Source organism: Nelumbo lutea, chromosome 7 (genome assembly GCF_056320005.1).
Source record: "Nelumbo lutea isolate HS-2025 chromosome 7, American lotus-T2T, whole genome shotgun sequence".
In the NCBI taxonomy this organism is placed as follows: Eukaryota; Viridiplantae; Streptophyta; class Magnoliopsida; order Proteales; family Nelumbonaceae; genus Nelumbo; species Nelumbo lutea.
In genome coordinates, this window is record NC_142690.1 from 5,073,574 (window position 1) to 5,195,469 (window position 121,896).

General features: G+C 36.1%; 4 protein-coding genes, 1 long non-coding RNA gene and 6 pseudogenes across 20 annotated transcripts; 6 read left to right on the forward strand and 5 right to left on the reverse strand.

Annotated features, from left to right (window-relative positions):
* Positions 1–34,882: 34,882 nt before the first annotated feature.
* Positions 34,883–45,649, reverse strand: LOC148844773 (E3 ubiquitin-protein ligase BIG BROTHER-like). 7 transcript variants are annotated; one of them, XM_088953657.1, is made up of 11 exons: positions 45,194–45,649; positions 44,966–45,049; positions 44,755–44,839; positions 44,412–44,511; positions 44,141–44,302; positions 43,606–43,840; positions 42,217–42,251; positions 42,047–42,091; positions 38,978–39,105; positions 35,320–35,428; positions 34,883–35,202 (listed from the first exon to the last, which is right to left on the reverse strand). In XM_088953657.1, the coding sequence occupies exons 5-11, from the start codon at positions 44,279–44,281 to the stop codon at positions 35,161–35,163; spliced, it is 735 nt and encodes a 244-aa protein (XP_088809783.1). In that variant the 5' UTR covers positions 44,282–44,302; positions 44,412–44,511; positions 44,755–44,839; positions 44,966–45,049; positions 45,194–45,649; the 3' UTR covers positions 34,883–35,160. The 7 variants fall into 7 exon arrangements, with proteins under 7 accessions (XP_088809783.1, XP_088809786.1, XP_088809787.1 ...); XM_088953660.1 differs by having other exon boundaries at positions 44,991–45,049; positions 45,194–45,632; XM_088953661.1 differs by having other exon boundaries at positions 44,755–44,831; positions 45,194–45,549.
* A 6,936-nt stretch (positions 45,650–52,585) lies between these two features.
* Positions 52,586–55,138, reverse strand: LOC148844774 (pentatricopeptide repeat-containing protein At2g22410, mitochondrial-like). The gene is made up of 2 exons (XM_088953448.1): positions 54,556–55,138; positions 52,586–54,414 (listed from the first exon to the last, which is right to left on the reverse strand). The coding sequence occupies exons 1-2, from the start codon at positions 54,992–54,994 to the stop codon at positions 52,877–52,879; spliced, it is 1,977 nt and encodes a 658-aa protein (XP_088809574.1). The 5' UTR covers positions 54,995–55,138; the 3' UTR covers positions 52,586–52,876.
* A 4,259-nt stretch (positions 55,139–59,397) lies between these two features.
* LOC148844775 (ADP/ATP translocase 1, mitochondrial) lies at positions 59,398–64,877 on the reverse strand. The gene is made up of 4 exons (XM_088955135.1): positions 64,249–64,877; positions 61,120–61,650; positions 60,660–61,031; positions 59,398–60,071 (listed from the first exon to the last, which is right to left on the reverse strand). The coding sequence occupies exons 2-4, from the start codon at positions 61,630–61,632 to the stop codon at positions 59,775–59,777; spliced, it is 1,182 nt and encodes a 393-aa protein (XP_088811261.1). The 5' UTR covers positions 61,633–61,650; positions 64,249–64,877; the 3' UTR covers positions 59,398–59,774.
* A 2,148-nt stretch (positions 64,878–67,025) lies between these two features.
* On the forward strand, positions 67,026–76,078 carry LOC148844776 (uncharacterized). 8 transcript variants are annotated; one of them, XR_016102582.1, is made up of 6 exons: positions 67,149–67,540; positions 67,958–68,052; positions 68,168–68,420; positions 68,522–68,749; positions 69,965–70,102; positions 75,425–76,078. XR_016102582.1 is itself a non-coding variant. In XM_088956194.1 (3 exons), the coding sequence occupies exons 1-3, from the start codon at positions 67,307–67,309 to the stop codon at positions 75,476–75,478; spliced, it is 426 nt and encodes a 141-aa protein (XP_088812320.1). In that variant the 5' UTR covers positions 67,026–67,306; the 3' UTR covers positions 75,479–76,078. The 8 variants fall into 8 exon arrangements, 3 of the variants coding, with proteins under 3 accessions (XP_088812320.1, XP_088812321.1, XP_088812319.1); XR_016102584.1 differs by having other exon boundaries at positions 67,162–67,540; positions 75,412–76,078; XR_016102586.1 differs by having other exon boundaries at positions 67,197–67,540; positions 68,133–68,420; positions 75,317–76,078.
* A 2,106-nt stretch (positions 76,079–78,184) lies between these two features.
* LOC148844777 (GDSL esterase/lipase At4g10955 pseudogene) lies at positions 78,185–79,947 on the forward strand (annotated as a pseudogene).
* A 10,856-nt stretch (positions 79,948–90,803) lies between these two features.
* Positions 90,804–96,027, reverse strand: LOC148844778 (copper-transporting ATPase HMA4-like; annotated as a pseudogene). The gene is made up of 7 exons (XR_016102126.1): positions 95,969–96,027; positions 95,078–95,367; positions 94,599–94,766; positions 93,171–93,424; positions 92,957–93,079; positions 92,364–92,847; positions 90,804–91,310 (listed from the first exon to the last, which is right to left on the reverse strand). The product of XR_016102126.1 is annotated as a copper-transporting ATPase HMA4-like (transcript).
* Positions 96,028–96,749: 722 nt separating this feature from the next.
* On the forward strand, positions 96,750–100,807 carry LOC148844779 (aspartic proteinase 36-like; annotated as a pseudogene).
* A 4,281-nt stretch (positions 100,808–105,088) lies between these two features.
* LOC148844780 (uncharacterized) lies at positions 105,089–107,297 on the forward strand. Of its 2 annotated transcripts, XR_016102511.1 has the most exons (3): positions 105,089–105,228; positions 106,467–106,672; positions 106,765–107,297. It is a non-coding gene; the product is annotated as an uncharacterized LOC148844780 (long non-coding RNA). The 2 variants fall into 2 exon arrangements; XR_016102510.1 differs by lacking the exon at positions 105,089–105,228 and having other exon boundaries at positions 105,536–106,672.
* Positions 107,298–107,562: 265 nt separating this feature from the next.
* On the forward strand, positions 107,563–108,424 carry LOC148844781 (GDSL esterase/lipase At4g10955 pseudogene; annotated as a pseudogene).
* Positions 108,425–110,574: 2,150 nt separating this feature from the next.
* On the reverse strand, positions 110,575–116,274 carry LOC148844782 (copper-transporting ATPase HMA4-like; annotated as a pseudogene).
* A 2,237-nt stretch (positions 116,275–118,511) lies between these two features.
* Positions 118,512–120,829, forward strand: LOC148844783 (aspartic proteinase 36-like; annotated as a pseudogene).
* The last annotated feature ends 1,067 nt before the right edge of the window (positions 120,830–121,896 follow it).

The window sequence follows — 121,896 nt, forward strand, 5'->3', positions numbered from 1 at the left end:
GAAGGATTATACGGGGAGAGTTCTAATAAGAAGAACTAGTAGAGATGAACTATATCAATTTCCTGGAGGGACCCAAGTCAATAATAAGGTAGTTGCCTTCGTTGGAGTACGCACAACCTTCTCAGGCTGGCATCAATGGCTGGGTCATGCTACATTCATAGTAGTGAGTCAAGTGATTTCACAATTTGGTTTACCTTGTCAGAGTCGTAGTAGTACTGTTATTTGTTAGTCATGTCAAATGGGTAAGAGTCATAGACAACACCTTCTAATTTCGTCATTTACTTCAACATATCCATTAGATCTTGTTTATTCAGATGTATTGGGACCAGCCCCAACTCTTTCTAATAAAGGCTTTAGATATTATGTTATTTTTGTGGATGACTTCTCGAAATTTACTTGGTTGTATCCTCTCACAAAAATCTGAAGTCATTGATGCCTTTCTGAGTTTTAAACGACATGTAGAATGCTTGTTGTCTACGAAAATAAAAAATTTCAATCTAACTATCTCTCGATACCTCGACTCTGAAGGTATTAATCATCATCTAGTGTGCCCACGCACTCATGAGCATAACGGTACAATTGAATGAAAACACCGACACATCTTTGAGTCCACATTATCTCTACTGGCTTCCGCCTCTCTCTCATTTTCCCTCTAGACTGATGCAACACAGATGACAGTATATCTGATCAATCATCTGCCCTCTCAGACTCTTCAAGAATGTTCTCCGTATGAGATATTATTTCAGCGAACCCTGGATTATATCTTTCTTAAAATATTTGGTTGTGCTTGCTATCCACTTTTGCGACCTTATAATGACCACAAATTTGAGTATAGATTACAACAATGTATTTTTCTAGGATATAGTTCTGGTCACAAAGGTTACAGATGTTTGCACCCTGCCAGTGGATGAAAATACATCAGTCAGCATGTCGTCTTTGACGAATCCCAGTTTCCTGGTACGCAAACTTTTTTTCCAATTGCCCAGTTGAGTACTGATAGTATCTCTTCTTCTTCGGGTATCACGTCAAGACCGGTTACGGGTCCACTGAACCTTTGTGCAGCAGCTCCACCATCAGTGGACATCTCCCCCCCATTAATCGACATCCGACAACCACTATTGGCCTCATTAGAATCTCAAGAGACCTCATATGCTTCAACAGTATTAGCTGATCATACTTCCTCTGATGACCCATCATCCGCTTTTGAGCCTCCTCGCCAAACTAGATCAGTTCAAGAGATTCTTGATAACACCCCTCCTGTGCCTCCTCCTCCACAACAAACTCATACCATGGTCACCAAATCGATGAGCTCTTTGACATCTTTTGCAAAATCCACTACCATGTATCCTATTCCATCAGCACTTCTTGCTGATGTCACACTGGAGCAGTGCGAACCAGCCACATATTCCAGTGCAGCCAAGAGTCCCCAACGACAACATGCTATGCAACAAGAATATTGTGCCTTCATCAACAACGATACTTGGCAGCTTGTTCTTTACCATCCAAGCATGAATGTAATCGACACCAAATGAACTTACAAAATCAAACATAAATCCGATGGCACTATTGAGTGTCACAAGGCTCACTTGGTAGCACAAGGTTTCAGTCAAGTACTAGGACTTGGTTTTTCTAACACTTTCAGCCCTGTGATTAGACTAGTCACAATCCGTACAATCATTGCATTAGCTCTCTCTTTTGGTTGGAATATCTGACAACTTGATATTAACAATGCATTCCTAAATAGGTTTGTCATTGAGGATATTTATGTATAGCAACCTAAGGGGTTCGAAGATCCTTCAAAGCCCACACATGTCTACAATTTGCACAAGGCTTTGTATGGACTATGGCAAGCTAAAAGAGCTTGGTTCTCTCGTCTAAGTACTACTATTCTTAGCCTTGATTTTCAATGCTCTTAGACTAACCCATCATTGTTCATCTATAAGCATGGTAAGGTCACCATATTCATTCTGGTTTATGTTGATGATTTCTTAATCACAGGGTCCTCCCCACATGTTGTATCTCGTTTCATCTCCTCCCTCTTAGAGACCTTTGCCTTAAAGGATTTGGGTAATCTGCACTTGTTCTTGGGGATAGAAGCTTACTCCACTTCTATAGGGTTGGTCCTGATGCAACGTCACTACATCCTTGACTTACTTTGGCAAAGTAAACTTGCTGATGCAAAACCCATTTTTTCGCCCATGGCTTCCTCCTACAAATTGTCATCTTTCCAAGGTGTAGGTCTACCGGATCCATCAGATTACAGAAGCATCATTGGTGCTCTCCAGTACATTACAATCACTAGTCCGGGTATAGCATATTTTGTCAATAAGGTTTGCAAGTTTCTCCATGCCCCCATAGATGCTCATTGGGTCGCCGTCAAATGGATTCTTTGTTATCTAAAGGGCACGTTGGATGTGGGTCTTCATTTCACTAAGTTGATCTCTCTTAGCTGCATGCGTTTAGTGATGCTGATTGGCCCGGATGCCTTGATTATCGTAAATCCACTAGGGGATATTGTGTGTACTTAGGAAACAATCCCATTGCATGGAGTGCAAGGAAACAAGCAACAGTGGCTCATTCCAGCACAAAAGCAGAATTTTGAGCACTTGCAAATTCGGTGACAAAATTAATGTGGATTCAGTCACTCCTCGTTGATCTGGGTTTCCCGTCCACAACTATTCTAGTTGCTTGGTGCGACAATGTGAGGGCCACACACTTAGCTGCTCACCCTGTGTTCCAAGCACGCACAAAACATGTGGAAGTTTATTTTCATTTTCTACGGGATCTAATTCTTAAACAAAAACTGTTGGACAAGTTCATCTCATCAGAAGATCAAATAGCTGACATCATGATCAGGGCTCTTCGAAACCGCAGTTTCTTCATCTTCAGTCCACGCTTCATGTCTTCTCGAAGTTGTTTCGCTTGCGGGGGCGTGTTAAGGGTAATGATGCACAACTTGATGCATCACACATCCAAGAAGATTAGAAGCTATCATCCTAGGATAATTCCTATCCTTTTAGGATAATTTCTATCCTGTTAGGATAATCTCATCACATTATCCCAATCCTGTTGTAACTGATATTATCTGTAGATTCTCATAACCTCTGTAGAACTCCTCTCATATGTAAACACCTCAATTATAAATACCAGTCGTCTGATGGTCTCAAATTACCATCAACATTATTATTCTCAAATTATTTCTTCTTTGCTTAGTTATTATTTTATTAACTCATGATATCCCACCTCCATGGCTCAGAGAGAACTTTTTGCTCTCAGCTAGAGAAGGTGACGACCAAAATATGTACATTTTAAAGTCATGAATGGCTTTATTCAAAAAAAAGGTAAAGTTTCTTGTGGAGATGTCTACCTATGTTTTCACACATTCAAACAGGGGCTTTTACATGTGAAAACAGGGACTCTGCCCCTATGTTTTCTCAACGTTTTTTTTTTTAATATATAATGGCATCCGTAGTTCTGTTTTCTTGTTTTAAAAGAGTGTTAAGAACTAAATCTCTATAGAACGATTGTTTAAAGTTTAAACACCTAAGCACCTGCTATGTTCAGCGACACTATAGATGGAAACGGGTGAAGGAGACAAGTTAAGTGGGTTGGATTATCCACCACACGATGCATTTAACTAAAGTGACGTGTTTGATGGATCGGGTATTGGTTTACAATTAACAGTTCTGACCCATTATGTAATTTTTAGGTAATTTTGGATAATTTATTTATTTTTTTGATAATTTTCTGTATTTTTAACTAAAAATTTAATTAAAAAGATAGGTATCTTTTGGTAATTTACTATTTTGGGTAATTTCTAACTACAAAATAATTAATGAAAACTTACCAATAATTATTTTGGGTACAAATTAACTGATATTTTAATTTTTACTAATAATATTTTAATTTTGACTAAAAATAATTTTTAGGTAAAAACTAAGAAATAATTTTTGGAATATACTGTTTTTAGGTAATTTTTAGTTAATTATTACCATATAATTTTCATGAATAGCTAAAAATACCAACATATATTATTTTTTAATAATTAATAATTTTCATTTTATTAATAAATAACTTATACCAAAATTAATTAATTAATTTCGAAATTAGTTAAAAAAGTCCCAAATTTCAATTAGAAATCTATTATTTATATTCACGATTAACTAAAAGTTACCAAAAGATATTACTGTTAAAATACCAAAATTAATGTTATTAATAGCTGTTAAAATTAGTGTTATTAATTGTGTACAAAAAATAATTAATTACTTTCATGACTAATTAGAAAATACCAAAAAACGTTAATAGTTTTATTAATCATTTCTATTATTAATATTACAAGAAATATTTCTGTTATTAATAGTTGTAATATACCAACATATATTACTTTCATGATTTTAACTGCTAATAAATTAATATACCAGAGAAATTATAAAAAGTACATTAAAATTATTAATAGTTGTAATAAATTAACAACTATAAATTAAAATTATTGGTGTTAATTATGTTAGTTGATGAATTCGTGCTTTTAGTGTTTGACTTTTGCTTCAATTAAACTTATGTTTTTGAAAATGTTATATATTTATTTTAAATTATTGTTATTTAAAAATTTTGTTGTTAGTTAAATTTAGGGAAAATTCCCGGTTAGTACCCTGTACTTTGTGCCTAGTGCCAATTTGGTCCATGAACTTTAAAATGCGACAATTCAGTACCTGAACTTTCAAAATGTGACAATGAAGTACCTGCCATTAATCAGTATTTAACCTGCCATTAAGTGACACTTGAAAAGGACACAAATGCCCTTTGAGTGTCATTTAATTTTCTTTATCAATCATCTAAACATTGACAAAAAATTAACAATCCCAAATCCTTGCCTCTTATATTCAAGAAAGTTGGAGTAACCAAAATGCCCACTCAATCATAACCCCAACTTTCTTGAATGGAAGAAGTAGGGGTGAGCATTCAGTTAAAAACCGAACTGAATAAACGAAACTTTAAAAACCAAACTAAAAAAATAAAAACCAAAACCGAAACCAAAATTTTTGGTTCAGTTTTTGATTATTTCGGTTAAAACCAAATTTTAATAATATATACTTTATTATATATATTATATATTATATATTATAAAATAAATCAAATTTTAGTATATTATATAATAATATATAAATATACATATTACATATTATATATTATATATAATAATAAAAAGTTTGGTTAATTCGGTTAACCAAAATTCTAATTCCAAATACTAAAAATAGTTGAACCAATTTAACCAAAAACCGCAAAAACCAAACCAAAAAAACCCTAACCAAAATTTTTGGTTCAGTTATTCGGTTTTAACCAAATTATGCTCACCCCTAGGAAGAAGCAAGGATTTGGGACTTTTGATTTTTTTGTCAATGTTTGGATAGTTGATAAAGAAAATTAGCTGACACTCGATGGGCATTTGTGTCATTTTAAAGTGTCACTTAACGGATGATTAATAAAAGTTTGGGGACCAAAGTAACACTAGATCCAAAGTATAGGGTACTAATCAGGAATTTTCCCTTAAATTTATCTATTAGTGACATAAATAGAGAACTTATTACAAATTAGAAAATAAATTACAACAATTTTAACTAAATAAATAAACAAAAATTACCTTAAATGTGTATAATTTAGCAAAAAATACTAGTAATTTTCAAGCATGTGTTAAATTTCCAAAATCTTCATAAATTACCACAAATGATGATAAATTACCATTAATTAGCAAAAATGACCATGAAGAATATAAATACCTATGAAATTGTAAAAAGATAGCACAAAATTATATTATTAGTAAATTCCACAAAATATGAAAATTACCATGTCCACGAAATAGTAAAAATCAACACAAAATTATTAGTAAACTAGCAGGGACCTATATTTTGCATGGGCTTTGTCAAAAGAATTTGAGGCCAAGGGAGGTAACTGTGTAACTTGGGTGGGCCTAACTTAAGTCTAACCCAACTTAACCAAAGCTTTTGCACAAGTTGGCCTTGAGTTTTCAAACTTGGAGTTGCACTATACCAAAAAATTTAAACTCATGTTAGTCTTGGATAGCCTAAGCTTGACCTAACGCAATTTGAGCTCACCTAACATTTTATGATATTCATATCTACATATTATCAACATATTTTGCTTGGAAACTAGGCTACAAAACTCAACACGCCCAATCCCAAGCCTAACCCAAGATGTTGGGTTAAGTTTGGGTTGGGCTTGAGTTGGAAAATTCGAATTTAAGCTTGGTCCGGTAACCTTGGGCCTTGGTTAGTAAATTATTTATATATTGTTATTCTATTATTGTTATTTATTAGTAAATTATCATTAATTATTGAAAAGTACCATTAATTTTCCTCTTACCAACTTGGGTCCAACATGAAATTAACCCAACATCTTGAGTTGGGCTTGAGTGTTTTTAGATTTGTATCCCAATTTTTAGGTGGATATATTAATAATATGTAGATATGTATATCATAAAATGTTGGGTAGGCTCAAATTGAGATGGGTTGGGTTGGGCTACTTGATACCTCAATCCAGATCCAACCTAGGTTTAGGTTAGGCTTGAGTTTTTTTGGCCCAAGCCATGTTTAAAGTTCAAAAACTCAAACCCAACTTGTGAAAAAAACTTTGATTGAGCCAGATCAAGCTCAAGTTGGGTCCACACAAGTTGCACCCCAATCTCCTTTTGCCTCAAATTCTTTTAACAAAGCCTGGGCATCGCATGGTTCCCCACTAGTATATATACTAAAATAGAATATACTATGTCATGGCCTGAGCTTTCTCCATTACCCCAACGGAGAACTCTTAGCCCCTCCCATTTTAGCCTTCGTTACTCCCTCATGAAGTCACCTCATACCTCCCTTCTCCCTCTTTCATAATGACACCTCATCATGCCTGGCCTACCCCTCTTTTCTCTATGTTTATCCCTTTGGATATCGCTTTCTAAAATCTCTCTCTAATAAAATCTAATATAATATATCCAAGTAGCACCATTATCCCCCACTTTCTCCTAAATTATCTATAATTCCTCTTTATCTCCTAAATTATCTATAATTCCTATTTATCCTCTTCCCCACTTTTCATCTATCTCTATCAAAAGAAAGTTTAAACTAAAAAATTTAAGAATTATTTAAATATTATAATGAAATTACGTAATAATTTAAAATATTTATTAAAAACACAAAAATTATCATAGAATTAATAATATACATATTACTAATAATTTTATACTTCTATGAAATTCATAATGAAATTATGTACTAATAATAATTTTATGAATTATTCAAATTAAATATTATTCAAATAATAAAAAAATAAAATAATTTTTTTTAATTTCGATAACTAAATATTATATAATAAATTTATAATAAATAAAATTTAAATAATGAAAATTTTTAAAAATTTTACATTTTATTTAAATAATTAAAAAACTAAATATTTAAATAATGAAATATTTAAGATAACTAAATTTTAAGTAGTTAAAATAATGAGATTATGTAATGAACTTAAAAAACTTTATTAAAAGTAGAAATTCGTTATAATAGATTTCATAATATTTGAATTAATAATAATTTTGTAATTTACAAAATTAATAACATAATTATGTAATAATAGTATAACTTATAATTTTATGGATTATGAAATTCAATAAGTAATATTGAAATAACTAGATCATGATATTATTTAAATAGATAAATAATATTGTAAATAATTAATTTTTAATACTTTAAATGTTAAAAGATTAATAACTAAATCATATTTGAAGTATTATTTAAAAATAAATAAAATAGATTAAATAAAGAATTTATGTAATAACCTTAAAATTGTATAAAAAACACAAAAAATAATTATAATAGATCTAATAATATTTGATAATAAGAATATAAAAAATTAATAATTTAAAATTTTTAAAATTTATTGAAATAATGAAAAATAGATTAAATAATTTAGAGGTATTTCAGCTTTCAAATAACAAAAATTGGTAATAACTTTCAAAAATGTTTTTAATACATATTAAAAAATATAGTAATAATTGAAATTATTAATGTACTAATAATAAAAACATTATTTCACTTGTACTAATTAATAGTTCTAGTAAATAATTTTTAGAAAATTGATATTTATTAATAATAAATTTAAAATCTTAATCTATATTTATTATATATTTATATATACTCAAAATTTATATTTATTGTATTTTTGTGATAAATATATTTTTAATAATTATGTATAAATCTATTTTTGTTTTTTATTTAGTAGAAAAATTTTAATAATTATTGGAGACTAAACTATTGTTATTTATTAGAGATTAAACTATTTGTTTAGCTACAATTAGGAGTGTTCACGGGTTAGTTATGTTCAATTGTAGGTTGTCTGGCCAACCAAATTGACCTAGCTGGGTTGGGGAGTTGGTCATCCGGAACCAACCAACCATTAGTGAAAACTAGCCAACTTGGGTTATTTTGGTTTTGGTCAAATTTCGGTTTCGTTGTTTGGTTCAAAAGATTTAAACTTAAAAATTAAGTTTAAAAATTGCAATGGTATAGTTAAAAAATGAATTACAATTTTTAAAATTATAATAGAAAATATTTTAGACTAAGGGAATTGAGAATTTTCTCAGCTTTCCATATTAAAAAGTATATATATATAGTTAGGCCGGTTTGGTTTTGGTCGATTTTCATCGGTTTGATGACCAACCTAGATGAAATTAATTATTGTTATTTTTTGTATTACAAGAAATGTTAAAAGTAGTATATAAAATATAACTAATTATTAATTACTTAAAATGTTAAAATATAAAACAATTGTTTACTCTTATGTGCTTCTATTTTTTAGCTTTCGCTTAACAAAACCTGTGAATTGCATGGGTCCTTACTAGGTGCAACTTGAGTGGGTTGGGTTGGCTTGAGGGTTAATCTAATCCTAAGTCTCAAACCTCAAGCTCAAGCTTGGTCCAATTTAAGGTTAAGTTTGACTTTACCAACCTAGGCCCAACTCAACCTTAACTAAGCATCTCAAGCTTAGGGATGGCAATTTCTACCCTACCTAGTAGGTATCCACCTGTGCCCACCTCAACGAGGTGGGTCTTTTTTTGTTTGAATAATGGGTTTTGGGATTCTACAACTTGTGTGTTACAGGTAGGGTACGGTATTTGGCTAAACCTAACTGGCCCCTCAACCTGCATATTATTGGAAAGTATATAAACTTTATGTACTAAGTGTTGAATTTAATAATATTTTGAATTAGATGTAAAGGATAATTGATAGTTTATGTATTCTTTTACATCTTAATCAAATAATTGGAAAATTTGTTGTTTATTTATGCTATTTAACTTATTTATTTCTTTTATATAACAAGAAATAATAGGAAATTAGATGGGGGTTAAACCCAACCCACCCCTACCCTTGAATACGGGGAGGGTTTTGCATTTTTATGTCCAATGAGAGTTTGGATTCTCAAAATCCAATCCGCTAGGCAGGTAGAGTCTGGAATTTACAAAACCCTCCCCAAACCCACTTTGTTGTCATCCCTACTCAGGTTAAAGCTTGGGCTTGGGCAAATATATATATATATATATATATATATATATATATATATATATATATATATATATATATATATATATATTCATAAAATGTTGGGCAAACTTCAAAAACTCAAACCCAACATATGTAAAAGCTTTGATTGAATTGGGTTAGCTTGAATTGGGCACACCCAACTTGCACCCGTAGCTCTATTGCCTGAAATTGTTTTAATAAAGCCTGTGCATCGCACAAGTCCCTGCTAGTATATAACAAAATTGGATGGTCCACGTTAGTAAGCCTCTCCTTTGAGAGAAGCTATTTATCTATTTTCTTTTTTTTTGTATTTTTTCTATTTTCTTTTGTTTAAAAAATACAAAAATGTAATCATTGCTTATCTTGTTTAGATTAATAAATTTATACAAAAATGTAATCATGTTATTATTACATTAAAAAAAGGTACTTAAGAGAGAGGGAGGGAAGGAACGGAGGGATAGTAATAATAATTACTATATTTTAAATTTTACAATATTAATAATAATCACAATACTTTTAATTATTAACAGTATTAACAATACTTTTAATAATTATAGTACTTTTAATAATTGTAAAATTATTAATTAACATTGTTTATTAAAATATTGTATTTATTAAAAACATAAATATTTATATTAATTAATTAATAGCTATTTAAAATTTTAATTAATGTAAGTTATAATTTAAATTTCATTTTAAATATTATTTAAATTATTTTTGAAATTGTAAGTAATATAATTAAATGTTAAACTATAATTATATTTAAATGAACAGAAATTAGCCAAGAAAATAATAAAAAATAAAGTACCAACAATTTTTTCATAATTACCAAAAATTATCAAAGAAATTACCACAAATGGATTAACATGATTTCTAATAAAATTGGACGGTCCATGTTAGTATGTCTCTACTTTGAGAGAAGTTATTTATCTATTTTCCCCATTTTTTTGCATCTTTCATATTTTCTTTTATTTTAAAATTATAAAAAACTAATCATTGGAAATTTTGACTAGATTAATAAAGTTGCACACTCTTAGAGAGTAGGGGTGACCACGAGCCGAGCTCTTCACGAGCTATTTCAGCTCAGCTCAGCTCGGTTTCAAGCCTAATTTATAGGCTCGTTTATTAATTGAGCCAAGCTTGAGCCTAACAAAGTTCGACTCGTGATTGCAAGAATTGACAAAAAATATTTTTGATGTACATGCTTTCTAATCACTTTGGCTTCATTATCCTAATAGTTAGCAAGCATTAGAGTTGCCCTAAAAAATGTTTGGTTACAAAACAGTTAATGTTTTGAACAATGCGATACAATCAGATTGAAACTAAGCTTTAAAATGACAACGAGAGTTGAGAGGTGGGCATGAGTGTTTATGCAGTTATTGTGGTTTTTAAAGAGTTCGAAATCTGAATGAGTTAGAAACAACATGCATTATCTGTGTGAAACTCTGGTATGCTTGTGGGTCGATTTAGATTAGGTAGGCACAATGTTGTAAGCACATTCAATGAGCACTTAGAAATTTTTTTGACACCTTCCCTTAAAATACCCCACTCTACCATTGAAAAAGATTAAAAACCACTTTTGATAGTTGTCAAAGTATTTATCAAGTGCTCATTGAAAGTGCTTACTATATTGTGTCACCTATTCTTCATCCTCATCTGTTTTCAAATGGTTTTTGGCAAGAAGGTTAACTTTTGTACATGTTTGATGCTTCTCACCAAGCTTTTTGACATATATTTGTTATGCAAATTGTGCTTTGAATGTTGATGACCCTCTTATGCATATGCAACAACTAATATCATATCTCTAATCAATTTATATCTATCAAATCCAAACATTTCAGGTAGAAATATAAAAATACCAAAAAACAACCTAAATCATGAGGATGGGCTGAGCAAGATTTTTTTTTTCAAATTTTGAGAGGTTCATGTTCTAACTTCCTAAAATCATTCATTGGCTTAGAGGAAATTTGGCAAAATTATATATATAATCTTGGGAAAATTCCTGATTAGTACACCATACTTTGGGCCTAGTGCACTTTGGCCCCGTACTTTAAAACGCGACAATTCAGTACCCAAACTTTCAAAACATGCTAATTTAATACCTGCCGTTAACCATCCGTTAAGTGGCATTTGAAAAGACACAAATGCCCTTCGAGTGTCATCTAATTTTCTTTATTAACCATCCAAACATTGATAAAAAATGAATAGTCCCTAATCCTTGCCTCTTCTTTCAAGAAAGTTGGGGTTACATCTCAGTGGACATTGTGGTGACCCAACTTTCTTCAATAGAAGAGGCAAGGATTTAGGACTGTTCATTTTTTGTCAACGTTTGGATGGTTGGTAAAGAGAATTAGATGAAACTCGAAAGGTATTTGTGTCTTTTCAAATGCCACTTAACAACTGGTTAATGGATTGGTTAATGACATGTACTAGATTGGCATATTTTGAAAGTTCGGGTATTGAATTGTTATGTTTTAAAGTTCGGGGACCAAAGTGGCAGTAGGCCCAAAGTACAAGGTACTATTTTGGAAATTTCCCTTTAATCTTCGAATATTGTATCTAAAATCGCAAATAACTATAGGGTGTTCATATCTACTTTGTGGAACAGGAAAGAATTGAAATCCAATCTGTAGCTAAGGTTGTGTTTGGTTGAAGTGCAATTTTATTTGTATTAATACAAATGAAAAATTGTAATTTTTTTGCTGAATTTTGTTTTAGGTTTTATTTTATTATGCTTCATGTCTTAATTTACTTTAGGCTGCGTTTGGTTGCAATGCAAACACAAATATGTACACTACATATTTACCTATTTTTTTGGTTCATGAATGCAAACATGGTTCACATTTTAAACTTTTTTTGCATTCACATTGTTTGCTTGAAATCAATGCAAAAGTGTGGGCCCATCATTAATGCTCCAACTATCTTATGCTCAAATGCTTTAACTTTGGTAAAAAAGTTAATTATCATCAAAAGAACATAAAATTGTATAAAAAAATAGGTACAATAATGCTCTCTTCTTAGAGTACAAAAGTGTCAAAATACATTTTTGCTATAATAATCATTACTTTTTTATGTTTCAAACAAACGCTCACAAACACAAACCAGAGTACATAAATACCTCACTTTGGCGTTTGTATCGCAAACAAACGAAGCCTTATTTGCACTGCAATCAAACAAAATAAGCTAAAATTTGAAAGAAAAATAGGTATAATTTACAATCAAATCATTTGCACTGCCATAGTTTTGCATCCGTGTAAATTTATTTACATATTGCAACCAAACACAACATAAGTGGTCTAAACACAACCCAATGGAGATATGCCAACTATTTTTTTTTTTTTTTTTTTGAAAAGAGGGGATATACCAACTTCACCAAAGATGGATTTGATTTGATGAATATGGCCTAAACCAAGATCCATAGAGTCCATTTGTGAAAAAAGTTCAACTACAATCCCATATCAAAATGCATTAATTGCTGCATATTGTGCGATTCATATTGTTTTTTCAAAGTCACTGATACGATATATGTTAAGATGATCTGAGAGATTTTAATCGTTTTAAATGGACTTCAGATCTCTTGCCCACAAGAACTCTGCCCACACCTACCCATAGTACACCACCCCCCATGAATTGGGAACATCTCCCCCTATATAATACAATGCAGAGGATGAGATGTTCCTCCATGTGTGGTGCGATAAACGTGAACATAGTTCTTGTGGGTAAGAGATCTAGACTCTTTTTAATGATGACATATGACACGACATTTCCACTTATATTTAGTAAGAACTAAAATAAAATAAAAATTTATCCAATCTTCCCTATGCAAAATTTGTGTATAAATTAATACTTCAATCCTAAGAATCAATTTAAGGGAAGAAAATATTTTAAGATAGGTGTTTGGTATGGTTTTGGTGTTGGTTAATTGTTATATAGGCATTTGTTCCAAAATGCTATTTAGTAATTCTGTTCATGTACAAGTCAATCGATGGAAATGACACTTAATTGTCAAATAATATTACAAAAACGTTCATCAAACATAGCATATAATAGAAAACAAAAAAGCAAAAACTCTGCACCAAGGGAGGAGCGGGATTTGTATTTCTTAATCCTGAGATCTAATAAGAATCTAAAAAGCTGCAATGTCCAATATCAAACCCAACAAGCTCTTCACTGTTTGTGATGCAAGTGCTCTTCACCGACAATATCCTTGCTGCAATGGGTGTTGTTCTCTCAGATGCCACAATACCGGTAGGTCTCAACCTCTCAGGCAAACTGGTTGAATTCAAGTATTCAATGCATGCGTGCAAAGGGTGATAAGAGAAGTTGGTCACGATGCCAAACTTTTGATGAGAGAAGACAACGAGACGAGAAGAGGAAGAGAAACTTTATGCGACTGTGGTTAATTCCTTACGCATTTCTGATTTAGGCCTAGTTCGCTTTTCAGCAAGGTTTTAAAAATTGACCTGAAAAGGGAATCGTTTTAGCTACTGGTTTTCGGGTTAGCGGTTCAATCATCCAGGTCGAATGGTTTGGATGATTCATATTAGGAAAGACCAAATAGTATATGAGTCATGAGAAACAGAAAAAGGAGGACTAGAAGAGTGGAGAAGAGTATTTTGTCAGCTAAGAAAGAAGAGAAGAAGGAAAAAAGGAAAGGAGAAAGGAAAAAAAAAGGAAAAGAAGAGAAAGAAAAGGAAGGAAGAAAAAGTGAAGGAGGGAAGAAGAAGAAAGAGGAGGAGAATGATTTGACGTTCACTGGCGACGACAACAATGGTAACACAGCGCAGATGGCATATCTCATACGAGTTCTCAGATCTTAGATCTAAGATTGATTTTTCATTTTTTCTGATATCTAGATCTGAGATCTACAACTTCTTCTTCTTCTTCTTCTTGGATATAAGATCTGAGTTCGTGTCTCAGATCTGTAATTTCTCAAACTGCAAGCTGCTGTCTGGGTCAAACGAATTGACGGTTCGATCGCCGAGGTCAGTGATTTTCTAACCAAGTCAACGGTTTTTGATCCAAGAGCGGGTCAGGGGTGAAATGAAATTGGTTGCTTGAACGGTTTTCGGGTCGAACGGTCTGACTGTTCGGGTCAACAATGGTTCAAAAACATTGCTTTTCGGTAAGTTATTTATCCAGGTAAATGTTCCTGGGTAAGTTTTTCTTGGAAAACACTTACCCATTTACCCATGTTCTTTTATTTATCAGGTAAATAAGGTAATGAAAAATAAACTTTCCTTGATCCCCATATTAATCTGAAAATTGAACATGGAATTCTTGGTCAATGGGAACCAAAATCCCATCAACCAACATTCCCTCCTCTCAAAATCCAAAAAAAGAATGCCCCTTAAAGTATTCTAATGAGAGGACAGAATTGGTTAGAATCTAGTCATGCTAGTTAATGGAGAAGAGAAGGAATAGAAAAAAAAAAAATAGAAAAAGGTAGGGTTTTGGGGATTTCCAAAAATCAAGTAGGGTTTTGGGGACAAATTAACTTAATGCCGTTTGTAAAATCTGCCTATCATTCATTAATATGTTGTGGCAAAATAAAAGATCTAGACCAATAGTTTCATTATTTAATTCAAAAGCGTTCTTAGTTTTATTTTGTTCAGACTGAGTTTTGAATTGGTATAAATCAAGAATGATGGGTTCAATTTTATCCCGGTTTAGAAAGAATGTATAATAATGATGGATGTATGTAAAACTTTATATTTATTGCATCATATTTTATAAAAATAAAACAATTACTTATACATTGATAACGTTTTACACTGATTCTAAAGGAGCAAAGAAAGCAGAAGCCATACCAAACATCAACTAAATTGAGGCAGTCAAGAGTGGCAACTGGCAAGTTGGAAAGTGATAAAGGTGAATTAAAGTTGAAAAGGAAAGGGACAATACAAAACTAAAAGCCCAAAAAAGAAATAAAAGACACGTTCAGGCTCAGCTGCATCCGGCTGTCATCCAAATTCCAAATTAAGCCCAAACCCTGCATGGATTACCTACTGAACTTTGTGTGTACCGTGTAGTATTAGTGGCGAGGCCCAGGCGGAGGCTGCCGGGGCTTGTAGGGAGGAGGTGGGGACTTGAACTTATGTGGAGGCGGAGGTGACGAGGGAGGAGAAGGGGGTGGAGGCGACTTGTAATAGTAGTGGTGGGGAGCCGGAGCTCGCAGCGGTGTGGGGGGCGGTGGAAGCCAACGCCTTTGGGGAAATAATACCGCCTTGGAAGCCAGCTGGGTGGAATGATACCGACTTGACGCTAGTAACGACGTTCCGTAGAACTTGTCGAGGGAGTAGAGCTGCTTCCGCTGCTGCTGTTGCTGCTTATGAGCAACGCCGCCGGTGGCTACCAATAAACAAAGTAGTGTAAGCACATGAACCAGGGAAAGCCAACGCCCCTCTCCATTTATCAGACTTATCGCCATGCCTAGCCACTGATCTGGACTCTGGAGTTGGACCTGCAACCTTCAAGGTATCCAAGAAGCTATGACTTCGTGACTTTTGAGGGAAGAAGCTGTGCGTCTTAATAAATAGCAGGTAGCCAAGGAGCCAAGGACGACTTTTATTTAATGACCGGACAGCCTGGCTTAAGGGTTAAGTCGGCCTCGGCTTGAGTTTTAAACACTTGCTACGTACAGCTGCTGTAATGTAGGACCCATAAAAAAGCTGGCCAACCCGTATAAGCCGAACTTTGTCTGTGGTGGTTCCTAACACCATATCATAATTCTTTTAAAGCATGGAAACTTTTGGTCTTTTATCGGTGATTTTATATTGGTGAGAAAACACCTTATAAAATTCTCTGGTCAGGCTTGGGCCCTGACCAGTAGACACAAAACTATAGCCCAAGCCATTTTTTTCAGGCTTCGGAATGACCGCTTCCTATTGAAATCAGTGGGTGATACTTTCTGGTGCATATAAATTATTTCATTACTTGTTAATAATATTTGAAATCATGGTTTTCAAAACCGGATCGGATGGTCAGACTGGAAATCAGAAACCGGTCAAGTGATCGATTCCGTTTACCCCATAATCGTTCCCCCCCCCCTCTCCCAAAAAAAAAACGTTGATTTGGTCAGTAAATCGCTGACCTGGGTGGTTGAATCATTCAAGGATTTGACTGATTTTAATTTTTTTGTTGAAATGACCCGAGAACCAGAACCCAGATCAGTTCGTTGTCTGAATCGATTTTAAAAACCTTGCTTGAAAGGAGTCCAATTAGAAGGTGCATTTTATATATTTACTGCACTTAAATCAAAATTTTAATCAATCACTTTAAAAATGTTTGGCAACAGTCTATTTAACTTCATTTATTTATATTATACAATGTGTGCCTTTACATTTCATAAAGAATAATTATTATTAAAGAATGTAACAATATTTATAACATATTGCTTTATCACTGATTCATTCACATTTGAGTTATGTTGCGACAATTTCCATAGAACACACCACCAGATTTTGTTTACTTAAAAAGACCCCATCAACAAATTCCTTGACAAATATTAGTTCGTAAGAAGAGATTTGGAATTATGATCTATGCTAATCATAAAAATAAACATTGATATTTGATGCTTGGTTAACACAATAGATCATTATGTTTTGCTTGAATTCCAATGTATCTGCATTATCTTCCAAAAATTCATATAAGCAACATAACAATTGCAACCATGGAATTAATAAAAGGGGTGAAGAGAAACAATAGAGGATATTTTTACATCTTTGATGGCTGGACAATAAGAGAACTTCATGGGTCTTTAATAAATTGCCCCATTTTGCAAACCAAGCCCTCTTGATGGGTGCTAGAACATGATAACAGAGATATTTATTTCTAAGGGAGTGTTCATTTTCTTTAGATTTTGAGAGGGGGAAAGTTGGTTAATGGGATTTTGGTTCCTATTGATCAAGAATCTCATGTTCTTTCTTTCAGATTTCTTAAGTTACAATTTATGGTTTCAGTTTGGTTTATTGGATTTTTTTTATAAATTGAACCAAACCATAAATCATAAATATATAATATAACATAATATAATATAATATAATATAATATAATATATAAATATATGATGTGCAAAATTATAAACATCTAAGTTGAATGTATAAAGTTATAAATATAACAAATTTGTTTATTTTATAATAAAATAATAAAAATAAAAGTTTTAAGTTTTAATTTTTAGGGGTGCTAGTTGGGCTTTCTATTTGAGTTAATCCCAATAGAATCATAGAATGGTCCAGAGTCTCCAAATCGTATTAGAAACTACACCCAACCATTTTGGTTTGGTTTGGTTTTCATGCCAAAACGGTTTTGATTAATTTGAGAATTTCCCAAACTGTAATTTATTGGTTTAGTCTGAGATCTTCTCCAAACCACACTGAACCAAACCATGCATAAATACTACTAGGTCAAATCGTTTGATCTATCACCCGATCGTATTTTTGGGTTTGGTTTTCCTAAAACCTAAACATTGACAAAAATCCACTAACCCAATTAAAAACCGTTCGATTTAGATGGCTGAACATTGACCCATTTGGTCCAGTCATTGGATCACATATTACACACTAAAATATATTGAAAACTTCTAGAGAACATAACTTTGCGTGTTTTTTCAAATATTGGTGATCATATTACATTTAATTTTTTAAGTTATATCTCTTATTTTTTGTCACTCTTGCATATTATATGAATGGAATGTCCTTTTTATAACGAACAAACTTTTCATGTCGTGGATTTGAAAGAATATGAAACGAAATCTTTACAAAAGTTTCCTCTCGCTGAAACTTGTGCCCTCTAGATCCTCTTTTTATATATTCATCTTTTATCCAACCATTGAAAATGGATATTCAGACATCCATCAACGGTCAACTGATTTTCATTATTGTTTGGGACAAATTCATCAAAAATTAAGTTGTATTTTTTGCTTTATTTTTCTTTTGCATTTGTAGTTTTGTAAAATTTAAAAATACACATTTTTATTTTGTTTAATTAATCATTTATTTATTTAGATTTTAGGCAATATATAGTTCTGAGAGATTCAGTTTCATTTTTAATAACAAGGAGAAATAATATAAATGGTTTATTTTGTTCATAACCAATAAAACATTGAACACAAAAATGGGATTTACACTAGATTTTGGACATAGTGGGCATGACATTAGAAATAAGAAAAAAATATTATAAAGAATTTTATGCACCATATTTAATTGGCATCGGAAATTGAAATCATACCTTTTTTTTTTTTTATAAATTTCCCACGAAATAAAATAAAATAAAAAATTTTAAGATAGTAAAATTGTACTGACTGTTTGTCTTTGTCAAGGAGGATGCTTTCCTATGAAAATTCAAAAATAAACAACAAAGACATTTAATATTTTCAATATAAATGTTTGTGCACACACACACACACGTACACGTAGGCTTGCTTCTCAAACACAATCTGAAGTCAGAACCAAATCAACTGTGACGTCTCAAATAAGATGAGATATGCTCACAACAAAATCTGTCCCAACATGGTGCCAACATGATCCATATCCATGCATCCCACTATGAGATTGGGATCCACCATGATACTGGGGCCCACTCTATATATGTTGTGTGGACACAGATCATGTTGGCACGTGTTGAATTTTTTTTTGGGTCATGCATTTATTAGAACACCTCTTATAGTTTTATAGATTTACTTAAATATATCATATAGTTTAGTAAAAGTGTGGGCTCATCGTTAAATGCTCCAACTATCCTATGCTCTAATGCATTAGCTTTGATAAAAAAGTTAATTATCATCAAAAGAACACAAAATTGTATAAAAAAAAGGTACAATAATGCTCTCTTCTTATAGTACAAAAGTGTAAGAAAATACATTTTTCCTCTAATAATCATTACTTTTTTACGTTTCAAACAAACGCTCGCAGACGCGAACCGGAGTACATAAATACCCCGCTTCGGTGTTTTTATCGCAAACAAACGAAGACTTATTTGCACCGCAATCAAACAAAATAAGCTAAAATTTGAAAGAAAAATAGGTCATAATTTACGATCAAATCAATTGCACTGCCATAGTTTTGCATCTGTGTAAATTTATTTACATATTGCAATCAAACACAACATAAGTGATCTAAACACAACCGAGATATGCCAACTTTTTTTTTTTTTGAAAAGAGGGGATATACCAACTTCACCAAAGATGAATTTGATTTGATGAATATGGCCTAAGCCAAGAAACGTAGACTCCATTTGTGCAAAAAGTTCAACTGCAATCCCATATCAAAATGCATTAATTGCTGCATATTGTGTGATTCATATCGTTTTTTCAAAATGCATATATTGTTTTAAATGGATTCCGGATCTCCTGCCTACAAGAACTCTGCCCACGCCTACCCACAATACACCACCTCCCATAAATTGGGAACATCTCCCCCTATATAATACTATGCAGAGGATGAGATATTCTCCATGTGTTGCTGCGATAAACGTGAAAAGAGTTCTCGTGGGTAGGAGATCTGAACTCTTTTAAATGATGACATATGACACGACATTTCCACATATATTTAGTCAGAACTAAAATAAAATAAAATTTTATCTAATCTTCCATATGCAAAATTTGTGTATAAATTAATACTTCAATCCTAAGAATCAATGTAAGGGAAGAAAAGATTTTAAGATGGTTTTTGGTATGGTTTTGGTGTTAGTTAATTGTTATACATGCATTTGTGATGGAAATGACACCTAATTGTCAAATAATATTACAAAAACATTCATCAACATATAATAGAAAACAAAAAAGCAAAAACTCTGCACCAAGGGAGGAACGGGGTTTGTATTTCTTAATCCCGAGATTTAATAAGAATCTAAAAAGCTGTTTTGTCCAATATCAAACCCAACAGTTCCGATTTTCCAGTTAATTAATTCATGATTAAAATTTGAATTCTAAGGTAATAAAGACACAAACTGACAATACCCTTGCTGCAATGGGTGTTGTTCTCTCAGACGCCACAATACCGACAGGTCTTAGCCTCTCAGGAAAACTTGTTGAATTCAAGTATTCGATGCATGCATGCAAAGGGTGATAAGAGAAGCTGGTCACGATGCCAAACTTTTGATGAGAGAAGACAACGAGACGAGAAGAGGAAGATAAACTTTATGCGACTGTGGTTAATTTGTTCACCCTCACGCATTTCTGATTTAGGCTAGTTCGCTTTTCGGCAAGGTTTTAAATATTGACTTGAAAACGGAATCGTTTTACAAAGAAAGAGGACTGAAAGAGTGTAGAAGAGTATTTTGTCGGCTGAGAAAGAAGAGAAAAAGGAAAGAAAGAAAGTTGAAAGGAAAAAAAAAGGAAAAGAAGAGAAGGAAAGAAAGGAAAGAAAGAGGGAAGGAGGGAAGAATAAGGAAGAGGAGAAGAATGATTCGACGCTCACCGGCGATGGCAACCACGGCAACACAGTGCAGATGGTAGATCTCATATGAGTTCTCAAATCTCAGATTTGAGATTGATTTTTCATTTTTTCTCATATCTAGATCGGAGATCTTCTTCTTCTTCTTCTTCTTCTGATATCTAGATCTGAGATCTGCAACTTCTTCTTCTTCTTCTTGGATATCAGGTCTGAGTTTGTGTCTCAGATATGCAATTCCTCAAACTACGAACCGTTGTCTGGGTCAAATGAATCGTCAGTTCGACTGCCAAGGTCAACGGTTTTCTGACCAAGTCAATGTTTTTGATCCAAGAGTGGGTTAGGGGTGAAATGGAACTGGTTGCTTGAACGATTTTCTGGTCGAACGGTCCAATTGTTCGAGTCAATGACGGTTCAAGGTAAGTTATTTATCCGGGTAAATGTACCTGGGTAAGTTTTTCTTGTGAAAGACTTACCATTTACCCATGTTCTTTTATTTATTAGGTAAATAAGGTAGTGACCATTTTAGTCATAAAAATCCATTATTAAAATATGCATTTTTGTCTCATTCAAGTGTTAGCAACTTTCCTCCTAGTGGGTAAGTGATACACAGGAAAATAAACTTTCCCTAGTCCCCACATTAATCTGAAAATTGAACATGGGATTCCCCCTCTTAAAATCCAAAAAAAGAATGCCCCCTTAAAGTATTCCAATGAGAGGACGGAATTGGTTAGAATCTAGTCATGCTAGTTAATGGAGAAGAGAAGGAATAGAAAAAAAATTAGAAAAAGGTAGGGTTTTGGGGATTTCCAAAAATCAAGTAGGGTTTTGGGGACAAATTAACTTAATGCCGTTTGTAAAATCTGCCTATCATTCATTAATATGTTGTGGTAAAATAAAAGATCTAGACGAATAGTTTCATTATTTAATTCAAAAGCGTTCTTAGTTTTATTTTGTTCAGACTGAATTTTGAATTGGTATAAATCAAGAATGATATAAACATTTATGTAGGTTCGATTTTATCCCGGTTTAGAAAGAATGTATAATAATGATGGATGTATGTAAAACTTTATATTTATTGCATCATATTTTATAAAAATAAAACAATTACTTATACATTGATAACATTGATTCTGAAAGTAGTAGTCTTAAGGAGCAAAGCAAAGCTATTAAAGATAAATAAATACAAACATTTTTCAACAAAACGGAAGCCATACTAAACATCACCTAACTTGAGGAGGTCAAGAGTGGCAACTGGCAAGTTGGAAAGTGATAAGGTGAATTAAAGTTGTATGTTCCTAATACATATGTAGCATTGAAAAGGAAAGGGACAATACAAAACTAAAAGCCCAAAAAAGAAATAAAAGACACGTTCAGGCTCAGCTGCATCCGGCTGTCATCCAAATTCCAAATTAAGCCCAAACCCTGCATGGATTACCTACTGAACTTTGTGTGTACCGTGTAGTATTAGTGGCGAGGCCCAGGCGGAGGCTGCCGGTGCTTGTAGGGAGGAGGTGGGGACTTGAACTTATGTGGAGGCGGAGGTGACGAGGGAGGAGAAGGGGGTGGAGGCGACTTGTAATAGTAGGGGTGGCGAGGCGGAGCTCGCAGCGGTGTGGGGGGCGGTGGAAGCCAACGCCTTTGGGGAAATAATACCGCCTTGGAAGCCAGCTGGGTGGAATGATACCGACTTGACGCTAGTAACGACGTTCCGTAGAACTTGTCGAGGGAGTAGAGCTGCTTCCGCTGCTGCTGTTGCTGCTTATGAGCAACGCCGCCGGTGGCTACCAATAAACAAAGTAGTGTAAGCACATGAGCCAGGGAAAGCCAACGCCCCTCTCCATTTATCAGACTTATCGCCATGCCTAGCCACTGATCTGGACTCTGGAGTTGGACCTGCAACCTTCAAGGTATCCAAGAAGCTATGACTTCGTGACTTTTGAGGGAAGAAGCTGTGCGTCTTAATAAATAGCAGGTAGCCAAGGAGCCAAGGACGACTTTTATTTAATGACCGGACAGCCTGGCTTAAGGGTTAAGTCGGCCTCGGCTTGAGTTTTAAACACTTGTTACGTACAGCTGCTGTAATGTAGGACCCATAGAAAAGCTGGCCAATCCGTATAAGCCGAACTTTGTCTGTGGCGGTTCCTAACACCATATCATAATTCTTTTAAAGCATGGAAACTTTTGGTCTTTTATCGGTGATTTTATATTGGTGAGAAAACACCTTATAAAATTCTCTGGTCAGGCTTGGGCCCTGACCAGTAGACACAAAACTATAGCCCAAGCCATTTTTTTCAGGCTTCGGAATGACCGCTTCCTATTGAAATCAGTGGGTGATACTTTCTGGTGCATATAAATTATTTCATTACTTGTTAATAATATTTGAAATCATGGTTTTCAAAACCGGATCGGATGGTCAGACTGGAAATCAGAAACCGGTCAAGTGATCGATTCCGTTTATCCCATAATCGTTCCCCCCCTCTCCCAAAAAAAAAACGTTGATTTGGTCAGTAAATCGCTGACCTGGGTGGTTGAATCATTCAAGGATTTGACTGATTTTAATTTTTTTGTCGAAATGACCCGAGAACCAGAACCCAGATCAGTTCGTTGTCTGAATCGATTTTAAAAACCTTGCTTGAAAGGAGTCCAATTAGAAGGTGCATTTTATATATTTACTGCACTTAAATCAAAATTTTAATCAATCACTTTAAAAATGTTTGGCAACAGTCTATTTAACTTCATTTATTTATATTATACAATGTGTGCCTTTACATTTCATAAAGAATAATTATTATTAAAGAATGTAACAATATTTATAACATATTGCTTTATCAACTGATTCATTCACATTTGAGTTATGTTGCGACAATTTCCATAGAACACACCACCAGATTTTGTTTACTTAAAAAGACCCCATCAACAAATTCCTTGACAAATATTAGTTCCTAAGAAGAGATTTGGAGTTATGATCTATGCTAATCATAAAAATAAACATTGATATTTGATGCTTGGTTAACACAATAGATCATTATGTTTTGCTTGAATTCCAATGTATCTGCATTATCTTCCAAAAATTCATATAAGCAACATAACAATTGCAACCATGGAATTAATAAAAGGGGTGAAGAGAAACCATAGAAGATATTTTTACATCTTTGATGGCTGGACAATAAGAGAACTTCATGGGTCTTTAATAAATTGCCCCATTTTGCAAACCAAGCCCTCTTGATGGGTGCTAGAACATGATAACAGAGATATTTATTTCTAAGGGAGTGTTCATTTTCTTTAGATTTTGAGAGGGGGAAAGTTGGTTAATGGGAAGTTGCCAACATTTGAATGGGACAAAAATGCTCATTTTAATAATGGATTTTTATGGTTAAATTTGTCATTACCTTATTTATTTGAAAAAGTAAAGAACATAGATAAATGTACTTGCCCGAATAATTGTATTTACCCAGATAAATAACCTACCGAAAAATAAGCAAGACCTAAAAGGTAGAAATTTAACAAGTTTCAAAGAGTATAAGGAAAGTTTAACTATTCAAATCAAACTCAATTGGATATTCAATCCTATTTGATTGGTTTGAATTTTTACAGTTCTTTTGAATATTGTATAGAATTGGAATATCTCAGATAGACCTGTTCATGGCTCATGGGCAGTCCATCGGATTTGAGACCTTGATATATTAAATCTAGTGGTCCTATTTAAGATAGCCCGATTGGCTTTTCTTCTTTTTTGGTACAAAGGATGAGATAATATCAGCACTACTGCACTGAAACCTATTAGAATTCTGAAATTATGCATGCATTGACTCGATTGAATTTGAAATTTGTGAGTTATTGAGATTTCCCTACCTCACAAATTTTTATCTATTTTTATAATTGAAAACAGTCACAACCGGAGAAATTTGACACGATGCAAGAAGGTAAATTGAAGTGGTCATTTGTTTTATTAGAAAACAAATAAAAATTTGTGAATTGGGGGTAAAATGAAAATTTCTCCAAATCTTTTCATTTTTATGGTAGATCCATTTTGGATATTTGAGGGAATGCATTTCATTTATAGCTCTTGAGATGAGGATCTTATTGTTTGTAAAGCAAGCCTTTATAATAGTTTTTAAAAAGCTGGAGAAATCATTAGTTTAACCCCACCTCAAAAGTTTTTATGGTACACCCCTCTTTATTGTATTAGATTCCTTCATTTGTAATTTCCAACTATACGATCAAATAAAAATTTGTGAAGTAGGGGAGTATGAAAATTTCCCAAATTTCAGTCATTAAATACCAAAAAAAAACCAATTCAAGCAACAACAATGCTGATGTGGAGTTTAGGAATTAGGATAACCAATTGGCCAATATTAGTTTTGGGCTTGTTAAATATACCACCCCTAGGGTTTCTTCAAATTAAACTATAACCTTTCCTCTCTTATTTAGCTGTTAATTTAGCCCATTAATTTAAACTAGGGGAGGGGCCCTGCTTCGCAGGGGATAGAATGGAACTTTTGACCTATTGATTCGTTGACAAACAAGGCCTAGAATAGAATCATCGATCCGTTGATTTGGTCATTGGCCAAAAATTATTGAATCGGTCAATGATTTATTAATTCAAGTGGTCGAACCATCGATTTGTTGACTTATAAAATGATTTTTGGCCATTTTTTTATTTTTTAGTTGGGAACCATCCAAGCAACCGGTTTTGTTTTATCATAATCTCGATCCCTGGCAAAAAATCATTGAATCAGTCAACAACCCATTGACTCGGGTGGTCGAACCATTGACCCATTCAATGGTTTTTGGTCTTTTATTTATTTTTTTTAATTTTTATTGTTAGAATGGGCCATCCATTTGAACTGAATAGTTGAACCGTTGACCCAAAAACCGATGGCCAGAATGATTCCATTTTCATGTCGTATAAGTCACATGCTCGAATGACATAACACGTATGGTACTGCTTAATGGACCTCACACAATTTTTTGCCTGTAATTTTTGTTGTCAGAATGGGTCGTCTGTTTTTATTTTTTTATTTTATTTTTTAATTGGGAACCGTTCAAGCAACCAGTTCCATTTTACCCCAATCTCAGTCCTTGGCCAAAAACCGTTGAATCGATCAACGACCCATTGACCTAAGTGGTTGAATTGTCAACCCGTTGACTTGTTCAATGGTTTTTGGCCATTTTTTATTTTTTTAATTTTTGTTGTCAAGACGTGCCATCCGTTCGAATCGAATGGTCAAACTGTTGACCCAAAAACCGGTGGCCAAAACAGTTCCATTTTTGGGTCGTATGAGTCACACGCTTGAATGACATAACACCATGGTTTTTAAAACCAACTTGGAGATTGAACCAGTCAAGGGTCTAGTTATTAAGTCGAATGGTCCGATCGTTTGAACTGAATGCTCGACTTGTTCTAACAAACAATTAAAAAATGGTCAAAACCGTTTGAACGGTTCGATATCTAGTTATTAACAATATTTATAAATATATATATATATATATATATATATATATATCTAATTAGTTAACAATATTTATATAATTAATAGAAAATGGGACCCGAGAAATCGAACCATCAACCCGTTGACTTGTAAAATAGTTTTTGACCATTTTTTATTATTTTTTTAATTGAGAACCATCAAGGAAACCGATTCCGTTTTATCCTAATCTCGGTTCCTGGCCAAAAATCAATGAATCAGTCAACAATCCATTGACTAGGGCAGTCGAACCATTGACACGGTCGAACGGTCGACCCGTTCTAACAAAAAAAGAATAAAAATAAAAAATGGTCAAAACCATTCGAACGATTCGATATTCTAATTATTAACAATAATTATAATAACTATTATATAATTATATAATTAGATAACTATTATATAATTAATAGGAAATGGGTTGCTCTCATGTGATTCCATTTCCTGCAAGGAGAGAGCACCCCAATCCTATATATATATATATATATATATATTAGATTTGGGTTACTTGGCGAGAAAAAATAATGTTAGTTTGGGCTAGTTGTTTATTATATCCATCAAACGATATGCTAGTTTTGTTGATTGAAAGTGATCACTAAATTTTAAATCCATCATTGACTCGGATAGTCAAATTAAGAGTGTTCATTGTATGGTTTAAACGGTAAAACTGAACTGAACCAATCCGAATTTATGGTTTATTAAGTTATAATTTATGGTTTCAGTTTAGTTTATTGGATTTGTTTTTATAAATCGAACCAAACCATAAATCATAAATATATAATATAATATAATATAATATATAAATATATGATGTGCAAAATTATAAACATCTAAGTAGAATGTATAAAGTTATAAATATAATAAATTTGTTTATTTTATAATAAAATAATAAAAATAAAAGTTTTAAGTTTTAATTTTTAGGGGTGCTAGTTGGGCTTTCTATTTGAATTAATCCCAATAGAATCATAGAATGGTCCAAAGTCTCCAAATTGTATTAGAAACTACACCCAACCATTTTGGTTTGGTTTGATTTTTATGCCAAAACGGTTGGATTAGTTTGAGAATTTCCCAAACTGTAATTTACTGGTTTAGTCTGAGATCTTCTCTAAACTACACTGAACCGAACCATGCATAAATACTATTAGGTCAAATCGTTTGATCTGTCACCCGATTATATTTTTGGGTTTGGTTTTCCTAAAACCTAGAAATTGACAAAAAGCCATTAACCCAATTAAAAACCGTTCGATTTAGATGGCTGGACATTGACCCATTTGATCCAGTCATTGGATCACAGATTACACACAAAAATATATTGAAAACTTCTAGAGAACATAACTTTGCGTGATTTTTCAAATATTGGTGATTATAACGAACAAACTTTTCATGTCATGGATTTGAAAGAATATGAAACGAAATCTATACAAAAGTTTCCTCCCGCTGAAACTTGTGCCCTCTAGATCCTCTTTTTATATATTCATCTTCTATCCAAACATTGAAAATGGATTTTCAGACATCCATCAACGGTCAACTGATTTTCATTATTGTTTGGGATAAATTCACCAAAAATTAAGTTGTATTTTTTGCTTTATGTTTCTTTTGCATTTGTAGTTTTGTAAAATTAAAAAATACAAATTTTTATTTTGTTTAATTAATCATTTATTTATTTAGATTTTAGGCAATATATAGTTCTGAGAGATTCAGTTTCATTTTTAATAACAAGGAGAAATAATATAAATGGTTTATTTTGTTCATAACCAATAAAACATTGAACACAAAAATGAGATTTACATTAGATTTTGGACATAGTGGGCATGACATTAGAAATAAGAAGAAAATATTATAAAGAATTTTATGCACCATATTTAATTGGCATTGGAAATTGAAATCATACATTTTTTTTTATAAATTTCCCACGAAATAAAATAAAATAAAATTTTAAGATAGTAAAATTATACTTACTGTTTGTCTTTGTCAAGGAGGATGCTTTCCTATGAAAATTCAAAAATAAACAACAAAGACATTTAATATTTTCAATATAAATACTTGTGCACACACACAAACATATACATGTAGGCTTGCTTCTCAAACACAATCTGAAGTCTGAACCAAATCAACTGTGACGTCTCAAATAAGATGAGATGTGCTCACAACAAAAGCTGTCTCAACATGGTGCCAACATGATCTGTGTCCATACATCCCACTATGAGATTGGGATCCACCATGATGCTGGGACCCACCCTATATATGTTGTGTGGACATAGATCATGTTGACACGTGTTGAAACTTTTTTTTTTTGGGTCATGCATTTACTAGAACACTTCCTAGTTTTACAGATTTACTTAAATCTATCATATAATTTATATTTTACTAAAACACCCCTTATAGTTTGCAACTTATTTATTTAATTGGGCTTTCATTAAGAACTATTTGTTTTGCCCACTGAAAATAGTAATATGGTCACCTAAACTATGTGGAAAATGTTCAAGGGCATGAACCCATGGTTGTTTATTTCAAAAGTACCCTTAATACTTTTTTGTATAGAAAACAAAATTGACCAAATAGAGAAAAATAGAGTGGTTGTTCATATTTTACTAGAGACAAAAATGACATTTTTATTTTTAGTTTTTTATTAAATATATTTGAATGGATGTTAGGGTTAAAAATGTCATTTTTTACTTTCATGTCATAGAAGGTTGATTAAGTAAATTGATTACAAACCATAGGAGATATTTTAGTAAAACACAAACTATAGATAGGTTTTAGTGAATTCATGAAACTACGGGGGTGTTTTAGTAAATGATCCTTTTTTTTGGTGAATAAATCTGGACTCGTCTCAAATTGACATCTCACTCCTGGGGTGCTGGTTTTGGCCCGCTTAGCTGAGGCTAAAACTCTGTGGCAAGTGGTCTCTTTTGCAGATCAGCTAGAGTTATCAAATGTGATTTTTGAATCTGACTGTGCTAATCTGGTTATGTCTTGCTGTAATCTTGTTTCTGATGTTAATCCAGACATCTTTTTTTTGCTGTGGAGACATTAAGGAAGCTGCTGTGAGAAGAAACTACAGGTTCATTATTTGTTTGAGGTCTAGGAATGGAGTGGCTCATGCTGTGGCTAGGAGAGGACTCTATTCTAGTTTCTTGTCCAGCATTGCCATTCCCTTTCTTCTTTCTGAATTGCTGTTAAAAGACTTTGTAATGTGTTTTTCTGTTTAATTGTTGTATTGTTTTGGTTTCTGTTAATGAATTATCTTTTTTACCAAAAAACAATTGACATCTCACTCCCATCTGTAGTTTGGGTTTAGACAATTGGTTTAGGACTGAGCCCATTCTAATCTGGGCCTATCAAGAAGCAAATTCACAAATTGGACCCCAGATGCAGATTTCTTATACTGTGTTCTGGAGTTAGACTAATACCTCGATCTGGTATTTTCAAACCCAGTTCATCTTAAGGTCTGGTCTGTTAGAGATCACAGACATTAGGCATCCAATGCAACCCTAGATGTCCTCCCCCACACCCCAAATGTCTTTATGAGTGGTGGCTCCATTGGCACTTAAATTTGATAGTTTCAGGTGAGATGCCCTTTTGATATGGCCTCTCACTATCTTCGAGAAAAGTTATTAATGTTGTTAGAAAAAATACTGTACTATGTCAAGAAACTTTGAAATATGGCTCATATAAGTTAAAAGTAAGTGATTCAATACCAATATATTTCTCTGAATTTACCGTTGCTACAGCAATTAATGCTTAATCCAGCCATATTGCCTGCCCCTAGGATATGACTTGGTCAGTTAAACTCCTTTTCCTTCTCTAGAAATAAAGTTGGAGGTTCTACTTCAAGTACATGGTTGGGTGTTGAGATGATGTGGACTGAAAAATGAATTTGAGGCCAAAAAAATGGGATCGTCTATGTGATTAATAGTCTAAAATTTGCCACGTCAAAGTTCACATCCACACCTCTTTGTCAAGCGTGGAAGATACCACACTTCCTATCTTAGCTCAACCACTCGGATAAACTGAACAACTTAAAAGTATTAAAACGGCCCTTTCAAAATATACTCTAACCATTCAAGAGATTATATTAGTGTCTGTTTGGCATCTATGCCTTGCTTCAGAAAACAGTGACACATCAGCATCACATTGGAAAAATTGGTGCTCTAGGAAACGTCAATATGTTTGGAACCATTTTCCTATAAAAAATGGTGCTTCAAGCCACGTCTTGGAAATCAAGAAAGCGTGGTTTGGAGCAACACTGAATTCGACATTTTCTCAGATTGGAGCTCATTGTTGCCAATGAAGACATGATGTAGCAGTGACGTGGACTTCCTATAATGGATACCAGTGATGAAAACATGTATGAAGCACTGGTACCAAACAAAAGGTATTGCTGTTGCTCCAGAAAATGTCCTATCTGACAACAATGTTTCCAAACAAAAAAAGATACCATTTTCTCAAAAAATGGTACTTCCAACCCACACATATACAGCACCGTTTTCTGCAGCATTGATGCCAAACATATACGCATTAGTTAAGAGAATGAAGTATTATGCCCTCTCTAATCAACAATCAACGAATTGCCATATTTTTTATTCCATTTAGCATTAATTCTACTATCTTGATTGATTTTTTTCTTGATGGTAACTTAAGGTTGCATTTGGATAAATTTTAGGATTTGTGCCTTGCTTTGAGGCTGGTTTTAAATTATAATGTTTTTAAAAGCAACTCTCACCAAGTGCTCAGAACACTATTTAGCTCACTTTGTTTTCAAGAGCCCAAAGCCCAAAAGCTTATTCAAACAGATCCTCATATATATATATATATATATATATATATACAGAGAGAGAGAGAGAGTAAATATACCATACAATAGTCTTCGGTAGTTAATCTTGTTTATAACCAACAAAAAAGAATTAATAAAAAATGATTTCAAAGTCCAAACTTGTTTGTTCTGTTGATAAAGAGAGAGAACTCTAGCTCTGTATTGTAAATGTACCATACAGTGTCAGTGGTCTTTGGTAGTTAAGCTTCATTATAATCAGCAAAAAGAATTAAAAAGAAAAAGAAAAGAATCCAAATGAGCCCCACATTACTATCTATTCATGTTTCTACTTCCCAGTTCAGTTCCAGACTTATAGCAATCCTGCTATACCGTAAAACCCTGGCAAATCAAAGCTTCCTCAATTATAATTTTTCAAATTTCCAAATTTTCAAAATTTCATGGAATTGTTAATTAAAGGGCTGAGAGGTGAATTTATGATCAGCATAGAGAGGCCCTTATCTGAACGGATAGTCTTGATCAACCAATCAGTCATCCCTTCACATGGCCTGCCAATAATGTGCCAAGTAGCAGATCCTCTAGTCTAGCTAGACTGCTAGAGAACCTTTGGCTCGACATCTCTCATGATGCAAATATTTCTATTTTTTTAGTCTCTTTATTTATTTAGTTATTTTGACGAAACAATACGACAGAGGACATTGTCTCTTTATTTTCAAAACACAGGGATTTGATCTTTTCGGTTGAATCAGTCACTTGAGTAATTGGGTAGAATGTAAGATGGCCTAAAACACCTACTTGATATTAAATAAGCTCCTGCCTCACTTGTTCTAAGTTTCTAACCCAACCTCTGTGAGCAAAGAAGAGAAGAAATATCCACAGATGTTTGATTCTCAAATTGGAGAAAATAACATCTATTATATATAAATATCCAGACACTTGACCTCTTCAAAAAAAATTCCCTTATATAAAGAGTATAATAACAGCTTGTCCCATAAAATCTGTAACTCAGAGTACTCTTTGCTTGGACAAAGAGAGCTCTAGTGCAGCAAGAGCCATCTGATCATCATTTCAGACATGGCGAGCCTAGGGAAAGCATGTCTCTGGCTTGTGGTGGTATTGATCTTGAGCCCATCAATATCCAGCAAGGAAGCTGCCTTCCCTTTTGTCTTCCCATTACCCTACTACTCACCACCTCCTCCTTACTACGACAAGTATCCACCACCACCACCTTACTACAATAAATCTCCATCTCCCCCTACATATTACTACAGTTCACCACCACCTTCCCCTACATATTACTACAGTTCACCACCACCTTCCCCATTCTACCATACATCACCTTCCCCGCCATTTCCTTCACCTCCACAATATCATAACAAGTTCCCTCCATCTCCATCACCATACCACAACAACTCCATCCTACCTTCTTCACCCTCTCCCTCACCTCCACCCAATAAGTACCCTTCACCTATACTCTCTCCTCCACCCCCTTACCATTACAAATCACTTACCCCTCCAATCTATTATGGATCACCTCCTCTGCGATCTCATTCACCTCCACCTCCTTATCTTTACAAGCCTCCTCAAACTCCATCTCCATCACCCCCTCCATCTCCACCAATTAAGTCCCCTCTGTCTCCCTCCAACAGTAGGTCTCCTCCACGACCTTCACCTATATCCTCTCCTCCACCCCCTTACCATTACAAATCACCTCCTCCTTCAATCTATTATACATCACCACCCCCATAATCTCATTCACCTCCACCACCTTATCATTATATCTCTCCTCAAACTCCATCTTCATCATCACCCTCTCCTTCACCTTCATTCAACAGTAGGTCTCCTCCACAACCTTCATCTATACGCTCTCCCCCACCCCCTTACCATTATAAATCTCCACCTCCACCATTGCCATCACCATCTACTCCAAAACCTTCACGTATACCCTCTCCCCCACCCTCTTACCAATACAAACCACCTCCTCCTCTAATATATCACAGATCACCACCTCCACAATCTCATTCCCCTCCACCTCTTTATCATTACAAGTCTCATCAAACTCCATCTCCATCACCCTCTCCTCCATCTCCACCAATTAAGTCCCCATCTCCTCCGCCTCATTACAAACCATCACTTGCACTTCTCCTTTACTTCCACCCTTCACCTCCACCTCTTTATCATTACAAGTCTCCTCCACCACCATTTCTATTGTCACCATTGGCATTTTATATTATTGCACCACCACCTTATATTTATAAATCACCCCGCCTCTTCCAACGTCGACCACATTTCCATCACCCTCACCATCACCCCATCAAGGTCTCCTCTCCACCAGTACAAATCACCACCACTACCACCATTCTTGCCACCTCCACCACCATGTTACAAACTATTCACTGCCCCCACTATAACCACCTCCACCTTATATCTATAAATCATCACCACCACCACATCCACCTTACTACTACAAATCACTACTTTGACCATCCTCTCTACCTCCATCACATTAGTACTACTATCTACCACTGTTTCTTCCACTGCCACGACCACCACCTACATGCAATTGTCCACCCTTGTCACCATCACAACCCTTACCTTTACCATTAAAATCACCTATACCACCACCATCCCATCATTTACACCATTTCACCACACCACCTTGCCGCTAAGTGTCACTGCCATATCGTCATACTGATCGCCTTCACTAGTTACTAAACTATTACAAGTCACCACCTCTGGCTCTAGAACCATTATCCCCATACATACACTCCTAAAAGTGTTCCATTCCCCCACCATCAGGTCCATCACCTACTCCACCTTTGGCAGATGCCCAGCAGACCTGCAACTTTAGTCGATGTGAACTCTGGGAAATTAAAGTCTATCACAAACTTGTATGCGTTCCTTCCTCCATTGGTTGGAGTGAAGGAAACAAAGCGGCTGACTAGCTTGTTAACAGGGGTCACCTCGAAAATCATGTGCATTCGTCTTGTGCATCTGGTTGTCATGTTTATATTTCCATTTTGCATTTCATAGCGTCAAGACTCAAGAGAATATTATAAGATGTTCCTGTTAGATAAAGATGTTATTGTGTGCATGTTAATAAACAACAAGAGAATATTATATTATAGGATATTTATCGGCTAAAAATATTATTTCACACTGTGACACGGTGCACGAACTAGAGTGTCAATTCCACGAACGTGTGAGAATTATCCTGATACTGTGAATAAACATTCGCATTACCAGTCTGAAACAAACCAGCATGTGAAGATTCTCAATTTCTAATTCATCCACATTCAAATAATATAATCAAGCCAACGACCAAACCAATCTCGAAAACTATAGCACGTCGACTAATGGTAAATAAAATACAAGCGTCCTCCATGATGATGAGTGAGGCAATAGAGTTGAGTTGTACGCCTGCCTTCACACTTCAGAACTTGAAGCAAAAACGATTGATCTCTCTCTTTTCTCACTGTGAAAAGAGAGTAATTTGACCTATTCTGACGAAACTTGGCATCAACATGGACCCGTTTGGGAAAGCAACTGCATTAACAGTCACCACTGACAACAATTTTATGAAAGCAAAGCTAACATTCTGTCATGACCCCATCTCTGGTAATATCAAGCTGAAGACACTCGTGTCAATAATCACTGTAGTTCGAGAAAGCCACATAAGAATCAAAACGAAACTCGTTTACATACATTCCATCCTCCAAGTGGAGAAATCAGGTTTGAAATGTTCATCATATCCAATTATTTTCAAGCTAGGCTGGTCCTACTCAAGGAAACCGTATAAAAAAGAACAAGAAGAAAAAGAGAATACTGGGGCCTCATTTAACACTCTAACGGAAACCAAAACCCAAAGCCGTGGAAACAGAACATGTTTGAAGCAGTAAAAACAGATTGCAGGGCATTGCTCCTTTTCCTCAGAGCTGACAGTTTCAGTGCCGTCACTCCTTGACAACTACCTCTGTATAGCAAACCGGGCATGCCTGATTAAAAAGAGAAACAAAATAAAAGAGATAGGTCAGAAGGGAGAAAAGGATATATATGTACATTTATGAATTACAGACCATGTCAAATTTAAATCAATATCTTTCTCAGCTGACCTTGTTAATGCTGAGCCATCTAGTGATGCAGCCGCCATGGTAGATATGTTTGCACGGCAAGGTCATCTGCCGGTCTCCTCTTTTATATTCCATCTGACAAATCACACATCTGTCTTCCAGCAATAACAAGAGTTTTTATTCATTAATGGAGTACAGAAGAAGGTGAAGGGGTCAAGAAATTTTTCTTGCAAATAATCTGGATCACCACGACATAACCACCTATATAAATTTCCTAATAAAGAGCAAATATTTGTAAGAGCTACACCAAGACATACAATAATGACCAAAAACAAAGTCAAAGAGGGTCATTTAGGAAGTTGCCCCTTGAAGATTCAAAGTGCATACAAAAACCAATTATGCACTTGCATATTGACTTTTACATTTCATTCGTCAATGCATTAGTACCCCATGGTATTATTTCCATTTCATGATGGGCATTTCTTTTTCTTTTCTAATCTCTGCTCCATGCGAACTTTGTTTCATGAAATAATGCCCATGCAATTAGGGGTGTCAATGGACCGGTTTCGGGTTGGACACCATCCGAATTGGAAGTGATATGGACGAACTGGATGGTCCTAAAAATGATATGGACGCGGACCGGTCCGAACATGAATAGTCCATTCATAGAATGGACCGAAAGTGGACAAAGCCACCAGTTCGAATGGTCCGTTCAATGTTCATTTTCGTTTGAACTTTAAGCATCAAGTGTGGAAGCTTTCGAAGGGTAGGGTTTAGCATCTCTGCGCCTCCATCGCTCCATCCTCAATCTCCCCAGCGGACGACGGTATTTCGTTTGATCACCTGATTTTGTTATTTCACCATGCCTGATGCCATGTGCTCTCTCTCTCTCTCTCTCCCCCCCCCACCCCAGGAAGTATACTTTGTTCTGGTGGAGAAGGCCCCATCCTTGCCGAGAAAGGATTATCCGAAGCCATTAATCTTCCACGACGGACAGGTGGTGGCAAGGCCTACACCATTAAACGTGTCGGCAGTGCTACTGTGGGTACCTATGGGAGTCATTCTAGCCAAATGCATGATTCAGTTAAAAGAGTGATAGATTAATTCAGATTTTTTCTTTCATTTTCTTTTCTTTTCTTTTCTTTTCTTTTCTTTTTCTGTTTTAGAAAGCCAAATGCATGATTCATTGTATAGACACTCATGATATGAAAAATGGGAGTTTCCAAAGGGAAATGTTATTTATTTATTTTTTCTTTTTGTTTGTTTAGTTCAGTATGTACTGACAGTTACGTTGAGAGGGGTTCACTGATACATTGTGATATTTTGAACATTTGCCCAACTGTATTCATAGTTAATTGACCCTGTACATATATTTAACCATTGTTTGGGATTACCAGGTTTTGATCATTTGGGTTAGGCTTTCTATTTCTTTTAGGACAATAAATTAGATTGGACATGTAATTGAAAAACCCACTTCACTGATTGGACCATGAACAATAAATTAGTTTTTTAACATACCTAACAAAAAAATATCATCATTGAAATTTTAAGTTTTTTTTGCCTAAAATAATTGATTTTCCTGTTTATATTCTGGCCTTTGATGCCTATACTTTTAGATGTTAAATTTGTTTTTTCAATTTGGGCTTTTTACTCTTTCATTTTAAGTGAAGTCTATGCATATGATGTCTTACACTTGATCTCTAAGGTAAGTTCATGTATTGACAAGTACATAGAATAGAAAACAGCTCTAAAGGGTTGCTCTCATTAGAGAGCCTGTGGAAGTAGATATCAGCCATGTGATGGTATATGAGGGATTGGCTACAGTGGACTACTGCTCTGTCAAATTCTACAAGCCAGAGTTATAAAAGATATGAAAAGATATTAATGGGAGTTTGGAGACCATACAAACGTAGGTAAAAATCACTAAAGCACCCTGCACAAATATTCCTGCATGACCCAAATATGCTCCCTAACATGGAGGAACATTTTACTTGTTTTTTCTGTTTTTCCCTTTGACCGATTGCAGAGTGCATTTTTGTTTTTGTTGTATCTTAAGACCTGTTATTTGGGGTGTTTAAATAAAAGTTAACCCCACCTTACCTTGATATTTCAGATAGAATTGACTGAATCTTCATCACCTGCTTCACTGTCACTGCTACTGCTCCCACTCCCATTTCCACTCTCACTCTCACTGCTATTCTCACTGCTCCCACTTGAACTTGAAGTTTGCTCATCTCTTTCTTCAGCATTCACCTGAGCCCTCAAGGCCTCTGTGGCATTAGGGCCCTTTTCTGCCTCATCATCACTGACATTGAGGGTTGGAATCTCTAAAGGTAATTCCCCAGACAAATTGTTCTGATAGACATAGAGATATATGAGGGTTGGAATCTTCCAAATGCTTATTGGAATCTCTCCAGTCAATCTGTTTGTAAACAACGCAAGTTCCTCTAATTTACTCAAAGATCCCAACTCACTTGGAATTTTGCCTTCGAGTTGGTTTTTCTGCAAGAGTAATTCCTTCAAGGAATTACAGGTCCCAATCTCTGGTGGAATTACCCCTGACAAAGAGTTCTCATTGAGGTAAAGTATCTCCAATTTAGTTAGTAATCCAAAGGAAGAGGGGATCTTACCTGTTAATTTATTACCCAGAGCTGCCAAGAATCTTAAGCCACTGCAATTGCCCAAGCCTGATAGTATTTCTCCATCAAATTGATTGTAAGTCAAGACCAACTCCTGCAAATTCCTGCAACTACCTAAACCCCCCAACTTTATCTTGCCCACAAGTCAGTTGGAACTGACATCCAAGTAAGCAAGGAACTGAAGATTGTTTAGGCTCTTAGGCAAAACTCCAACTAGCTGGTTCTCAATAAGATAGAGTTCTTCCAATTTAGTACAATTCCCAATAGATTCTGGTATCATCCCTGATAATTGATTCCTATAGAGCCACAGAGATGAGAAGGTTTACTGAGACGTTAATGGTAGTGACCCACAACTGAATCGGCAGATGATGCAGTAAACTGCTTGTGTGTAATGAAATCATATCCTTTTATTTTCACTTTTAATGGCTTTCAGATGACGTTAATGGCTTTCAAATCAGTTCAGATGACGCAATAAACTGCTTGTGTGAAATGAAATCATATCCTTTTATGTTGATTTTTAAGTATGGAAAACATTTAATTTGGACTGAATTGGGTCCAATCCGGTCCATTTGCATTTCAATTGGACCGGATTTGGTCCAGTCCATTTGTAAATGGACCGATGTTGGACTGGACCAGATTGGACCAAATCCAATCCAATTGACAGCCCTACTTGCAATTACTGATAGACTTGTTTTAACAAAAACATAAAAACACATGAGCCTCAACATCTCTTTGTTGTCACAAAAGGCTAGCTTAGCTTTGTGTGTTTCCAATCTGATGCATGCTATGTAACTACTAATGATGCAGTTATCATCAATGAACCTGCCATAGTTAAGCCTACTAAACTAGAGCTGATTCTGTTTTGCCAACAGGAATGAGATTAGTTATAAACATATGCTTATCAGATAAGAGGCAAGGTAACTTCAAGATTTGGATGAGAAAACAAAAGTTAAGATTGATGTTTTAGAGCATTAATTAAATATTTAAAGCTCCAGATGATAAGGGAGGAAAAGATACTATTGTAATTTCAAGGAAACAGCAGTAAGAAGCCTAAAATTTACCTCTCCCCCCGGAATCTTTTCCTTGAGAAGAACCCACACTTATATTTTGAGATTGGAAGCTGCAAAATCTGTTCTTGAGAAAGACCTCGACTATGGGTTCCAACTGCCTCACCTAGATCAAGTAGTTCCTGTGATGAAAAATTATGTTGCTTATCAACCAAATTATGCATGATTATGAAGAAAGTAGGTCTTCATCATTTAAATCAATAGGAATTTTGATAAAAAGTTAAGTCTAAGGTCTTTATGTGAAAATATTTCAAAAACAAATTTGATTAGTGAAACTTGTAATCTGAGCATTTCCAGAGATCCCAACTCCACAAAATTCAGTTTGGAGTTAATTGATATGCCGATCTAACTAGTGGTTATCATTATGCTAGTAGAAGCAGGTAAAGTATCATACTGATAAACTACATCTAATAGCTAACGACCAAATGTGGTAAAAATGGTCTTCCAAAATAAATTAAACCAAAGTCATGCTATTTCTCTATCAATCACAAGAGCAATTCCATACAATATTGCAGATATTATCATGAATATAAGAGAAATAATCCCCCTGCTGAATGATCTGCTTTAACTTTATAATTGAGAAAGTATAAAGACAATAACGTCCTCAGAAAGAAGCAGACGGAAAATGCAACAGACACTTTTTCACAACAGAGACACTGGTAAGCCAACAATGATACATTAGAGAAACTAAGGTTTGCATTGAGAGTCAACAACTAACAACTAGAACAAATAAATAGGTCATTGTTTTCTGAGGAGATGCAAACACTTGCATTAGGCTATTGAAGAAAACTACAACAAGCCCAATTTCAAACATTGCTGATTTTCAAAATGTCATGATGCAATCTTGTTTCTACAATTTTGGGTATTGGTTTTAGCCAAAATGGCACTCTCTACAAAAGATGTTCCACTTAGATACTCATCAGACAACTTTCATTATAAGTTTATCACTATGATTTGTTTTCTAAAGATAATAACATAATAAATATTAGTGAGCATTTGAGAAAAATTAGAAGGACTAGCTGAATCCATAATAATCACTCAATAAAACATGATGACATCTTAGCCATTTTCCAGAAGCACAGATTTATTCATAATTAATTAGAGGAAGTGAAAAACAGATTAACAAAAACAAGAAAAACAAACCACACAAACGAGCTATTCAGCTGAAACATTTGCATGATCCACTTGGATTAAGTCTTCCAACCCAAAGATCCATCAGTGCAAGGATGCGTCCAAACTAGTGTGTCAAGGACAAACCTTTTGTGATGTAAAGGCCAAGGGAAGCCCATTGGTGGCTCCAATAAGGTCAATGGCATTGGATCATGACCTCATTGCGCATGGACAGAGCTCTTCTCTGGCTCATGCCATTCCGTGGCAGGCATTGCTTATGTGTCAAAGAGGGGCTATGCCAATAATGCCAATGTTAGGCAATTGCTAGGCCATGAACACACCTGGATGTTGTGGCAAGGGATAACTCAATCAGCTTAGACATGGAGCTGGTAGTGATGGGGCATAGTTATGTCCAACCCACATGAGGTGTAGTGCCAATCCATGCATTGTCCCCATGAGCAAAATTGTGATGTGACAATTGTCCCCATGAGCGTTTGAGCATGTATGCACCCATTAGGAACCTTGAGAGATATGTAGCATTAACTAGGGCCACTCTGTGAGGGATTTGTAGTCTTTGGAGTGCCAAGGGTAGGCATCTGACGAGGTCAACCACCCCTCCTCAAAGAGGACGTTAAACTTTTGAGACTCTGCTTGAAGAAGACATCGAGGATGCCAAAAGATCATATTGCAAAATTTATGATAATGCCACTCAACGCAGTCCACCAAACATAGGTAGACTAAGCCTGCTCTTAGACAGTTAGACCATCACAAGGTGGTTTTCATCCTACCATGCATTCAATAAATCCATATCATCTTCATTTAACAAGCAATTGGACATACAAAATCGATCATCTAACCAGTAACTATCTGCATGAGTTCACCCAAGGGTGCAGAGCAGAATTGTGATGTGACAATTGTCCTCTTGTGGTTTAGCAACATGAGCTGAGCCCAAAACTATATTTATGGCATTCAAAAACTTGATGCAGAATGATAATCAATATATGCAACTTGTAGGTTAATACATGGACCTGGTCATAAGTATAGTACAAGCATGTATGTTAGCCATACATCCTCATGTTTCAAGGCATGGCAAATATTCTTTCCTTTAACCAAGGATTACAAAAGAAGATGTTCATTCAAGAAAAGAAGGTTTTCCTTTAACTAATGCAGAAGTGCTACTTAATGTTGAGAATAAAGTTCAACAAAACGATACAATAATGTGGTGTTTTAAAATTGAGAGGTACAGAAATGTGCAAGGGCCTTCTAGTGTCTGAGGCACAAGAATAGGAATGTGCCTGGACAAAGAAAAGTGCAAAACACATATGCATAACTATAAGACATTCAAATTGAAAATGAATGGAAACAGATGCAGATCATACCAATTCAAGCATATGAAACTCTTCAATGTGTTTGCTAATCTCCTGGTTGCAATTTATCAAAAAAAAAAAAAGATAATCTCCTGGTTGCATTTCTTCAAGTAGTTTTTGTGATTTTGGCCATAGTTCATTCTATTTTAGGATAGGGATCAAAGATTAGTTGTATTTCTGATGCTTATTTAGTGAAAATTTTGTTATCTGAGAACCTATCTGCAACAACTAGGGTCTAGGGCTTCAGGTATTCAAAAGGATTTTTTATTTTCGTTTCTTGTAAAACTTAATAGACCATTACAAAAGTATAAATCACATAAAAAATTAAACAAAAAGAGCCGATGAGAAAGGCAATCCAGGCACAGGCTCACACCTCTTGAAAGGGGCACCACTTGGGTTAATGTCAGGTGTGTGCCTTACAATGCACCTTACCTGTCTACCTAGGTACAACTTTCAGAACACTGATAAAAAAATTGAACATAATGTTCATCTAGATATGAAAGCACAAGTTGTTTGTCAAGCAACGCCCTTCAATAACATTGTAAGAAAAGAAAACAGTAAGAAAGCAAAATCATTTGGGGCAAACCTCGTAAGTCATGTTGTCTGGGTCAATATTATCTTGCCAAAACATCTGCAAAAAGTGAAATAGAAAAAGGAATGGCTTAATTATTTACCTTTGAGAACACTATAAATGGGTTCAAAGTCCAGAGGAGAGGGAAAATAAAGTGGGGGAAAATTGACAAGCAAGATTAATACCTGAGAACTACTAGTATTATTTTGATTTCGAATGCCTGCAAAAAGTGAAGGATGCCTGTTAGAGATGGATGCACACTAAAATGCCAAATCTTCAAAAAGAAATACAATTTGGAATAGAATTTCAAATAGAGAGGAACGTAAATGAAATAAAGATATCATAACATTATAAACTTAAAATGTAACCACCCGCCTTAAGGCCTGTAATCATAGATGGGTTTAACTCCAATACAGTAATGGATGGAATCATCTCACATCTATTTTTGTACTGTTTCTAGGCATCCAGAGCACCGAAACATGAACAAAGCATTTATAGATGGGCTATGACTGATTCTGCTTTTGTAATCATGCACTAAACCATATGGGAGCATTCTCATGCTTCATGTCTTGAAAGTCCCATGCTTGAAGCTTTAGACATCCAACATTGCCTATGCATGAAAAACCTATTAAAACAAGCTATAAATGATTAAGGAACCTGATTCTCATGCTGGATTCAATTGGATAACCCAGGAGATTCCCAGGTTATTTGGTGATTTGACTTTCATGTGCATAACTAAGCCACAGTTAGATACCTTGGTTTGGAAAGGTGATGCTGAACTAAACGAAATAATTGTTATTTTTAAAAAATTAATGCCAATTTGAGATGATATCTAGAACCAATTAACCAAAAGATGGTTGTTTGAATATGCTAAAACTCTCCTTTTGACATGGATTGCCATGAATCATGAATCACAGCTACATACAAAAAGCAGGCAAATACCAGGGCAGACCAATTTAAGAGTTGGGAAGTTTAAGGGGTCAATCCAAATAATACTATTGTCAACAAGCACAATCAAGGCCAACACAACAAAAGGACTCAAACCCACTGGAAGAGCACAGACATAATGACCAACACATGCTGACAATGACAAACAACCAATAAGACTATAAAAAAGTGAAGCAATTAAAATCCAAGATGATCAAAAGTCAAACTTATCCATTTAAAGAGTTAAAATTATAGGATCTATGATGTTGATGGGCCATGCATATTGGTGTTGCTCACAAGATTCTTGCTTATGTGCCATATCATTGTTCATAAACAATTGGATGACATTACATTTCAGAAGCAGCTTTTGCAATAGGTGAAATCACCTATTGAGTTACCCGATAGGTGATTAACAGCATCTTTTCAACAGATGTTTCTTGATTGAAAGAGCTCAGAACACCAAATAGAAAAAATTCTTGGTAACTTAATAAAGTGATTCCTTAAGATGTGAATGTCAATATTATTTGTTGATTTCTTACCAAACTGCTGATAGCTTCTATAATAAAGTAAATGCACCATGGTTCCAGTAAATGTTTTCATCCATAAGTGAGAATAAAACAGGTGAAGGGAACTTAGAGTTAACATACAGTCTTCAGGTGTAACATGTGTAGTTGTGCTGCCATTTCCTCCACGCATATCTACTGGTGTCAGCTCTTCATTGCTCATCATTGCTGAGTTCTCCCAAGCTTGCCCACTAGGTTCCATTCTTGGAATATGATCATTTACCTCATAAGTATAATTGTGGCCATAATATGAAGTTGTTCCTGAGCCGGATAATCCAAATTTGTATGAATTTGCATGCATTGACCAGTATGCACTTTCCTGCAAACATATAGCAGCAAAAGAAAAGAAATCTTATGTAAAAACGGTTTCACTGTTAAGGAAGGGATTTTATGTGAAGGAAACATGTGCGTCAAATTTTTAACCATTCTAAAGAGATGGACTAAACATCCTGCACTGCTTTGCAATATCGATTTTCTCAACCATCGACAATCCATCTATAATATCAAATTTCCAGCCTTAAATTTGATAGTAATTGAAAGCGTAAGGAACCCCCACAATAAGCTACTTGCCAATTTTTAAAAACCAAGGAATTAGAACCTAGATGGCAAAGAGAAATACCTGATCATGCATTGCTCCTCCAAGAGAAAAATCTGCCTGGGCGTATGTGAGGCCTTCAAACAAATCCATAAAACTCTCCGTAATAGTGTATGGAAATCCAGTATTGATGTAATGAACCTCCATCTGCCTGTTCCCGTTCATGTCGAATCACCTTTTCGATGTCTACAGAAAAGCAAGCCTAAACATGAGAATTAAGAAAAGTAATTTGGCCTCAGGGGAAGAAAAAGAAACCATAAACAAAGCTCAAATGCGTAAATTGCTCGATGGCTACCTTTTATTCACACAAAATCAGAAGTACTGATTGATTTAGATATAACTCAAAAGCATCGCTTGTTCGCCAATTACTTTCACCTCTTTGTTTCTCCAATTACCTGAACAGAAAACAAAAACAGAACAGAGCAATTAGAACTAACAGTTACAACTCATCACGTGGTACTGTTAAAGAATTACGCTCCTCCTAATTAACTTTGAGTAATGTTCCAAGAGCAGTTAAAGCGCTTAAAGTTGGTGGACGACATAAGCCAACAAAGCAGAAACTATAGCACATTCAAACGAGCTTCGGACATTTTAGTCGATCCAATCCTGATTCACTGGAAATAGTTGCAAAAGATTACCTAGAGCTCTAAATTCTAGGGCACAGAACTCCAAGCTCACAAGACACCAATCAGCATTGATCGCTCTCTTCGGTTTTCTGAAACTCTTCAACAAAACAGAAACCAAATCTTAGATTCCCGAGCAAACTGACGCAATCTTTAAAGACATTTCCGTAACATCTTTAATAGAAACGCCAAAATGAAGAGATTCAAGGCAACGAAGGCACCACACCTCATTTAACAACAACTCTGCATACCTCTGTCAGATTTCTCCTGATTTTCTGAGATCACTCCGGAGAAAAAAAAAAAAAAAGAACTACGAAAACCAGAAAAGAATTTAAGGAAAATTAGATTTTACGTCCAAAAACATAGAAAATGCAGTTAAAAAATCAGTACATGATCTCCATTGACATTTTCGTTTCTGCAACCACTCCACGAAACTAAAGAAGGTCATTAATACCTCATTTTCCATCAAATGTTCAATGAATTCTTCCAGAAAACCAACAATGCTGAGATTGCTCGATCGATTGACAAACGGAAAAAAAAAGAAACCACGCCAATGTGTTGAAATAGAAGATCAAACAGATCAAAGAAGAGGAAAAAAAAGATTAAAAGTTCAGAAAATTGAAATTCCAGGCAATAAAATAAGAGAGAGAGCGAGAGATTTAGGAACCGACATTGATCTGTTCACGAGTGTATGTTTTATAAGCTTAGATTAGAGAAAAACGGTCGTGTTCGAGCTCTTCAGCTTCGAAGTTTCTCTCCATCTGTATCAATCTCTCTCTCTCTCTCTCTCTCTCTCTCTCTCTCTCTCTGTGTCTCTCTGTTGTGGCGCTTTTATGCTGGTTTCAGCGACACGCGACACCAACTAGACGAGAAACTCCGATTTCTCGCGAAACGTTGATTCGACAAAAAAAAGACAGGATTTTATTGGAATTTATTTGTTAATTATTTTAATATTTGGTGATACAGTGTAGTCCGCTACCAAAAACTCCTGGAGCGTCTAGATCGCTGTTTTGTCCATCACTCCTGTAATTAGGGCTTTGATCCATTAATAGCCCTAATTGGTTGAGACATTCCGGGTGGAAAAGAGAGAATGAAGTAAAGAGTGACGAAAATGGGAATAAAAGCCACACATTCCAATGGTTCTGGTCGGGCCTAATTGGGTTCGGCTTGAAATATTCAATTCCAAGCCGGACCATTTTTTAAACCAACTTGACTGTTTTTTTTGGTAATGAACCGATTTCTGATGTGGAAAGTTGTAAATACGAGTACTGTCAGTGTCAGACCCGGTTCAGAAAAAATAAATTGAAAAGGTCACTGGGCCACCGGTTTGAAATTTTAACTGGCGATTTGATCATTCCAACCATTGAACCGTAAAAAAAGAAACAGCACTCAGAAAGCTAAATGGGTCCACCGGTTTGACCATCTAATCCGATCCAGGTCTAACAACAACGGTAAAGAATAATGACCAATATATTAAAAAAGGTTGATCTGGTGAGAGCTAAGCAGGCAATAAAGCCGGGCCGTTGTGGTTAAACCGATGGGTTAGCAGGGTTGAGGTGACATCTCTTGTCCAGTCACAGGGATAATTAGAGTAGAGTGTAGTAGACAGCCTAACAATGCAAATTGCAAAGTGGAAAAGCCTTCACCAATTTAGGGTATAGTTAGTGGGCCCAAGATGATCATAGCCGTCTATTAGCTTCCTATTGGGTCAGACAATGACAATCTATCCAACTAAGAATTCTTGTATTGGGGGCCCACACGTTAGAATGTCCAAGGAATACCCATGTATGTACCATTATAATATTGCCATTGAATTATAATTTTATAATTAAAAAAATTGTTCATTAATAAAATACAAGGGAATGTTAAATGATTCTTGCTTCACGTGGCTACAAGAGATATCCAATACTTTGACACCAATCAATCTCTCTCTCTCTCTTTGAATTAACCGGATAACTAATTAAGAAGAGCTTTTAAGGATTGGGCAGATTAACAACGCTTTTCGGTGACTGTTTGGAACGTATTATGGGAGGAAGTGACTCTTTTTTAAAAAAATGATAATAATACCAAATACTACCTATATTTGGTGTTCGTTTGGGGAGACTAAATTTTAGCGGCTTCAGGCTTTTGGAGGTGAATCCTACGGCGTATAATTTGAAAGGATTGAGCTCAACATTCAGCTAAGATGGTTCAACTGCTTTTGAGACACTCCGGATAAACTACATAAAGAGGTTGAAGCGGATTATCCAAAAAAAAATGTTTCACTAACAGGTGATTCGGGCTCTCCAAATTTGTCATCAAATATAGGTTATTAAAGGCTATCCCTATAAAGCCTACATAGAAAGTCAAAAGCCGCTGCATTCAGCCTTCCAAAGGGGTATTTGGTGTAAAATCCGGAGAGTCAAATCGGCTGTCGGCCAATCAATCAGTTGATGGGCTGTCCACTTTAGCTTCTTTGAATAACTTATCAGTGGCGCCTTGTCAAGATTATCTAACTTCTAAGGCACTAAACCAATTGTCTAACAAACATATCTTACGTTATTTGAAGCGAGGTAACTTCTCCAAAGGCAAGTGAAGCAAAGATTATCTTCAGCTTAACCCTCCCAATTGGCATGGTATTGACTGTTGAAGCTGTGGCTTCCGACTTTCCAAAATGGGTCCCATACAACAGCTTATTAAGTTATGTTTGGTGGAAAATCCGGATAGCCCAATTAGACTAGAACACTTCGAGGTTCAAAAGCAGTTGAAATAGGTTAGCTGAATCTTCCGCTGAGCCCTTCAAACTCCAAAGGGTCCTTATACTTCTCTCAGCTTTTCTGGCATCATTTTCTCTCTAGTACCATAATTTCTCCGCGAACCGCTCCGTTTGTGTAGGGGAGTCGGGCCACGTGGCAACTCTATTTAGGCTCTTGAGTTTGATTGTGCTGCTTCTTACGTGTGTTCATTAATTGGAGAGAAATTTGTTGTCTGAAAATTTCAGCCAATGAGTGCTAAACAGTAAACACAGTAGAGCGCTCGTGACTTGGGCTCAATGAGAAGGCACTCACTCACTCGTAACTCACTAACTCCTATTCTTTTCACGTTTCATCAATGATGTGGGACCGTCCAGATGGAGGGCCCAGTCGCCCAGGCCTGGTTGATGAGGCTTAAGACGGAAACCAGAGCTCACAAAGCAAAAGCCTTGAATCACGTTACGAATCACTGTTTCTCTTTTGCAAAAGCGAGTGAGAGAGAGAGAGAGAAAGAGAGAGAGAGAGAGAGAGAGAGAGCGCAGGCGAATTGATCGGACTTGTGATGTCTACAAAAAGCGAGGGGCTCTGGGGCCTGGCTTTCGCTTTGTGTTTACGCAACAAAACCATGACGCTTCTTCTCTTTTTCACTCCTGGTTGCGTCGCTTCTATGACGCCCCGCCGTAAAGAAATCGTCTAACCAGCAGCAGAGCTCAGCTCCTGCTTTTCCTTCCTCTTCTCTTCTCTTCTCTGTGCCTTCAATGCGCCCAACTGTTCCACTCAATTTAACGCGCGGCCTCATTAAGTGCGCCGGCCGCTCGGCCGCTCGGCTGCCTAGCTAGCTGAAAGCCTGAAACCAAGGCCCCAAAGGCCGAAAGCGAGTTTCTAGTTTCAAACTTCTAAGGCCTGAAAGAAACCCAACCGTTTGTGCAATAAAAAGCTAGAGAGTGAGTGAGGACTTGTGAAGGACACGGGAGAAGCGTTGGGATCACGATCAGGCGGGCCGCAGGGATTCACATGAGGCCCATTGGTCGTACCATGGTACATAGAACCTGGGGCTGGGAGCTAGCTGCTGGCAAAGGTTGAAGTAGAAAGATCCATGCAAAGGACAAGGGATCTGTGTTTGGTGTACATCATTTAAGTGCTTTTAAGGAGACAAAAACTCACTAATTTTAACTACTTAGTATATGCCCAACAATGCCTAGGTGGTTGCACTTGGGATCTCTCACCTAGTACAAAGCCTGTACTCCTCAAGCTGTAACTGTTGAAATTTGATGCTGCCATGCTTCTCCTACTGAGATATTCTACTTCTATGTACTACAGCTAGAGATAGAATCATAGAATCCTATTTACATAAATGTTCTGTTAGTCCTGTAATAAAAGGTTCCAATTCCAAGGATTTTGCTTTGGCTGATCGAGACAAAGCTTGTTTCATTTGGATCAGGATTCAACACAGTATGGAGGTTCCAGCAAACCAAAATTTCTACAAACCAAGTAAACAATGTTAATGGGTCCAAGGGATTTCTAACTGCTGCTTCCTAAATGTACCAAAGAAAGTAAGATCAAAGAATTTCATCAACTTAACCGGCCAAGGATCTAGTGCTATCTCATACATACTTTTTTTTTGGATTGATGGTTCATAATTTTAGTCTTTATTGGTTGTACTTTTTAGTATTATATATTAATTGGTGGAACCCACAATTAGTTTACATGGTTTAATGCAATCAAGTCTTCTCCAATATTCTTTTCCTTTCTTTTTCTTTTGTTTTTAAAGGTTTTCCTCTCCCTTTCTGTTCTGCAAATTTATGGTCAGCGTCTATCCCACCAACTATTTACTTTATGGTCACTGAGAGTTCCACAACATTCCAATTGAACTAAACTTTGTCACCCCACAAGATTCAAAGGCATTTGGGAATTAGATGCCCATATGGGCCCCCTAGAGTTGAGCAGAAAATAAGCTTCAGAGGCTAACTTGTCTGATATTTGCAAGGGTTAAAATGGATCTTTTATCAAATTGGTTCAAGTAAGCTTTTGATTAGAGCATTTTCCAGCCAAACTCAATGAGTCGACCCAATCCCAACCCATCAAAGTTTTGTTTCTTGTTGGTTTACAACATTAATTAAACATATAATAAAATGGTTGAAAGAAACCACCAAACCCATACCCTCCGTAATGACCAAACCTCAAAGGAGGTTATGTCGGTTGAGATTCGTTAGGAATCAGTCTCTCACATTAACAAAAGTTACAGTGTAATTTGTTTATCTGCTAACGTATCCCGAGGAAGACATGTTGTTGTCAGGGGATGCCGGGTTTCAAACTTTAGGTGTCATTGTAAATGACAAAGGAAAAAGTGAGTCATTCCCAGTTCAAATTCAACTACAAAGAAGCTGAAGCTCTCTTTAGTTTGGGATATAAAGCTTGTAATCTGGGGAAGAGATGCTCGTGATGCCATGACTATTGCTTCATGAACTTGTAGAAAACCTGGTGAACAAGCAAGGAAGAGGGGCCTGGGGCCTCTGATCTAAACCCAATTTAATAAAATTTCAACTGATTATCTACTTGAATTGTAGCTTTAGAAATTGAAAAAATAAAGTGTCTTAGCACATGATACAATACACAATTGTCTATTATGATTTTAACTTTTAAACACATAAGCTCGAGCTCGATTAAACACCGCTAGACGCCACATAAAACAACCAAAGTGGAAACACCCCTATTGGGGGAAAATGCAATAAAATATCTTGTCATCCTTTTTTAATTCATTGGGCTACACAGTGGGCGTGGGGAGCCATCCCCCATACCCATAACCCTCGCCAACTCTGGTGGCAGCGGGATCTTAATCCCAAGTCTCCTCTACAACGAGCCAGAGACCCTACCAACTGAGCCACCATTATTTGGTTGTCTTCTTGTCATCTCATGTGAAGGTTTTGTCATGTGCTCAGAAGCCTTTACAACCCATAATATGGTCAAAATAGGACTGACCAGACACAGCTGCACAGAATTCGGACGTTATAGCCCTTTACCACAAACTAGGAAGTATTCCATGTTTCAACATTATGTGATAGAAATTATGATGTTTATATAGAAATAGAAAGGAGAAGGAACAAAGCTTCACAACTCCACTCTTGTAGTTCATACAAACTTGGCAAAGGCTTTCACGGTCACGACTCCTGATGTTGATTGAAAATTTGAAGAGAGAGAGAGAACCAAAGCAAAGGGCCCAAAACCAATGTTGTTTACTCCTTTGGTAATGGAGGACCAGAAGGACTTTGCCTAAAAGATGGTCGGATGGTCCTGATGTTGACTAAGACCAATATTTGGTGTGGTCGATATAACTGAATGAGAGAGAGAGGGTTAAATCTCGTGAAATACAATTGCCTTGGGGTGTGCTAGACGACATTCATTTCTTTCACGGGCCTGTAATACAGCAGCCACCTTTATTTTTACCATAGCAACCCAGAAACCAAACAAGAGAAGCTAAGAAAGAACCGAATCCGAGTTAGGTTCTCTTTCTTTCATTGGTACCTGATACTCTCCGTCTCTGATGTAAACGTCAAAAAGCAAGTCAAAAATAACCAAAGGAATAAATTTTGGACATGCTATTCACGTCACTAATATATATATGGAGAGAGAGAGATCATAATGATCAACTCATCAACCCTGTCACAATATAGTCAAAAGAAAGAAAAATGAAATATTTGAATCTGAATAACAGAGGGAACGGTATCATTAGCAAAAGGTTATAGTTATGGTAATGAAGTTCTCTTATATCTGTTCAGAAAGCATTCTAATAACTCTCTCTCTCTCTATCCGGCAGAATATGACTATCATTATGAAATTGGGATTAGCAGCACTTATAGCTGTCTTGAGAGCTGTTTGACCAATAATAACGCCCGTATAATTAGGCATTTAGGCTCCACATCAGCCATAAAGTGTATATGCCCCACAACCACTCCAATCTCTTCGTGCGCATGGCTGATGTGGGACCTTGTTATTGGTTAGACTGCTCCCAACAGGCTAACACAGCCGGATTAACTTTGGCTGTTGGGGTCTAACAGCAGGGGCTGTTGAGATAGTTTTGGGCTGGGCACGTTTTGGGCAGTTCACCTATTCACGCCTATACTTTAGTTATATAATTACTAATTTATCCATTCTCATGATAACATGGCATTTGCAGAAATTCTCTCAACAACATAGGCTGTTGGCCCCCAACAACTAAAGTTTTTCCAACACAGCCATCAGGTGCAGCTAATTTGGACCGATCATTTTTACATTATCTACTGTCAGATTTCTGTACCAAGTGGACTTCCATATTGTAGCATAGTAGCATTTGCCATGTTTGTTCCTTTCCTTTCTTTTGGGAAGATGAGAGTTTCCTCATGGATGAGTAACCTGTGGTCCACTGAGGTCAAACGGATGGCTATGTTTCAGTTTAGAAATCAGAACCATTCCCCTCAAAGATCAGGCCCCAAACCCCAAACCCCAAATACTCCTGTCAATTTTCAGAAGAATCCACTCCTGTCGGTCATGCATCACCCAACATGTTTTGTCCATTGAAATTTTGTGAAAACAGATCTACCAAGTTTTAGATGATATACCAGCCTTTTACAGGTGACATTCAGAAAATGGGTTCAAACATAAGTGAGTTTGATGGGTTGATTTTGGCTTCCTGTTGAGAGAATTTTGGGTTGGGCACGTTGAAGGCAGTTCACCAATTCACAGGCATGCTTTTGTTTTTACTCAAAATAAATTAACGGGCAATTACAAATTTGCCCACTCTCATGTTAACGTGCCCAACCCAGAAACTCTCTCAACAGGAAAGGCTGTTGGCCCCAACAGCCAAATTTTTTCAGATTTTGATCGGTCATTAATTTGGCCACATTAGACAACAGGTAACTCGGTCATGACTCATTCTTTTCCACTGGGGGAAACGACAGCATCTCATGGTCAAATTTCCATAACTGTCATCATCCTTCAAAGATGGGAGTTGTTTGAGTAGATTGCTTCGCCATTGCAATAACTACCTAAAGGGAGACCAGATGGCACCTTGCCTCTCCATAGTCAGCCCAATTTCATGATATGTTAGAGCTAGATCTCATAGGGACCATTGCTTGATGTAATGGTAAAATCTCAAATTGACAAGCACAAGAACATGGATTAGAGTCTCACAGCGGCCACTTTGTGTGGAAAAATGCCAGTAATCAGGTCTGTATTCGGTCTACCTCTCCCAAGACCCCGGTAGCTAGGACCAGCATTGGGTAATGGCCTTTATAGAGCTAGGTCTCATGCCCACAACCTCTTGAGAACTAGACTAGAAAACACAATCTAGCACCAACCAACCGGAGTCCTCTGAAATCACGTATAGATTCAAGTGATTATGATCATTGACCCTCTGTTCATCTCTTTACCTAAGAGGTCTCTAATAAAAGACCCAGGGTATTAGAATCAATTCCTGCATCAGTTACCAATGAAGAGCAAAAGAGAAAGCTATCTATAGAAACATTTATTTGAGGAACACCAGAAACATAGCCATCAATCTCTAATTGCCTTGTCAATTGTATCAAACATTCATAAATTTCCTGGGTCTGTGGATGTGATCTGTCTCTAACAATGAATTCGTAAACAATGCCATTCACCTCAATCGAACTACAACCAGGAGTTTTCTCGACCCCTCTCTCCCTCATCATCACTCTCACCTTTCCTGCTTTCTCCCACATGTTTGCCTCCACATACATGCTGGCAAGCAACACATAAATGCCACCATCATGAGGATCCAACTCAAGAAGTTTTGATGCTGCCCATTCTCCCATTGCAACATTACCATGAGTTCTACAAGCAAAGAACAGGGCCCCCCAGACTACAGCATCTGGCTCTATTGGCATACTGTCGATTAGCTCTTCTGCCTCATGCAAGAAGCCAGCCCTTCCTAGGAGGTTCACCATGCATGAGTAGTGTTTAAGTTTTGGTGAAATTTTGAATTTTGATTTCATTTCAGTGAAAAATCGACGACCCTCATCAACTAACCCTGCATGGCAACAGGCAGATAACACCCCTAGAAAGGTAACTTCATCTGGAACCAAACCAGTATCAATCATCTCCAAGAAGTAGGAAATGGCATCCTGTGCATGCCCGTGTAGGGCCAGAGCACCTATAATTGCTGTCCAAGTCAATGCATTCCTCCCAGGGATCTCTTGGAACAGATGGAGGGCCTTTGTGATGTTCCCACACTTCGCATACATATCAACTAGTGCTGTGCCTAAAGCAACATTTATCCAAATTCTGTGCTTTTCAATATAATGATGAATCCACACCCCTACGTCAAGAGCTCCAAGTTGTGAGCAGGCGGACAACAAGCTAACCATGGTCACTTCATCGGGCTTTATGTTCATTGCCTGCATTTCATGAAATAAAGCCAAAGCCTCCTTACAGCGATTGCACTGTACATAGCCAGAAATCATGGCATTCCATGGCACAACATCCTTCTCAGGCATCTCATCAAAAAGCTTCCGAGCAGCATCTAAGTGTCCAAACTTCACATACCCAACAACCATGGTAGTCCATGACACCATGGTTCTATGTGTCATGCCGTTAAATAACAATTCTGCCGACTCAAGACTCCCACATTTCACATACATGTCCATGAGCGCATTACTAAGTGGAATCGTCATTTTTAATCCTCTTTCCTCGATATAACGATGAAATTCTCTTCCCAGATTCAAATCTTCCATCTGGGCACAGGACGAAACCATCCCAATCATTGTCACCTCATCAGGCTCAATTTTGCCCACCTTCATTTCTCGAAAAAGTTCTAAAGCCTGGCCAGGCATCCCCCTCCGAACATAACCATTAATGACAGAATTCCAAGAAACCAAATCTCTTATGCGACTTCTATCGAACAATCGCCGTGCACCTTCCAAGTCTCCGCACGAAACTAGCATATGGATAGCTGCATTGTGTACAAAAATATCAGAATCAAAACCTAAATGCACGACATGCCCAAAAATCGCACAACCAATACCGATCAATGACAACCTAGCGCAAGCTTTGAACAAGAAGGGATAAGTATAATTATCCGGGCATGACCCACCGTTCCTTAACATCTGCATATACAGCAGAAACGCCTCCTTGGGGTTGTCACTTTCGGAATGCCCTCTTATGGCTATATTCCATGAAAAGACATTTGGGTTTTCGGTATTAGCAAGGATCGTATTACAGTAATCAAGGCTACCCGATTCCGAGGTCGCACAGAAAGCGACCAAACGACTCAAGGCGAGTCGGTCTGAAATTAACCCGGTTAAGATCATCTGAGCTTGAATTTGCTTCAACTGGTTCATGGATTTGCATCTTTCTAAGAGAGAGAGTAGGGGATTTGTTAGAACAAATGTATGGTTTGTGTTCCAACTGGGTTTTTCTTTATGTGGTACGACCAAGCGAGTGTGGAGACAAGAAACAAATGGATTGCACTTGGACAGAGGTCTTGGAAAGCCACGCAGAGATCTCAGTTTGATGAGAAAGAAAACGATCATTAGGTTTTCTTCAAGGCAGGTGGAGGGTGACTCGTGACTGAAGGTCCTTAATCGTCTGCAGAGGACGAATGGACTGACCGACCTTTTGAAGAGAGGCTGTCTGCGATCGAAATTGTCTTCCAAGCAAAATTTACCGGGGCCCGGGGCCGGGGGTTCTGGTTTCTGGATGTCAGTGGGTCGGATTAAGAAGTCAGTCCCCACTAACCCGACCTTATGGAGCTTGGATCGAAAACCTAGAGGCTAGAATTAACCTTATCAGGTGTCCGATCGGGGTGGTTTGAGCTGTGCCCGTGCTAAACCCGACCCGTTCACAATGCTGCTTTTTATCATATGCATGTATAGGCTTGGTAGTCTTAGACTCTTAGTCGAGTATAGCTGAACTTTAAATGAGACGGATAGGATTTGAGTAAAGTTAAACCCATACTAAACCCGAATATTTGCCATACCGGTACAATCAATGTTTTCGAATTATCGTTGACCGAGATGGTTGAATCTTATAGACCGAAAATCGTTTAGGAAATTGATTCCATTCTACTCCAAAACTGGTTATCAGCCAAAAACCATTAAATTGATCAATAATCCATTGATCCATGCGGTCAAATCATCGACTCGTTCAATGTTTATGACCATTTTTACTTTTAATTATTTTTTATTTTTTAAATTTTTTATTAAAATAGGCCATCCATTCAAACCAGGTGATGGAACCATCGACCTGAAAACCAGTATTGAATACAATACCCCACAAAGCTGAAAAGTTATCCTTGCGGGTCCCCCATATCTGAGGGTACACGTGCCCACTTAAATATCTAGTATAAATTTTGAAGTTTTCTCTCTTAATTGCAATTTGGAAAGTACAACTCTGAGAGCTTATTTTCACTGAATTATTTTAATTTTAAGCATCTTTACTAGCCTTTTCAATTTAAATTTTAAATATTGTACTGCTTAGAAATTTTTTAAACGTGAAAATAATTTATAAAAATAAATACCAACGTATGTTAGAACAATATGATTTTGATACTATTTTGACATAAACTTAATTAATTCCAACATATTGTTAATATGATGAGACAAGACATAAAATGCATATCGATGGTTACAACACACTGGAAACAGATTTTGTAAAATGCTAAAACATATCAATGGTCACAATTTTTCTTCACTTTTCACAATTTGCATGGCTATTGTTTTTTTAAAGAATTTGCATGATTAGTGATTTGATTTATAAGCTATTTGGGGTAGGATATACAAAAGGTCCAATACCCACAGTTTTACTAATTTTCAGTTAATAACCATCCGTTCAACATTATTTCTCACCTACCATTATTATTTTAACTTGACAAAGTCACTGACTACTAGTATTTAACATATCCCAAGTTCAAAAATTAATACATATTCTTTGGTACGGTATCATAGTTTTCTATATTTTGACCCTTGGATATGTATTACATGGTCTACAGTATTTATATTTTGGCAAAATCCAATTTTAAAGAGAAAAAAAAAAGATAGAGACATGATAAGTAAGGATACACATCAAACTAATTATCTCGTTATATACAATTTTACATCAAAGCATTTATATGTAAACAATATTGTGATAAAGGCTTATTATGACTAAGTTATTTAATGAAATGATGAAAGAAAGAAAAAAAATATATGATGTCTAATGAATGGAGAAAAAGTAAAATGATGTCAATATTTAAAAACAAAGGTGATACATAAAGTTATAATGAATATCAAGCGATTAAACTTTTAAGTCGCACTATAAAAAATTGGGAGAGAATAATTGAGCAAAGATTATGACATTAAACAAATATATCATAGAAGTTATTTGAATTTATGTTAGACAAATCAACTATGGAAGTAAAAAGGAAAGATCTTCATATGATGTTTATTGAACTAGACAAATCATATAATAAAATTATTAAATAAAGAGGTTCCAAATATGTGTGTGCAGAGAGAGAGAGAGAGAGAGAGAGAGAGAGAGACCAAATTAAGGATACCTATGTTAAGACATCTATGGGAAAGATAACTCAATGCAACCTTCTTCCTGATATATTGGTTCAATAATTTATAACACGGAGGAGATTGAGGAAGATGTTGCCCATAGAATATGAACAAGAAAGACAAAATGAAAGGCTACAAATGAAGTTTTATTTGATAGACAAACACCAATTAAATTGAAAGGACGTGCAAAAATTAGTAAGAAGCAAGAGTACAAGGCACTCAAAAGGCAACATGTCCAAAAAGGACGTGGATAAAATTAGTAAAAAATGATTTAAGCACCAATAATTTAACAGTGGTTATGACATTAAATATGATAGAATGGTGAAATAGGATACATGTAGCTATAGGGATGCAAACGGATCAGATCAAATTCAAATTAGGGTATACTTGAATCCAATCCGATGAATTGTAGGCTTGATCTGATTTGATCCGATCCAATAGGATCTTACAAATATTGATTTGGATTTGAATCCGGTAAGGGTGTTAGATATCTGAATATGATCCAATTCAATTTAATTTTTAAAAATAATAAATTATTAAAACGAAAGAAAAATATAATAATTTAAATAAAAACAAAAAATAAAAGTATTTTTTCAATTATTTTCATCATATATATACTTCTTTTTATAAAAAATAAGTAATATAAAATATGTACAAAAATATAATATGAATAACATATTTATAAATAAATAAATAACATATATATATATATGTATGTATGTGTGTATATATATGTTATTTATTTATTTATAAATATGTTATTCATATTATATTTTTGTACATATTTATGTGTGTGTGTGTGTCCTTTTAGATCGGATAAAGGTGATCCAAATCAAGTTCAATTTTTAGCCAGATCGAATAGTTCAATCTGTTCCAAAAAAAATTGAAATGAGGATATCCGAGTCCAGCAAAAAAGATGATTGGATTTTAGCTGAAACCATGTAGTTGGGAATAAGGCTTGAATTATGATAATGATGATACATGTACAAATTATACTTGAAAATCAAAAAATCAAGAATGATACAAAAGAGGAAACAATGTGGTCCACTTATAACATTGTTTTTGGTTTTTTTTTTTTATGTTTTGAAAGGCAAAAACATACAAATTGACAATGTCCCCTTAGTATCATTCATTAGGGATATCGTCAAAGAAATTCATCAAAACATTTGTATCAATATAAACATCATTCCAATCAGGAATCGGTCCTGGAATCTCAGAACCCGAAATCGACAAATGAAAGGGGGAAGAACCAAATTTTTCATCGGATAAAAAAGTATGAACCGTATCCGTTCCAACTCCTCTACAAGTTCTTGAACTTCTCTTTCTCTTAGGGCAAGGAGGCAGCACAAATTCCATAGTTTCATCTGATAAAGAAGTATGAACTATATCCTCCCCAACTCCTGTACAAGTTCTCGAACTTGGGCGTTTGCATTCATGCAGTACTACTGGTCTGCCCCTTTCCTTCACCGCAAAGGGATTACAGCCATGTGGTTCGCGGTCCTGGGGACTACTTGTCTGCAGGATAGAACCAGGATCAGGGCCAACGATTGGCCTCTTCCGTGGCATTCCTCGGCCTCGCTTTCCTGCCTCACAAGCCATTGGATCAGTATCAGATCCCTTTGGCTCTGTTACAACATCGCAATTAAAGCCAATAACTGGCCTGGTGCGTGGTCTCCCTCGGCATCGACGTCGAATCCGTCCCTTGAACACCTTGGGTTCAAATCCCAGTCTTCCTGCATTAATACTGGCACTGCTCGAAGTAGCATCGCAATCTTTGGTTAGACCACTATTCGCTGATTCTTCTTCTAATTCTCCCTTGAATAATTTGGCTTTTTCAAGGATTTTGCTGTTACGCTTCATGACGTTTCTTGTTTTTCCCCTTCTTGTCTTGTTGTCGTATCGGATTTCTGACAAAGACCCACTATCGGATTTCTCCAAGTTTTTGCAAAAAATAGATTTCTACGAACGCTTAAAGATGATTACTGAAAACATCTATCGATCGTGCTTGAAACTTCGAATGTACGGATAAAACAGGATATTTAAAAGGTTTTTAGCCCGCCCAAGAGTCGTGAGGCCATAGGTTTCCGAATTTGAGTTAGGACTTGTTTCAGATTACGTGGCGAATCCAAATAAAATTTGGATGTCGGTTGTGAAAACAGCTGGCCCATGGCAAGAAGTAGCCATCGGGATTCAGTTAGTTTGGAACCCTTTATACTCCAATCTGACGATTAAAAATGAGGGATCTCATCCATAAATAATAATAAATTACCAAAGAGACCGGGCCGACTACAAGTAAAAGATAGAGAATGACCCGCTTCTTCACCCCAGTCCTACTACTACCCAAAGTACGTTACAGGCAGAAACGGGAAGCACAGGAAAATAAAAAATTCAAACGTCCATTCGTCAAAACATACACTTCCATCCAATAAAATTGAAAACAAGATATGTCATATTAAAAAGAAACTAAATCCAGCATTGATGCTAAATTAATAAAAATTAAAACGTAGTAATCGGGGGTTAAAACAACCCTCGTAAATAAATAACTCCTCGGAGCTGGCACTTGCAAACCCTCCGATGATTAGTTTATAGGGGGGAAAATCCATCAAGAAAGTTTTTGGGAGAAGCTCCCTTTGAATCTCAATCTGAAACTAAATTATTCAAGAGAAGGAAAAAATCGCCCGGATGAACGGAACTCTCGATAATATTAACTCAAAGTTTTCATCACCATCTACGATCTACCACTGAAGGAATGATTTGCAGGGAAATTCAGACCAAATTAGGCGCCACCAGAGCCATACTTCTTTCCAAAAACGATCAGCTGAAGCTTGTCATAACCAGCAAGCACACCAGCGCCAGCAATTGCTCGAAGAATGTTTGCTCCAGCTCCCTTGAACAATGACTTGGCCCCCTCGTTCTTGAGGATCTGAGAGAAGGCGTCCAGAGAGCTCTTGTACTTCACAGCTTCACCTGAGGTCATCATCATTCTTCTACGAACCGTGTCAATAGGGTATGATGCAAGGCCAGCACCATTTGTGATGAGCCAACCCAATGCGAAGCTAGCAAAGAAACTATCCTGAAAACATCAATCAAACAAAAATGCATGTTAGAACAAAAAATGTAATCCATGGATCCATGCTCTCTAAATTGAAAGCCCTATTAGCAGAGAGGTTCCAGCCAGATTATATTATAGTACAAAATAGGATGAGGAAGATAACGGAGTATTAAATCAGGCAGTTCAATTACTAAAACACGAGGACAGGGAATGCTATTCTCCCACTCATTAAACATCAATGAAACCACAAGGATTTACTTCTAGTTCTATGCCTTTTCTTTTTCGTTTGAATAGACATTATAAGAAAATTAATTCTGGCCCATATTCTGAGTAATGGGAATTAGCATTCAACTTCCAACAACGTATAAAGTGTGTGGTGTCCTCAGAATAGCACCGAGTATGGACCTTGCCATTAGCCAATGCATCAACCTATCCTTCTAGTTCTAGTGAGGGGAAAGATGTTCAATCACCATTACTGTTGGGCAATTGCAGATCACAAAGAACCATTTACTCACACTTAAATGGCTTTATCGCATGCATTTTAACCCGAGAGAAACAATATGAGAAGTGTTCTCATAGAGAAATGGTATTTTGTAAATTGTAACTAACCTGTAACTTTCCAGTGAGAACCACCGGTTTCAAAGAATCATAGAGACCAAAGTAGAGACCACGGTAAACAATGATTCCAACGCAAGAGATGTTGAAACCACGGTATAGACCAGCAATACCATCAGATTTTAGAGTCTTTCTGTAGACATCAACCAAGCCATTAAATTGCCTCTCTCCTCCCTTCTTTGCAGCCTTTGCATCATTTGCCAACCGGGTTCGAGCATAGTCAAGGGAATAGACAAAAAGGAGGGAAGAAGCACCAGCAGCACCTCCTGATGCTAAGTTTCCAGCAAACCATTTCCAATAGCCATCCCTGTCTTTCTTGAAACTGAACAACCTTTTGAAGTAATCTTTAAAAGCAAAGTTCAAAGCCTGATGCAGAAACCAGTATGTTATCAGCACAAACTGAAGATAGGAAACAATTGCAACCAGAACAGTATCACAAGAACAGAAGGAAAACCTGTGTGGGGAAGTAACGGATGACATTGGCAGTGTTTCCTCTCCACAATGACGCAAACCCTTCATCCTTGATTGTTCGTTTGAAACAATCTGTAATACCCTTGTAGGGTTCAGAGAGCCGGCCAGCCTTGATCATTTCATCCTGGTTCTGGATCAAAAGCTTCACACGCTCAATGGGAGCAGCAGCTGTTTTGGATACAGCAGCAGAAACACCTCCCATTAGGAAATCAATGGCAAAGCCAGAAAATCCTCTCTCTTTGGGGGCTTGGACAAAGATAGGTGAAGCAGAGGGGGGAACCATGGACAGGTCACAGCTGCCGCTGCATGGCTGTACAAATGGGTACTGCAATCCCGCATTGCTATAATTTCCATTTGCGAAGCGCCTTTGATACAAGGCAGGCCCATAAAAGGCATTGCTCCGAGCAGACACATCTTGGGAGAGGCTTGAACTGAGATGAAGCTGGCCAGCAACTTTCTGAATAACGGTTGGATGATTAGACCGATCAGCCATCATTTTCTCCAAATTAGAACACTGTCAACAACATAAAAAAGTTCTTGTCAAACAGACCAATCGGCCATATTTTTCTGCAGATTAAAACACCAAAACATATAAAGCTTTTGTCAACAGACCAATCAGCCATAATTTTCTGGAGATTAAAACACCGTTATCAACTAAACTTCCCATCAATACTACACTCAAAACAGTGTTCAGATCACACCCAGAAGATGACAATTAACAAGTAGCATTTGAATGGCATACCAATAATTCAGATCACACCCAGAAGATGATTCAGCCTCAAACAGTGTTCGCAACTAGATGAACAATTAAGACTCATTTTGTGACATGCATGTTCACTACACGCAGCTGTACCTTCCTTGGTTATTTCTGTGTTTTGATGAATTAACCTTGAATTTAATGTTTGAATAAGTAACATACTGTAATGTAGGCTGTTAGCTATGATTTTTTAAGAGGTGCAACCGGGTACAATCAAGGCTCATTTCGTGACATGCATGTTAACTACAGAGGTGTACCTTCCCATGGTTATTTCTGTGTGTTTTGAATAATTAACCTTGAATTTAATGCATGACCAAGTAGCTTACTATAATGTAGGGTGTAGATATCATGTTTTCAAGCAAAATAACTAATGAGCTTTTCCAGAACATTGTCTTTCTACAGAAATTTAGATTTGCAGATTCATTGATTCATACGTACAAGTATTCAACATTTTTTTTCAAAATTGGCACATCATTGCATGTCAAGTCTTGGGCTCTAGGAACCCCTTGAGTACTAGTTGCACTTCCTGCTTTTAAAATACCATAAATTTCCTTCGTTCAGAAGCCATAGGCAAATTACAAAATCAATTCTATACCAACGTTCTAGAATCTGCCTAAATTCCCAGAAATGGAAACCAAGCTCTGGCAGAACAATAATCACCACCTTTTGACATTTTATGAGGTCAGTTTCTTGAATTTGGAGTCTCAAGTTCAATTGAGTTTGAGAATACTCTTCAACTGCCCAAGGTAAACTAGGAAATGGAAACAAAATTGATTATCAGAGAGCATAGATGATTAGGACAATTAACAAAGGACAAGATGTTGTTAACAGCATTGAAGGGGAATAAATGTGAATCTTAAAGGATTCAGAGTGAAGGCAAAGTAAAATTTGTACAGCAGGCAGTAAGACCCTTTTTGCCTTGCAGAAAATAACGAAACAATACTACAAAGATTCTGGCCCACAAGACCGACTTCTAGTGTCTCAAATTATTAAAAAAAGACAGCGTTGTTATGTTTACAGTCAATGCCCCTACTATACAAGGCCCTCTTTTCCTTTTCCAGTCAAGGCATCCTATTACCGCCATAAGGACTAAAATATTTAAGTATGAAGATACAGTAGAACACTGGAAGTCTGGAACCAAAGGATGGTAATAGAAAGAAACAGCTCTGTAATGCTTACAGTGAAGACAACCTACTAGTTTCTCTCAAACAGGAACAGGGCCGCAAGGCCCACTTCCAATTCTTATTCCAGCCAGCGACCTCTACCAAGTTAGACAATAAGGAGTAAAACATTTACCTTATGTTTGGTTTGAAAGAAAAGGTACGGAAACCTATATAAGATGCAGTACAATAGTGGAACCAATGCTATAGATAGTGGCAACTCCTCAGAGAAAATAGTCTTAGTAGTTAGTGGTTCCTAATTATAGTGCAGAACTGCCGACAACCAACAAAGAGGAAAACAGCAGGAACAATAACTTCATTTTTAAAATTTAAAAACCAATTGAACGTAGAGGCAAAGCTTGGCGATCTAGTTGACAGTAAATATTGATGAGCTATGTTGGCTGACACACGGATTGAAAGACCAGACCCATGAAATAATGCAGCATACACACGGATCGTAGCATCCACGACTACGAAATTTTGCAATTGGGTACACATTACGACGGAAAAACGCACACTGAACAAGAAATTCAACTGACACAAACGGTAATCCAACAAATCCTGTTAAAATGGGAAATTGGAACTTTTAGTCTCGGGAAATTAAAAACTTGTTCTTAAGAGATCGATACTATAGGACGGATAAAAAGACCCAGATCCATGCTACAGCAGCCAAGATACAACTAATCAAGATACAGATCCATTAAAGAAACAGAACCACTAAATAAAAAAACAAATGAACAAAAACATACGCATTAATCCAAGATCTGCAGACATACAGATCCAACTAACCTTCTTATGCCGATTCTATTGTTAAAACAAAACTCTAAAATACATAAGTCGAAATACAAACAGGAATAAACAGATAAAAGGATGACATATGAGGAAAAACGATCCAAGAGCTGTTACAAAATGAAAAAAAAGAAAAGAAAAGAAAAAGAAGAACAATCAACAGATCTGAGTGTGCCTATGGTTAGAAGTGTGAGAGCAGTTCAGGATGACGCAATCAATGGCGAAACTTCTGCAACTAAAAATACACAAACAGTTATAAAACCCTAACATCCATCCAAGCATTAGATCAACGCTCCCAAAGAACAAGAAGATCCGGACCGGAACCAGACCTCCGATCCGACCGTAAAGAAATAAGGAGCAACAAAATATTGAAGAAAAAGAGAAAACCATCTGGAAATGGCAATACCTCTCGGCTCTGAAGATTGCGTGAGTAGTCTCTGAGCGTTCGCTCCACCTCTCGCTTCGCTGAAAAAGCGAAAGGTGAGGAGAGAGTACAAATGACTGAATGAGAGAGAGGGATCAACAATGTGAGGGATGGTCTCGTTTTAAGGGATGACTTTAGAGGTTTTTATTTTTTTTAATACGGGGAAGACAATCTCTGATGTATCTGCGAGCACTACTTTTCAGTGGTCTCAAAATTTCATTACCGTGGATTTCACATATTGAAATGTAAACCGTCGGATATTTTATTTCCCGGAAATTTCTTTTTTAAAACATGTCGCGCATATACACCTAGACGATCCGTATAGGCACGAAAAACGTCATGCAGATCACCGTTTGATGAACCTTCTGCAACTTAATACAGTAGCCCCTGATACTTGCTCGTGTAATCGTTTCCTGCATGTTGAGGTTCCCGACGCAATGCAAGGGCAAGAAAGAAGACAGATTTCATGTTCCCGATACTACAGTAATTTTGGTCGAGCGTGCTCGTTGCCCGTCTCATTGGGTCTTTCGAATAATTGATAATTGATCGGTTGTTGTAGATTGCCAGATTGGCCTTTCAGATTGAGAGAGAGAGAGAGTATAGATTCGTTTGGAGGAAAAGGTAGGTGCTTATATGTTTAATATGATACCGGGAGCATTATATCAAAACATGGCCAAGGTAGCGGAGGGGAGAGAGAGGTAGGTGGATTCGTTTACGTTATGGTCATCGCCAGACGCCAGCGAATGGGCGGCTGAGAGAAGTCCCGAAAATTGGGTGGTCTACAGACGACGATGAAAAATGCAGACACGCGTGGCTTTCACGCTGTGCGTTCACACTCTGTACATTTGTCTAACACGTGATTTTCCTGCTCTCACACGTGCAGAATAGTTTATCATCTCCTAGAGACCAAGACTCCAACTTCGAATCCGGATCTCTTATCCACGAGAACTCTGTTCACTCTACCCATAGCACATTATTCTCATGAATTTCTCCTCGAATGATAATATTATATAAGAAAATGAGATGTTCTCGATAGATGTGATGTTATGTGAGCAGGAGATCCGGACTCACCAACTTCCCCCGCCAACGCACACACTTCGCTCCACGTATTAATCGTGCCATGTATTTAATTTGACGCGTCTGGGCGACAAAGGATTCCAAAAATTCGATATTCGATTGGACTCCGTATCCGATTATTCATTTTTTCAAAAAACAAAATCCGATTATTCATTTCATTTATTTAAGAAGAAGAAACAGGTTTGCAATTCTATAATAATTTGGTTTGCAGATCTATAATAAGTTTAGGCTCAGTTTGGAGAAATACGAATACAAAATAACACAAAACTATAACTTTGCACTATACATATTGGTATTTGTACATCTTCCAAACTGAGCCTTAGTTTCATTTCCCTTTATTTAATAAATATTTTATAGCACATATTCTTTGAAAAAACCAGAAAAAAAAACTATTGAAAAATGTTTTTTGAGGCTAGAAATCATATAAGTTTAATAGTAAAAAAATTATTTAGTATCGGAAAATGTCCCTAACAAATTCTCTGGTAAATGATTTAACTAAATAATATTTCAAACTCTATTGGTGGAAATGCACATGTGGCATTGAGCTGCAACCAAATTTCATTGATTGATGGGTTGGTTTATAGAAGGCAAGGTTGATGGGTGGGAGTGGCAGCACTTATACAGAACCTCCATGGCTTGTCCTCATGCAGTGGGAGTGGCAGTACTAATGAAAGCAGTCCATCCTGAATGAAGCCCAACATCCGTCGAACTGCCATGACGACAACAACAGATTGACTCGATAACACTATCAAATCCATCATAGAACTCTTAGATGATGAGCAACTCATCAGTCACCTTGCAGGCTCAATGACCTGCAAGTGCCGTTTTATTTTTGGGGAGAAACTAAGGTTTTTAAAACCAGACCAAACAAGGGGTTGTTATGGGCACCGCTTTCCACATTGACTGCTCCAATCGTTCATTCTGAACAGATGGTCTATTCTAACAAAAAATAAAAAATAAAAACAAAAACGACAAAAAAAATGTTGTCTAAGACCTCTAGGTCGATGGTTCAACTGCCTAGGTCAGTGATTCCTAGACCAAATCAACATTATTTTTTGGTAAAAGGCGGTTTTGGGGTGAAACTGAATTGATGATGTGACCAATTTTTCTTCAACCCGTTTGTCCGGCCTGGTTTGATTTTGAAAACACTGAAAGAAACACTATATTTGGTTTGTATTGGTGTGTATCAATTGATACAATGCGATATAAGCCAGTACACATCCATATTGATTTGATATGTATACTTTACGAAACGTGTCCTATATTATCATACACCGATGCCAATACGATATACCTCAGATCTAACATATTGTATTTACATGTAAGAACACATCATAGTTTACATGGGCACTATGGCTTACATCTATGCAAAATAAAATGGCCTGTTATGCTTTAACAAATATATTTTTTTAAACTTAAAAAGAAAGGAAAAAAAAAACAAATTTGAGAGTTTTGAGAGACTAAACAAAGCAGGCAACTCTTGCAGACCAAATCCCAAAGCTAGTGGATGCCATTAACGATTGAAGTCAAGCTTTGGAAAAGGGTGAAAATTCTATTTTAAATTGCCAAGTAATCCGGGGAAGCCTCATCGGACCGGACCGGACGGTCGGACAGAGAAAACCAATAACCGATCAGATGACCGTTAATTCGCCTTAAAAGCTTGCGAGCAACTCCATTAATACATGCATACATTAGCCACGTGTTAGCAGAAGAAGCAAATAGATGTTAAGATGCGCGGCCATCTGGGGCCCACAGTTTGTTACCATCCCGTTAGTCTAGAGGCTTTGTACGCACTTGCCGTTAAAGGAAGAAGGGACTGTTTCTTGTTTTCCCTCTCACTTTCTCTCACGCACACTCTACACACTCTATTTCTTCTGAGAATACATACGTCTCGATCTTCGCCTCTGAATTGTATAGAATTATAATATAAGATCCGTTTGTTTTTTGTTGTTGTCGGGAGAGGATGAAATGCAAATCAAAGCGAAAATGTCGATTTCTGATCTTGGTTTTGGGTGCCGTCTTCCTGCCGGCAGTGGTGTTTTGTCGATTTTCGAAGCTCGAAAGAGCCTTTCCGGTGGACCAGAGATTTGAGCTGATTGAGTTTAGAGCTCGTGACAAGGGTAACGCACCGCCGAATTTTGCAGGGTGGGATCGTCGATTTTCCTGTCGAGAGTACCTACAATCCTTACGCCGTCGGGTAATTTTTTCTTTCGGTCCTTGTTGATAAGCTCTGTGTTCAATTGATTATGGCGTTTGGCTTCCGGGTTTTGTTTCTGTTCTTTTACCTACTCGTTATTTTATAATTTATATTGATGGGTTCTTGATATTCTTTGCTTCTTTACTGTTTTTCTTTTCTTTGTTTAATGGGTTCTGGATTTGTTGGTTTTTTATGTTCTGAGGTTCTTTAGTTTGTAAATTGACAGCTATGTGGGTCTTTACTCTTCTTTTGGTGCTTTCGATGTAGTTCATAATGGGTTTTTGAAGATGTTGATTCTTCTTCTCCATTTGTTTATCTTCCTAGGCTTTTGATCTCTTTAAAACTCTACTGGGTGGGGATTTATTGTAATGATTTTCACACATTTCTTTTTTCTTTGAACCGGATCCATTTTACTAGACCGAAATTGGGGACTCCTCCAAAAGAATTCTATGTTCAAATTGATGTCTTGTCGGTCACCTGCAAGGCCTGCAGTGGTTGCCCCAAATATAACGGTTTGAATTTAAAGCTTTCTTTGTTTCTTTCTTTTTTCCGCCTCCCTCCTCTTCTTTCATATCCAGTGACATTTTTGCAGGTGTAACCCTTACCAAGACTGTTACATTTTCGCAGATTGCTTTGAATTTCTTTGGTGCTGCCGCCTCATACACAGCTTCTCTAGTATCTTGTTCAAATGAAATATGTAATTTGACAGTTCAAACTTTAGAGGGTGGCTGCACTGCTCAGAATTCCCAGTGCGGTTACTCCTTTCAGTATTGGTGATGGAAGTGGGACATCGGGTTATTATTGTACAAGATATGTTATTCTTTGACACAGTTCACCGGAAGTATTTGGTTTCAAACTCTTCAGCTACCATAGTTTTTGGGTAGGCATATGTATCAGATATGTTCTTTTGTATGACTTGGGTGGTGGGGATAATATTATGCTTCCAGGAACTTACATGATAGAGATTGGTTCTTGAGATAGATGTAGCAACTATCAGTCCGGAGACTGGACCAAGCCAGACAGAGCCGTTAATGGGATTTTTGGGTTTGGGCTGCACGAACTGTCTGTCATTTCACAACGCTCCTCACGAGGAGTTGCACCAAAGGTGTTTGCTCATTGGCTGATAGGAGATAACAGTGGTGGAGGTATATTGGTTTTTGGTGGGATTGTGGAGCCAAATATTGTCTATAGTCCTCTTGTTCCAAATCAGTACGTCCTCTTCTTGCAGTTTTTTTGCTTTTATTTGCCATTTTTCGTTTCATGTAGACTAATCGTTAAAGTCTCCTTTCTGATCCCAAGTTTGTTTCTGGATTATTAGTACCATAAAAAGTTGTGAATGGACATATTGGAAACACCTGCATTTTTTTATCTGTAGACATATATTTGTTTTGATTCTTAAAAATATGGAGCTTGTCCACTAGCACTGCCTTTGGAAGTCTGTGCTTCAAGGAGAGAAAAGAAATTAGAACCCTAGTAGTCAATGATCTTGACTTACCTATAGAACTATCTGGTTAAAGCTTGTTTGCTTCCTTCGATTCTATTTCATTTCTATCATAACTCTATGTTTATCATTTGGACCTTTATATTAGTTTGGTTAAACCTTGTTTTCTTCCTTAAGTTTTTTCAGCTGGCTCGAACAAGTTTTTGATCACCATCTTACTCTACTTTCCCTCATTTTTTCACTTGTTGAAGCTACTCCTAGATTTCCATAAGTATATTCATTTCTAATCCTATCTTTTCCAGTTTCTCCCTTGTTATGAGTTATTGAACCAATGTAACAGAAGAAATTATAGTTTTGGATGAATTAATTCTATGGGAAATATCCTCAATCTCTCCCTAGCTATGAATTACTGAACCATGGTTACAGAAGCCATATCTTGGTCTCTACTACTAATAATATTACACTATTCTCACAATATTTATATATTCACTCTAGTTTTGTCAATCCATGGAATTTCCTCTTTGACATGTTTAATTATACATCCATGACTATGTGGTCAAATAAGGGCTATGTGTCAATCTATATTGAAGTCTCGTTATAATTAAAAACTCTGATGTCTCTCCCCTAGGTGTCTAACACTGGTCATTGTGCCATCATATATCTATTTGTCATTCACTCGTTTATTTCTTTCCCAAAACATGCAATATCATTTCCTCCTGTCTAAATATAAGTTTATCTTAAATAATTCATACATCTTTTATTTTCACGAGGTATCCTATCATAGATGACTATCTTTGTGTGCTAACATCCAATGTTAGACAATTTTGTAATTTTAGATATCATCTCCTTTTCAGTTTCATCGCTACTATTAATTATGTGCATAAGAAAAATCAAATTTGATTCATTTTAATTCTGATTCTGCATTGTGTTTGAATTCCTTTTGTCTCAAAACTTTCGAACCTGATTATAATATTTATCTGCAGAGAATTGTTGTCAATGGGAAAATTCTACCTATTGATCCAACAGTGTTTGCTACTTCAGGCAATAGGGGAACCATAATTGATTCTGGTACAAATTTGGTATACCTTGCAGCAGATGCATATGATCCATTTGTCAATGCTGTAAGTTACAGGAAAACAATTTTTTAACAATTTAGTTGATGTGAAACACTTTGTACAGGTTGTTGGAAAGGATTATAAACCCACACCGTTTATTTGTTAAAGATTGAAGTTAACCAACTGACTACTTCGTTTTTGTTGTTGGGGAAGGAAATTGGTGAAACAAATTATATTCATAATCTCAGAATTTCATTTCTTCCATTTTTCTTTTGTGCAAATAGATAAAGTTGTTTCACAATCTGCTCGTTCAGCCTTTTGCTTTGCTAGTACTGCACCTATGATCTTAAGTCAATTGAATGAAGTATTGTTATTATGCCACCGAAAGGTTTCAAATCAAATTTTTAATGTTTCTCCCACGATGGGGCAAGAATTTTGGTGCATTGGCTTCCATTAGAGTTCAGGACCAAGGGATGACCATTTTAGGAGGTTTGAATCCTGACTTAAGTGTTTCTCCATTGTATGCTCTAGTCCAAAATGTAGAGAATGAGTACTGGTTAGATGCTAGCCTTTGCATTTATGTCATGTGTGCGTATCCTTGTGGTTTCTAACATACACTATAAACATATGATTATATTTAGATATGTAAATGTATTATGTATATATTTGTATACATGCCTAGATATGTATGTCTCTGTATCTTTGTCATGAAGTTCATTCTAAAAGGGCTTTATTGATAATTATGATGTATACATGAAAGCATTATTCTGCTTAAATTAATCACCCATTAGATTATTATTCTTCATGACGTGTAAAACTAAGAAATTAAATATATTTAACACAATAAGGAAATTCTTATATATGTTAACTATGGATGCCAATGGGTCGAGTCAAATGATAAAACCAACGTGATAGGGTCAGGTCAGGGTCAGGTGTATTTGGATTTAACTAGGGATGCCAATGGGTCGAGTCAAATGATAAAACCAACGTGATAGGGTCGGGTCAGGGTCAGGTGTATTTGGATTTAACTAGGGATGCCAATGGGCCGGGTTAGGGTTTTGATTCTTTGACCCAAGTTGGGTTCGGGTTTGGGTTTTGATTGGCCCGCTCCATTTGGTCATGATACCTACATATATACCAAGTATTCTTGCAGTTTTTTGACTTCCAACTATATAGATTTAAAGTTTATATTTTATTTACATGTTGATTTTGATTTTCTTCTTATTCTTTTAATTGGAAAAAGTAACACCTTAGAATCTATAAAACAACTTCCTAACTTAAATTAATGTTTTTTATGTCTTCAAAACATGTTAAAAAATACATTTGAAATGCTATGGGTCGAGTCGGATCAGAATCGGGTTAAGGGTCGGGTTTGGGTTACGGTGCTCGAGAGTTGGGTTAGGGTTGAGGAAAGCCCGTGCCAAACCAGATTGGTTGACATCCCTAAAGTTAACAGTCAACAATGCTCTTGTGGACTATATTCCATGATATTTTAAGGACCAATTATTGTGATTTGCATAATTGCGTCTCAAACTACTTAAGATAGACAATAGTTGAGATTTCCCTACAAACAATGTGGAGAGTGTACATATCTAAAAAGGCCATAATCCAGTGGTGGCCCTTGCTATCTGGGGTCTTTGTAGGGGTAGATTGGGTAGTGCTAACAACCTTTAGCATTTTCTTTTGCACAAAGTGGCTTCTCTCACTCTCACTATATGAGAGTGTACATATCTCTCAACCAGAAATAGTATTCAAGGAACTTTTCAAGCAATTTACTTCTGTCCAACCCATACCTAACACTTCATTATGAGAAATCGTTTATTAGATATAGTTGTTGCATAAGTTATGCCCACTTTCTAAAGGTTTTGGGAACTAAGCTTCTATGCAGTGGATAAATTGTGGAGATATTTTAATGTTTTCTGCATTGCAATTGCATTTATGAAATTCTTCTTTGCTATTTCTCTCTGTTGGCTATAGTGTCATGCCTTGATTTATCGCAATGTATTTAGGAGTTTGTGTACACTATACATTACATTTGAAAATGAGTTTAATAATGGCATATCGTGTAGCCAAGAAAGTGGAGAATTATCAACAAACCACAAATCATGAAATACAAAATTAGGAAAAATAAAAAACTCAGTTATACTTCACATTTACATAGCCTCTACGACCTAAAATTCAAGAGATCAATGACGGATGACACAAGAAGAAATAGGAGTAGACCAAAAAGGACAAGGAAGGGTATTAGTAGTAAGAAATGATTTAGGCACTAATAATTTAACAGTGGATATGACTTTAAATTGAATGGATTGGCGAAAAAGGATTCGTGTAGCCAACACCATATAGTTAGGATAAGGCCCGAATGATGATGATGATGACATATTAGGGATGATTGTTTATAACCTAGCCTTGCTTGGTTGGCTTGCAAATTTATGGACCCAAAAAGCCACTTTTCTTTAGGCTTAGCCCATCTTCGACCTACATTAAGACTACAAAAAATGCAGGTTTGTGATTTTTAGCTATATTAGGATAAACCCGATATTAGTTGTAACCTCAGAATGGACTTTCAGCTTACAACCTTTAATTGTAACCTCAGGATGAACTTTGAGTCAAAATTTCTATCCCGATATAACTGATGTGATTGCAGTTCTATAAAATTAGAATTGTCTTGAGAAATCCTACAACTTGTCTATGATGTTTGGGCACACATTAAACTTCAATATCTTAATATTTATTATTATTTTATGAATATATAATTATTTTTTTAGTACATTGTTATGATTTTATTAGTTTTCCTAATTAATATCTTAGTATTTATCATTAAGTTATGAATTTTTAATTCATAATTAATATTTTATTAATATTTTCTTATTAAATTATTAGTATATTATTATTTTTGTTTATTATTTTAAAATTAATTTATTGTTATTTAATAAATAATATAGTATTTTGTTATTACTTTAATTATAATATATTAACATTTTAGTTGTACTTAACTATTACTACGATTATTAATTAATGAATTAATATCTTTGCTTTTTTTATTATTAATTTATTAATTTTTTATTATGGCATTATTATTTTATAAATTTTATATTATGCTTTTAATCATTAATATACTCTTATTTTATTATTAGTATCTTATTATAAATTTTGGAACATTTTATTATTTAATTATTAATGTTTTTTATTATTTTAGTTATATTGAGTTTATATTTTATAATTATATTTAATAATTAATATATTTTTTATTTTAAGTTTATTAATATTTTGTTATAATACTATTATTTTATTATTATTGTACTAAAATTTTGTTCACAGTGTATTAATATTTATTGTTATATTATTATTATTATTGTCTTATTGTTAGTTGAATAATATTTTATTATTATTTTTAATACTAAGATATTCTAATGTGTGCCCAAACAACATAAACAAGTTGTAGGATATCTCAAGACAATTTTAAATTTACAGATTTGCAATTATATCAGTTATATCAGGATAAACATTTGACTAAAAAGTTCATTCTGAGGTTACAATTAATGGTTACAGGCTGAAGTCAATTCTGAGGTTACAACTAATATCTGATTTATCTTGAAATAACTAAATCTCATAGATCAGCATTTTTTATAGGCTTAATGCATGTTTGGGTTAGGCTAGGCCTAGGAGAAATGTGGTTGCCTGGGTCTAGAAATTTTCTTGCCAGGTAGGCCGGGCCAGGTCTTAAATAATCATCTCTAATATGTCATCATCATTATCATCCATGCCTTATCCTACCTATGTGGGGTTGGCTACATGAATGCTGTTTTGCCAATCCATTCAAGTTAAAGTCCTATCCACTGTTAAATTTTTAGTGCCTAAATCAGTTCTTACAACTTTTTCCCTTGTCTTTTTTGTTCTACCCTTAGCTCTTCTTGTGTCACCCGTCATTGATGAGGTTGTGTAAATGTGAAGTATAACTGAGTTTTTGTTTTTCCTAATTTTGCATTTCATGATTTGTGGTTTGTTGGTAATTTTTCACTTTTTGGCTACATGAAATGTCATTATTAAACTCATTTTCAAATGTAATATGTGTAGTGTGTACACAAACTCCTAAATACATTGTAATAAATCAGGGCATGACACCATATCCAACAGGGAGAAATAATAACTAAGAATTTCATAAATGCATTTGCAATGTAGAAAACATTCAAAAGTATCTCCACTATTTATCCATGGCATAGAATCTTAGTTGCCAAAACCTTTAGAAAGTGGGCATAAGTCATGTAACAACCATATCTAATAAACAACTTTTCACAATGAAGTGTTAGGGCATGGGTTTGATAGAAGTAAACTGCTTGCAAAGTTCCCATTGAATACTATTTCTGGATGAGAGTTATGTGCACTCTCGTATCGTGAGAGTGAGAGCAGCCACTTTGTTCAAAAGAAAATGACAAAGGTTAAGAGTTAGGACTATCCGGTCTACCCTCCCAAGACCACATATAGCAGGGGCCACGATTGATAATGGGCTTTTTAGATATGTTTACTCTCTACATTGTTTGCAGGGAAAATCCCAATTATTCTCTATCTTAAGTAGTTTGAGATGCAATTATGCAAATCATAATAATTGGTCCTTATAATATCATGGTAGTGTCAACTGTTAACATATATAAGAACTTGTTTATTTTATCTATAGATAAAAGATAACCTGTAGCGGCTAATCAAGTTATATCAGGATAAAAGTTTGATTGAAAGTTCATTCCGAGGTTTAGCTAGTTATGCCAATTCTGACTTCTCCAAGAATCTTTTTTTTTTTCATCAATAATTGTTTTATCACTAAACTTCCTACATTGTTTTATATTCTCTAAAATCTTTCTACTTTAAGACATTGGAAATACTTCCTTCCATTTTTATGAAAGATCAAACTGTTGCATAGTAGTTCTGCTGTCTGAAACAAATTCATGATATTGGCAACCACATTTTGAGTGAAGCAGATGCATTGTTAACACAAGTAATGTTGCGTGTATATTTTCCTCAATTAGTACAAGAGTTATAAGCTGTGAGTTGGTAAGTCTGACCAAAGATCAAACTGTTGCATAGTAGTTCTGCTGTCTGAAACAAATTCATGATATTGGCAACCACATTTTGAGTGAAGCAGATGCATTGTTAACACCAGTAATGTTGCGTGTATATTTTCCTCAATTAGTACAAGAGTTATAAGCTGTGAGTTGGTAAGTCTGACCAAAGAGAAGAAAACTAATCTTCTTTTTTTTTTTCTTTTTCTTTTTCTTTATCATCTAGCTAATCAACGCATTGGATGGGCTAATTACAACTCTAAGTTAAACAGACAATGCAAGTCCTTCAAGTTTTTCCATGAAATGTTGATCAAGTTGCAGATTTACTTTTCAGGTTCATTGTAGATTTGCTTTTCAGGATCGTTTGCAATTTGCCATCACATTCTAAAGTCTGATCTCATGGCTCCCAACTCCTTTGTTCTTGCATCTTGGCCTCCAGTAAGTCCTGTGGTGAACGAAGGATCAACAATGTTGTTTAGAAACTTCATCATCTTATATGGAACCTCCATGGCTTGTCCTCATGCGGTGGGAGTGGCAGCACTTATGAAAGGAGTCCATCCTGAATGAAGCCCAACAACCATTTGATCTGTCATGATGGCAACAGCAGATCGACTCAATAACACTATCAAACCCATCACAGAACTCTTAGACGACAAGCAACCCACCAGTCCTCTAGCCATGGGAGCGGGTCACCTAAATCCTAACAAGGCGCTCGACCTTGGGTTTGTATATGATGCAAATACAACGGACTACATGAGGCTTCTCTGCACTCTGACTTACACTAAGAAGGAATCAAGAAGATAACAAGGTCATTCTCTGATTGGTTAGCCCGTGAAGCGCCAAAGTTTAGGGATGCCTCTTCAACATTCAATCCAAGAACTCTTCCTTATGATCTTAGTGTAATTGTGTCTGGTGATCTGTGGGGACGTGCTACCCCTGTCTTGTGTAGCCCCTTCGAATATTATAAAAAAAAAATGTTTTTGTTTCATTGGAGATCGCAAACAAGGTTCAAATTATATTTTCCACTTGCTTAGCCTAACACATGGAAATTATCTTTCATAGTTGGCCAAAAAGACTGATTGGTCAGAAACCTTTCATATAAAAAGTTGATCTGGGACCTCACATTCAGATTTCATTTTAGCTCTTTCCTCAAACGAGTGTGACATTCACTCAAACATATAGATTATGTCACTTAATTGTTTAGCTATTGTTATAACTTAGGGGACTTTTCATAATCTTTTCCGCCATTGATGGGTTAATTAAATTTGAGACCCAAAACCCTTGCCAGCTGGTGATTAGAATAAAATTCCATTGGGGGAAAAGTTTGGTATTAAAATATTAAAACATGTAGGCTGTTTTTGTTTTTGGTTCGAGAGAAAAATAAGAGTGAAACAGAAAGTTATGGGAAAATTCTCAAGAAATTTCACAAAGTTTGTTGAGAATTTTGCCTCAATTCTCTGTTACTCTCTTATTTTCTATCAAAACCAAACATAGCCTTAACATACAACTGGTGCAGTGGAAGGCCGGCATAAGTTGTAGGGTTGAATGGGTGACTGATGAAGGTCACCCAGATCAGTTGGAATTGGCCACATTATGCTTCCAGGTGTGGCAGAGAGGAAGCTCCCTATTTGGCCCAATTAGGGAGCCTCTTTTCTTGATTTTGCTCAAAATTTCATCATCTTGGAAATTAGCAATAGCCATGACTTAATTCTCTCTGCAATGTCACTGTCTGGCTGAATTCTTATGAATCAACTTCTTGATATACTTCAATTCAACAGCATTATTTGGAGACAAATAAATCAATTGAGTTGAGAAGAACAGTGGGCTTTAGCACGCAAAGGCTGTGGTAGCTGAACTGAATAACTTATTATGGGGGTGTTAGCCAATGTGATGTTCTTTTCTTTGTTGCAAGTTTCAAATATTGTCATATATAGCAATCAGCCCAATTTCAGCTTCATAAAGAAGGAGCTCACATTAAAAAAGCAACTTCCTGGATCTATATTTAGATAATCGGGATCAACATCAAATAGGTGTAGTTTAACCTAAAACCATAGAGAAACAGATATGTTCTTTTTTCCCTTTTACTTCTCAGTTTGAAGATCTACAAGAATCATCAGTGATCCTTGATTGTTCGTGAATCATGTATTTGTTTTGAGATGCAAAAATAAGTTTGTTTTATTTCAAAAAAGAACCCATTCATATTTTTTTGAAACCACCGAAGTGATGGTTTTTAAAACAAAAACAAATTTTAGAGTACAGATATTGTATGATTTAGGAAGAACTCATGAAATATCATTATATGAAAACATGATTCTTAAACCAGAAATTCTTGAACACATTTTTATCTCTGTTTTGGTAACAAACATGTAAACTACCAATAACATGTTTTCCATGTTTTTATTTTAGTAACCAATTTTTCATCAAAATAGATGGTTTAATTCGTATTTGTAACTCACAACAAGAGAAACAATTCACTTGGAAGAGCACCCAGTGTCAATCTGTACCTTGAAAATTTTGTATCCTTAATTATTATTTATTTTCTAAAACACAATGTGCTTGATAAACAAGATTTGAGTTGGATAGATCAGTTCAATTGGTCAACAAGGAGAAATCATTCTTTATTGTTCATAATAAAATGCCCACCACCAAATGCCTTTCACAACACATTGGCCGCTGAGTCCGTGTCTAATTTTGTTTTCAAATTTGTAATTAATGTTATTGGAAATTTGTATTGATGCTTCTTTTCTTGATGTTATTCAAGTTTTATTCAAGGTGATATTGAGATGCATCCTGAGCTTCTTTTAGTTGTGATTGAAACAAACTTTAATGGCATAACTAAATTGTTGGATGTTATTACTATGTGAGATTTGGAGCCTACGGTTGATCTCTTTGTTGACATTGTTAATTCTGGGTTGAAAGTTGGAAGTGAACTCACAACTCTGCTGGTGATGGGTCAACAACCGCATCAGTTCTTGCACGTGAAATTATCAAATTAGGCTGGTTGAGTGTTACTTTTGGTGCAAAGCCTTTCTCAATCGAGAGAGGGATTAATGAGACAGTACAAGGCCTGGTGGATAAGTTGGAGAAGAAATATATGCCTGTTAAGGGGCGTGATGATACTAAAGGTAATTGCTGTTTTTATGTCTTCATGTTATTTTGCATTTTCTACTGTTGTCTGGTACATTCTTATACCAAATATTTATTTTTATTTCTTCAGTTGTTGCTTCCATCTCTGCTGGAAATAATGATACCATTGGGATTATGATAGCCATGCAATTGATAAGGTTGGCCCTGAAGGTGTTTGCATCTTCATCATCCTTTGAGACAACTGTAGAGGTGGATGGAATGGGGTTTTGAAATTTTTAATCGGTTCCAAGCTCCATTTGTCTTTGTTAATTATATGATGTATGTGGCGTTTTCCCTTGATGTTTTTCAGACTTGTCTGCACTTTGATCTTGGTTACATTTCACCACAGTTTGTCACAAAGCCTGAGAAAAATGATTATTGGATTTGAGAATCAAATGGTCTTGGTAACTGATCAGAAGATTTCAATAATAAAGGACAAACTTCCTCTACTCATTATAGCTGAAGACATCACATAATTCCTCTTTTTTTTATCTTGTTTTTGGGAGAGGAACAAGAGGTCTAAACATTCACAGACTGTTTTTCTGGCCTGAATTTTTAATTGGGAGGATGTCACGCTGTTGATTTTTTTTTGGAGCACAAACCCTCGTGGATTGCAACTAACTATACATAAAAAAAAAAAAAACAAAAAACAAAAAACAAATAAACAAGCAAACAAACAAAGAAGGGAGAGGAAGAGAGTGAAACATTCCTTGCATAACCACAATTAACTAACTCTTGCATTGATGTGAACAAGATTTGCTTGCATGCTTTTGAATGTAGTGCTTTGGCAGGTACAAAATTACATTTGGTAAATTTGTTAAAAGCTGAGCCAGTTGAAGATCTTGCCCCAACTTGGTGGGAATTTTCCATTTCCAGTTGATTTGTCCACTTGTGGATAATGTAGATTTCTCCATCTTGGGCACTATATATGAATTCATACCCCAGTTCTGCAACTGTGGCCACTCAACACAGGGTTCTCCATGATATGTTGTTGCTTTCCATTGTACCACTACCAAGCCTGAATCCTTCCTACAAGATCTCAGTTTGGACTTCCACTTCATCTAGAAGGAACTTCATTGTACCTCTCGATTTCAGATTGCAATGGAAGTTGTTCAAGACACAGTTACTGCTGTTGGAGATTTGAATGTATGGGTAACAGGTCATTTGTTGAGAGATCTGTTGTAGCAATGTTGGCTCGAAAGAACATGGCAAAGATTGGCACTTTTCTTATATCATTTCTAATCAATCCACCATTCTTCTCTGTTCCAATTGAGATTGTATTCAATCCACCATTCTTCTCTGCTCCAATTGAGAGAATAAAAGATAAAAAATGGAAGCATGGGATCCACATCGCAAGCAGTTTGATCAATTCGGGAGATGTTCTATGGCTGTGAAGGGTTACAACCAAAATTCTCTATCAGAAGATCCATTTCTTGCCTTGTCTACATGGGTCCCATATCTGTTTGTGAATCCTGCAGATGACATTTGTTCGGAGTATGTTCAGTACTTTGAGCATAGGAAAAAAGATGAAGAGATTGGAGCTGGAAGCATTGAGAAAGTGACCACTCAAAACTCTATTGGGGGCCTATTCATGCATGTAATTGCACAGGAAGAGCCACTGCACCTTCTTCCGTCAATCTGACCATCAACCAGAGCCCATCATTGGATTTTAAACGTGCTCATGGGATTCACCAATGCTGGAGGATGAAACTACAGCTAATACAAAACTGATTGATCATATTCACCTATCCATGCATGGGCACTTGAAAGGTGGTACAGACCTGGATTTCTTGAGATGTCTCCAGTCTAACTCTTTTTCTAACTCCTAGTTCTAACTACCTCAGATCTGACCATAACAATGATTCTGATGAGAACACCGAAGTAATGAAAAAAAAAACCCAAATTCTTTCTTCACAACCAAATAGTGTATGGACTGAGGCAATTATATCTTCTGGGTACAGGGTTCTGACAGTTAGTCATTTTTATGGCTGACTCTATTATAGCCCAAGCTGGACTATGTCATTTTTATTTTTTATAGAACTTATATTACAAATTGAAAAGGTCTATGCACAAAATAATACATTGAAACTGGGGAAGGGGTTATCAATAACAGACATGCTTTGTATAAGTTCTCTGATGTGATCATTGACCTTGGTTACCCTCAGCATGACATCCTGTCTATCTTAATCTGATTAATGAGATTTGGAGATAATGGTTGATGGGTAATTCTGGGAATAAAAGGATAATTATTGGTCACCTTCCTATAGGGGTGAGGCTTATCATTGAAGATAGAAGTCAAACCTCTGTCTGGAAAGATCTCTAGCATCCAGCAAAAGTTTTTCATCCAATTTGTTATAAAAATTGCTGAAGATAACTCCATCATCACTCCCATAAGTGGGTGAATGTTTAGGTGGTTTGGTTTTTGCTCTGATTAGTTATTGGTTCAGCCACAGAATTCCTGTTTTTCCTAATTTTCATTGAAACCTTGTTTCTTTATACTCTTGTGTATCTATTTGTAGAGTCAATAGTTAAGACATGTTGGTCAATGATCTGGTTTGTCAACATCTTAAACCACATCTAGTAATGAAAGAAGTTAGAAGTATTTCCTCCAGAGGGCTTAAATCTGCAGCAACGCTCAATGTCATCTCTATGCGAAACCTTCTTGGGTCTTCTTGAGCTGCCTGTAGTTAAAGTAATTCATTTTGCTTAAAAGTATATTTATGGCTTTCTAATTTCTGTTTAGAAAACTAAAGAATTTATGTAAAGAAAAACTTGTAGTACCATATCTAACGAAATAATAACCAAGTAATATCAACTTTGTTTACACGGTTGATGCCAAACATGATTTGTGACTGTGACCACTACACTGTGCCTGCTTTATCTAGGGAAACAGATGAACTTATTCTTTGCTTTTGTTATTGTATATTCAAGATTGCTGCCAGGATCAGAGAATGGAAAGAAGCTGTCATTTCTGCTTCCATATGTTTTTACAGAATCCAATCATTCCCATCATGAAAAGGTCAAGAAAGTGATCTAGGCAGATGAAATGAAATGCAGCCATCTGATAGGATATATCAACTGCATGAAAGAAGTCACTAGGGTAGAAGAACCTGGTTGATTTCCTCCCCCTCTCTCCCCACCTGTACAAAAGAAAAAGGGAAAGAAAAAAAAAAAGACAGGGATATATCCCCTGAGGGAAATGGTCCTATTCTGAATGTGTGCCACTTAAATGGAGAATAGGATGAAGATTGTTTGTGTACATTCTCCCACCTTCTTGTCTTGTTAGATTTGATTTGTTTAACTTAATATATGTTACTATAAAGGAAGAGGAAGATGAAGAGAGAAACTTAAAATATGAAAAACGAAATTGATAAAAAAGGAAAGGGTTATCTGCAACCCTTCTCCTTTATATATAAAATTCTGGTTTACATAGAAAGACACTTATACCCCTGGTAACATATCTAAATGGAAGAACATGGAGTGGAATTAGTGATCTAGGTTCCTATCTGAAGAGAAATGGTTACATCCATCTGGGGAAGGAAAGGATAGGATGGACCTTGGAGGGGCTGCACCACGTACCCTCCAAGGAGGGATCAAGCCACTGTAGCTCCCCTGATTTTCTCGGGAGGGGAAGGAAAGAGGGAGGGAGAGAATATGCAAGATCTAAAGTCAGAGAGAGAATGAGAGAGAGAGAGAGAGAATGAGGCCCCCCTCTTCTGCATTTGAATGAATTATTAATTTGTATAATCTTCCTATAACTGGGCCAAATCAACAAGAGTGGCCAGCTGTCAGCCAACATTCTGGGATGATTTGGTTTTGGTTCAGGATAGATTAAACAGGGTCTGTTAGTATTTCTATGCTCATACACTAAATAAAGATAAAACAATACAGGGTAAATCTCTAAACATACCCTGCCATAAGTCTGTATCTTAATACTGTAAATTAAAGGTAGTAACATCTGAAGGAGTCATTGGTGGTAAACCTAAGCATGCTACTCTTTTTCCTTTGTCAATCTTCAGTTATCCTTATATGCAACAATGTATGTTTTATCAACCATTCCAATTCAGAATTGTAGGGAGTTACAGGACATACTTATCATTTCAACCATTATATGTGTGAGATCTTCCAACTAAAGTCTAGAACAATCTATAAGGATTATTTGAGTCAATTGTCCATTTTAGTCCACATAAACTATTCCTCAAAATAATGAAATAACTATTTTTTGGGATTACGCATACCCCTTCTTTTCTTGTTCTTAAGTAAAATCATGAAACTCAGCTTGATTATTGAACATCTGTGACATACAGGCCACCATTTTAACTACAGTAAAGTGTCAAGACAGCTTATATCCTAAACATGCACCCCCGGCCAGTATTTGATTGAAAGCAACTAACATTTTGATGGTAGGAGTTATTTATTTGGAATTCTAATGGACAGCTGATGCCTTTGATAGATATGATAAATAAAGAAGATTATATAAGGCTTAACAAGGTCCAATTTAGATACTTTGAACCAAGATTATTTTATTTTTAAAATGTAAAGAAGACTATATAAGCCTTTTATAGTTATACATTAGCCTATGAATGTATATTTTGGAATATGCCCCCCTTACCTCATTATTTATGGTACTGGCAGCTAGAAGTGGAGGAGATCTGTGCTTCCTGAGATATTACTTTTCATCATACTTCGAGAGAAGGAAATCTCATATCTGATGCTTTAGCTAATTTTTCCTGTCACTCTGGCGCCTCAACAATCCTTGATTCCCACAGTGAGCTGCCCTTGGCGATTAATGGAATTATTCATGCTGATAGGATTGGTCTTACTTATTAATGGAATTATTCATGCCCTTGTCGAACCATTTTGTATATCTATCAGCCGAACACTACTTTGTATAGATTCCCAGTGGGGTAATGTTTTTACGCCCCCCCTCATTGGTTTTTTTGACTTATTAATAAAATTTATGGTGGCCACCCCTCCAGTGGGAGTAAATTTTGCAGACAATGAAAAAAAAGTATATTTCGGAATATGCGTAATATATTGGAGCAAAAATCAGCAATCCAGAAAAAGGGGTTCTCAACAACATAAAAATATATGTCAAGGATAAATCATACATAGAAGAAATCAGATGCAAATACACAGTTTTGGGGTTGGTGTCAAGGAATAGGATTTTACTGGAAATTGCAGCAGTAAAAGAAATAGACACAGAGAGGAGGTATTGTGGTTGGTTTGGGTTGGTATCCATAGAGAAAGCTAGGTTAGGTGAATCTGAGTTGAAAATTCATGACCATTTGAGGTTGAGTTCATATACTATTTGCAGCAGCAAGCTAGGTGCAAACAAGAAGATTGATCATACAGAGTTTCATTGTTCCGTATAATATACGTAATTGTTAGATGCTATATGTTTTCATTGTCATGAAGAAATTAGCAAGCACAATTACTTGAATTGCATTCAGATTTTTATTTGGGAATGGAATTTGTTCACATTATTCTTTTAGGACCTATTTCATGTTCATGTCAACTTATAATTAATAATTTGCCTATTCAGGTATCCTTGGTCTTATTCACATTCGTTTCCAATAAAGATGGCGCCTATTAAGTGTTGGATGTATGTTGTTAATGGTCGACTGAATGAAGCATTAGATATTGGTGTTCAAAAATTTATTGGTTATGCCTTTAAGAGGACATAAAAAAAATGGTCAAATTCGATGCCCTTGTGTCAAATGTAGCAACAAGTATTCAAAAACTCGTGAGGTAGTGTAGGCGCATCTAAATGTATATGGAAACATTCCTAATTATACCTTTTGGTATCACCATGGGGAAAGAGTATGTGAGCCTCAATCTAAGTCTAATGATGAAGATGGTGATGAATTAGAAGGATGTGAAAGTGATGATGAGGTGGATGAACTTATAATAGATTTATATCCAAAATTTAGTGAATTTGATAGAAACAATGCAGATATTGGTTCATTGAGTCATGATATGCCTGAAGAGGAACCAAATGATGAAGCAAAGAAATCTGATAGGTTGCTAAGAGACTCAGAGAAACTCTTGTATGATGGTTGCAAGACTTCAAAATTGTCCGCATTAATGAAATTGTTTCATATCAAGAGTCTTTGTCGGTGGAGTAACGAGTCATTTACTATGTTGCTACAACTGTTTATAGAAGAATTGCTATCTTGTGGATCAACTTTACCTGATTCTTATTCTGAGGCAAATAAAAAAATTGATGCATCTGTGAATGGTTGCATGTTATTCTGGAAGGAAGATGGAGAATTTGGCTGTTGCAAAATATGTGGTGCTTATTGATGGATGAATGATAAGTGTAATGGTGAAATCAGGTGTAGAAAAAATGGTAAGAAAATACTGCATAAGACACTACACTAATTCCAACTAAAGTCGAGGCTTCAACGATTGTTTATTTCTACAAATCCAGCTTCTTTTATGAAATGGCATTACGATAAAAGAGTAAAAGATGGAGTCATGAGGCATCCAACAAACTCAGTGGATGGAAATATTTTGATGAACTTTGTGAAGCTTTTGCAGTAGATCCTCGTACTGTGAGACTTGGTCTTGCTAGTGATGGTTTCCAACCCTTTGCAAATTCTAAAACTCCATATAGCATTTGGCCAGTAATACTTATTCCTTAAAATTTTCTACCTTGGATGCAAATGAAACAAGTTCATACTAATTCCAAGTCCTGAGGGTCCTGGAGACGTAATTGATATCTATCTCCAAACTTTGATAGAGGAATTGAAGGAGTTGTGGGAATCGAGTGTTGAAACATTTGATGCATCAACACGACAAAACTTTTAAGTTGTGGGCAGACTTGCTATGCACCATTAATGATTTCCTTGTGTATGGAAACTTGTCTGGAATGTATGGAGTACTAAGGGGAAAATGGCTTGTCGTTGTTTCAAGAAGGAGACTTTTTCTATTAGGTTAGCCAATGGTGGCAAGCAGTGTTACATGGGCCACCGTTGCCTGTATTTTTGCACTGTATTATACACACATTTGTGCACTCCATCTTATACGTGCAACTATCCCCCTTTATTATGGCTTTAAAATTCAGAAATTTTGAAATTTTGGCTAAATATTTCAATAAATCTGAATTGTTTTCTTTAATAATTTAAAATATTCATTATGCATTTATTCATATTCATACTATTGATTGATTTTATATATTTTAATAGTTTTTAAAATTTTGGGTAAAAATAAATGGCCAAAATTTTGAAAATTTAAACAAAATAAGTCCATTCAGTATTATCATTTACTTACCTGTCTCCAATGCCCATAGGCATCCCACACTCCACCCCCCCCCCCCATTAATTGGGATATCTCCCTACGACAAGCACTTCCTAATGCATGGGGGGTATGGGCTGTGGGGAGCCTGCCTTAACTCATTTATTAGGGCTAATAAAGCCCCAATAGTATGAATTAATGTTTGCACTTCGGCCCATTACAAGAAGCTATTGTGTGCTTATAATCCCACTGACAAGTTAGTCTGTGGAAATCTGATTTGGTTTATAAGAAAATAGTAACTGGTGTTACCAAGTCCGAATCTGCTCCTCAAAGAGCGCGCATCACACCAACCTCACAGCATGTCTTGGCTGTACATTGGGAATAACTCTCATGCTTGTATTTATTATTCATGGAGAGATGTTTCTAATACTGGGAAGGATGTGGTTGTGAGATCGGTGTGAGGCATGCTTTGTGAGGCGCAGATTCTAATTCGGTATCACCTATTACTATGCACACGGACAAAAAATGAATAAATAAAGGGAAATAGGTTAAGATATTTTATATTTATGCTAATAAATTATAGTTTACCAAAAAAGAAAACAACTCTTTTTGAAACCTTAAACTTGAGACCATATGTGGTGGAGAGTCTATAGACTTTATATTTGGAACACTGAATTAAAAAAAAAAAAAAGGAAAAAAAAAACAGTGAGCTGGTTAGGGAATGTTTTGAGTCTAGACTAATCGCATATGATGGCTGGAGGAAGGCTTTCTGCAATTGCTTTGGTGTGTGCTGGACAAGGAGTAAAGTATCTGTATCGAGTATTGCACCAGAAAACTTGGATACAAATATGGAATGGATACGAGTATGCTTCGGATTACAGCCCAAGCTGGATTTTGTCTTTTTTATTTTTTATAAAACTTATATTACAAATTGGAAAGGTCTATGTACAAAACAATACATTGAAACTGAAGAAGGGGTTAGAAAATAACAGACATGCTTTGTGTAAGTTTCCAGATGTGATCATTGACCTTGGGTACCCTCAGCATGACATCCACTCTATCTTAATCTGATTAATGAGATTTGGAGATAATGGTTGATGGGTAATGCAGGAAAAAAAAAAGAAAGAAAGAAGGGCTGCCACATTAGAAAAATCAATATAATTTTGCTGATGTAGCAGTTACTTTTTTTGTTTTGAAGGCATCCTACTGGTTGTAGCGAGACTTGGGATTGAATCCTGCCAGCACCTGGATTGGGGGCAATTTGGATCTCCTACCCACAACACACTGCAGTTGTACATTAGGAATATCTCCCTATGAGTGGTAACATGTAAATAAGAAGTTCCCAATGTACAGCTGTAATGTCCTGTGGGTAGGATCCTTGTGGGCAGGAGATCCAAACTCGGTTAGGGGGGAATGGGTTGGGGCTACCCTCGTTGTGTAACCCTTGGAATAATAACTAAATAAAATCAAAGATTCAAAATATTATGTTATTAGTAAAAGGAGCAAAAAATGACTAACATTCTATACCATGAATAAAGGGAATTGAAAATAACTTTTATGAAACTTGAACCTCTAACTCTTTAGTAAAACTATATAATTTAAACCAATTTAATTTATGTAGGAGTAGATCCTCGTTTAATCCAATTATAAACAAAAGTGACCTTTAACCAAATCAAATTTGAATTTGACTACAGCCAAAATTGTGGAAGGCAAAATGGACCAAACATCAGTCAAATATCACATCTAGGAGGACCCAACCCAACCAATCAATGGGATCTTCCCTACCTTTCTCTTCCTTTTCCTTTAAACCAAGCATACCCTTGTAGAATGCGACCAAAGTTAAAACTCTAGAAACTGAGCTAGCTGCCTAACTTAAGAGAGAAGAAATCATGTGGCAACAAAAATAAAGAATGAACTGGCTGAATAGTGGAGACAAAAATACAAGGTTTTTCCACTCAATTGCAAAAAGAAGGGGTAGCAAGAATAGAATCCTTTTTATTAGGAAAGATAATGGAGAGGTGATATCTTCAGAAGAGGGGATAGTGAAAGAATTGGACAACCATTTCCAACAAATATACTAGACCTCACACCTAAGAATCCATGATAGCTTACTAAACTGTGTGACGCTTAAGTTAAATGCGATGGACAGAGATCTTCTACATTCATATGTAACTGATGATGAGATAAAAAATGCTTTATTCCAAATGGCTTCAAAGAAAGCTCTAGGGTCTGATGGATTTTCAAACCTGTTCTTCTAAAAGTACTGGGGTATTGTAGGAGAGGATATTGTAAAGGCAGTTAAAAAAATTTTTGTCACAAGTAGAATTTTAAGAGTTTTTAATGAAACCCACATTGCACTAATCCCAAAAGTTATAAACCCTAAAAATCCTACTCAGTTCTGACCTATTAGCTTGTGCAATACAGTTTATAAGATTGTAGCTAAGGTCTTGGTGAACCGAGTTAAACCATTCTTGGGGAATCTGATTAGTGAAAATGAGAGTGCATTCACTCTTGGGAGATGTATACAAGATAACATACTAGTTTCCCATGAAATAATTGACCTTATGAAAAAAACAACGGGTAAAACTCCCAGGCTGGCTCTAAAGTTGGACATGAGTAAGGCTTATGATAGAATTGAGTGGCATTTTCTAGAAAAAGTGCTATTCAAATTAGGTTTTTGGGCCAATTGGGTGAATTGGGTAATGCAATGTGTTTCAACAGTCTCCTATAGAGTGATAGTTAATGGAAGGTCGGGATCAAAATTTTTTCCTGAAAGAGGGTTATCTCTCCCCTTACTCGTTTATGTTCTGTTCAGAAGTCCTGTCTACTAAGCTGATAGAGCTTGTACACCAAAAGAAAATTTCAGGTATTTCCATTACCAAGAATTGCCCAACTGTCTCTCATTTGTTTTTTGTAGATGACAGTTACATATTCACTAAGACAGACTTGGGAGAAGGGAAGGCTCTTCTGGACACTATCAAGGTGTATAAGGAAAGCTCTGGTCAACAGGTAAGTTTCTCAAAGTTTGAAATTTTCCTCAGTAGGAATTTGCACCCAAAATTCAAAGAATCTTGGCCAGATTTCTGAAAATGAGGAGAGTGCACACTCCCCCTATTTACCTGGGGCTGCCTACCCAAGTTAGGAAGGCCAAAAGGGCCCTATTTAACTTCTTAATTGAAAAAGTGGGGAAACTCCTGTCAAAGTGGCATGAATCAATGTTCTCACAAGAAAGGAAAGAAGTTTTGATCAAGGCTATAGCCAGTGCTATTCCAAATTACACTATGCCATGTTTTTTACTTCCCAAAAGTGTTTGTAATGAGTTGAAAAATATCTAAACAAAATTTTGGTGGGGGGATCCCAAGGAACTAGGAAAACCCATTGGGTCTACTGGTAAAGACTGAGTAGAAATAAATTAGCTGGTGGTTTGGGATTCAGGGACCCCTACCTCTTCAACTTGGCCCTTCTAGCCAAGCAAGTTTTGAGAATTTGCAAGGAAGAGGACAACCTGTGGGTTAAGGTGATCAGAGCCAGATATATAAAAAAGAAAAATTTCCTAACTGACAGATCTCCAAAACATGGGTCTTCAGGATGGCAGAGTCTCCTAGCAACTAGAGAGGTAATCCAAAAAGGAGCCTGTTGGGCAATAAGTTTTGATACAAAGGTCAGGGTATGGGATGATCCTTGGCGACAAAATATTAAGTCCGTCAAAATTACAGGCCCCCTGACTAAACAATCCTAACATATTCTGGGTGAAGGATCTGTTGGATGGAAATGAAAGACGATGGAATGAGAGATTAATTTGGGCCAATTTCTATGACCTAATTGCAAGAAGTATCCTTAGTATAAACTTTTCAGAGGGTCAGTGGGAGGATAAGCTCAGATGGACTCTCAATCCAAATGGACATTATACAGTAAAATCTGGTTATTATGCCTTAAAAGCCTTGAAGAGTGGAAGGATTCCTTCTAGGGAAGAAGGTGAAAATGATGAGGAGCTAAAGAAGAGTCAGTGGTCAGAATTATGGAAAGCCAAAATTGATCCAAAAATTAAAAACTTCATCCGGAAATGTTGTGTAAATGCAATTGCAGTAAAGGGAAATTTAGTTAAAAGAAAATTGGCTTCTGATGCTACATGTTCTGTTTGTTCCAGAAGCTCTGAAACAATTATGCACCGTCTCTTTGAATGTTCTCATGCTAAAGCTGTGTGGTTGGTAGTCATATGGGAATTAGAATTCTGAATGGGAGTCATTTAAGCCCATTTAAACAATGGCTTTCTGTTTGGTTCACTAGGTGTTCATCTAATAAAAATGTTAAAAATGATATGATTGCTCTATCTTTTTTGATTATGTGGATTATTTGGAAAAGCGGGAATTGGAAGGTTTTTGAAAACATTGACCTAAACCCAAGCTTTAATCTGTCTGTTTTATATAGGATGTGGAGAGAGAGGCAGAAGATTTCCCAAGCCGGATTGCAAGGTTCTTCTCGTCAGTAACAAGGCAATGAAGCAAGGGTAGTTGTTTTTTGGAAAGCTCCAAGGCCAGAAGTCCTTAAATTGTTTTTTGGGGCTGTCCTGAGGGATTCTTCTGGGACTGTGCTAGCAGCTGTTTTTGGGAAGTCTACTGTAGCATCCCCGATACAAGCAGAAGCTCTAGCAATCTTAAGGAGCTTGGAAATGCTGAACAGCTAGAAGGGCAAGGCTATTCTAGTGGAATTAGACAGTTTATCGTTAGTCCAAGCTTTGAACGCGAGGAAAGTTGACCTGGCTTCGGATGCAAGTTTTTTGTGCATGGACATTCTCATGTGTACAGTTGGACTTTCTACTCACTTTGTGCATGTTGGCGGGTGTGGAAATGTGGTAGCCCATAAGTTAGCTAGGAAAGGGCTGAAGGAATCTGGATTCTTCCTAGAGGATCCGCCTGAGTGGATTCAACTCTTTGCTAACCAAGACTTGGTTAGTTCTTAACTGCTGTATGTTGTATGTTTGTTTTTTGGATCTTGTTTCTTAAAATTAAAAAAAAAAAAACTATGTAAAATTTGATGGGACCCACCCGAGTGTGGGTTTCCATCAATTCAGTGGGACCCACCAACTTACCTGCTCGTCTTTGCCTGAATGATACCAAAATGTTTCGAAACCTGGACTAACGGACAATTAACCATCCACTTGGTCGCTCCGACCCTAAACTGGGTCGAGTCAGTTTCCAATTTAGAATTTTCCAAAGAAGTATAACTGCACAACATCAAACCAGAATTTGGAAAACTGCAACCTAGGTCTGTCCTGTAGATGGACTGTGGCCAAGCCACTTATACTTGTCCAGGAAGTCTCAGTTTCAAACATCACAAAAGAAAATTAATAAAGATGGAGAAATGCATCACTGAAAAGGTGAACTACATGTTCTTTTACAGAAATCCAGTATAGACCTTGTTGTAACAATTGACAGAAATGGAACCATTGCAGTTCATACACTACACGTGTCTTGGGCTTGCAAAGGTTTCTTGTAGGACAGCAATAAGAGCGATGAGCAGACAACACTAAGTGAGGAGGTTGCCATGCAAGCATCAGCAAGCCAAGGTGGTAATCGGATTCCGGTAAAAGGGAATAAAACCCCAGCAATAATTGGCATTCCAAGAACATTGTAACCCAAGGCCCATACATAGTTGAGCTGGATCCTGGAGAGAGTTTTCTTTGAGAGATCAATGGCTGTTATAACATCCTCCAAGGTTCTCTTGATGAGAACAATATCAGCAGCTTCAATGGCAACATCAGTACCCGCACCAATTGCCATGCCAACATCAGCAGCAACTAAAGCTGGAGAGCCATTGATTCCGTCACCTACCATTGCCACAGTCACACCTTTCATCTGGCATTAGATTTGATTTCAGTCAGTCAATAGTCATACACACATGCTGTTCATAGACATCTAGCTTCATATCGTCAATTCATGTAGTTAATCAGATGGCGCCTTGTAATCGATGGGTTCAATTGTCAGGCATAATTACTATCACCATATCATGTCGTCCAGACAAAATTTTTTGGACTATCACAGTATAGGCCATCAGACCTGTCTTCTTTGACATAATGGCAGAAAAGAACTGAAGATGTTAGCAATAAACCAACAAGTCCTCTAAATTAAGTTGTGCCTAATTAAGTCATAGCATGAGAGAATGTTAGAGATACATGTATAACTTATATACTTGTACAACCATAAGGATATATGGATCACATATAAAACATGAAATATGTATCAATAAACTGACATGCAAGTAACTGGATTAGTAGAGTCATTAAGAAGCATAACATCAGCAGTCATGTGATTATTTGATATAATACTCTGCTTTGATTCTAAGATTGGTGGGGCAGATAGGATTGAGGGAGCTTTGGGTTGAGAGGCATCCATCAATGAGAGACTTTAAATGAAAGCTTATACAGGACTGTATTTTTGTATCAGACTGGATGCACATGGATTTAGAACTTCAGTCTCTATTTGCTTAACCTTTATTTTTTTTAGTATGGTGTATACTCTTTATGTAAAGAAACCCCACTTCTTTTTAATGTTCCAGAAAAAAATGATACAATAAATAATAAATTTAATGCCAACAAAACTGAAGCTGAGTTGATTGAATCCTTAATCTAACAGGATGAGCTATTATTGTGTAAACTGCTAGTCGGGTGTTCAAGTGTTGTAGTTCGAAAGTCCATAACCACTTAACCAACTTCTTACTGTCGCTTAGCTGTAAAAGAATATCCATATGAAGGTTGTCTCAATGAGCAGAAGTCAACCGTGTTGTTTGAGGGTCAATATTCCTTACAAGAATACAAGACAAGGCATTTAAATCATTCAATGCATTCACTGGAGAAGGTTTATAGTTCATATGAAGTATTATCGGCCCAGCAAGTGTTTGGATGTATTTACCTGTAATTCTTTGATCTTATCAGCTTTTCCTAGTGGATCAGTTTCAACAAACACCTTGCTAATTCCAAGCTCCTTTGCTATGGCAGTTGCTGTAGCCCAGTGGTCCCCAGTCACCATAATTCTTGAGATCCTCAATGACCAGAGGTATGATACAACCCGTTCTTCCTCTGGTTTTACAGGATCTGTTATGCAAAAGCCCCAGCAATCCTCCTATCAATGGCAACCAGTACACATGTACGAGCTTTCTGTTCAGTTTCTGACATATAATCTTCAACATCAGGGTCCAGTGGAACATTGCAGGCCTGCATGAGCCTCTTGTTCCCAACCAACACCAGTTTTCCCCCAACATTTCCACCAACCCCAGCCCTGGATGAACCTCAAAGTCATTGGGTTCTGTTACATGTTCAATAGCAGAGCCATACTTCTGACGCAGCTTCTTAGCATATTCCACCACAGCCTTTGCTATTGGGTGCTCACTGTTTACCTGCCAATGGAACTTTCAGAAATCCTTGGAAAAATCAAATCTATAACTTTTAATCCAGAACATAGAGCAAGCAACTCCAACGAAACTAGGTGTTAAATATCAACCTCACCTCAGCAGCAGCAGCCACATCACAGAACTCCAGGATAGACACGTTTGAAAAGAGCATTGTATTAACAACAACAGGTTTTCCGACTGTCAATGTGCCTGTTTTATCAAACATAACAGTTTGTACCTGCATCTTGAGGGATGTGGCCTAGTTAATCATTCAAGTCCAGAATAAATTCAATTTCTAACAAAAAAGCAATCCTAATGTTCTTTCTTGCCTTATGTGCATTTTCAAATGCATTTCCACCCTTGATGAGGACACCTTGAGAAGCTCCCTCCCCTGTGGCAACCATGATGGCAGTTGGGGTTGCTAGTCCTAGAGCACATGGACAAGCAACCACAAGAACTGAAATACAAAAGCGCAGAGCCAGCTCAAACCCATCCGTGGCTTTTGGAATCCAGCGTTTAGGGTATACACCAACTTCTCCCGAATGATCCAACCCAACCATGTAAGGAATGCTGCTACAACAACCTGCAATATGGTGGAGGGAAATAAATACACATTGCATCAAGGGAAAGACAAGGAGATTTTTCCCTTCTATATTCCTATTTCGACGAAACATAAGAACTTTATAAAAGTCTTAGAACCAATTGGTCAAGGTCCTTGCACAGAGGACAAGTTTTTTAAAATGAAATATATTCATAATTATTGCAAAACTGGTCTAACAGAAAATTGATAGACAAATTTGATACTAAATTATGTTTTTAAAAATTGATTGGCATCTGGAAGAAAAATCTCCCAGAATTTATGTAAAACAAGAAGGGATTTAGGAAGGTAGCAATGGCAAGTAACCGAAGTCATGAAGTCTGGAAGGCAGTGTAGCAAGAAAAATGAAGTGGATAGGAGCATCTAGAGTGGTTCCTGATTTATGCATGTTAATCAGAATTAAATGAAAATTTTATAGAATGACTATAAGACCAGCAACAATATATCGTATTGTACATCGGATCAATATCTTGTGGAGTGGACTGATTATGCAGCAGATAAATGTCACATTTTATCCACCATAATTTAATTGGTAGATACAAAAATAAAGAGCAGATAACTTTTCTTCTGAGGACATATGCAGACTATGATATGAGACATTATTTGTGTCAACTGGCCATCTTATGGCCCTAGATACTCATTAAATTCATCCGTCTCCTTTCCAGGGAAAGCAAGTGTGCTTCAAGAGTTATTCATCTTTATTTTCTCAACATTCATTTTCTTGTATTTTACTTTCATAGGTTTACCTTCACCTTAAAATCGCAAAAGCATACCCGAGGAAACACTTGAATTAGAAAAATAGAGAAACTAATTTCTTAACATTCTTCCTATGATAAATGTATAAGCAAGAGTGCATTGTTCACTCTATCATAAAAAAAAAAAAATGTACATTGAGTGGAAGACATCTCTGCCTTGAAAGTGATAAATGTAAAGATCTAATGAGTTCAAAAGAAACCATTCATCAGACGACATTACTAGATAGCTTTATCAAGCACCACTTTTCCCAACCTTACAGGAGTTAAGCAATCAACTATTTCACAGAAACACAATACATGTTGAGCCTTTGAACTAACCATGCATAAGGAGCTAATAGAACTGACTAGAGTAGATCATTATTAACTTCAAAGTGAAAGAGAAAGTCATCAAAGAAAGAACCTACCATAGGAACAAAGAATTTTGAAGTTTGGTCTGCTAGTTTCTGAACTGGTGCTCTGGCAAGTTGAGCAGCTTCCAGCAGCTGTACTATTTGGCACTATGCAGTCTCTGACCCAACATGAGTAGCCTTAACTACTAAGCATCCATTCTCATTTACAGTTCTACCAGTAACCTGATTATGACACATTAAAGCATAAATTAATTTGAAATTTGGCTTCCGGATAAAGTGTACAAGGTTACTCACAATGCAGAAAGAAGAATATATAAGGGTCACAGGGCCATCACCAAAATTTTGTCCCAGTTATCTGAGGTCTTGGGAGGGGTGGACTGAATTGGTTCAGACCTAAACTTAGGCATTTTCTTTCAGGAAGTGACAGCTATCAGACTCAAACCCACGTTCTCATGTTTGTCAGCCCAAGATTTTATCATTGCACCAAATATGGCCCCAAGAAAGAAGAAAGATATAGAACAAAAGAACAGAACCTTGTCTCCTGGCCTCTTAGCTACGGGCCTTTGCTTCTCCGGTGATCGTACTCTCATTTACATGGCTTTGTCCCGTTATAACAACACCATCAACAAGAACTTTTTCCCCTGGAACAATCTTAGTTACATCATTTCATTGTATCAGCTGAGTACTTATTTCCATCTCGGAGATCACATTTCCTTCCCCATCCAATGTTAGCAGATAAGCTGTATCAGGTGCAAGGTCTGTCAGCTTTTCCAAAGCATCTCTTAGCAGATGGTTCTCACACAATTTGGAGTGAGAACTAAGGCTTTTAGATCAGATAATGCCAGAGAGTACTTTGAGAAGGACCTGACGACGTATCTCTTAGAACATGGTGCAGTTCATCAAAGCAGTTGTGCATATACACCGCAACAGAATGGAGTTGCTGAGAGGAAAAACAGACACATTGTGGAGGTGGAAAAGAGTCTTATGGTGTATGCTTCAGTTCCTATGCAGTTCTGGGGAGATGCAGTTCTTACAGCCGTGCATTTGATTAACCGTGTTCCTTCATGGACTTTGGGGTTTAAGGTGCCATTTAGCCTTCTTTTTCCAGATGGAAAGATATTTCATATACCTCTGAGGGTTTTTGGTTGTGTTTCTTTTGTTCACATTCTCGGCCCTCATCACAAGAAATTGAATCCTAAGGCCAAGAAATGTGTTTTTCTTGGGTATGCTCAGAACCAAAAGGGGTATTGCTGTTATGACCCAGTATCGAGGAGTAGATTTGTCACTATGGATGTTTCCTTTTTTGAATCCACATTCTTCTTCTCGAGTGGTTCTCCTCAAGGGGAGAGTTTTGGGGAGAAGAACTCACAATTTGTTCCTCTTCCTGTTTCTGTGGTGCCTCCATTAGTTCAGCCAGCATCTACATCAGTTCAGCCACCACCTCCTCCATCAGTTCAGCCAGCACCTGCACCTCCAGTTTCATTACTTGATCCACTACGGGAAGCCTCACAACAATATCAGTGCTGACAGATGATGGTTGACTCCACACATCCTCAACCCACACCACTCTCTATCAGTCCTTCTGAAACTCCATATTCGCTAGATACAGTTCCAGGTATTCCTCTTGAGCCTGAGCCTGTTATGTTTTCTGATGATAATGTTTCTATCCCTAACACCATTGTTGCAGCTGATCCCGTTGACCTTGATCTTCCCATTGAACTTCGTAAGGGGAATAGAAAGTGTACAGCCCACTACATTTCACACCATCTTTCCTATAGTGCCTTATCACCCTCCTACCATGCTTTTCTTTCTTCCCTGGATTCTGTGTCTATACCCAGGAATGTTATTAAGGCTCTCTACAAACCTGAGTGGAAAACATCCATGCAAGATGAGATGGATGCTTTGGTCAAAAACCAAACTTGGGAAATAGTTGATCTCCCCCTAGACAAGGAGACAATCGGATCTCGATGGGTATTCACAGTGAAGTATAAGGCTGATGGAAAGATAGAGATGTACAAGGCAAGGTTGATAGCAAAAGGGTATACTAAGACCTATGGTGATGATAATCTGGAAACCTTTGCACCAGTAGCTAAGATGAGTTCAGTTCGTATCCTTTTATCTCTAGCAGCCACCTATTCATGACCCTTGTTTCAGCTTGATGTCAAAAATGCTTTCCCCAATGGTGACTTATAGGAGGAGGTATATATGGAAATTCCAGCAAGCTTTTATGAAAATGTTGGTAAAGGAAAGATGTGCAAACTCAGAAAATCTCTGTATGGATTGAAACAGTCACCTAGGGCTTGGTTTGATAGGTTCAGGGGGGCACTTATCCGTTTTGGATACACATAGACACAGCCTGATCATCCTCTAGTGTCAATTTTGATTGTGTATGTGGATGATATAGTGGTGACAGGAAATGATCTAGAGGAGATTGATGATCTCAAAAAATCATTGCAGCAAGAATTTGAGATCAAAGATCTTGGTGATTTCAAATACTTCTTAGGGATTGAAGTTGCAAGGTCCAAGCATGGGATCTTCATTTCACAGAGAAAGTATGTACTTGACCTATTGCGAGAGACTGGGAAGCTGGGGACCAAGCCAGCAGACACTCCTATTGATCCAAATCACATAATTAATGGTGTGGAAGGTGAAATGGTAAAGGATGTGGGGAGATATCAAAGAATGGTGGGTCGACTGCTGTATTTGTGTATGACACCACCAGATATTTCTTATGCTGTCAGTGTTGTGAGTCAGTACATGCATGCACCTCGGGTTTAGCACGGGGAAGCTATTGAGAGAATACTTGCATATCTAAAAAAACACCCTGACAGAGGCATTTTTTTCTCAAATCAAGAGAATCAGAAGCTAGAATCCAATACAGATGCAGACTAGGCAGGAAGCTTAGATGACAGGAGGTCTACATCAGAAGTGTGTACCCTTGTAGGTGGAAACATGATCTCCTGGAAGAGTAAGAAGCAAGCGGTTGTGGCAAGGTCAAGTGCAGAGGCTGAGTATAGATCCAAGGCTCATGGTGTCTCAGAACTTCCTTGGGTTAGATCTCTTTTGAGTGAGATTGGGGTGAAAGAAGAGGAACCTATGATGTTATACTATGACAATCAGGTTTCAATCAATATTGCCCACAATCCAATTCAGCAGGATAGGACAAAACACATTGAAGTTGATAGACGATCAGGTTTCAATCAATATTGCCCACAACCGGAGAAGTTTGTTTGCCTTATGTCTCTTCAGAGTCGCAGCTGGCTGATGTTCTCACTAAAGGGATGGCAAAGAACAAGCTTGAACATGATCTACACAAGTTGGGAATGTGTGACATTTACTCCCAACATGAGGGGGGTGTTGAAGATTAATTAGTTTTATGATTTTTTCTGAGTAGATGTTTATGTTAGTTGTTAGATAGGAGGTGGGGACCACAGTAGTTATGTGAGTCCAAACTTTTTTACGTTTTTTGAGTGTTATATATGTTGCTTTATGTTTTTCCGCGCTATAAGGGCATAGTTGTCTTTTTACTCCAAAAGAATTCTATGTTCAAATTGATACCAGAAGTGATGTCTCGTCGGTCACCAGAAATGCCTGCAGTGGTTGCCCCAAATATAAAGGTTTGAATCTAAAGCTTTCTTTCTTTCTTTCTTTTTTCCACCTCCTTCCTCTTCTTTCATTTCCAGTGACATTTTTGCAGGTGCAATCCTTACCAAGACTGTTACATTTTCGTAGATTTCTTTGAATTTCTTTGATGCCGCTGCCTCACCCACAGCTTCTCTAGTATCTTGTTCAGATGAAATATGTAATTTGACGGTTCAAACATTAGGTGGTGCTGCACTGCTCAGAATTCCCAATGTGGTTACTCCTTTCAGTATTGGTGATGGAAGTGGGACATCGGGTTATTGTTGTACAATATATGTTATTCTTTGACACCGTTCTCGGGAAGTATTTGGTTTCAAACTCTTCGGGTACCATAGTTTCTTGGTAGGCATTACGTATCAGATATGTTCTTTTGTATGACTTGGGTGGTGAGGATAATATAATGCTTCTTGGAACTTACATGATAGAGATTGGTTCTTGAAACAGATGTAGCAACTATCAGTCCGGAGACTTGACCAAGCCAGACAGAGCCGTTGATGGGATTTTTCGGTTTGGGCAGCAGGAACTGTCTGTCATTTCACAACTGTCCTCATGAGGAGTTGCACCAAAGGTGTTTGCTCATTGGCTGATAGGAGATAATAGTGGTGGAGGTATATTTGTTTTTGGTGGGATTGTGGAGCCAAGTATTGTCTATAGTCCTCTTGTTCCAAATCAGTATGTCCTCTTCTTGGAGTTATTAGCTTTTATTTGCCATTTTTCTTTTTCATGTAGCCGAATCTTTACAGTCTCCTTTCTGATCTCAAGTTTGTTTCTGGATTACTAGTACCATAAAAAGTTGAGGATGGACATATTGGAAACACCTGCATGTTTTTATCTGCAAAGGACATTTTTCCTTATTCTCGAACACATTTATAAATTTTTGTGGTTGGACGTTGTTAAATATATTTGTTTTGATTCTTAAAAATATGGAGCTTGTCCACTACAACTGCCTTTGGAAGTGTTTCTTCAAGGAGAGAAAAGAAATTAGAACCCTAGTGGTCAATGGTCTTTACTTACCTATAAAACTATCTAGTTAAATCTTGTTTGCTTCCTTCGATTCTATTTCATTTCTATCATAACTCTGTTTTTATCATTTGGACCTTTATATTAGTTTGGTTAAAGCTTGTTTTCTTCCTTAAGTTTGTTCAGCTGGCTCGAACAAGTTTTGATCACCATCTTACTCTACTTTCCCTCATTTTTTCACTTGTTGAAGCTACTCCAAGATTTCCGTAAGTATATTCATTTCTAATACTACCTTTTCCAGTTTCTCCCTTGTTATGAATTATTGAACCAAGGTAACAGAAGAAATTATAGTTTTGGATGAACTAATTCTGTGGGAAACATCCTCAACCTCTCCCTAGTTATGAATTACAAAGCCATGGTAACAGAAGCCATATCTTGGTCTCCAATACTAATAATATTACACTATTCTCACAATAGTTATATATTCACTTCAGTTTTGTCAATCCATGGAATTTCCTCTTTGACATGTTTAATCATGCATCCATGACTATGTGGTCAAATAAGGGCTATGTGTCAATCTATGTTGAAGTCTCGTTATAATTAAAAACTCTGATGTCTCTCCCCTAGGTGTCTAACACTGGTCATTGTGCCATCAAATATGTTCTTTAGTTCACATATCTGTTTGTCATTCACTCATTCATTTCTTTCCCAAAACATGCCATATCATTTCTTACTGTCTAAATATAAGTTTATCTTAACTAATTCGTACATCTTTTATTTTGATGACAATCTTTGTGTGCTAAAATCCAATGTTAGATAAGTTTGTTATTTTAGATAATCATCTCCTTTTCATTTTCATCGCTACTATTGTTTATGTGCATAAGAAAAATCAAATTTGATTCATTTAAATCTGATTCTGCATTGTGTTTAAATTCCTTTTGTCTCAAAACTATCAAGCCTGATTATAATATTTATCTGCAGAGAATTGTTGTCAATGGGCCAATTCTACCAATTGATCCAACAGTTTTTGCTACTTCAGGCAATAGGGGAACCATAATTAATTGGTACAACTTTCGCATACCATGCAGCAGATGCATATGATCCATTTGTCAATGCTGTGAGTTACAGGAACACAATTTTTTAACAATCTAATTGATGTGAAGCACTTTGTACAGGCTGTTGAAAAGGATCATAAACCCACACCTTTTATTTGTTAAAGATTGAAGTTAACCAACTGACTACTTAGTTTTTGTTGTTGGGGACGGAAATTGGTGAAACAAATTATATTCATGATCTCAGAATTTCATTTCTTCAATTTTTCTTTTGTGCAGATAGATAAAGTTGTTTCACAATCTGCTCGTTCAGCTTTATGTTTTGCTAGTACTGCACCTATGATCTTAAGCCAATTGAATGAAGTATTGTTATTATGCCACCAAAAGGTTTCAATTCAAATTTTTAACATTTCTCCCAAGATGGGGCTAGAATTTTGGTGCATTGGCTTCCATAGAGTTCAGGAACAAGGGACGACCATTTTAGGAGGTTTGAATCCTGACTTAAGTGTTTCTCCATTGTATGCACTAGTCCAAAATGTAGAGAATGAGTACTGGTTAGATGCTAGCCATTGCATTTATGTCATGTGTGCTTATCCTTGTTGTTTCTAGCATACACTACAAGCATATGTTTATATTTAGATATGTAAATGTATTATGTATATATTTGTATACATGCCTAGATATGTATGTATTTGTATCTTTGTCATGAAGTTCATTCTAAAAAGGTTTTACGGATAATTATGATGTATACATGAAAGCATTATTCCGCTTAATATAATCACCCATTAAATTATTATTCTTCATGACATGTAAAACTAAGAAACTAAATATATTTAACGGAATAAGGAAGTTCTTATATATGTTAACTTGGGATGCCAATGGGCCGAGTCAAATGGTAAACCCGTCGTGACCCGGCCCCATAGGGCCGGGTAAGGGTGAGGTGTATTTGGATTTAGGGCCGGCTTAGGGTTTTGATTCTTTGACCCACTTTGGGTTTGGGTACAGGTTTTGATTGGCCCACTCCGTTGGGTCATGATACCTACATATATACCAAGTATTCTTCCAGTTTTTTGACTTCCAACTATATCGGTTTAATGTTTATATTTTATTTACATGTTTATTTTGATTTTCTTCTTAATTTTTTAAATGGAAAAAGTAACATCTTAGAATCTATAAAACAACTTCCTCACTTAAATTAATGTTTTTTATGTCTTCAAAACATGTTAAAAAATACATTGAAATGCAACGGGTCAGGTTCGGGTTACAGTGCTTGAGAGTTGGGTTAGGGTTGTGGAAAGCCCATGCCGAACCAAATCGGTTGACATCCCTAATGTTAACAATCAACAGTGCTCTCGTGGACTATATTCCACTATATTGTAAGGACCAAATTTTGTGATTTGCCTAATTGCATCTCAAACTACTTAAGATAGACAATAGTTGAGATTTCCCTACAAACAATGTGGAGAGTGTACATATCTAAAAAGGCCATTATCCAATGGTGGCCCTTGCTATCTGGGGTCTTGGTAGGTAGATTGGGTAGTGCCAACTCCTAACCTTTAAAATTTTCTTTTGCACAAAGTGGCTGCTCTCACTGTCTCTATATGAGTGTATACATATCTCTCATCCAAAAATAGTATTCAGGGAACTTTTCAAGCAATTTACTTCTGTTCAACCCATACCTAACACATCATTGTGACAAGTTGTTTATTAGATGTGGTTTTTGCATAAGTTATGCCCAGTTTTTGAAGGTTTTGGGAACTAAGCTTCTATGCAGTGGATAAATTAGTGGAGATATTTTAATGTTATCTACATGATGAATACATTTATGAAATTCTTCTTTGCTATTTCTCTCTATTCACTATAGTGTCATACCTTGATTTATTGCAATGTATTTAGGAGTTTGTGTATACTACACAGGTTACATTGGAAAATGAGTTTAATAGTGACATTTCGTGTAGCCAAGAAAGTGGAGAATTACCAACAAACCACAAATCATGATACAAAATTAGAAAAAATAAAAAACTCAGTTATACTTCATATTTATATAGCATCTGAGACCTAAAATTCAAGAGATCAATGAAGGGTGACACAAGAAGAACTAGGAGTAGACCAAAAAGCACAAGGGTATTAGTAGTAAGAAATGATTTAGGCACTAATAATTTAACTGTGGATATGGCTTTAAGTTGAATGGATTGGCGAAAAAGGATTTGTGTAGCCAACCCCATATAGCTAGGATAAGGCTTGAATGATGATGATGATGACATATTAGGGATGATTGTTTATAACCTGGCCTTGCTTAGCTGCCTTGCAAATTTCTTGACCCAAAAAGCCACATTTCTTCTAGGCCTAACCCATCTTCGACCTACATTAAGACTACAAAAAATGCAGGTTTGTGATTTTTAGCTATATTAGGATAAACCTGATATTAGTTGTAACATTAGAATGGACGTTCAGACTACAACCTTTAATTGTAACCTCAGAATGAACTTTGAGTCAAATTTTCTATCCCAATATAATTGATGTGATTGCATTTCTGTAGAATTAGAATTGTTTTGAGAAATCCTACAACTTGTCAATGATGTTTGGGGACACATTAAACTTCAATATATTAATATTTATTATTATTATTTCATAAATGTATAATTATTATCTTATTAGTACATTGATATGGTTTTATTAGTTTTTCATAATTAATATTTTAGTATTTATCATTAATTTATGAATTTTTTATTCATAATTATTATTTTATTATATTTTTTATTATTATTGTCTTATTAGATTATTAACATTCTATTCTTTTTGTTTATTATTTTAAAATTTATTTATTAAAATTTAATAAATAATATGTTAGTATTTCATTACTACATTATTTATAATATATTAGCATTTTAGTTGTTCTTGAATATTACTATGATTATTAATTAATGAATTAATATCTTTTATTTTTTATTATTAACTTATTAATTTTTTTTTATAGTATTATTATTTTATGAATATTTTATAAATGTTATATTATGATTTTAATTATTAATATACTCTTATTTTATTATTATTATTTTCTAACTATAACATTTGGAACATTTTATTATTGAATTATTAATGTTTATTATTATTTTAGTTATATTGCGCTTATATTTTATTATTATATTTAATAATTAATATATTTTTGTTAATTTTAATTTATTAATATTTTGTTATAATACTATTATTTTATTATTATTGAATTAATATGTAGTGTATTAATATTTATTGTTATTTTATTAATATTATTTGCTTATTGTTAGTTGAATAATACTTTATTAATTTTTTAATACTAAGATATTGAATTCTAATGTGTGCCCAAACAACATAAACAAGTTGTAGGATTCTCAAGACAATTTTAAATTTATAGATCTGCAATCATATCAGTCATATAAGGATAAAAATTTGACTGAAAGTTCATTCCGAGGTTACAATTAATGGTTGCAGGCTGAAGTCAATTATGAAGTTATAACTAATAACTGATTTATCTTGATATAACTGAATCTCACCAATCGACATTTTTTATAGGCTTAATGCATGCCTGGGTTAGGCTAGGCCTAGAAGAAATGTGGCTGCCTAGGTCTAGAAATTTTCTTGCCTTGTAGGCCAGCCCGGGTCTTAAATAATCATCCTTAATATGTCATCATCAATATCATCCATGCCTTATACTACCTATGTGGGGTTGGCTTCATGAATGTTGTTTCGTCAATCCATTCAAGTTAAAGCCCGATCCACTATTAATTTTTTAGTGCCTAAATCAGTTCTTACAACTTCTACCCATGTCCTTTTTGTTCTACCCTTAGCTCTTCTTGTGTCACCCATCATTCATCTCTTGAATTTTAGGTCTTGGAGGTTGTGTAAATGTGAAGTATAACTGAGTTTTTGTTTTTTCTAATTTTGTATTTCATGATTTGTGGTTTGTTGGTAATTTTTCACTTTTTGGCTACATGAAATGCCATTATTAAACTCATTTTCAAATGTAATCTGTGTAGTGTGTACACAAACTCCTAAATACATTGTAATAAATCAGGGCTTGACACCATATCCATTAGGGAGAAATAGCAATTAAGAATTTCATAAATGCATTTGCAATGTAGACAACATTCAAAAGTATCTCCACTATTTATCCATGGCTTAGAATATTAGTTGCCAAAACCTTTAGAAAGTGGGCATAAATCATGCAACAATCATATCTAGTAAACAACTTTTCACAATGAAGTGTTAGGCATGGGTTTGAAAGAAGTAAACTGCTAGAAAAGTTCCCACTGAATACTATTTCTGGATGACAGACATGTGCACTCTCATATCGTGAGAGTGAGAGCAGCCACTTTCTGCAAAAGAAAAATGACAAAGGTTAAGAGTTTGGACTATCCAGTCTATCCCTCCCAAGACCCCATATAGCAGGGGCCACGATTGATAATGGCCTTTTTAGATATATGCACTCTCTACATTGTTTGCAGGGAAAAAACCAATTATCTTTTTTTTTATTAATAAAAGTCCCAATTATTCTCTATCTTAAGTAGTTCGAGAAGCAATTATGCAAACCATAATAATTGGTGCTTATAATATCATGGAATTAAGGCCATGAGAGAAGTGTCAACTGTTAACATATATGAGAACTTGTTTATTTTATCGATAGATAAAAGATAACCTGCAGCGACTAATCAAGTTAAATCACGATAAAAATTTTATCGAAAGTCCATTCCGAGGATTAGCTAGTTATGCCAATTCCAACTTCTCCAACAAACATTTTTTTTTTCATCAATAATTGTTTTATCACTAAACTTCCTACATTGTTTTAGATTCCCTAAAACCTTTATACTTTTGACATTGGAAATACTTCCTTCCATTTTTATGAATGATCAAAATGTTGCATAGTAGTTCTGCTGTCTGAAACAAAATCATGATATTTTCAACTGCATTTTGAGTGATGCAGATGCATTGTCAACACTAGTAATGTTGCGTGTATATTTGCCTCAATTTGTACAGGAGTTAAAAGCTGTGAGTTGGTAAGCCTGACTAAAGAGAAGAAAACTAGTTTTCTCTTTTTTTGTTTATGATCTTGCTAATCAACGCATTGGATGGGCTAATTACAACTCTAAGTTAAACAGACAATGCAAGACCTTCAAGTTTTTCCATGAAGAATGTTGATCAAGTTGCAGATTTACTTTTCAGGTTCATTGTAGATTTGCTTTACAGGATCGACTGCAATTTTCAAATATTATCATATATAGCAATCAATCCAATTTCAACTTCATAAAGAAGGAGCTCACAGCCTACTTAATAACTTGTTCATTAAAAAAGCAACTACCGGGATCTATATTTAGATAATCGGGATCAACATCAAATAGCTTTAATTTAACCTAAAACCACAAAGAAACAGATATGTTCTTTTTTCCCTTTTACTTCTCAGTTTGAAGATCTACAGGGATCATCACTGATCCATGATTGTTCTTGAATCATGTATTTGTTTTGAGATGCAAAAATAAGTTTTTTTTTTTTTTTTTATTTCAAAAAGTAGCCCATTTATATCTTTTTGAAACCACCAAAATGATGGTTTTTAAAACGAAAACAAATTGTAGAGAACAGATATTGTATGATTTAGGGAAGATGATGAACTCATGAAATATCACTATATGAAAACATGATTCTTAAACCAGAAATTCTTGAACACATTTTTATCTCTGTTTTGGTCACAAACATGTATACTTCCAATAACATGTTTTCCGTGTTTTTATTTTAGTAACCAATTTTTCATCAAAATAGATGGTTTAATTTGTATTTGTAACTCAGAACAAGAAAAGCAATTCACTCGGAAGAACACCCAGTGTCATTCTGTGCCAATGTGTCTTAATTATTATTTATTTTCTAAAACAAAATGTGCCTGATAAACAAGATTTGAGTTGTATAAATCAAGCAAATTTGTCAACAAGGAGAAATCATTCTTCATTGTTCATAGTAAAATGCCCACCATCCAATGCCTTTTATAACACATTGGCCGCTCAGTCCGTGTCTAATTTTGTTTTCAAACTTGTAACTAATGTTATTGGAAATTTGTATTGATGCTTCTTTTCTTGATGTTATTCAAGTTTTATTCAAGGTGATATCGAGATGCATCCTGAGCTTCTTTTAGTTGTGATTGAAACAAACTTTATTGGCAAAACTAAATTGTTGGATGTTATTGCTATGTGAGATTTTGAGCCTACGGTTGATCTCTTTCTTGACATTGTTAATTCTGGGTTGAAAGTTGCAAGTGAACTCACAACTCTGCTGGTGATGGGTCAACAACCGCATCAGTTCTTGCACGCAAAATTATCAAATTAGGCTGATTGAGTGTTACTTTTGGTGCAAAGCCTATATCAATCAAGAGAGGGATTAATAAGACAGTACAGGGTCTGGTGGATAAGTTGGAGAAGAAAAATAGGCCCGTTAAGGGGCGTGGTGATATTAAAGGTAATTGCTGTTTTTATTTCTTCATGTTATTTTGCATTTTTTACTGTTGTCTGGTACATTCTTATACCAAATATTCATTTTTATTTCTTCAGTTGTTGTTTCCATCTCTGCTGGAAATAATGATACCATTGGGACTATGATTGCCATGCAATTGATAAGGTTGGCCCTGAAAGTGTTTTATCCATTGAATCTTCGTCATCCTTTGAGACAACTGTAGAGGTGGATGTAATGGGGGTTTGTATTTTTTAACTGGTTCCAAGCTCCATTTGTCTTTCTTAATTATATGATGTATGTGGCGTTTTCCCTTGATGTCTTTCAGACTTGTCTGCACATTGATCTTGGATACATCTCACCACAGTTTGTCACAAAGCCTGAGAAAAATGATTATTGGATTTGAGAATGAAAAGGTCTTGGTAACTGATCAGAAGATTTCAATAATAAAGGACAAACTTCCTCTGTTGGAGATGACCACACAACTATGAGCTCCTCTACTCATTATAGCTGAAGACATCACATAATTCCTCTTTTTTTTTTTATCTTGTTTTTTGGAGAGGAACAAGATGTCTAAACATTCACTAACTGTTTTACTGAATTTTTAATTGGGAGGATGTCATGCTGTTGATTTTTTTTTGGAGCACAAACCCTCGTGGATTGCAACTATACATAAAAAAAAAAAAAAAACCAACATGCAAACAAACAAAGAAGGGAGAGGAAGAGAGTGAGACATTCCTTGCTTAACCACAATTAACTAACTCTTGCATTTTTGTGAACAAGATTTGCAAGCATGTTTGTGAATGTAGTGCTTTGGCAGGTACAAAATTACATTTGGTAAATTTGTTAAGAACTGATCCAGTTGAAGATTTTGCCCCCACTGGGTGTGAATTTTCCATTTCCAGTTGATTTGTCCACTCGTGGATAATGTAGATTTCTCCTTCTTTGGCACTATATATGAATTCAAACCCCAGTTCTGCAACTGTGGCCACTCAACACAGGGTTCTCCATGATATGTTGTTGCTTTCCATTGTACCATTACCTAGCCTGAATCCTTCCTACAAGATCTCTGTTTGGACTTCCACTTCATCTAGAAGGAACTTCATTGTACCTTTCGATTTCAGATTGCAATGGAAGTTGTCCAAGACACAGTTTCTGCCATTGGAGATTTTAATGTATGGTTAACAGGTCAATTGTTGGGATCTGTTTTAGCAATGTTGGATGGTAAGAACATGGCAAAGATTGGCATTTTGCTTAAATCATTTCTAATCAATCCACCATTCTTCTCTGCTCCAATTGAGATTTTATTCAATCCACCATTTTTCTCTGCTCCAATTGAGAGGATAAGAGATAAAAAATTGAAGCATGGGATCCACATCGCAAGCAGCTTGATCACTGCAGGACGTTCTATGGCTGTGAAGGGTTACAACCAAAATTCTCCACCAGAAGATCCATTTCTTGCTTTGTTGACATGGGTCCCATATCTGTTTGTGAATCGTGCAGATGACCTCTGTTTGGAGTATGTTGAGTACTTGGAGCATACGAAAAAGATGAAGGAGATTGGAGCTGGAAGCTTTGAGAAAGTGAGTACTCAAAACTCTATTGGGGGGCTATTCATGCATGTAATGGGGCAGGAAGCAGAGCAACTGCACCTTCTTCCATCAGTCAATCTGACCAAACCCGAGCTCATCATCAGATTTTAAACGTGCTCATGGGATTCACCAGTGCTGGAGGACGAAACTACAGCTAATACAAAACTGATTGATCATATTCACCTATCCATGCATGGGCACTTGAAAGGTGGTACAGGCCTAGATATCTTGAGATGTCTCCAGTCTAACTCTCATTCTAACTACCTCGGATCTGACCATAACAATGATTCTGAAGAGAACACCCAAGTAATGAAAAAAAAAAACCAAATTCTTTCTTCACAACCAAATATTGTATGGACTGAGGCAATCATATCTTCAGGGTACAGGGTTCTGACAGTTAGTCATTTTTATGCCTGACTCTATTATAGTCCAAGCTGGACTATATCATTTCTATTTTTTTAGAACTTATATTACAAATTGAAAAGGTCTATGCACAGAAAAAAACATTGAAACTGGGGAAGGGGTTATAAAATGACGGACATGCTTCGTATAAGTTCTCTGATGTGATCATTGACCCTGGGTACCCTCAGCATGACATCCTGTCTATCTTAATCTGATTAATGAGATTTGGAGATAATGGTTGATGGGTAATTCTGGGAATAAAGGGATAATTATTGGTCACCTTCCTATAGGGGTGAGGCTTATCGTTGAAGATAGAAGTCAAACTCCTCTCTGGAAAGATCTCTAGCATCCAGCAAAAGTTGTTCATCCAATTTGTTGTAATAAGTGCTTAAGATAACTCCATCATAACTCCCATAAGTGGGTGAATGTTTAGGTGGTTTGGTTTTAGCTCTGATTAGTTCTTGGTTCAGCCACAGAATTCCTGTTTTTCCTAATTTTCATTGAAACCTTGTTTCTTTGTACACTTGTGTCTCTATTTGTAGAGTCAATAGTTAAGACATGTTGGCCAACGATCTGGTTTGTCAACATCTTAAACAACATCTAGCATGTAAAAGAGGTTCATAAGAGTGTGTGCACTACTTTCATGCGAAGGGAACATTTGGTTTTGACTGAAATGGCTAAGTGAATAATTACTTTGTCTTTTAGGGGATAAAATTTCACCATATGTTTTGATTTATTTTACATTTCTGCTTCTTGTGAATCTTTTGTGCATTAGGTAGGTCCTTAACAAGGGTATGGGTTATGTTTGCTAAAATATTAAAGAATATTAATTTTGGGCTAGTAATGTATGGTTGGTTTATATAAGACAAGGTTGATGGGTAGCATTGGTTCAAAATCTAGCATAGTGTTCTCTAAACCTGTGGGAAAATCAAGAGAATACTTTTATGTTTACTTCCAGTATCAAAGAACTACCAGAACATTGTTGGCAATGTCTGTTCTGGATGCAAGGAAGCAGCCTCACCATCACTATTCTGCAAAAAGGTTAAAAAAAAAAAAAACACTTGCATGAAACAACTTAGCACCATTCCATTCATCTAATTCCAAAAATTGTTTTAGTCTATCACACAATCATATCCAATTAGATTGTCAGATCATACTTGCTACTTTTACAGAAGACATGAAACCTAGAATGCATCCTCTTTGAGTAAAAGTCATGAACCATACCCTTTGATTGGTGGGTGAATATTAGATAATGTTCCTCTGAAAATGAGTTTCACTTGCTGGTCTAACCTTCGACTTTATAACCAAAACTTGGATGACAAAAGAATGCAGCATTAGCAACAATATAGAAGTTTCGGATACTGGAACTCTTTGGTATGGTCAGACATGCTGAAGAGGTGGTCCATGATCATTTGGCTCACATGTGTACCACGAGAAAATTTTACCATTTGACCATATCCACCCGTTTACTGATATGCATGTATACTGGAACTCTTTGGTATGGTCAGACATGCTGAAGAGGTGGTCCATGATCATTTGGCTCACATGTGTACCAAGGCCAGATGCAATCTTCAGCTTCAGAACGACTACAATTATTATTATATAAATTGAACTTATTTTGTATTGAATTTGAGTGTCTCACAACCTGAAGGAATGTGTGGGAGGGGTCATTACCATGTTTTCATAATCTATTTCTTCTCATTCCTTCAGGCAGCACCTTTTATCCTTCACTTAATGAAAGAAGTTAGAAGTATTTCCTCCAGAGGGCTTAAATCTGCACCACAGCTCAATGTCATCTCTATGGGAAACCTTCTTGGGACTTCTAGAGCCGCCTGTAGTTAAAGTAACTCGTTTTGCTTAAAAGTATATTTATGGCTTTCTAATTTCTGTTTAGCAAACTAAAGAATTCTAGTTGCCTTACCCAGAATCTGAGTAACTAATTGACCCTTGAGTGTCTTGGGCTTGCAAAGGTTTCTTGTAGGACTACAATAAGAGCGATGAGCAGACAACACTAAGTGAGGAGGCTGCCATGCAAGCACCAGCAAACCAAGGTAGTAATCGGATTCTGGTAGAAGGGAATAAAACCCCAGCAATAATTGGCATTCCAAGAACATTGTAACCCAAGGCCCATACATAGTTGAGCTGGATCCTGGAGAGAGTTTTCCTTGAGAGATCAATGGCTGTTATAACATCCTCCAAGTTGCTCTTGATGGGAACAATATCAGCAGCTTCAATGGCAACAGCAGTAGCCGCACCTATTGCCAAGCCAACATCAACAGCAACTAAAGCTGGAGAGTCATTGTTTCCATCACCTACCATTGCAATAGTAACACCTTTCATCTGGCATTAGATTTGATTTCAGTCAGTCAATACAGTCATAGACATATGCTCTACATAGACATCTAACATCATATTGTCAATTCTTGTAGTTAATCAGATAGTGCCTTGTAATTGATGGGTTCAATTGTCAAACATGATTCACTATCACCATATCATGTCAGATTCCAGACAAAGTTTTTTGGACTATCACAGTATAGGCCAGCAGATCAGTCTTCTTTGACATAATGGCAGAAAAGAACTAAAGATGTTAGCAATAAACCAACAAGTCCTCCGAATTATGTTTTGCTCTGATTATTACTAGAACTTCATACTCAGTCTGTGCCCAATAAAATCATAGCATGAGAGGATGTTAGAGATACATGTATAATTTATATACTAGTACAACCATTAGGATATATGGATCACATATACAACATGAAATATGTATTAATAAACTGAATTGAGAATGGCGGCATACACACTTCAGCCGGCCCTATAACCTTATATTGATGTTTACAAAGTAATTGTAAAGAGACTGGGCCGAATGGGCCCTAACAGCCTCTCATGTGATATCCTTTATTTTATCTCTTATTTTATGTTGATGGGCCTCACTTAATGGGCCTGTTATTTGTTCTTATTTTACTTTCTTTATGTAACTGCCATGCTGACCGTCCACTTAAGGGTATACTTGTTATCATCAATTTTTGACTTCAAGTAAGTTTACATAGTCAAAATTTTATGTTCTTTGATTTTCGTTTGATTATTGGTGGCATACGGAAGTGAGTTCAAGCAGGTGCCAGCTTCTATACCTGCTCCAGTAGATTCCGTTTTGACGGATGTTACTACAATTAAGCTAGATGGGACGAACTATCTTGCTTCGACCCAGTCTCTTTACAGTAATGTTACAAGAATGGATTAGAATGCCCCTGATTAGTGGTGGGACACTCAGACATAAAAAAAGAATAAAACAAGTTTAGGCCCAATAACTAAGAACTTAAAACATAAAAAAGACTAACATAAACACTAAACCAATTGAACCAACACTCCCCCTCAAGCTAAGCATGAATGTCAGTAATGTTTTGCTTGCCAAGTAAGTCTAAGAATTTCATTGAAGCTAGTCCTTTTGTTAGCACATCTACAATCTGCATCTCGGAAGGAGTATAAGGAATGTAGAGTTCCCCTGAGACTATCCTTTCTCTAACGAAGTGTCAGTCAATCTCAATATGCTTCGTCCTATCATGTTGCACTGGGTTATTTGCAATGTTGAATGCAGCCTTGTTGTCACAGTACAGCCTGAGAGGACACTCGACCTTTATCCCGAGCTCACTAAGAAGGGTCCTAAGCCACAATAGTTCAGCAACACCATGAACCATAGCTCGATGTTCATCCTCTGCACTTGATCTAGCAACCACATTCTACTTTTTACTTCACCATGTATCCAAGCTCCTTTGGATATATTTACCTGTAATTATTTGATCTTATCAGCTTTTCCTAGTGGATCAGTTCCAGCAAACACCTTGCTAATTCCAAGCTCCTTTGCTATGGCAGTTGCTGTAGCCGAGTTGTCACCAGTCACCATAACACTTGAGATCCTCCTTGACCGGAGGTATGATATAACCCGTTCTGCCTCTGGTTTCACAGGATTTGTTATGGAAAAACCCCCAGAAATCCTCCCATCAATAGCAACCAGTACACATGTACGAGCTTGCTGTTCAGTTTCTGACATATAATCTTCAACATCAGGTCCCAGTCGAACATTGCAGGCCTGCGTGAGCCTCTTGTTGCCAACCAACACCAGTTTTCCCCCAATATTTCCACTAATCCGAGCCCCTGGATGCACCTCAAAGTCCTTGGGTTCTGTTACATGTTCCATAGCAGAGCCATACTTCTGACGCAGCTTCTTAGCATATTCCACCACAGCCCTTGCTATTGGGTTCTCACTGTTTACCTGCCAATGGAACTTTCAGAAATCCTTGGGAAAAATCAAACTATAACTTTTAATCCAGAACATAGAGCAAGAAACTCCAACAAAACTAGGTGTTAAATATCAACCACACCTCAGCAGCAGCAGCCACATCACAGAACTCCAGGATAGACACGTTTAAAAAGAGCATTGTATTAACAACAAGAAGTTTTCCAATTGTCAATGTGCCAGTTTTATCAAACAAAACAGTTTGTACCAGCATCTTGAGGGATATGGCCTTGTTAATCATTCAAGTCCAGAATAAACTCAACTTCTAACAAAAAAGCAATTCTAAAATTGGATATTTAACTGCATTTTTTACAATACAGATTATTCAGATCCATTTCTTTATAAAAAAAATGGTATATTTATTTGACGTGATTTCTTGCCTTATGAGCATTTTCAAATTTCAAGTGCATTTCCACCCTTGATGAGGACACCTTGAGAAGCTCCCTTCCCTGTGGCAACCATGATGGCAGTTGGGGTTGCTAGTCCTAGAGCACATGGACAAGCAACTACAAGAACTGAAATACAAAACTTCAGAGCCAGCTCAAACCCATCCAGCGTTTAGGGTATACACCAACTTCTCCTGGAATGATCCAACCCAACCATGTAAGGAATGCTGCTACAACATCCTGCAATATGGTGGAGGGAAATAAATACACATTGCATCAAGGGAAAGACAAGGAGATTTTTCCCTCCTATATTCCTATTTCGACGAAACATAAGAACTTTAATGAAGTCTTAGAACAAATAGGTCAAGGTCCTTGCACAGAGGAAAAGTTTTTTAAAATGAAATTTATTCATAATTATTGAAAAACTGGTCTAACAGCAAATTGATAGACAAATTTGATACAAAATTATGTTTTTAAAAATTGATTGGCATCTGGAAGAAAAATCTCCCAGAATTTATGTAAAACAAGAAGGGATTTAGGAAGGTGGCAATGGCAAGTAACCGAAGTCATGAAGTCTGGAAGGGAGTGTAGCAAGAAAAATGAAGTGGATAGGAGCATCTAGAGTGGTTCCTGATTTATGCATGTTAATCAGAATTAAATGAAAATTTTATAGAATGACTATAAGACCAGCAACAATATATCATTTTGTTCGTTGGGTTAATATCTTGTGGTGTGGACTGATTATGCAGCAGATAAATGTCACATTTTATCCACCATAATTTAATTGGTAGATACAAAAATATAGAGCAGATAACTTTTCTTCTGAGGACATATACAGACTATGAGATACTCATTAAATTCATCTGTCTCTTTTCCAGGGAAACCAATTGTGCTTCAAGAGTAATTCATCTTTATTTTATCAACATTCATTTTCTTGTATTTTACTTTCATAGGTTTACCTTCACCTTAAAATCGCGAAAGCATACCCGGGGAAACACTTGAATTAGAAAAATAGAGAAACTAATTTCTTAACATTCTTCATATGATAAATGTATAAGCAAGAGTGCATTGTTCACTCTATCATCAAGAAAAATTGTACATTGAGTGAAAGACATCTCTGCGCTGAAAGTGATAAATGTAAAGATCTAATGAGTTCAAAAGAAACTATTCATCAGACGACATTACTAGATAGATTTTTCAAGCACCACTTTTCCCAACCTTACAGGAGTTAAGCAATCAACAATTTCACAGAAACACAGTACATGTTGAGCCTTTGAACTAACCATTCATAAGGAGCTAATAGAACTGACTAGAGTAGATCATTATTAACTTCAAAGTGAAAGAGAAAGTCATCAAAGAAAGAAGCTACCATAGGAACAAAGAATTTTGAAATTTGGTCTGCTAGTTTTTGAACTGGTGCTCTGGCAAGTTGAGCAGCTTCCAGCAGCTGTACTATTTCGGACAATGCAGTCTCTGACCCAACATGAGTAGCCTTAACTACAAAGCATCCATTCTCATTTACAGTTCTACCAGTAACCTGATTATGACACATTAAAGCATAAATTAATTTGAAATTTGGCTTCCGGATAAAGTGTACAAGGTTACTCACAATGCAGAAAGAAGAAATATATAAGGGTCAAAGGGCCATCACCAAAATTTTGTCCCAGTTATCTGGGGTCTTGGGACGGGTGGACTGGATTGGTTCAGACCTAAACTGAGGCATTTTCTTTCAGGAAGTGACAGCTATCAGACTCAAACCCACGCTTTCATGTTTGTCAGCCCAAGATTTTATCTGAGGCATTTTCTTTCAGGAAGTGACAGCTATCAGACTCAAACCCACGCTTTCATGTTTGTCAGCCCAAGATTTTATCTGAGGCATTTTCTTTCAGGAAGTGACAGCTATCAGACTCAAACCCACGCTTTCATGTTTGTCAGCCCAAGATTTTATCATTGCACCAAATATGGCCCCAGGAAAGAAGAAACATAAGAAGAAAGATATAGAACAAAAGAACAGAACCTTGTCTCCTGGCCTCTTAGCTACGGGCATTGCTTCTCCGGTGATCGTACTCTCATTTACATGGCTTTGTCCCGTTATAACAACTCCATCATCAGGAACTTTTGCCCCTGGAACAATCTTAGTTACGTCATTTCGTTGTATCAGTTGAGTACTTATTCCATCTCTGAGATCACATTTCCTTCCCCATCCAAGGTTAGCAGATAAGCTGTATCAGGTTCAAGGTCCTTCAGCTTTGCCAAAGCATCTGATGTTTTCCCCTTTGCCACAACTTCACTATATGTCAATATTTTGATTTATTTTATATTTCTGCATGTTGTGAATCTTTTGAGCATTACGTAGGTCCTTAAAAACGGTATGGGTTATGTTGGGTAAAATATTAAAGAAACTTAATTTTGTGCTAGTAATGTATGGATGGTTTATAGAATATAAGGTTGATGGGTAGAAATGGTTCAAAATCCAGCAAAGTATTCTCTAAATCTATGGGAAAATCAAGAGAATAATTTTTTGTTTTCTTCCAGTATCAAAGAACTACCAGGACATTATAGGCAATGTGTGTTCTTGATGCAAGGAAGCAGCCTGACTATCATTCTTCTGAAAAAATGTTAAAAAAAAGCACTTGAATGAAACAACTTAGCACCATTCCATTCATCTAGTTCTAAACATAGTTTTAGTCTATTACACAATCATGATCAATTAGCTTGTCAGGTCATACTTGCTACTTTTACAGAAAACATGAGACCTAGAATGCCATCCTCTTTGAGTAAAAGTCATTAACCAACACATTAACCATACCCTTTGATTGTTCCTCTGAAAATAAGTTTCACTTGTTGGTCTAACCTTCAAATTTATAACCAAAACTGATGACCAAAGAATGCAGCATTAACGGCAAGATAGAAGTTTCGGATACTGTAACTCTTCGACATGATCAGACATGCTGAAGATGTGGTCCATGATCATTTGGCTCACATGTGTACCGCGAGAGAAAATTTTGCATAAAATAGAAATTTTGCATAAAATAAAAAGTTGACCAAATATTAAAATTTCAAATATAAATTAAATTATCATTTTATTATTATAAAAATATATAGTTTTAACTTAAAGTATATCAAATTTGTTAAAATTTCTATGATATATATTATATGCAAAATCATGATTTTTAATTATTAAAATAATCATTTCATTATTAGAAATTTAGAAGTGTTTTCTATTTTAATTTTTGAAATTAAAATCATTTATTCTTATAAATGTAAATTAGTGGATTTTGTATATTAAGTTTAATATTATATTCCTGAATATTTTGTAAACATTTTTTATATATTTTTTGGAAATAATAAATATATTTTTATTTAATGTAAATTATAATATCAACTAATAATTATAAAATAAATAAAAATTATAAGATTTATATGAAGCACAAAATTATAAATTTTAAATGCTAAGATAATTATTCCATTATTAATATTTTATTTATATAAATTTCTTGAGAATAAAATCATCTTTTGACGTAAAAGTAGAATTTATAGATTATCTATTTCATTTGTTTATAAAATGCTAATTTTAATATCTTTCTTTTAATTTTTAGTTGGAGTTTGGATGGGCGAAAAACTAATAAAATTATTTTATTTCATGACATATTAAGACATGACGGCTTAGTGATTTGAAAGCGTGTTAAGAAATTCAACGCCATGTGAAGTGATGCAGGATCCAATCATACCGAAAGTGTCATTTATCTGACAAGGATCTGTTATGGGCACATCTTCCCGCGTCAATCACTCCAATCGTCCATTTCGAACAAATGGCCCATTCTAAGTCGATGGTCCGACTGCCTTGGTCAATGATGCACAAATCAAATCAACATTTTTTTTTTGGTAAAAGACGATTTTGGGGTGAAACCGAATCGGTCAAGTCACCAGTTTTTCTTCAATCCGTTTGTCCGATACGGTCTAGTTTTGAAAAGACTGAGAGAAACACTTTATTTAGTTTGTATTGGTGTGTATCAACTGATATAATGCAATATAGGACAATACGCATTCATATCGGTCTAATACATGCGTTTTAAACGTATTCTATATTATCATTCACCGATACTAATACGACATACCCCGTATAGGACTTATTGTATCTATATATCTAAATCGTTGTTACACTTTGAATCATGTAGTAACACATCATACTTTACATGGGCACTATGGCTTACATCTGTGCGAAAATTAAATGGCGTATTTTTTAATTAAAAAGAAAAGAAAATTAAAAAAAAACGCATTTGGAAAAGAATGGAAATTCTATTTTAAATTGCCAAGTAATCCCGAGAAGCCAATGGTGACCGTTGATTCGCCTTAAAAGCTTGCGAGCAACTCCATTAATACATACATACATTAGCCACGTGTTAGCAGAAGAAGCAAGATGCGCGGCCATCGTTAGTTTAGAGGGCTTTGTACGCACTCATCGTTAGTTAGTTTAGAGCCTTAGAGGCTTTAGGAGGTGGAAAGTAAAAGAAGAAAACATAGATAACGTCTAGTGTAACTCTTTTTATTCCCTCTTCTTGATTTCTCTCTGCTTGGGTGGGCCCTTTGGTAGTCTCTAGACTGTTTCTTGTTTTCTCTCTTTCCCTCTCACGCACACTCTATTTCTTCTGTATGGATTTCCGTTTTTATTGTTGTTGTCGGGAGAGGGTGAAATGCAAATCAAAACGAAATGCCGGGTTTCTGATCTTGGTTTTGGGTGCCATCTTCCTGCCAGCAGTAGTGTTTTGTCGATTTTCGAAGCTCGAAGGAGCCTTTCCGGTGGACCTGAGAGTTGAGCTGATTGAGTTTAGAGCTCGTGACAGGGTAAGGCACCGCCGAATCTTGCAGGGTGGGATCATCGATTTTTCCGTTGAGAGTGCCTACGATCCTTACACCGTCGGGTAATTTTTTCTTTCGGTCCTTGGTTGATTTTAAGCCGTTTGGCTTCCGGGTTTTGTTTCTGTTTTTTACCTACTCGTTATTTTATAATTTATATTGATGGGTTCTTGATATTCTTTCCTTCTTTACTGTTTTCCTTTTTTGTTTAGTGGGTTCTGGATTTGATGGTTTTTTGATGTTATGAGATTCTTCAGTTTGTAAATTGACAGCTATCTGGGTCTATACTCTTCTTTTGATGCTTTTGATGTAGTTCATAGATGGGATCTATTGGGTGGGGATTTATTGTAATAATTTTCACACATTTCTTTTTTCATTTATCCGAGATCGATTTTACTAGAGCGAAATTGGGGATTCCTCCAAAGGAATTCTATGTTCGAATTGACACCGGAAGTGATGTCTCGTCGATCACCTGCAATGCCTGCAGTGGTTGCCCCAAATATAAAGGTTTGAATCTAAAGCTTTCTTTCTTTCTTTCTTTTTTCCACCTCCTTCCTCTTCTTTCATTTCCAGTGACATTTTTGCAGGTGCAATCCTTACCAAGACTGTTACATTTTCGCAGATTTCTTTGAATTTCTTTGATGCTGCTGCCTCACCCACAGCTTCTCTAGTATCTTGTTCAGATGAAATATGTAATTTGACGGTTCAAACATTAGGTGGTGCTGCACTGCTCAGAATTCCCAATGTGGTTACTCCTTTCATTATTGGTGATGGAAGTGGGACATCGGGTTATTGTTGTACAATATATGTTATTCTTTGACACCGTTCTCGGGAAGTATTTGGTTTCAAACTCTTCGGGTACCATAGTTTCTTGGTAGGCATTACGTATCAGATATGTTCTTTTGTATGACTTGGGTGGTGAGGATAATATAATGCTTCTTGGAACTTACATGATAGAGATTGGTTCTTGAAACAGATGTAGCAACTATCAGTCCGGAGACTTGACCAAGCCAGACAGAGCCGTTGATGGGATTTTTCGGTTTGGGCAGCAGGAACTGTCTGTCATTTCACAACTGTCCTCATGAGGAGTTGCACCAAAGGTGTTTGCTCATTGGCTGATAGGAGATAATAGTGGTGGAGGTATATTTGTTTTTGGTGGGATTGTGGAGCCAAGTATTGTCTATAGTCCTCTTGTTCCAAATCAGTATGTCCTCTTCTTGGAGTTATTAGCTTTTATTTGCCATTTTTCTTTTTCATGTAGCCGAATCTTTACAGTCTCCTTTCTGATCTCAAGTTTGTTTCTGGATTACTAGTACCATAAAAAGTTGAGGATGGACATATTGGAAACACCTGCATGTTTTTATCTGCAAAGGACATTTTTCCTTATTCTCGAACACATTTATAAATTTTTGTGGTTGGACGTTGTTAAATATATTTGTTTTGATTCTTAAAAATATGGAGCTTGTCCACTACAACTGCCTTTGGAAGTGTTTCTTCAAGGAGAGAAAAGAAATTAGAACCCTAGTGGTCAATGGTCTTTACTTACCTATAAAACTATCTAGTTAAATCTTGTTTGCTTCCTTCGATTCTATTTCATTTCTATCATAACTCTGTTTTTATCATTTGGACCTTTATATTAGTTTGGTTAAAGCTTGTTTTCTTCCTTAAGTTTGTTCAGCTGGCTCGAACAAGTTTTGATCACCATCTTACTCTACTTTCCCTCATTTTTTCACTTGTTGAAGCTACTCCAAGATTTCCGTAAGTATATTCATTTCTAATACTACCTTTTCCAGTTTCTCCCTTGTTATGAATTATTGAACCAAGGTAACAGAAGAAATTATAGTTTTGGATGAACTAATTCTGTGGGAAACATCCTCAACCTCTCCCTAGTTATGAATTACTAAGCCATGGTAACAGAAGCCATATCTTGGTCTCCAATACTAATAATATTACACTATTCTCACAATAGTTATATATTCACTTCAGTTTTGTCAATCCATGGAATTTCCTCTTTGACATGTTTAATCATGCATCCATGACTATGTGGTCAAATAAGGGCTATGTGTCAATCTATGTTGAAGTCTCGTTATAATTAAAAACTCTGATGTCTCTCCCCTAGGTGTCTAACACTAGTCATTGTGCCATCAAATATGTTCTTTAGTTCACATATCTGTTTGTCATTCACTCATTCATTTCTTTCCCAAAACATGCCATACCATTTCTTACTGTCTAAATATAAGTTTATCTTAACTAATTCGTACATCTTTTATTTTGATGACAATCTTTGTGTGCTAAAATCCAATGTTAGATAAGTTTGTTATTTTAGATAATCATCTCCTTTTCACTTTCATCGCTACTATTGTTTATGTGCATAAGAAAAATCAAATTTGATTCATTTAAATCTGATTCTGCATTGTGTTTAAATTCCTATTGTCTCAAAACTATCAAGCCTGATTATAATATTTATCTGCAGAGAATTGTTGTCAATGGGCAAATTCTACCAATTGATCCAACAGTTTTTGCTACTTCAGGCAATAGGGGAACCATAATTGATTATGGTACAACTTTCACATACCTTGCAGCAGATGCATATGATCCATTTGTCAATGTTGTGAGTTACAGGAACACAATTTTTTAACAATCTAATTGATGTGAAACACTTTGTACAGGTTGTTGAAAAGGATCATAAACCCACACATTTTATTTGTTAATGACGCAGCGTGGAAGCAATGGAAACTGGAGCTAGCTATGCAAGCACTGGGCGTTCGCTAGCACCTAGCGAATAACACCGATTTCTCTAGGAGAGAGAAAAGGTGGCGAAAACTAAAAGAAGAGAACTCAGGCAAAATTGGAAAATATGAAGTATGAATTGATTCATAACTCTGGGAAATAGCAGTATTTATAATACATTGAGAAATTGTAAAATAATTAGGAAAGAAAAACTGTAGTTGATCTAAACATCTCAAACACATAGCTGGATCGAACTCTTTTTGATCTTGGTCTTGATAGGATCAAACTCTCTTGGAATTCTTGGGCTTGATCTTCCACCGTTGGATCTAATCATGAATCTTGGAAGTCTTGGATTATCTTGATCTCTAGGATTCTTGATTATCTTGAATTCTTGATAATTCTTGAATTATCTTGAATTATCTTGACTTCTTGCCTTATCCTTATCCTAGAGCTGCCGCCCCTAGGGGTGTGATGGGCTTTCTTGTGATGGGCCTCCATCATTATAAGTCGCAAGATCGATCCATACTAGCCTATTACAAGCAGTTGGCCCATTCTTTCATAACTCTTTCGGAATATTGTATTGAATCGGGGAGACCTGTCTTACCTTTCTAAAATAGATTGAGGCAAATTGTCGGATTGATCACTGATATGGCAAAGACGACTTTAGAACACTGATTCTAGAAATAGAAAGGGTCAAGAAAAAGATGATTCACTTCAGAGAGAAGGTAAGATGAAAGGTATATATATTAAAAAAATAATAGGATTTCTTTTTTTATTTTTTTTATAGCCTTGGTTTAGAGGTATATAGATAGGGCATTTCGCGTAGCTCAGGTTTCACAAGTTTTGACTCCTATTATGATGGAGGCCCATCACAAGAAAGCCCATTTCACCCCTAGGGGTGGCAGCTCTAGGATAAGGATAGGGCAAGAAGTCAAGATAATCCAAGATAATTCAAGAATTATCAAGAATTCAAGA

Excerpts from the sequence above, each read along its gene's own strand:
- LOC148844773 (XM_088953657.1), bottom strand. The coding sequence starts at position 44,281 with ATGAACGGGAACAGGCAGATGGAGGTTCATTACATCAATACTGGATTT. Across the intron at positions 43,841-44,140 it reads GAGGAGCAATGCATGATCAG|GAAAGTGCATACTGGTCAAT; the intron begins GTATTTCTCTTT and ends ATATGTTTGCAG. Across the intron at positions 35,203-35,319 it reads GATGGCTCAGCATTAACAAG|GCATGCCCGGTTTGCTATAC; the intron begins GTCAGCTGAGAA and ends CTTTTTAATCAG.
- LOC148844775 (XM_088955135.1), bottom strand. The coding sequence starts at position 61,632 with ATGATGGCTGATCGGTCTAATCATCCAACCGTTATTCAGAAAGTTGCT. Across the intron at positions 61,032-61,119 it reads TCCGTTACTTCCCCACACAG|GCTTTGAACTTTGCTTTTAA; the intron begins GTTTTCCTTCTG and ends TTTCTGCATCAG. Across the intron at positions 60,072-60,659 it reads TTCTCACTGGAAAGTTACAG|GATAGTTTCTTTGCTAGCTT; the intron begins GTTAGTTACAAT and ends TGATGTTTTCAG.
- LOC148844776 (XM_088956193.1), top strand. The coding sequence starts at position 67,307 with ATGAAATGCAAATCAAAGCGAAAATGTCGATTTCTGATCTTGGTTTTG. Across the intron at positions 67,541-69,964 it reads TACAATCCTTACGCCGTCGG|AGAATTGTTGTCAATGGGAA; the intron begins GTAATTTTTTCT and ends ATTTATCTGCAG. Across the intron at positions 70,103-70,320 it reads ATGATCCATTTGTCAATGCT|ATAAAGTTGTTTCACAATCT; the intron begins GTAAGTTACAGG and ends TTGTGCAAATAG.
- LOC148844774 (XM_088953448.1), bottom strand. The coding sequence starts at position 54,994 with ATGATCGTTTTCTTTCTCATCAAACTGAGATCTCTGCGTGGCTTTCCA. Across the intron at positions 54,415-54,555 it reads TATGCAGATGTTAAGGAACG|CTATCCATATGCTAGTTTCG; the intron begins GTGGGTCATGCC and ends TACACAATGCAG.